A 136,686-nucleotide genomic window follows, 5' to 3' on the forward strand; every position below is an offset into this window, starting at 1 on the left:
CAACTTCAGGTTACAGTAACGGTATGTCTGTCTACCTATCAGGACTGTCAGATGGTCATAATAAGCAGCTTGGTATTGGTATGTATTAGCATCCCCGTTAGCTGTTGGGAAAGCAGCAGCTGCTCCTCCTGGGGTCCACGCAGAACATCAAACATGACATAATACAGAACAGGTACATCACAAGGACAGCACAATACACATTTAAAAATGGCACAGGTAGCCTACGGTTCATGGTTCAGTTGCTCTTGGCTTCACTATCAGATTCCGATCCACAGAGTCGACCAGAAGAGTCGTTCAGCACTGACAACTCCATTAAGGAAGTAGAAGAGAGGAGGGGGTGAGAGTCTGCTGGCAGCAATGTTAGCCCCTGACTACTGGTTACTGGCAGGCACACACACACACACACACACACACTGTACTGGTACCTGGCAGTCACCCACCACGGCAGTGAACCATGCTCTATTGGTTCACTGCCAACATAGAGTTGGGCTGCCCTCTGCTGGTTATAACCAAAAATTAACAGATGTCCTTTATCAAGTAATCTCGGGAAACACAGAACTAAAATCTGTCCATGAGGGATTATTGACATGGTAGCCTATTATCAAATAAAAGTGAAGTCCTAGAGTCTATAAAGGTTTGTTCCATAAGACAATTCGTAAGGCAATGCAATCTAACAAATAATGACTATTTTCCACACGCTCAACATTTTAGGACTAATTCCAGTAGCCTACTTAAAACATTGTCACTACACCCATAACAGAGCACATGACGTGACAGTGATCCTTCGGTCCAGCACATGACGTGACAGTGATCCTTCGGTCCACCACATGACGTGACAGTGATCCTTCGGTCCAGCACATGACGTGACAGTGATCCTTCGGTCCAGCACATGACGTGACAGTGATCCTTCGGTCCAGCACATGCAGTAGCCTCCAGCATAAAGACATGAAGAACACTGGTGTTTCCTGCAACCATCGCGAATTAGCAGCATCTGGCTACATCAAAACAACTGGATCATATTCATGGGACAACATTGACCAACCTTAATGACCCCAGTAGCCTACAACAGGTTTTCTCAGCCAGGGGTCAAATGCACATGAGGGGGTACCTCAGGGGTACTCTGAGCAGAGCCTAATTAAACTGGTGGTACCGCAACAGAAACAGGTGGGGAACCACTGGACTACAGTTTACATCTCAACGTCATACGCAAGAAGATGCGCTCATTGCGCCGTTGTTGTCATTGCGTAGCATGAATGGATGGACTGCCTTTGGCTTCTCGGCATGTTGTGTTGTACATCAGCGCAGCGCCACCTCGAGGCGAAGGAAGAGAAGCACTCGAGGACCAGGGCTGGGCAGGCATCAGGCTCCCTCACTGTATGTCACCGCACCGTGCATTCAAAGGTTTACAGGATACCAATCGGATGCTGAATACTCCGTACCTGACAAAGGGTGAGTGAGATGCACGTTTTATATCTCCGCCGTATCCGACCACACCCAGACAATGCATTTGCCCGCGACCTGCCTTAAAGAAAAGAAGGCCCGCGAAATGAACATTCTAGGCTATTTGTGTCGGAGGGTACCAGGCTATGTCGTCCATAACGGTACAGCCCAGACTGCACATCAAATTGGCGACCTAAACAACACGTGATGGGTTATTATTGTAAACCTTTCAAATGAACCTATATGTGTAATTCGGTGTTACGCGTTGCCCCAAATGACACTCGTAATACCACGCATGTAAGCTATCGATTATGATAAAAATGTCATATAAGCTTTCAACCGCAAAAGGTTTACCGACCAGACTGAAAAACTGCAGCATCAGTTGCCATTCATCAGTCAATATGGTGTCTAGTACATCCAAAACAGCCTATGTTAGTAAAATAAATCATGATTATTATTATTAAATGTAATAATAAGGAACTGAACGGTCGCTAACGCAGGGTGGGTTGTTTTTTATGCTCAGGCAGGGCCATCTACAGTAGCTTCCAGAGAGAAATGATGAGCTGTCATTTACGATATAGCTCTGTAATTGAGAGAAGGAGGGAGAACGAGAGAGAGAGAGAGAGAGAGAGAGAGAGAGAGAGAGAGAGAGAGAGAGAGAGAGAGAGAGAGAGAGAGAGAGAGAGAGAGAGAGAGAGAGAGAGAGAGAGAGAGAGAGAGAGAGAGAGAGAGAGACGGCAACGAAACCAATGCAAAAACGTCGGGCACAATTGCGAGACCGAGGCCGCATAGAGGGTTAACCAATCCAATTCCACAATGGGGAATCAGGACTGTCTGGTCGCATTCACATATGAATTATCTACCCTCATTCGGGGCCTAGATATGACAAGGTGCCTGATTAGATTACATCGCGCTAAATCACATTTTCACTGATGGGGCATCGTGAGTCAGCATGGCCTACCAGTACCATACCCCTTCAAGCATTGCCTATGGAGGCCTTATGTCACTGCAAACTGAACGGTAGGCTAGCTAGGCCATATAGTCGTAGTGTGTTTTTATGTAGGCTACCGTAGGCCTACACATATAGGAATTATGACCAAAAAAATGCTTCTTCTGAGCGGAAACGAGATGACTCTTGTCAGTGTGTGTAGGTGTGTGTCCTTCTCTCTCTATCTGTGTACCTGCTGTGATCTCTGTGCCTGTCCTGAGTCATACTCATGTTATACAGTATCTTCACGTCTCTCAGGTTGGTCTGTCTGGTCTATCTAAGCCATCTGATCAACTATCCAACAGTGATGGTCGTTGTTTAGATCCTGTACGGGTAGCCTGTATTCCAGCCTGCTGTGACACAACATATCCATCATCACTGGACGGCCACTCTCGGTTCAGTGACATTGGTTCAGTGCGACTTTGGTTTGGTGCCCCGGCAAAACACTCAGTAATTTAGCCGTTAGGCAGGATGTCAAACAGTCAGTGGCATATTATCTCATTTCTTCTGGAATGGTTGCAATGTAGTCTATTCTAAGGCCTCATTGTTAGCAACGAGGTCCAGTCATACCAGCAGGTTAGTGTGCTGGGCATTTAGTTTAAAGAAACCTCTTTGCTGAGTTTAGGTGTGACAAAGCTGTTCACTTTATCCCTGTTTGTTTTTAGGTTCGTATCCATCCTCTCCATTCGACTTGGTCGAAAGTCGTTCGAATGTTGTGACAATAATACATTATAACAGTAAGGCCTACACATGATTGGTAGAGAGCGTTTTATTTACAGACAAAAAAGACAAAGCTCTTTACATTGTGAGCAGCCATATCAAATGCTTTAATAAAGAGGGTAGTGATTGTGTTCCCTCCATTTACAGTTGGCTGTTATGACTGGTTGTTCTAACTGATGCTGACCGTGGGCTCTATTCAATCTGGATTGCTGAAGTGTTACAGATTGCGTGATCGACATTTTAAAGGCCATTTCCCATTGAGCCGGGATACGTCGCGGTCACCGTGACTGCAGTCTCCTCCAACGCCGGGGAACGTGGCCTTTAAATTGAATTCACGCTGCACCGTTGAACTTCCGCGACACTGATTGAGTGGAGCCCCTTGTCTTCTTACACAGGGTGTCATAGGGGCTAAAGGTGAGCAGGTGTGGCAGTGGGCGTGGCAGAGATGAGTGTCTCTTCCTGGTTCCTGGTGAGTGGCGGGGGCATGAGGCACCGCCTCCCCTGGGAGATGATCTTTGTTGGCCGAGACGACTGTGAACTCATGTTACAGGTAAATCATATTTAGTTTTGTAGCGAGTCCAGAACGGAACTCGAACCCGGGTACTGGAGAACGCCATCCCAACACTGTAGCCGTTATGCCTAAACTGTGGTAGCGCTGCTAATGTTACGGAGGTGTGTCGTTGAACCACTCTGGCATGATGAGTAAACCTGAAGACGTGCGGTAGCTCCCAGAGCTGATCTCTAGGCTTTAGTCTTGTCAAGAGACCTGGGTTCGAAATCTAGTGGGTCACACTGCTGCAGGTGACTGCAGGACCGAATGTAATCTATGTCATCTGGATTATAAAGAGATTAGCAGGATTATATTGATTGACTGGATTATTGTGTCTTCAGTCCCGCAGTGTGGACAAACAGCATGCCGTTATCAACTATGAGCCAACCACGGACGAACATAAAGTCAAGGACCTGGGAAGCCTGAATGGGGTATGTAAGATTTGAATAAATATGAAGATGAAATGATTCACGTGCTTCGTAAACTGTTCTAAACGGCTAATAATGATATTCCTTTCCTTCCAGACATTTGTGAATGATGTCAGAGTACAGGAGCAGGTGTATATCACTTTGAAAATTGACGACAAGTTGAGGTTTGGATATGATATCCTGTCACGGTGCCTTTTTGTCTTTGAAGCTTAGCCTACAGTAGTTCATTGAAATGTCATCAATAGGAATGACAGCGACAAAAAAAGGACTTCAAGGCCAGAGTATGGGTATATAAAACTGTACCGTAATCCCTCTTAATATACTGCCTGAAAAATCATCTAGCCTTTCAAACTTACCGCTGTGACTAATGCATAATAGATTAGCATATCTGTTTCTGGACTGTACGTCGCTCTGAATAAGAATGTATGCCGTTAAACGACTCAAATGTGAAATATCTGTGCTATCTCCTGTGAAGAGCTAAGCCTGTGCTGCACAATCACCTTTCCTTAACCTGTCTCACATACCAACCTGTTCACTGTGGTGCGAGGAGAGCTCCATGTCCCCGAGGAAGCACTAAAGGTTGGTTGGACAGTAGGCTAAAGAAATAGCTAGTTCTCTTCCTGTGTTTCCTATCATCCTATCTCCTCGCCTTTTTCTCAACCATATTGGAGGAAGAGGTTCCAAGGTCCCTCCCCTCTGACTTTCTTCTCCCATCCATTTTGAGAAGGAGGCGAGGAGAGAGGATGCGAGGACTCGAGGAAATATGAATTGAGAAAGAGCCCCAGTAAAATACGCTTACAAAGTATTATGAAAGAAAAGCTCTGAGAACTACCTTTTCCTACTACGTTGATTGATGCATGTTTAATGGGGATTATGTTCAGTCATGAACGGCGGCAGTTTCTGCTGCATGTGGCAAAACCTCACTGCTTTTGTTCGAACGACAAAAACCATACTTTCTGAGGAACTTGACGATACATTGTTATAATATAATAATAATAATAATAATAATAATAATAATAATAATATAATAATAATTGTTGTTCAGTTAGGTCTGTCTGAATCCTAACGTGACTTCTACATGCATACATTACTCTGATTTTGCGTGAATCATGAACTGATGCCAATTGAGATTTGCACAACAACAACAAAAATTCTATGCTTACAACCAAGACCGTGACTACTGTATAATTTCACTGATGCACGGATCGATTGTCCCATGTATGTTGGTGCAAACATAGAAGAGCTCCTTATTAGACTTACCATTGTAATCATATCTCTAATGGTGTGAGCTCATCTCCTCTCTGTGTTGTCCTGTGTCCTCGTCTATCAGCATGAGAAGTTTAATAGTCAGCTCCTGCTGCAGACGGTAAAGCCTCCAGAAGCTGCTCCGGTACCATCCAGACCTGCAGTAGAGGTCAAGGCTGCAGCCGAGGGTGGCTCCGACGGGGCGGTGGCAGTGGGTAGTAAACCCCCTGAGGCCTGCAGAGAGGGGGCCGGGGACGACAAGCTGGCAGGTGAGAGGGTCTGCACTCTGCATGGACCTTGGAGGGTGACACAGGTGACAGGATTAGGTTAACAGAGATGACAGAATTAGATGACAGAGGTGACAGGATTTTGGCGATGTCACACACCCACACAGTCTGTGCTGTGACAACCGTGTGTCCTGTATTTTTAGTTTCCTACATTAGGCTGTCACCTTAATGTGATTCTAAAGTGCTCTGACTTGGAGACAAATTTGGAGGTCAAACTGTTCTGCCACAATATGTATTTTGGGGACTTGTGTGGGTACAAAGTGGTAGTTCGAGTTTGCAGAGGTCGTTGTTTGTTTCTCAGGGGACATTGCGGTAGACCAGTGGTTCCCAAACTTTTTATAGTCCCTGCCCTTCAAACATTCAACCTCCAGTACCCCTTCAAACATTCAACCTCCAGCTGCATACCCCCTATAGAACCAGGGTCAGCTGCATACCCCCTCTAGAACCAGGGTCAGCGCACTCTCAAATGTAGTTTTTTACCATCATTGTAAGCCTGCTACACACACACTATACAATACATGTATTAAACATAAGAATGAGTGTGAGTGGGAAATGATAAAGAGCTGTTATAGGACCAGGGCACAAATAATAATATAATAATCATCATTCATTTTGCTCTTTATTTAACCATCTTACATATAAAACCTTATTTGTTCATCAAAAATTGTGAATAACTCCACACAGGTTAATGAGAAGGGTGTGCTTGAAAGGATGCACATAACTCTGCAATGTTGGGTTGTATTGGACAGAGTCCCAGTCTTAAATAATTTTCAGTCTTTGCCTGTATTTAGTTTTCATGCTCGCGAGGGCCAAGAATCCATTCTCACATAGGTACGTGGTTGCAAAGGGCATCAGTGTCTTAACAGTGCAATTTGCCAAGGCAGGATACTCTTGAGTGCAGCCCAATCCAGAAATCTGTCAGTGGCTTCTGATTAAATGTAATTTTCACTTGTTGCAATTTTGATGAGGCTCTCTTGTTCAGATATCAGTAAGTGGACTGGAGGCAGGGCATGAAAGGGATAACAAATCCAGTTGTCTGTGTCATCCGTTTCAGGATATTACCTGTGTAAATGCGCACCCAACTCACTCAGGTGCTTCGCTATATCACATTTGACATTGTCCGTAAGTTTGAGTTCATTTGCACACAAAAAAATCATACAATGATAGAAAGACCTGTGTGTTGTCCTTGTTAATGCAGACAGAGAAGAGCTCCAACTTCTTAATCATAGCCTCACTTTTGTAATCCTAGATTCAGATCAATCAGGCAAGAAAAAACATCACCCAGATAGGCCAGTCGTGTGAGAAACTCGTCATCATGCAAGTGGTCAGACAAGTGAAAATGATGGTCTGTAAAGAAAACTTTAAGCTCATTTTTCAATTCAAAGAAACGTGTCAATACTTTGCCCCTTGATAACCAGCGTACTTCTGTATGTTGTAAAAGCGTTACATGGTCGCTGCCCATATCATTGCATAGTGCAGAAAATAGATGAGAGTTCAGGGGCCTTGCTTTAACAAAGTTAACAATTTTCACTGTAGTGTCCAAAAAGTATTTCAAGCTGTCAGGCATTCCCTTGGCAGCAAGAGCCTCTCGGTGGATGCTGCAGTGCACCCAAGTGGCGTCTTGAGCAACTGCTTGCACGCTTCATTACCACTCCACTATGTCTACTTGTTATGGCTTTCGCGCCATCAGTACAGATACCAAAACATCTTGACCACCAAAGTCCATTTGATGTCACAAAACTGTCCAGTACTTTTAAAATATCCTCTCCTGTTGTCCTGGTTTCCAGTGGTTTGCAGAAGAGGATGTCTTCCTTAGTTGACCCCCCATAAATGTAACGGACATATACCAGGAGCTGTGCCAGGCCCGCCAGGTCTGTTGACTCATCCAGCTGTAACGCATAGAATTCACTGGCATGTATGCGAAGCAGTAATTGTTTCAAAGCACCTCCTGCCATGTCACTGATGCATCGTGAAACAGTGTTGTTTGATGAAGACATTGTCTGTATAGTTTTTTTGGCCTTTTCCCCCAGCTGTCCCTGCCATATCTGTGGTAGCAGGAAGAATGAAGTCCTCCACAATAGTATGGGACTTGCCTGTCCTAGCCACTCTGTAGCTCACCATATAAGACGCTTCTAGCCCCTTCTTATTAATGGTATCTGTTGCTTTTATACACAAAAGTTGTCTTAATTTTCGCTCAAAAAACTCCTGTGGCTTATTTTTCAAATTGGCATGTTATGTTTAAATGTAAATGTAAATGTTTCTAAATGTCTGCGCAAGAGTGAGGGTTTCATCGTGTTGTGAGATAGTTTTTGCACACTTTTGCACATATAACCCACTGTGGCTGGGGAAAGGCACTACTCCCAATATAAATTAACCCCAAATCAATGTAGTTCTCATCATATTTGTGCCTCTTCGATGGTCCAACGTCCCTGTCTGTTGTTAGGTGCTTTCCCGGGTAAGGAGGCAGTAGCTCTTTGGCTGCATCAGATTCACAACTGGTTGCGTCCATGCTAGCTGGGCTAACAACAAATGTATAATCACTGATGCTAGCATCTGATGTGCTTGTGGAAGCAGAACAACTTGTGTTGTCGACAGGTGCAGGTTTAGTACTGCTAGTAGTAGCAGTACTACCAGTAGAGCTGGTATGTGTCTCAATGGACGCCGGCCTAACTTTTTTTTAACCATTTATTACATTTACATTACATTTAAGTCATTTAGCAGACGCTCTTATCCAGAGCGACTTACAAATTGGTGCATTCACCTTATGACATCCAGTGGGACAGTCACTTAACAATAGTGCATCTAAAACTTAGGGGGGGTGGGGTGAGAGGGATTACTTAACCTATCCTAGGTATTCCTTAAAGAGGTGGGGTTTCAGGTGTCTCCGGAAGGTGGTGATTGACTCCGCTGTCCTGGCGTCGTGAGGGAGTTTGTTCCACCATTGGGGGGGCCAGGGCAGCGAACAGTTTTGACTGGGCTGAGCGGGAGCTGTACTTCCTCAGTGGTAGGGAGGCGAGCAGGCCAGAGGTGGATGAACGCAGTGCCCTTGTTTGGGTGTAGGGCCTGATCAGAGCCTGGAGGTACTGAGGTGCCGTTCCCCTCACAGCTCCGTAGGCAAGCACCATGGTCTTGTAGCGGATGCGAGCTTCAACTGGAAGCCAGTGGAGAGAACGGAGGAGCGGGGTGACGTGAGAGAACTTGGGAAGGTTGAACACCAGACGGGCTGCGGCGTTCTGGATGAGTTGAAGGGGTTTAATGGCACAGGCAGGGAGCCCAGCCAACAGCGAGTTGCAGTAATCCAGACGGGAGATGACAAGTGCCTGGATTAGGACCTGCGCCGCTTCCTGTGTGAGGCAGGGTCGTACTCTGCGGATGTTGTAGAGCATGAACCTACAGGAACGGGCCACCGCCTTGATGTTAGTAGAGAACGACAGGGTGTTGTCCAGGATCACGCCAAGGTTCTTGGCGCTCTGGGAGGAGGACACAATGGAGTTGTCGACCGTGATGGCGAGATCATGGAACGGGCAGTCCTTCCCCGGGAGGAAGAGCAGCTCTGTCTTGCCGAGGTTCAGCTTGAGGTGGTGATCCGTCATCCACACTGATATGTCTGCCAGACATGCAGAGATGCGATTCGCCACCTGGTCATCAGAAGGGGGAAAGGAGAAGATTAATTGTGTGTCGTCTGCATAGCAATGATAAGAGAGACCATGTGAGGTTATGACAGAGCCAAGTGACTTGGTGTATAGCGAGAATAGGAGAGGGCCAAGAACAGAGCCCTGGGGGACACCAGTGGTGAGAGCGCGTGGTGAGGAGACAGATTCTCGCCACGCCACCTGGTAGGAGCGACCTGTCAGGTAGGACGCAATCCAAGCGTGGGCCGCGCCGGAGATGCCCAACTCTGAGAGGGTGGAGAGGAGGATCTGATGGTTCACAGTATCGAAGGCAGCCGATAGATCTAGAAGGATGAGAGCAGAGGAGAGAGAGTTAGCTTTAGCAGTGCGGAGCGCCTCCGTGATACAGAGGAGAGCAGTCTCAGTTGAATGACTAGTCTTGAAACCTGACTGATTTGGATCAAGAAGGTCATTCAGAGAGAGATAGCGGGAGAGCTGGCCAAGGACGGCACGTTCAAGAGTTTTGGAGAGAAAAGAAAGAAGGGATACTGGTCTGTAATTGTTGACATCGGAGGGATCGAGTGTAGGTTTTTTCAGAAGGGGTGCAACTCTCGCTCTCTTGAAGACGGAAGGGACGTAGCCAACGGTCAGGGATGAGTTGATGAGCGAGGTGAGGTAAGGGAGAAGGTCTCCGGAAATGGTCTGGAGAAGAGAGGAGGGGATAGGGTCAAGCGGGCAGGTTGTTGGGCGGCCGGCCGTCACAAGACGCGAGATTTCATCTGGAGAGAGAGGGGAGAAAGAGGTCAGAGCACAGGGTAGGGCAGTGTGAGCAGAACCAGCGGTGTCGTTTGACTTAGCAAACGAGGATCGGATGTCGTCGACCTTCTTTTCAAAATGGTTGACGAAGTCATCTGCAGAGAGGGAGGAGGGGGGGGAGGGGGCGGAGGATTCAGGAGGGAGGAGAAGGTGGCAAAGAGCTTCCTAGGGTTAGAGGCAGATGCTTGGAATTTAGCGTGGTAGAAAGTGGCTTTAGCAGCAGAGACAGAGGAGGAAAATGTAGAGAGGAGGGAGTGAAAGGATGCCAGGTCCGCAGGGAGGCGAGTTTTCCTCCATTTCCGCTCGGCTGCCCGGAGCCCTGTTCTGTGAGCTCGCAATGAGTCATCGAGCCACGGAGCGGGAGGGGAGGACCGAGCCGGCCTGGAGGATAGGGGACATAGAGAGTCAAGGGATGCAGAGAGGGAGGAGAGGAGGGTTGAGGAGGCAGAATCAGGAGATAGGTGGGAGAAGGTTTGAGCGGAGGGAAGAGATGATAGGATGGAAGAGGAGAGAGTAGCGGGGAGAGAGAGCGAAGGTTGGGACGGCGCGATACCATCCGAGTAGGGGCAGTGTGGGAGGTGTTGGATGAGAGCGAGAGGGAAAAGGATACAAGGCAGTGGTCGGAGACTTGGAGGGGAGTTGCAGTGAGGTTAGTGGAAGAACAGCATCTAGTAAAGATGAGGTCGAGCGTATTGCCTGCCTTGTGAGTAGGGGGGAAGGTGAGAGGGTGAGGTCAAAAGAGGAGAGGAGTGGAAAGAAGGAGGCAGAGAGGAAAGAGTCAAAGGTAGACGTGGGGAGGTTAAAGTCGCCCAGAACTGTGAGAGGTGAGCCGTCCTCAGGAAAGGAGCTTATCAAGGCATCAAGCTCATTGATGAACTCTCCGAGGGAACCTGGAGGGCGATAAATGATAAGGATGTTAAGCTTGAAAGGGCTAGTAACTGTGACAGCATGGAATTCAAAGGAGGCGATAGACAGATGGGTAAGGGGAGAAAGAGAGAATGACCACTTGGGAGAGATGAGGATCCCGGTGCCACCACCCCGCTGACCAGACGCTCTCGGGGTGTGCGAGAACACGTGGGCGGACGAAGAGAGAGCAGTAGGAGTAGCAGTGTTGTCTGTGGTGATCCATGTTTCCGTCAGTGCCAAGAAGTCGAGGGACTGGAGGGAGGCATAGGCTGAGATGAACTCTGCCTTGTTGACCGCAGATTGGCAGTTCCAGAGGCTACCGGAGACCTGGAACTCCACGTGGGTCGTGCGCGCTGGGACCACCAGAGTAGGGTGGCCGCGGCCACGCGGTGTGGAGCGTTTGTATGGTCTGTGCAGAGAGGAGAGAACAGGGATAAACAGACACATAGTTGACAGGCTACAGAAGAGGCTACGCTAATGCAAAGGAGATTGAATGACAAGTGGACTAAACGTCTCGAATGTTCAGAAAGTTAAGCTACATAGCAAGAATCTTATTGACTAAAATGATTAAAATGATACAGTACTGCTGAAGTAGGCCAGCTGGCAGTGGGTGCGTTGTTGACACTACACTAATCAAGTCGTTCCGTTGAGTGTAATAGTTTCTGCAGTGTTGCTATTCGGGGCTAGCAGGCTAGCTAGCAGTGTTGTTTACGTTACGTTGCGTTAAAAGAACGACAATAGATGGCTAGCGAACCTAGAAAATCGCTCTAGACTACACAATTATCTTTGATACAAAGACGGCTATGTAGCTAGCTAAGTAGCTAGCTACGATCAAACAAATCAAACCGTTGTACTGTAATGAAATGAAGTGAAAAAGTGATACAACCTGTGAATGCGACCGGGTAGTTGAGTTCTATACAGAAGACGTTGGCTAGCGTTGGCTAGCTGTTGGCTAGCTAGCAGAGTTGGCTAGCTAGCAGAGTCACCTACGTTAAGGACGACAAATAGCTGGCTAGCTAACCTCGGTAAGTTAAGATAATCACTCTAAGACTACACACTCTAAACCTAAACAACACAATTATCTTGGATACGATGATACGAAGACAGCAAAGACAGCTATGTAGGTAGCTGACACTAAACTAATCAAGTCGTTCAGTTGAGTGTAATAGTAATAGTTTCTCAGTGCAGCTAATCAGTGGACGTTAGCTAGCTGGCTAGTGAAGACTACGTTAGGACGGCGAAATACGATAATTACGCAATTATCTTTGATACAAAGACGGCTATGTAGCTAGCTGAGAAGAAATTGCTAAGATAAGACAAATCAAACCGTTGTGATATAATGAAATATAATGAAAAAGTTATACTACCCGTTGGAGCGACGTGCAGATGCGACCACTCGCTCCAACCGAGCAAACAGAATGACCAGCAGCTACGTTTGGCTACTTATGGACCGTTAGTGGAATTCCCGCGAGAGAGTAACTGTTAATGTGATTGGATGTTAATTATTTGACTAGGCTACCTGTATTTGACATTGTGTTGTTATTTCACTGAACGCTATTTGTGACAGTGAAACGAGGCTACTCATGCAAGAAAAAAACCTCACCCAAATGTATAGCCCTGTTGGAAAATATAAATGGACTGTTTGAAAATGTGAAGAATTATTTTAAAAAATAATAATAATAAATGTAAATGTATGTGAATCACATTTTTAGTTGGCGTACCTTCCGAAGGCAATGCGCGTGGAGATACCTGCGGTAGACAAACTAGGAGGTTAAACTTGTTCTGTCACAATAGTCTTTTGGAAGACTGTGAGGAAACACAATTTCAGTTCAAAACAAAATCTGTGTCTTTCTCACTGACCTTGGTGTTGTTTCTTTCCCAGGGGACATTGCAGTACTAAAAAGGGGCACCCCTCTGTATGGCCAGCCTTCCTGGTGGGGGGACGGGGACGCAGACGATGAGAACTCTGGGAAGCAGGATGGGACGACAACTGACAGGAAGCAGGAGAGATCTGAGTCAGGTAGATGCTGTCTAGCCTGGAATACAGACTGAAGTTAGCTGTGTTTCACTTTGTCTGTCTGCCTGTCTGTCTGTGTGCCTGTTTATACATCAAAAACCACCCTACCAGATAACAGTAGACTTTTGCCTTTCTGGTAGCATAGGACAGCAATTTAATCTCAAAGTCTAAGTCCTTGTATTACGCCATGTTGATATCTGCTTCAAACGACAGATTGTAAAGACCCCAAGGAGACAACAGCCGGGGCCCAGGAGAATGGCCTGTATACCTCAAGCCAAGAGCCCAGTTACTTCGAGATCCCCTCCTATACCAATGAACCCCCCTCCCAAGACACGGAAGGCGCCACCACCACTAACCCCGCCTCCGGCCCTGAAGCCGTCCCCCAGGGCCACGCCTCCTTCACCATCGCGTTTGACCTGCAGGCGTCCAATAAGGTGGCGGTTAAGGACCGGGTGGCAAAGGCAGTGCCGGAGGTGAGGCCACGGCCCCCAAAGAAAGGTGCGGGAGAGGAGCTGAGCGCCCTGCAAACGGCCATGGTGGCGGCAGAGGTGAAAGTAGCTGATTGGCTGGCCCAGAACGAGATCCCATTGGCCCGTACGGAGTCGGTTGACAGAGTGGTGGAGGACGACGGGGAGAGCGTGAAGAGTGATGTGCCGGTTCAGCTGAAGAGTCTTAAAGGTAAGACCAACCAACCAATCACCATAGGAATAGAATTGAGATTTTTCCGTCAGCAAGTCAGTTACTACACAGTTATTACACTATGAGACAGTTTCCCAAACACAAATTAAGATTACTCCTAGATTTGAAAGCATGCGCATCGAAAGCGCTTCATAGTCTCGGACTATGCTTAATCGGTGTCTGGGAAACCAACCCAATAGGTTCATAGGATTATAACTGCACACACCAAACGTCCAACCCCCTTCTCTCTCGTTTCAGGTAGTAAACACGAGGACGGTACCCAGAGCGACTCAGAGAACGCAGCCGCGCTGGGCGAGCAACGCCGGGCCGCCCTCGAGGACCACTCCAGGGGGCTGTGGGGCGCCCGACTAGAGGGGTCAGGGATCAAGATACGAGAGGGGCGCGCCAATGTCCCAGAGGGACTCTTTGCCGAGGAAGATAGCCCAGCCCGACGACACAGGTCCTCAGCTTCCAAAATGGCACCCATCGGAGGAGAGTTAAGAGAGAGAGAGAGGACCAAGGATTCCGTTCCTTACCACCGCGACCAACACCAACCTATAGGACTTGGGGAGGGGTGTCAGAATCGCCGTGGAGACGACTATAGCGACCGGGGGACCTATACCATAGAGATAGAGAACGAAGATAACCAAGAGGAGGAGGCCAGGAGAATGATTGACAAGGTGGGGATGGTAAATAGGACTTTAATGAGCTTAAACTGTCATTTAAATCCTGTTTCATCTGAATAACTCTTTTACACAGTCATTAGTCGCAGAATTGGTGTCTTTTTGTCAAGCACATGGCCTCGTATTTACTGCAAGTGGTACTGTGCAAGTGCACTGATCCCATCTTTGTGTTGACCTCTCGATTGAATGTTTGGTTGAATATTTATTGAAGTCCATGTTCTGGCCCAGGTATTTGGTGTGGAGGACTACCAGACTCTGTCCAGGGTGGCGGGCTATCCTGACATCCAGAGAGAGAGACTGACCACTCAGAGGCCAGGCTCAGGAGACAGAGGCAAGCCTGGACGTATTGAACCAGAGGTAACAGCATTTCTGTCGGTCGACACAGAGACTCTCCATTGCAGAGGAGTGAAGGAGTTCAACTCCAAGTCAGACACTACTGTAGATTTGCTATTTTTATACTCCCAAGATTAAGACAGACCTCACACATAAAGACAGCTTTCAGTTTGATACATGCTCTCAAAAGTGCGGTTGTGTTTGAAGTAGTCCTAAGCATTTTACCTGTAAATAATAGATGTGTACATGCCACTGTGACACTCTGACTAGTAGAATTTGTCCTCGTCTTCCCCTGTGCTCTAGTCTCTCCCCTTTATGTTGGGGACTGAGTGTTGTTCAATTTCGGTTTCTCCCCTGTTTGTCCTCCAGTCTCTCCCAGAGGAGCTGGTTGTGGGCGGTCCCAGGTGGGTCTCCCAATGGGCTACTCTGGCAGCCAGCCACATCAGGACTGACCCTGAGGGCTCTGGAGCTGAGTCCCATGTCCACTACCACACCGAGGACAGAGGTGCTACTGCTGGGTTTAGACCTGTTCTGAAATTGAAGTGCTTTGCTGTTTTTCAGTTGTTTTTCACTTATTAGTCATACCACTTTTTTCAGTATAAAGTCAATAATAACTAGTATAAAGAAAAGTGTTGGGTGTTGGGTATTTATATTGCCAATATATGAGAGTTAGTTAGACACTGTAGATATTATTGTGTAGAAATGATTATGATGTTTTATACCCTGTCTCTCTATAGCTGAGATCAGTGAGTCCAGTCACTCTGCCTCCATGGCCTCCACCAGCTATACAGAGCGCAAGAGGAGAACCCTGCCCCAGCTCCCCTCCACCGAGGAGGCAACCCCAGGGGGGAGGAGATCCCCTGGTCCAGCTCACCGCCCCTCCGATGTGGGGGAGAAACAGGACACTGAGCTCCAGGAGAAGGAGAACCAGGAGACGGGGAGAGGAGGGAGGACCAAGCCTGGAGGTGGAGGTGGTGGGGGTAGCCAGGCTGGTAGTGTGGGTGGAAGCACCAGAGGAAGTCCGAAAAAAGGCTCTCCAGCCAAGAACCAAGATGCGGGAAGCCGGAAAGAAATTGTGTTGGCGAAACTGCCTCCTCGGCCAGGGAGTAGTGGGGGGAAGAGACTGGAGGAGGCACGGAGGAGGAAGAAGGAGATGGAGGAGAAGGCTAAAGAAAGGGAGAGTGCTGGGAAGCCGCTTCTTAGACAGGAGAGCTTTACGGTGGAGAGACCCAGCACCAACGTCCCCCAGGAGCTCATCCCACGGATTGACACGCAAACTGGGGCACGAATACTGACAAAGGAGGGCAGGGAGGATGGTACCACCCGGCAGAAAGACTCAGAAGCGGTGGCTGCGTTTCTGGAGACAACGGTATCAGACCTGGGTGAACCAATTAGCCAGTCCATCGAGGGGTCTATGTCACCCGAGTCGGATGTGGACACCACCAGCACCGTTAGCCAGGCAGCGGGCGTCGGAGGGCGGAAGGTGGTCCACCAGAAGAGACGTACCCTAACTGCCCAGCAGAAAGAGAGGGAGAAGACGGTGCTGTGTTCCTCCACCAAGGGGCCTACCAGAGCCAGAGATACCCAGGATAGGAAACCCAAATCCAGACCGTCTGGTGGACAAGGGACCCGCCAAGCTGGTCGTGCCTGGACCTCCCTGGACCTAACAGATGACGACGTCAACTCCAACTCCCTCCTCTCCGACTCCCAACCCTCCTTACAGGAGGTTAGCTCCCACAGTTCCCACGCCAGAACCCAGGCCGGAAGCACCAGAGTGGAGGCTAGCACCAAGGCTAGCCGGGCTAAAAACACCCAGGCATCCAGCACCACCACAAACACCCTCAGTAAACCTACCACCACCTTGCCCAAGGTGCGGCCCACCCGGGCCTCGATACTGAGACGTGCCCGTTTGGGGGACTCCTCCGATACCGAACCAGCCGACATGGACCGGATGTCCGTAGCCTCCGAGGCTAGCACCACTAGCTCCAGGTCCGCAGCTCCCGGACCAGGGTTCCGGAGAGGCCTGTCCCGCATTGAGGCCCTGGCCCAGCCCAGGAAGCCCAGGATGGGATCTCCGTCTGCCCAGAGTGACTCAGAGGCCACGGGGGGCCGTAGCCGGGGGATAGGGGCTCGTAGCATTGCTACCGACTACGCCGTCCGACAGGGACTCAGAGGAGTCAGCAACATGGGAGGGATAATACCCAGGGCCAGGGCTAACAGTGCCTCCAAACTACCTGACAAGTCTAAGGGCTACATCACCCCCACAGGTAACATACTGTACTGTCTGATACAGAAGTAGTGTTTCTGAGTGACTGTTCTCCAGTAACTTATCCACCGCAATGTTTGATTTGGTATCATGTTTGTGCTTTAGTCTTTGTAGGTTCTGTCATTATTCAGCATCTTTATGTATGTATATGTATGAGTAAAATGTGCTGTGTTGTATGAGTAAAATGTGCTGTGTTGTATGAGTAAAATGTGCTGTGTTATATGAGTAAAATGTGCTGTGTTATATGAGTAAAATGTGCTGTGTTGTATGAGTGAAATGTGCTGTGTTGTATGAGTAAAATGTGCTGTGTTATATGAGTAAAATGTGCTGTGTTATATGAGTAAAATGTGCTGTGTTGTATGAGTAAAATGTGCTGTGTTATATGAGTAAAATGTGCTGTGTTGTATGAGTAAAATGTGCTGTGTTATATGAGTAAAATGTGCTGTGTTGTATGAGTAAAATCTCTTCTCTATGGACAGTTGTGTGTATCTAGTAGTGGTGAAGCCCTCAATCACTACTACGTCTACTGACAAAACATCTTCTCTTGACTCCAGCGGGTGGCCGGTGGCGCCGGATGCCCATGGACTACGCCTCCACCTCGGAGGACGAGTTCGGCTCCAACCGCCACCCGTCCAAGCACGGCGGTCCCGCCCGGCAGTTTGCGTCGCCGCGGCTGACCCAGCTGGGTGGCTCCGCCCCTGCCACGCCCAGTCCAGGAGGTATAGCAGCTCTGAGGCAGCAGTCAGCAGGCAGAGAACAGGAGGAGTACATGAAGGACTGGACCACTCACAGTGAAGAGATTGCCAGGTATGGAGGAGCAGTCTGTACTGTACATATACAGATAAACAGTAGGGTCAATTCCATAGGGGAGCAATCTCACTAGGCCTATACAATATAATAGGGTCAATTCTATAGGGGAGCAATCTCACTAGGCCTATACAATATAATAGGGTCAATTCTATAGGGGAGCAATCTCACTAGGCCTATACAATATAATAGGGTCAATTCTATAGGGGAGCAAGTTACTTTGAGAACCAGTATAACCTCAAAAGTATCCATTTTGCAACATTCATTATTTCACTTCATGTACTATATACGCACAATAATACACAATAGAAGTCAAATCAAGGGTATTTAACTGATTCATTCCCTGTATGTTGACAGGATCAGTCAGGACCTAGCCAAAGACCTGGCCATGTTGGCCAGGGAGATCCATGACGTGGCCGGAGAGATCGACTCAGTCAGCCCAGCCGCTAGTGCTGCCACTGACCCAGGAGCCATGGTACTACACATCCCACCATGCAATAATCCCACTTTATGTAGCTGTTGACATCAGTCATGATTTCCCCAAAAGTCTGAGCCACATGTACATATCAGGGCCCATATTCATAAAGCGTCATCAAGGCAAATGGTGGCTACTTTGAAGAATCTCAAATATCAAATAGATTTTTATTTGTTTAACACTTTTTTGGTTACTACATGATTCCATTCGTGTTATTTCATAGTTTTGATGTCTTCACTATTATTCTACAATGTAGAAAAGAGTCAACAAACGATGTAGATGTGTCCAACCTTTTGACTGGTACTGTATATATCAGAAAACAATTTACTTTGTATTGGGTGCTTTGCCCAGATGGAGGAGCGAGTTTTTGACGATGGCTTGGATCTGGGGAGCGGCCCGTCAACAGAGAGCATTCTGGGTAATAACGTCCGCCCCGTGGAGCTCCGGCCACGCAACTCTAACAGACAGGGTCCCCGCGCCATTCGCCGCCAGACCTGGAACAGAGAGGATGTGAGTTGTTGCCGCTTGAAATCCAAACTAAAAAAGTGAAAGTATTTGATTGTACTCTGGTTTAGCTTGGTTTCTAGTTGGTTTCAGCTTGTCTTTATCCAATGTGTGTTTATAATGACAATGGCAACATTACTAGTTTGAGATAAAAAAAAAACGTTTGAAAAACAGTCGTTAGAGAGAGAGACAAAATACAGCCCATCAACCAAAAGGACTTGATGTCAGGGTGAATTGACCCTATCCCATCAGAAACCTACTGTATTATTGATGAAACAGTGTGTAACTTGAAAAGGTTTTAATAAACCAATTAGGCACATTTTAGCAGTCTTGATATAACATTTTGAACTGAAATGCAATGATTCATTGGATCAGTCTAAAACTTTGCACATACACTGCTACCATCTAGCGGCCAAAATCTAAATTGGCCACTAGATGGTAGCAGAATATGGCAGCAGAATAGTGGTATGAAGGATATGCATATCCTTGATTCACTGCCTGAGCTACAGGCAGTTAGATTTGGGTATGTCTTTTTGGGCGAAAATTGAAAAAAAGGGTCAGATCCTTATGAGGTTATTAATAACACATTTATTAATATATTAATGATGGATGATGCTGGTTTCTGGGAGATTTGGACAAAAATAAGCTATTGTATATCCTCATGGTTTTGTGACTGCATATAGCCTTGGTATCCCTGCCTGTCCTAGTTATTATGCTATTTTAGGTGTTTACTGAAACACATCTTACATAAGACCTCCTCTTTTCCTTGTTGTTTCCCCTCAGGCGGTGTTGGATAGTTTACTATTAGCATCTGTGACCCAGCTCTCTGCACGGATACGCCATTCTGTGGACAAAACAGCAGGCAAAATCAGGTAGGCATCACCTTTCGTCACGATTCACTCAAAGAAAAGGAACGTGAAATAATGAATTCCCTGATTTTGATGATGAAGTGTTAGGAGTGTTAGTGTTAGGAGTGTTAGTGTTAGGAGTGTTAGTGTTAGGAGTGCTTTATGAGTTGCAAGTGAACCCAAGCAGTCTGAAATAATAGGCTTGTTTTTGACTTTGAAGAAATTCTATTTTGAATACATGCAGCTACATGCTGTGCTTTGAACTGGATCAAATCCGGATAACGACAAGGAGGAATCAGTAGTGTTGTGTAAGATATGATGGCTTGTATCCGAGAAAATACTGTATCCTAATTTGGATCCTATGAAGGGCACTTCATAAAGGTTAAGATGACAACTTGAAACATCCACCCTCACTTTTCAAACATCACAAACCACTTTCATGTTCCCCCTCAACCCATTTCACACCAATTATTTTTGAAAACTTCTCCAGGATATTATTCAAAGATAAGGACCGGAAATGGGACGAGATTGAGAATAAACTCCAAGCCGAGCGTGACTCACTACTCCTCAAGACTTCCAGCACGGTAAGGTGCCAGACCCCTTGTCTCTTGCTGTACCACCCAGCTGCTGTGATAAATGACTGCAGAGGACCGGTGGAAATATTTTCATGCTCCGGTTTCAAGGTGTATTAGTCGTAGGTAGCGTATACACATAGTGTACACCGTCCAACCAAATGTGTACTCGCAGGTTCCTTCTGGACAGTGCAACCACAATAAAACAAAATAAAAGATCATATCAACATAAAGTGAAGGGTTCGGTAGAATAGGATAAACATTTCAGCATAAGTATAATACAGGAAGGCACAATTTAGTCCAATATTTACATGTGTTTTGGGGGGCAAGTGTTGAAATTGTGCAGTATTTCGAAACAATAATAACATTCTGGTAGAGGCAGTTGTGATGTGTGTGTAGCATGAATGTCTGTGTGGGTGTGTGAATGCTTGCGTCAGGGAGTGCATGTGTGCTAGGGTGTGGAGAATCAGAGCAGGTGGTCAGTCCAGTTCATGTGATCAGCAGTCTGATGGCTTGTAGATAGAAACTGTCTCTGAGCCTGTTGGTATCAGACCTCGTGCTCCGATACCGTCTGCCCAACGGGGCGGGGGTGAACAGCTCGTGGCTGGGGTCTGTGGAGTCCTTGATGATGCTGCGGGCCTTCCTCGGGCACCGTTTCGAGTAGATGTCCTGGATAGGTGGGAGCACAGACCCAGTGATGTACTGGGGCCATCTTCACCACCCGCTGGAGGGCCTTGCGGTCATAGACAGAGCAATTCCAGGCCATGACGCTCTCGGTGGTGCAAGAGAAGTGCCTGGTTAACATCTAAACACAAACCAGAGAGTGCTTATTTGGGGTGATGATGCAACACAACTTTGGGACGGTAAATAATTGATGTCTTCTGCCACCATCTGGGAAGCTCGGAGTAGTTTTAAAGGCCGTCGTTGGCTGATGGTGCTGTTGCATTAATCATGTCTGTTAAGCCTGACATACACCCAGATGTAGTAGGACGACCTAAACAGAAGGTGGTCAGGGGGTGAGGTAAGGACGTGTTTCTCAAACCTGCCCCCCGGTCTGCACAGTCACATTTGTTTAATTGAGATGTAAGTTGGCATCACTTTCTGAATCAAGATAATAAGTCACTTCCTCCCAATTGTGAAGTATAAGTTCCTCCCTCCGTCTTTCTCTCTCTCTCTCCCTCCCTCTCTTGCCACTCTCTCACTCCCTGTCTTTCTCTCTCTCTGAGAGTATAACATAAATTTCGACAACAGTATCAAGCATCACATCAGAATCAAGTGCCACTCTCGGGTGAACGGCGATAATATGTCCGTCCTGGGATTTGAAAATCGACAACCTCTCACTGTACTCCCGTATTATAAAGTGTCTCAGAGTAGGAATGCTGATCTAGGATCAGGTCCCTCATGTTCATATCATTTTATTAATTATGATCTAAAAGCCTAAACTGATCCTAAATCAGAACTTCTATTCAAGCTGGAGGAGAGGAGCAGTTTGATTAGTCAAAGGACTTGACTTATAGTCTGTTGTCGTGGGCGGTCCAAAAAATACTGCCTTGCTCAGGAACACGGTTGTAAATTCAGACTGAACACAGTGACTGGCCTTAGGCTACCTCTCAGTGATGTGTCTGTCCACTAGAGTCCAAATGGAGGGGGTGACTATGCCACATTTTAATTGCTTCAACTTTTCCCAGTAGAAAGGAGGAAAGTAACAAGGGTCAATCTGATGTTGTTGCTGTTGTTGTTGTTGTATAGGGAAGGTAACAGGTGAGGACATCAATGTCTTATCGTGAACGGTATCCCTTCTTCAATTCCCTAAACCATTTTTGTGTGTTTTGTTGACCTTTTTGTTTGTTGTGTGGTTGTTTACCAGGAGATCACCACCATCCTCCAGGATCTGAAGAGAGTGGAGAGACAGTTACTAGGTATGAGTCCTGAGACAGTCATACATGATTTGACTTCAGATGTATATAGTACAAGTCATAGAGATATACAGTTAGCATCTGCACAGAGAATCTATATTCAAACTCATTTCATCATATCAATCATCACATTATTATATATAAATAAATCTTCCATTCTCTGATTGTTTGCTTGATTGACTGATTGACAGACCTCCTCTTTGATTGACTGATTGTCAGACCTTCTCCTCTTTGATTGACTGAATGCCAGACCTTTTCCTATTTGATTGACTGATTGCCAGACCTTTTCCTATTTGATTGACTGATTGCCAGACCTTTTCCTATTTGATTGACTGATTGCCAGACCTTCTCCTCTTTGATTGACTGATTGCCAGACCTTCTCCTCTTTGATTGACTGATTGCCAGACCTTTTCCTATTTGATTGACTGATTGCCAGACCTTCTCCTCTTTGATTGACTGATTGCCAGACCTTTTCCTATTTGATTGACTGATTGCCAGACCTTCTCCTATTTGACTGACTGATTGGCAGACCTCTTTGACTGACTGATCGACAGACCTCTTTGATTGACTGATTGACAGACCTTCACCTCTGACTGACTGATTGACATTCCTTCTCCTCTTTGATTGACTGATTGACCGTCCTTCTCCTCTTTGACTGACTGATTGACAGACCTTCTCCTCTTAGACTGACTGATTGACAGACCTTCTCCTCTTTGATTGACTGATAGACAGACCACCTCTTTCATTGACTTAGACCTTCTCCTTCTCCTCTTTGCTCCACAGTGATTGATGTGATGGTGGATCCGGACGGCACCCTGGATGCCCTGACCAGCCTGGGACTGACCAGCCCTCTGACCGACCTGCAGAGGGTCAGTCCTGGGGCAGCGGGGCCCTCCGCTGCCAGTCACCCCCCTGGAGGTAGTAATGGAGAAGGCCCTTCTAGCAGCACCCTGTCGGCCCCCAGCGGTGGACCCTCCTCGGGGGCCTCAGGCACCTCTACCCAGGTGGCAGAGAGAGATCTGGGACTCCATGTGAATAATAATCTGCCCTCTAGTGGTGGAGAACAGAACTGTGTGGTTCATAAATGAGGAGGATCCTGGATCTAGAACACGCTACTAAAGTACAACTACCTAAACACTTGCGTGGAGGGGCCCTGATTGAGTCTCACTACTAGGGAGGATGGTAAAAGACTTGGAGAGATGGGACTCCCACTGGGCACAGATGTCAATTCAATGTCTATTCCACATTGGTTCAACGTAATTCCATTGAAATGACGTGGAAACTACGTTGACTCAACGAGTGTACGCCCAGTGGGTTGATATTTCCTTCAATGTCTGGACAAACCTCCTGAACATCTGACCTGACCAAAAGAGAAGTAAATAAACACTTTTTAATCTTTGTCTATGACATACCAATCCGTTTGTTCATAAGAATTGAAGCCAACAGTGAGCTTGTTCTGTAGCTATAACATGTATATAGAAGGGTTGTGAAAGGATTATGTACTGTCAATACAATCTATGTACCAGCACATGTCCTACAGTCCGTTATCAACACTACTATATCAATATATTCTTGAACACGTTTGAAAAGGATCAAGAGTTCTTTTGCATTATGGTCTGCTAACTGCACCTGCTTCTGGTTGATTGATGACTTTTCAGAAGACATTTGATATGATTCTGTTTTGTGTTCGACAGTGTTGCCGACTGTGTAACACCGTGTAACTTTACACACTAAAAACAAGTGGTTCTATATAGTGGCAAATAAGGGTTCTTTGGCTTTTTGGTTCTTTAACCATACTCATAAGGTTCAAAATGGAACCTGTATGGTGCAATGAAGAACCTTTTCCGTTAAAAAAATGGTTACATATAGAGCCAAAAAGGGTTCCGCTGTGGTTCATAACCCTAACCCTTGGCCTAACCCCTAACCCTAACCCTTTTTTTTTATGGAGAATGGTTCTGTAAAGAACCTTCTCAATCTCAAAGGTTGTTTAATTCAGATGTAATAGACATTATATTGTTAAAATTCCATCGTTTTTTAAATTGTTGAATCAGGTGTGCTAGCTCTGGAACAGTTGGGGGTTCCTGAGGAGAGAATTGATAACTACTTAGTCAACCGCTCTCAATTGACACAAGGCCATACGTGAGTTTGTCACTGGCTATAGTCACATATTGTATCGCATATAACAGCATAACCCAACAGATTAGAGCAACTGAAATTACACTCAACACTCATGGTTGGACAAAGCTGTTAGCAAACCACTCCCCAAAATATTCAAATGAGCCGCCGTCCCGACATTGCTAAAAGCAGAGAACCATTGAAAGGCTCAAAGGCTTATTTGGGTCAGTATGGTTCCACATAGAATCATCACCCTTCCCAAAGAACCCTTGAGGAACCCTCTTTTCTTAGTGTGCAGGCTACTATTTACAAGCGATGAAGTCACTGTTTTGACTGATAATCTTGCATTTGACTGATGAGCTTGCACTTGACTGTTGCCTGATCGACAGTCTGCTTTGTGGTTACAACCCCTCTTTGGGGGCTATATAGAACCCAAATTACAACAAAAACTAAATGGACACCATGGTTCAGCATTGCAGAAAAGAACTCAGTGTCTTTCTGAAAATACTTTTCAGAATATCCCGCCATTATGCATAGCATAGCTCAGCAAATATTGTGAATATGACCATATAGCATTCTGTGTCTGTTAGCTGACTTGTAGCACTTGCAGCTTGCTGCGCTTGTTCTAATATTACGATTTTTCCACAAAAGAGAGACCAATATTATTCTTCATTTATTCAGATGACAAGACATAGGGTATGTACAGTGTTATGTATCCATTTAAATGTGTATAATGTGTATAATTCTCCCATCCATGCCTTCCGTGTGGAGTGATACAGTATCTTAAGAATGATGGATCAAAGATAGCTGTACCGTACGTTACTAATAACTAACTACTGTAGGCACGGTGGTAAAGTAGCTTCCTGAAAAATGTGTTCCCGAAAGTAGTCCCCATATCCAAGTGTATTACGTCACAAAGTGCCCATTGTCTAAACCATTGTTGATGAAACGATAAGATGGAAATAGCCTGGGTGCCACATGTCTGGCATGAGAATTGCGTAAGGAGTTGGAAAGATTGCAGAAGCAGACTGGCACGCGGGCTAGGAGGTGTAGCTAAGCTAACGTTTGTTGATTTGCACATGTTAAAACTGTGGTGATTCGCCACAGGGTGGTGTTAGTAAGGATACGTAACATCTGTTGACCAAAACAGGCCTGGGTGTACTCCTTGTGGATGCTGGGTTTCATTGGAACTTGTTTTTTTACTGAGAACTGGTTTTGATTATCCATTATGATTGAGTCCACTGTAGGCTGGTGAGGGGAGGACGGCTCATAATAATGACTGGAAGGAAGAGAATGGAATGGAATCAAACACAAGGAAACCATGTGTTTGACGTGTCAATACCATTCCATTCCAGCCATTACTAAGAGCCCCTCCTCCCCAATTAAGGCACCACCAGCCATCTGTGATTGTGTCATGGAATACACACTAGTGTTCTGGTTAACGTACTTGAAGAACCCTTATGAAGCGAAGAGATCTGAGTAAAAACCAGCATAGAAAGGGATAGTCGGAGACCAGGATCATGTTGTCGGGAGAAAACGTTTTGAAATGGAGTTAAGCGGGTAGATAACCACTCATTTTCATTATCCGTTGCAAAACAGTTTGCTACAGTGTGCCCTACTGAACATGACCAAGTGCTGAGAGAAACCATGACATGGACCAGGAAATTAAATGGACCAGGAAGTCAAATGGACCAGGAAGTAGCTCTATATACCCCATAGAGCTAGATAGAGGACACAACATTGTATCTGTCCCTTTATGGCGTCTGTGAGACCATACAGCACCATTGAGGCCATCTCCATTTTGAAGTGGTTACTTTTCTTATTCTACTACTATGAGTTGGTAAACAAACTGAAAGGGTGCACACTGCCACCTGGAGTGTGTTGTTTGAACAGGTATAAATCCAAGGTTTATGATTTACTGCCACCTGCCGTTATGGAATGTTTGTTCACAAGTGTAATTCATTGGCTGATCCCTCCTGATGAGCTGGTTTGAATGATGTGATCCTTTCTTAACCCATAAGAAGTCCCACCCAGTTCTACTTAAAAATGGTGTACGTCCTCAATGGTGCTGCCCATGCTAAAATGGCTTTTAGACACTAGAGTCCTCTATCTACCTCTATGATATACCCATACTGTGTCTGGATGTCCTGCCTCATACCAATGTTTACACATGAATGTAACCTGATCGTAAATGTTGATGTTTCTCAGCCAAAACAGCTTGATTATTAATAAAGAAAAGAGCATTTTGTGTCTTATTAGTAAGGTCTTTATTGTCTTTATGTCATTTCAAACCTTTGACATGTTTCTGCTTGTATATTTTGTACGGATAGGTTTTCTAATTGTCATGATGTATTTGTTATCTTTGTAAGATAATGGTTACTTGATTTTTTTGTTTGTCTACTTTCCACTGGTTTTAATAAAATGCATGATTATCATTGACAGTTTTTTCATGTGAATTTCAACAGAACATACAGGACACACAGAACATAGAAATATAATTATTAGAATGGACCGCCCCATTCAAGTCAAAACCATTTCCATTTTGTCAATTCTATTTCTATGGCTCAGAAGGGCCGTCTGCGGTGCTCTGTTAATTACTCTATCTTAAGATATTCTGTTCCACTTGTTTAATCCCCCTGCAGTGTAAAAAGCCGCTCCCCTTTTGTCATACTGGGCTACTGATGCTGCTGCTGCACAGCATGTGTTTTCGGAGCACTGATTCTACTGGGAGAATCGTGGGTTTTCAGAATTAAGTTGAGGCTTGTTACTGAACTGTGGTTTTGAATGTCTTTGGGGTTTTACATGAAATGAAAGATTAAGAGTGCGCTGGCCTCGTTGTCCTTTTGTCTGGGTAGGATATTATTCTGTACTGATTCAAGTTTTAATGTCACGCGCACAAGTACAGTGACATGCAAGATCCAAATCAAATAATGCAGTAATCAATATCAATGTAACACTAAAAATAACACAAGGTGAACAGAAACACACAATAAACATAAATAAGAAGAACACAAGAAAGGAAGAAGCTTTATACAGGGTCAGTTCCAGTAACATATTAACAATGTGCAGGTATACTGGAGTGATAGAGGTAGATATGTAAAGGGTTAAAGGTGACTATATACAGGGTCAGTTCCAGTAACATATTAACAATGTGCAGGTATACTGGAGTGATAGAGGTAGATATGTAAAGGGTTAAAGGTGACTATATACAGGGTCAGTTCCAGTAACATATTAACAATGTGCAGGTATACTGGAGTGATAGAGGTAGATATGTAAAGGGTTAAAGGTGACTATATACAGGGTCAGTTCCAGTACCATATTTACAATGTGCAGGTATACTGGAGTACTAGATATGTATAGGGTTAAAGGTGACTATATACAGGAGTTCCAGATAGTGCAGGTAGATATGTATAGGGTTAAAGGTGACTATATACAGGGTCAGTTCCAGTAACATATTAACAATGTGCAGGTATACTGGAGTGATAGAGGTAGATATGTAAGGGTTAAAGGTGACTATATACAGGGTCAGTTCCAGTACCATGTTTACAATGTGCAGGTATACTGGAGTGATAGAGGTAGATATGTATAGGGTTAAAGATGACTATATACAGGGTCAGTTCCAGTACCATGTTTACAATGTGCAGGTATACTGGAGTGATAGAGGTAGATATGTAAAGGGTTAAAGATGACTATATACAGGGTCAGTTCCAGTACCATGTTTACAATGGCATCAGGATATATATTAAAAAGGTGACAGAGTTCCAGCAGCAGCATAAATAATGATTGTATTTGAGTGTGTCTGAGTGTGTAGAGTCAGTGTAAATGTGTGGGTATGTTATGAGTGTGTAGAGTCAGTATAAATGTGTGTGTATGTTATGAGTGTGTAGAGTCAGTATAAATGTGTGGGTATGTTATGAGTGTGTAGAGTCAGTATAAATGTGTGTGTATGTTATGAGTGTGTAGAGTCAGTATAAATGTGTGTGTATGTTATGAGTGTGTAGAGTCAGTATAAATGTGTGTGTATGTTATGAGTGTGTAGAGTCAGTATAAATGTGTGTGTATGTTATGAGTGTGTAGAGTCAGTATAAATGTGTGTGTATGTTATGAGTGTGTAGAGTCAGTATAAATGTGTGTGTATGTTATGAGTGTATAAATGTGTGTGTAGAGTCAGTATAAATGTGTGTGTATGTTATGAGTGTGTAGAGTCAGTATAAATGTGTGTGTATGTTATGAGTGTGTAGAGTCAGTATAAATGTGTGTGTATGTTATGAGTGTGTAGAGTCAGTATAAATGTGTGTGTATGTTATGAGTGTGTAGAGTCAGTATTAATGTGTGTGTATGTTATGAGTGTGTAGAGTCAGTATAAATGTGTGTGTATGTTATGAGTGTGTAGAGTCAGTATAAATGTATGTTATGAGTGTGTGTATGTTATGTTAGAGTGTGTAGAGTCAGTATAAATGTGTGTGTATGTTATGAGTGTGTAGAGTCAGTATAAATGTGTGTGTATGTTATGAGTGTGTAGAGTCAGTATAAATGTGTGTGTATGTTATGAGTGTGTTGGAGTGTCAGTATAAATGTGTGTGTATGTTATGAGTGTGTTGGAGTGTCAGTATAAATGTGTGTGTATGTTATGAGTGTGTTGGAGTGTCAGTATAAATGTGTGTGTATGTTATGAGTGTGTTGGAGTGTCAGTGTGCATAGACAGACTGGACTAGTTTTTTATTTGTTTTGACAAATGTGACGACTTTGGGACCTTGGCAGCACGTCAATACTTCTACATATCCGACGGATATTGGTTTATATAAAGTATAACGTTCAAATGGGTTTTCTATGATATTCCTGGACCTTTATGCTGTGTTCTGTCTGTTACTGACACACACTTCTCACAGTAGAATACTGTATCAAAGCCTTCGGTTCATCTTGCATAACATGGATATCAAAAAGTGAAGCTGTCAGTCGATGATGACTTGGCACTTGGTCTCCTCACATTGACTAGGCGAAGATGTACGACACCGAACAAGCTGGTCTGTGCAATAGGGGGCGTTTATATTTACATAGTCTATACTTTCCATCAATGAACTATTATTGCTTGTGGTCGACTGACGAAGGTTTGAGGAGGACAAAGAAAAAGAAACAAAAGTCCTGTGTCAGCAAGTCTGCCAATGCAGACCTGGCTGTGGGGAAGGAGGAGGAATTAGTATGCTGTTCACTAAACACTGGAGGAAAAGTACGGGCATAAATATGGCAATTTCCATCCTGGGGTGGAGAGATGGAGGCTTGTGAGTAAGTACATTTTGACAGGCTATATAGGAACTACTGCCATAGGAGAATTCACCGATTAAGAATCAGGTTAGCTGTGCAGTATTGATGCAATGATGGCTGCATAATTTAGGTAATGGAACTAGAACAATCAGTGCAAAATCCATTCTGGTGGGGGAAAGGTTCTCTAGCCGTGACATAAATCCTTCAAGGGCCACTGAACACTTTCCTTTCTCTTAGCTTCAGTATTTACACAACCTCCATTCATTCAAGACTTACAGTATGTGGCCATATCGGCACTGTGAAACTATATAATGACCTAAAAGGCGTACTGTATATTCCCGATGAAATGCAGTTGGAGGCAGAGGCAATATCACAGCTGTCTATATGTAGTTGAGGCAGTGTCAAATCAATACTTTATTAGCTAACCCACTAGTGTCCCACTCTGGTGCAGTGTAATACAGACACCACTGGACTAACAGAGATAAACGTACTATATTTATCATCGGATAAATACATTTCCTCACTGCTGCAAGATCCTCTGTTTTAATTTCAATGTAGTGCACACACACACACACACACACACACACACACACACACACACACACACACACACACACACACACACACACACACACACACACACACACACACACACACACACACACACACACACACACACACGCACACGCACACGCTCACCCTCACTCACTCAGTGCCTTTAAGTGGGTCTGGCACTCTCCCACCTCATTCTGCTGCAGCACTCCCTGTTGAGCCCCACCTCCCACGAGGAACCAGCCCACCCACTGCCCATATGCACGCCAGACATTTAGACAGCCAGTGAGAGAAGAGAACCTCGGGGGTTTGAAGAGCTATAGACAGTCACCCACCTACAGATCCACGTTGGTTCAGAAGGGCTTGGCTCACTCATTGACTAGCTATAGTCTGACAGTGATAGAGTTTAGAGGAGGAAAGAGGCCAGAAGAGAAGAAGAGGAGCTTTTAAGTGATTGTGTGTGTGTGTGTGTGTGTGTGTGTGTGTGTGTGTGTGTGTGTGTGTGTGTGTGTGTGTGTGTGTGTGTGTGTGTGTGTGTGTGTGTGTGTGTGTGTGTGTGTGTGTGTGTGTGTGTGTGTGTGTGTGTGTGTGTGTGTGTGTGTGTGTGTGTGTGTGTGTGTGTGTGTGTGTGTGTGCGTGTGCATCATGGCATCAGGAGGCCATGGGATGAGGGGTAGAGGGGAACCCCTCCACGCACCCCACCTCTCAGACATCTACGCCAACAGTGCTATCCAGCAACAGGACTATTCTGCAACCATCTGGCTCCGCAGCAAAGAGAAGCTGGAACATGTGAGTACCCTGAACGCACACTTAAACACACCTTATACACACTGGGGGAAGTTGTTGGGGAGATTCCAGAGGAATGTACAGTAGTGTTGGTAGGGGATAGAGGCTGAAGACAGGTTTGGCTGGGCTACTGGCTGAGAATGATTTGAGGGACAGTTGACTTCGATCTCTTGTCTAACCCAAGGATTCAATCCACTCAACTTGGATGAAATGTAATTGATTTGGGACAGGATATCCACAGGGAATACATTCAGATGAATGTAAGCTGATTGAAATATTCATGCAGGAATCAGTTTGCCAAGTGCCGTGACGATCAAAGAGATGGGGCCTAGTCCAGCTGTCCTCAAGTCAAAATGTGACACTATATGAAATGATAATACTTTCTTTTCAAATGCCATACAATGGAGCGTTATAACAGCCTCTCCAACCTAAACTCAAGTGTTCCACTACAGCATATACTGTATCGTGTGTTGGAGGATGGCAGGATCTCTAGAATAGGACATCCACCATCAATATTCAATATATTAGCATTTCGCTACACTCGCATTAACATCTGCTAACCATGGGTATGTGACCGGTACGATTTGATTTGAGGATGAGGAGGAAGCTACTGTAAAAAAAGAAAATAAATAAGATTCAATGAAGTTTTAGGTGAGTTTGATGGGTCTATAGAAAAGCATTTAGAACTACTTGAGAGGGAAAATGACCCGAACAGGAAGGGAATAGAATGTGAAATGGTATAACGGAGAGACAGACTGTGAGCTAACCATCTTCCATTCTCAGCCCATTCATTTGGCATTCCTGGAGCTAGCCACCGGAGGACTGCAGGCGAGGAAATGTGCTTCACAGCCTCCAATGAGAATTAATTACTTCCACTGTCCACCTCACACAATGCCTGCTTTAAATAGTGCCGATCGAGCTTCAAACTTTGTTTGAACTTCTTCTCTCTTTTCATTTGAAATGCCCACTGCCAAAACTCAAGCTAACTTAAGTGTTGGGTTTCTGCTTCGGTTTCTATTTTCTATGTTAGTGTTTAAGTTAAGGGAGTCATGTGTCTTTACCTTGCATTAGGGTTACACAGACTTAGGCTGAACTCCTCCGCCGTAGGCTAGAGACTTCCTCTCCCTCTGAGCGTGCCCTCTCGGAGGCAGTGAGCTTTTTAGCTGAAATTGAGCGTAAGTATTTAATGGTTGGGGGTAGAACGGGACTGGGAGATCTGCCTGCTTTAAGTATACTGAGTACAGCAGACACCTGCCTTGACATCTCATGTCTGAAGGGAAGTGACAGATGTGCCACAATAGTAACTGTTATGTACTTGACCTGGGTTCAAATAATGTTGTTTTTTTTAAATATAGTTTCAGTGTTTGCTTGAGCCTGCCTGCAGTGCCAGATGGGAAGGGTTTACATTTTTAGGACTATTGTATAAATTCCATTTAGCTAAGCAAGCTCCATCAGACACAGGTCAAGTATTTGAAATACTTCATCTCAAGTGTTCCACTACAGCATATACTGTATCGTGTGTGGGAGGACGGCAGGATCTCTAGAATAGGACATCCACGATCAATATTCAATATATACTCATTAGACTGTAAGCTAGCATCGTCCATTCTCAGCTCATTCATTTGGAATGCCTGGAGCTAGCCACCGGAGGATTACAGCCGAGGAAATGTGCTTCGCTGCCTCCAATGATAATTAATTACTTTCACTGTCCACCTCACACACACGCAATGCCTGCTTTAAATAGTGTCGATCGAGCTCCAAACTTTATTTTAACTTCTCTCTTTTAAGCAAAAATAAATAAAAATGCCAAACATAAAGGTTTCTTTTCCTGCTGTAGCAAACTGGCTCAAATTAAGATCCTACATCTGTATCTCCCCATTCCACAGAGAAAGTCACACTCCCACAGGCTGTAACCACTGTAGCACAACAGACATGTCTCTCTGTGGTTGAGTGGAGCTCCACTGTATTCAGTATGAGACCTCTGCAGTAGTAGCATCTTGTACAGCTGAGGTAGTCTTAATCAGTCTCTAGTGTGGGTGAGCTGGGCCAAAGACAGCGCATAGAAGATAATGACGTCCCTGTTGGAGAATTACAGTCTGAACAGGCTGCTCTGAGCCAGTGCAATGAATCAGTGCTGGAATTCAATTGAAAAGGTTTGGCATGGGCCCTCAGATTCTCAAAATGTTCTACAGCTGCGCCACTGAGAGGATCTTGACTGGCTGCATAACCTCTTGGTAGAGCAACTGCACCGTATCCGACAGAGGGTTGTGCGCATGGCCCAGTACTTCACTGGGGCCGAACTCCCTACCACCCAGGACCTCTATACCAGGCGGTGTAAGAGGAAGGTCCGAAAAATTGTCAAGGACTGCAGCCACCCAAGTTGGGTATGTTTCTTTAGTTTCTGCCCTATACCCAGTGGGTATGTTTCTTTAGTTTCTGCCCTATACCCAGTGGGTATGTTTCTTTAGTTTCTGCCCTATACCCAGTGGGTATGTTTCTTTAGTTTCTGCCCTATACCCAGTGGGTATGTTTTCTTTAGTTTCTTTAGTTTCTGCCCTACACCCAGTGGGTATGTTTCCCCTATACCCAGTGGGTATGTTTCTTTAGTTTCTGCCCTATACCCAGTGGGTATGTTTCTTTAGTTTCTGCCCTATACCCAGTGGGTATGTTTCTTTAGTTTCTGCCCTATACCCAGTGGGTATGTTTCTTTAGTTTCTGCCCTATACCCAGTGGGTATGTTTCTTTAGTTTTTGCCCAGTGGGTATGTGGGTATGTGGGTATGTGCCCAGTGGGTATGGGGTTTGGGGATTTCATTCTCGTCCCTAGCAAGGTCCATTTGCTTTCTGCCGGTTGAGTTTTGCTTCACAGGACAGGTAAGAAGGAAGAAAGGAAGGGAGAGGAGTGGGTTGGAAGGAAGAATAGGGGAGGGAGGGAGGAAATGGAGGGAGGAGGGAATGGAGGGAGAGGGAGGGAGGGAATGGAGGGAGGGAGGGAGGGAGGGAGGGAGGGAGGGAGGGAGGGAGGGAGGGAGGGAGGGGGAGGGAGGGAGGGAGGGAGGGAGGGAGGGAGGGAGGGGGAGGGAGGGAGGGAGGGAGGGAGGGAGGGAGGGAGCCCAGCTTGGAGAGAGCTTTCACATTGGATGTATGGACTGAAGGGGTGGGCACAGTCCTGTTCCTACTCTATTTCTCCCTCTGCCTCTGTTAGTGTGGAGGGTAGTAGAGAGACCACACACACACACGCAAACACACACATCCAAACACACACACACTTTCACACTATCACTGTGGACAGAGTAGAAGAGCACACAAAGGAAGAGCCAGAGAGGAAGTGGAGAGACCATGTCAGGGCTTACAGGGACAGACCTCGGACTACACCACGCATCACACACACGTCGGGACCAGAGCAACAGCATTATTAGGACAAGGGGACACTGTGAGGACATGGTCATGGTTATGGTTTACGAGGACAGGGTCGTGGTTTACGAGGTCACTGAGACTGAAGAATGTCTAATGTGATTAACCGTTAGTTGACCAGGTGTGTGAAGTTTAAAGGACTCATGGCAGCACCAACTACACAGCCACAGGAGCCTATGAAGGTGAGTTTGAGATTTATCAATGATGTATTCATTCATCACCTTCCTTTTTTATTCTTTAGAATGATTTGTGCATATTATTATTCATTATATTATACAGAATTCAGTGTTAATGTACTTACAGAACATACTGGCTCATTTCGGCTGAGTAACTTTTCTCGCTGAGATTTGAATGCTTGATCATGAGATTTGATTGGGTGATTATAATATCCAGAAGAGTAGGCTTTACTTGTAGTTAGTTGCATACAGATACAATTGGTCACAGAGAATGGTCCTTCTGTAGCTCAGTTGGTAGAGCATGGCGCTTGTAACGCCAGGGTAGTGGGTTTGATCCCTGGGACCACCCATACGTAGAATGTATGCACACATGACTGTAAGTCGCTTTGGATAAAAGCGTCTGCTAAATGGCATATATATAGAATAGTGTTTTATAAATTATATACTTAAATAACATGTTGCTGTGGAATTAAAAATGATACCAGAAAATGAAATTTTGGGTTTATGCCGGGATAGTTTCTGTGAAAGGTCAGACAGGTCTGGCTTGTATTTATTGCGGATGAATTTCCCAATGGGTATTAACACCAGCGAAACGTGGCGAGGTCTTTGACTCGGCTAAATGAATTGAAGGGAGGAGCGGTTCCCTCGTTCCCTTGGCGCGACAGACGAGTGCAAAGTGCATCCAGGCTGTTTCTCCTTCTTTCCGCATGAGCGCCCGAGACAGACAGGGCGAAGAGTAGATGATGGCCCGGGTTTGAAATTGACTTGACAATCTGTTTCTATGTGGACTGGCCATTCTCAACATGTTATAGCTGAGGACTGACACTTTTGTTTCACTAGCTGTCAAAAGTTGTATTGTTTTTTCTGACTTCGACCAGTCTTTGTTTTGCTTCACTGGCAAAAGTTTCATAGGTTGTGAATGATGGTAAATGTCTGACTGCTTGAAGTTTTAAAAGACTGCTGGAAAAAGGGGGAAATTTGCACTGCTCCTTCACCCAAAGGCACTGAACAAGCTGCCAAGGGGCCAGAGAGGGATGGTGATGAAAATACTAAATCTAGCTGTCAGAAGTGTTATTGGTTGTACTGGTGGAAAATTCTTGACTACATAGAATCTTTAAAAAACTACAGTTGTGGAAGAAGGGTTGAGGGCAAAGCTCCCTCACCCAAAGACAGCAGACAAGCTGGCAGGGGCCAAGGGAGGATGTTGATTCAAATACAAAATGGGAGAAGAAAAGAGAGAAAGAGAATAGATAATGTGATGGTGACAGCCACACACAGCGCAACACTGATACAGGCGCTGTCAACAATCGTGCCAAAGGGCCAAACAACCGAGAGAATCAGATTGCAGGAGTGTCGAGCTAAGCGAAACAAAACTGACGGCCCGCACTTTTAAACTAAGAAATAAAATAGGGACTTCTTGAGGATACCTCTCAGAAGAGAGATCTGTATTCTGAGAGATCTGAGAGATCTGCCCTCAATTAAAGCTACATACATCAAACCCGTAGGAGAAGGGAAAAGAAAAATGTTATCTTTACTTTCCCTCAAGGGGATGTGTCTTCCACACAATACTGTTGTATAAAATAGATACTTACACTCAGGGGTGCAACTTTCACTGGGGCATGTCCCCCCCCTCCCCCAACATTCTGAATTAGCATTTTTGCCCTCCCAGTTTTATCATTGGAATGTACTACAAAACGAGGCAACGGCGTGTTTTGGGACCATGAGCATGCCTCCGAGTGATCGCGTAGGCTGTTTAGAGTGTTTATCTGACTGGGTAAAAAAATATATATATATATATATATATATATATATATATATATATATATATATACACAAAATAATATACAATAATGATGCCCCCCCACGTCTGAAACCGAAGTTGCTATAAAACATTTACACTATTAAACATGTCATTTTACATCTACTACACATAGTGCAATGTATGTATTGTAACACTAAGTAAGGATTGTAAACAGACAACAAAAAGACCCCATAAAGTAGTACACGGTCTCAATACGGCAAAGTAGCCGGTTTAAGGTTGAGCAAAATCCTTTCAGCTCTGATGCGCCTGTACAGAGCAGGCGGGCGTAGGGCAGCTGTAGAAAAGCCCTACATACCTAAGCCCCTGTTCTTTTACTTCAAGAGAACAGTGTTTTCCTTCTTTCTTTTCTTTAAACGTAGTTTTACTGTGAATCAAATTTGCCTTCAGTTTGGTTTGGAAGTGTAAGGTTCTGTATTTCTTTCCTTAGTCAACCTCGTGTTCTGTTTTGTTGTGTTCTTGAACGTAGCCCTGTCTTTAATTTGTGTTGATTGATTTCACCTGTGTTTGTTACTCACCTGGTCTCATCAGCTCCATATTTAGTTCCGTTCATTCTTTTTGTGCCTTTGTGAGGTACTGTTCATTTTGACTCTACGAAGCCTTTTCCTAGCTCGTTTGTAAGAACCAGTTATAGCCTTCAGTCCTAGTTTTGTTTCTCCTGCCTGTTTATGACCATTGCCTGCCTTTGACAACGATTCCTGCCTTCTACGAAGGCGAAATAAAAACCTGCCGTGCTCTGCGCGGGAATCTACACCTTTTTCTCCCTGAGTATTCATTACAGGAAGACTGTTCCACTTCACTTGTCCCCTCAGCTTCTTCTTAGCATTATAACAGCCTTCCGTCTCCAACCTAAACTCAAGTGTTCCACTACAGCATATACTGTATCGTGTGTGGGTGGATGGCAGGATCTCTAGAATAGGACATTCACCATCAATATATTACCATTAGACCTGTAAACTACCATTGTCCATTCTCAGCCCATTTCATTTGGAATGCCTGGAGCTAGCCACCGGAGGATTGCAGCCGAGGAAATGTGCTTCGCTGCCTCTAATGAGAATTGATTACTTCCACTGTCCGGCCACACACTCTCAATGCCTGCTTTAAATGTATTTTGATTTTATTTTTATTTCACCTTTATTTAACCAGGTAGGCAAGTTGAGAACAAGTTCTCATTTACAATTGCGACCTGGCCAAGATAAAGCAAAGCAGTTCGACAGATACAACAACACAGAGTTACACATGGAGTAAAACAAACATACAGTCAATAATACAGTATAAACAAGTCTATATACAATGTGAGCTAATTAGGTGAGAAGGGAGGTAAAGGCAAAAAAGGCCATGGTGGCAAAGTAAATACAATATAGCAAGTAAAACACTGGAATGGTAGTTTTGCAATGGAAGAATGTGCAAAGTAGAAATAAAAATAATGGGGTGCAAAGGAGCAAAATAAATAAATAAATGAAATACAGTTGGGAAAGAGGTAGTTGTGTGGGCTAAATTATAGATGGGCTATGTACAGGTGCAGTAATCTGTAAGATGCTCTGACAGTTGGTGCTTAAAGCTAGTGAGGGAGATAAGTGTTTCCAGTTTCAGAGATTTTTGTAGTTCGTTCCAGTCATTGGCAGCAGAGAACTGGAAGGAGAGGCGGCCAAAGAAAGAATTGGTTTTGGGGGTGACTGGAGAGATATACCTGCTGGAGCGTGTGCTACAGGTGGGAGATGCTATGGTGACCAGCGAGCTGAGATAAGGGGGGCCTTTACCTAGCAGGGTCTTGTAGATGACATGGAGCCAGTGGGTTTGGCGACGAGTATGAAGCGAGGGCCAGCCAACGAGAGCGTACAGGTCGCAATGGTGGGTAGTATATGGGGCTTTGGTGACAAAACAGATTGCACTGTGATAGACTGCATCCAATTTGTTGAGTAGGGTATTGGAGGCTATTTTGTAAATGACATCGCCAAAGTCGAGGATTGGTAGGATGGTCAGTTTTACAAGGGTATGTTTGGCAGCATGAGTGAAGGATGCTTTGTTGCGAAATAGGAAGCCAATTCTAGATTTAACTTTGGATTGGAGATGTTTGATATGGGTCTGGAAGGAGAGTTTACAGTCTAACCAGACACCTAAGTATTTGTTGTTGTCCACGTATTCTAAGTCAGAGCCGTCCAGAGTAGTGATGCTGGACAGGCGGGTAGGTGCAGGTAGCGATCGGTTGAAGAGCATGCATTTAGTTTGACTTGTATTTACGAGCAATTGGAGGCCACGGAAGGAGAGTTGTATGGCATTGAAGCTTGCCTGGAGGGTTGTTAACACAGTGTCCAAAGAAGGGCCGGAAGTACACAGAATGGTGTCGTCTGGACACAATATGGACCATACCTTCCTCTGTCACATCTGATGTCTGACTACACAGTCCAATGACGTTCTAGTTGGGTTATTGATTCGTTAAATCCTGACTGCTGATCAATTGTATTGATGATTGATATTCAAATCTAATGAAGGATGATTTTCTTGTTGTGTAACACCTGAGACCTAATGGACTTGTCAATAGTTCATCTCGTCAGTTTTGCTTCTTGTCTGAGATTAGTCCTCGTCAGGAAAGAAGAGATTGAGGAGCATTTAGTAAATCCATTGAGGTTCCTCTCATAAACGGTTAGTTTTGCTCCCTTGGCTGCATTTCTATTAGTCATAATCTGGGATGTAAACAAATTACAAGGGGACAGATTGAGATTTAGGTTGAGGTGCATTCAATATCTCCATTGAGGTTCCTTTTAATTACACTCAGGAAACGTTACAACTGATTACTGGGTTGATGTGGATCATGTTCTTTAGGGCATACATTTTAAATTATTTTACAATGGAAAACAAGTATTTGTGCTACCTATTGGATACCTCCAGGGTCGTAATTCATTAGGGCACACCAAGTATTTTGCAACAGAAAACAAAAATTACCCTTTCTCATTGGACAAGTCCAGGCTGTCCATCCATGTTTCAGTCTGTTTGCTGCCTAATGAACACAACCCTGATTTGACGTGTTGTGTTTGTCTCTCTGTCTTTCGGTCCCGACAGAAGTCCACTTTAGTCATCCATATTTCGTTCTATTTTCTTCCGTTTGGTGTCTACTGATCATGATGTGTGTTCCTCCCTGTCTTCCAGTCTCAGCAGAAGTGCATAGCCATCTTTGCTCTGCTGTGCTGCTTCGCTGTGCTGGTGGCTCTCACCTTCTCCGCGGTAGACGTCTGGGGGGAGGACGAGGACGGAATCACAGAAGAGAACTGTAACAGACACTGTCGGTAAGAGGTACAGGAACTATAATCAAGGAACCCAGAACCAAATACTTGCGCTAGCTAAATGAAAGTCATTACAAAGGTCCTAAACCGTATGCAGGGCTAACGATCTGTAACAAGTACATCTATAGATATAGCCTACAACATTGTCATATGGACAGGAGTCAAAATCTTCCAAGACCCTAAGATGCTATCGTAAACATAGACCATAGATGTCTGCATCATCGATTCCAGAGATGTGAAATGACGATTAAAACTGTATGCTTTCTCATCAGCATTGTCCTTGTGGAGAACATTCCGGAGGACCTCCCCCTTTCCGTAGATGGTACAACCCACGTTCCCCTCTCCACAGGCCTCAACAGCCTGTTGGACCAGGCCAAGCACTCAGTGGAGGTGGTATCTCCCGTCTGGAACCTCAACTCATGGGACCAAGAGACATGGCCCAACTCTGACACACAGGTATCATGTAACAAGAATGCCACTTCTACTTCTTCATCTTATTCTACTTCTTCTTCTTCATCATCATCATATATCGCAAACTATAAAACTATATAAAACAAATGTTCTACTTTGGCAAAGTGCGATTCCATTACATCAGCAGTGCGCCCAGCAGCATAAATTGATAGTAAGCCACACAAAACCTGCAACAGTCTTTGGATAAGGACATTCACAGAGCAGAGGGAATAATAACAGTCATACGGTACATATCCTTTTATGTCTCAGGGCCAGCTTCTGTTCCAGAGACTGCTCAACCTCAAGACTCGGGAGGTTAAATTGAAGATTGCCAGCAGTCTCACAGACTCTGCTGAACTGCAGAAACTAACAGAGCATGGTAAGTGACACTTCATTCATATCACTCCACATAATATACAAAAACAGCAATGTATTATTCATTGATGGCCTATAGTACTGTGTGTGCCCAATTATGCATACGGATGTAAGATCTTAATTGAATCACTATTTTGTCTTTGAGAATTTTCCTGCACGGCAGAAATGCAAACTTGTAGTGAATTTGAGTTTTTAAAAGGCTTCTAAAGTTGATAATTCAGACTTGATTTGCCCTAACAAAAAATATATCAACCCCTCCATTAATTATAATCCAAATAATAATTCAAATTTCCTCTTGCTGCAGGATTATTTTCCCGCTGTAGCAAAATTACTCAAATTTAGACCCTACATCTGTAGACTACAGTGTCTCATATTTATCTAAAGGAAAGCAGATACAGCACTTTCTATAACATTTTGTTATACCCGTGGTATACTGTCTGATATACCACCTCTGTCAGCCAATCAGCATTTAGGGCTCGAACCCCCCTGTTTTTATAACATCCATCACAGTATGAGCTCCACTCTCACTCCCTGAGCTCTCCGGCAAACTTGAGTCCACAAGGTCAAACAACATGAATGTGCAAATGGATCCAACTTAACTGCTTCCTTGTCAAATTGGGCTTCAAGGCTGCCTGTACGTCTTTCTGTCAGCCACAGGCCACATTAGCCTTTCTTCTCGAATGTGGCCGTGATTTAAAGGTCCAATAGAGACAGGGCTTTAGAAGCCTAAATGTTTGTCTGGAGGTTGTGCCCTTCAGCAAGGCACTTTGATGCCTCCTTCAGTATTCTTCTTCCCTGACTTCATTTTCCCCCTCAGGTGCCGAGGTTCGCTTTGTGAATATGTCAGCTCTGACCAGAGGCGGACTGCACTCCAATTTCTGGGTTGTTGATAGGAGGCATGTGTTCATTGGCAGTGCCAGCATGGACTGGAGATCACTGTCCAAGGTACCAGTTCTAGACTAGGGTTTCCCAAACTCGGTCCTGGATCCCCCCTGGGTGCATGTTTAGGTTTTTTCCCTAGCACTGCACAGCTGATTCAAACAACCAACTCATCATCAACCTTTGATTATTTGAATCAGCTGTGTGGTGTTAGGGCAAACACCAAAACATACACTCGGGGTGGGCCCCAGGACCGGGTTTGGCAAACCCTGATCTAGTCCATTAGTGATTAGAGAAGTGATTACCTGGCACTTTCATGCCCTAATGCCAGCTGGTGGTAGAACTCCCATTGAATGTAATTAACATATTGGCCAATGAGGAGTCAAAACACACACACACAACCGCACACACACAACCAAACACACACACAGTGCAAGACAACAGAAATCTATACACTCTAGCAGAAATGTCTGCAGAGAACAGAAATGTCTCAAGGTCCTGTACATGCAATAATGAGCTGTCAGCAGTCTTTGTCAGCTGAAATAAACAGGTATATAGTCCACAAACACAATACACTGAAACAAACAATGTGTTCATCAGACAAGTATTCACTTATAGTGCATATAACTAGTCTGTTTGAGGAGTCTCTCAGCCACCCAGTCAACACACTCATTCTCTCTTTAATAACCAGACTGTCAACCACATTGCCTCCTCCTCTCCCTCCGTCTCTTCCCTGCATCTCTCCACAGAGGAAGGAGTTGGGGGTGGTGGTTTATAACTGCAGCTGTCTGGCTATAGACCTCCATAGGGTCTTCTCCTTTTACTGGCAGCTCCAGAACCGAGACTACGTCCCTTCTATCTGGTCTAAGAGAGTCACGGCCCTCTACGGCAAGGACAGCCCCGTAACGCTGTACCTCAATGATACAGAGTTTACCGCTTATGTGTCGGTGAGGATTCTTTGTTATGTACTATGTATTACATAGAGCAGATCAGCGGAGGCTGGTGGAGGGAGGAATTGGAGGACGGGCTGCGTTCCATTTCTTCCATCCCAGGCATTACAATGAGCCTGTCCTCCGATGTATAGTGACGCCAGCCACCACTGGTCTACAAACTATAACATTGTCTTGCTATAGGAGTTTTGGAGTTATGTTTCTACACTCTTGTTGAAATGGAGTAGAATAACCATAACTAACCCTAACCCCAACTAACCCTAACTCTAACTTACCATAACTTACCCTAACCCTAGCCCTAACTAACCCTAACCAACCCTAACCAATCCTAATTTACCCTAACCCTAACCCTAACTAATCCTATTTTACCCTAACCCTAACCAACCCTAACTAACTCTAACCCTAACTAACCTTAAATAACCCTAACTAACCCTAACCCTAACTAGCCCTAACCCTAACCTACCCTACCCCGAACAGATTGCTTTATCAATTATTAAACCGACGCTCACCCGGGTGATTAATCATGTAAATGTTACGCAGAGAAAAAAATGAAACGTCTCCGTTCGAAGCGCCAGCGTCTAATTTGACAGTAATGAATCTCTCCACCCCCCCTAGGGATGATGTGTTGATCAGCTACAGAGAACACATTCATCATCATAACAGGAAGTAATGATGGTACGGCGTCCTACTGTGATGCTGCTGTTGGCAGAACCTTGCCCTCCTCCTCTGCCTCCGCTCCCCTCAGCTCACTTCTGACAATGACACATGTTGGGGTTATGTCCATCCTCGTTTCGACCCGCTACTCCCCCCCTACGTCTCAGACTATATTAAGTATTGAGACTGCTTAAAATGTAGGAAATGGGAAATTGGAAAATAACCTTTGTTTTGAAAGTGTGAAATATAGGCTAAAAGGGGGCGTTGGCTGTCACATAGAAGGCAGTAATAAAGTGAAGCTATGAAACGCTGAAGCTCTACTTATTGAAACAGTTGACAGTCTTCAATATAACCTGCAATCGAAACGAGTCAAATTGAATCATTTGAATGTGTGTTCTCATCTTAATTGTGATGGCTTTCTTGGTTCCCTCCTTCCCTCCTCAGACCTCTCCTGACCTCTTCTGTCCAAAGAATCGGGCCAAGGACATAGATGTCATACAGCATGTGATGCAGGAGGCCAAGTTGTTCATCTACATCTCTGTCACAGACTACATTCCCCTACTCACCAGAAGGTCTGGAGGGCCTTTAGTTTCAAGGTGATGCTTCCCAATATCCGATAATGAGCCTATTCATCTTTTCACAATGTGCTCATTATAGTCGGACCAATGACATACCACGTATATGTCATACAAGCTGTAGCTATACCTTCTGCAATCTGAGTGCAGCCGTAGTTTGCATCCGTGCCTTGATTTCTGAATTTGAGAGCCCAAACCCTCCGCTTTGTAGCAAACCATGTGGCAGGGATGCCATTTCCTGAAACACACATGAAGGATTGTGGCTCAAAGTGTTCTTCTAACACCCAGTGGTCCTCTGCTGTACATCTCATCTCCTATGACTTTGTGACCCTTCCACCGACACAGATACTGGTCTCCTATCGATGAGATGATACGTGAGGCTGTGGTCCTGCGAGGGGTCAAAGTTCGCATGCTCATCAGTTTCTGGAAGCAGACCCACCCGCTCACCTTCAACTTCATTATGTCCCTCGAGTCACTGTGCATGGAGCTGGCCAACTGCTCCCTAGAAGTGGTGAGTGAATGAAAAGAAAGACTGTGAAAGGCCTATTAAAGAGATGTACTGTATATTACACTCAGAAATACCATGTACTGTAGCTGGTTTTACACAATCACTACTTTTGAGGTCTAAGAACATTGATCTTGGACTGGATTATTCCTTTCAGGATAAAGTGGCTCAGGAATTCAGATGTATGATGGCTCATTGAGTGTTAAAGCAACTTGAAGCCGTACAGTGCACTAGCATTGCCTCTATTGCGGTGGATATCGATTTGGTTATATGACTTTAATCTTCTGTTCCTGCAGAAGTTTTTTAGCAGGAGGGAGCAGATGGCTAATAGTCAACCAGGAGTCAACCACAATAAGTACATGGTGACCGACAGTGCTGTGTACATAGGTCAGTGATCCAGATCCAGTCACTGGGAATCTACTGTATCATTGATTATACAATTATTTATACAGAGAAGACATATTATCCTTTACTCTTAACCCCCCCCACACACACACACACACACACACATACACACACACATATTTTGGAGATTAGCAAAGGGTCCACCACAATTCAGCACTCCCTAGAGCTAGTTTGGAATGCAGTACCTTGCTCAGGGCACAATGGTATGATATCTGATGTGCGTTGCCTCTATTTCCTCAGGTAATCACGACTGGGTGGGGAGTGAGTTTGTCTATAACGCTGGAACCGGACTCGTCATCAAACCAACACAAACTCTCAAGGAGAGGGGCGCCACAATCCTGGAACAGGTGAAGGCTGTATTCGAGAGAGACTGGCATTCGCACTACGCTAAAACCCTACAGGCCAGTAATAGGACTCCAGAGGGTAGCAAATACAGGAACCTCCACAACAACCAGAGGGCCAGAGTCTGACGGATAACAAGGAGGGCAAAGAGACCTGGAATGAGTTTAACGACCCCTGTTAATAAACTATCAGTACACCTTTCCCTTTAACTTGTCATGAAACAAGGGTGTATTCACTAGGAGCTAAACGGACGCAATGTTTGATGACGGCCAAATATGGATTAGCCTGAAGATGCACAAATCTGGTTATGTGGACTGTTATACGCATGAGCGGCATGGAGGTTGAACATAAACCACTATTCTAATGGTGTCATTTCTTTCAGGACCTCTACATTTAAACACACTGAAGTATATATGCATTTTGTATTGTCTGATTATGCATTCAGTTTGACAAGAATACCTCAGTATTTTAACCTTTTCTAATAATATATATATAACCACAAAAAAAATCATAGTTAACATAAAATGCTTTGCCTTAATTATATTTCACATGCTTTACATGGAGACGACCTCTCTTTCTAGACTTATCGTCATACAAACTAATGACAATATAACTGGTAGGATGTTACCTGTGTGCAATTGCATGGCATGCCTTTTGGGGGAACTGCCAAAATCCCCCCCCCTTCTCAGTACACACACACGCTCAAGGACAAGAGGATAATTTAACCTAAAGCAGAAGATTATCATTATACAGAAGCCAGTAGGCCTATGTAAGTAGGAATGATTCATTAAAATACATGGAATGTACATTATATTTATGATACATTTATGATACAGTTTCGCCTTGTTGATCCATAATATAATGTGAACTTGTTTTATACTTGACTGTAATAAAAACGATACCTCGTCCTTATTTCCACTGTTCTGAAACAATTCCAACTGGTAGCAGAAAACAAAGGATATAATGGCCACCACTTCGGCCTAGTAAAGGGGAAAAGTGTAGGAAATTAATCATGGGGCTTACTTTTCCCATCAGGGTGGTATTTTTTTTTTTTGGGGGGGGGCAGTTAACTTCATGCCTAAAATCTATGTTTTATAATGCTATTCTACACATTTTGTCATGAGGCTATGAGAAAATGTTGCAGTTTTAAAGCAAATTGTCTACTATTTACACAGTTTGCCATGAAGCTGAGAGAGAATGTAGCTGTTTTAAAGACAATTTCCTGCTATTCTACAGATTTTGCTGTTATACGCTATATGGGGGCACCCTGACCTCCAAGTTGTGTAATAATAATTTGGTTGGCGGTACCCTGGAGGTCGGGGGCCCAGGGCACGACATGAAGCAACATCAGGAGTGTGGTAGTACTTATTTTGAACACATGATGGTGCTATAGTGTTATATTAGATATCAAATGGCTCTGGGTTGACACTGTGTAAATGGATTCAATGAGAGATGATAATTACTTGTTCATGTTCAGTTAGTTGTATGTTCACCGCAAAGTTTGATATCAACCTTTTTAGTAAGTTTTATCATAGACTAATCATGTTGAAATTACAGCCTAGGCTTACTCGTGTTGTAAATCGTTATAAACATCTAATGGGGCTTATCGTTTGATCGTTTTTTGTTTGGATGTGGATTGCAGTTTATGTATCTCCTCAACTTATATGATACCATGTTTTGCTCTTTTTCTGTCCAAATTGTATTTTGTTATAAGGAACAGCCTTTATGTAGCCTATGGTGGTGATATGGAATGGGCAACGTGCTTTCCATTTCCTGCTTCTTCTAGTGAAGAGTTGCGTGGCTTTAGCATTATCCCTGTGTTGCTTATGGTCGCTTTGTGATGAAAAGGGACCTGCCTCCTCCTAGCGATGAGGAGATGGAGAGGGTGGGGTGGGTGGGTGCCGTTGTCATGGCAACACGATTAAGGTCAAATATATTTTAGACAGCTCTATTAGCACTTTTTGCTCCTGCGGATTAGCACCAACTCGGGATTATTTGATATGGTTGGTGGCATCGGGGATGTGCGATGGTTTGACTGAGGTTAGTGCGTTGTCAGTCTCGTTTTGTCATGACAAAGATACCGACCGGTGCAAAAATTCAATGTATTCAGAGTGAGAGAACATTGTAACTTTTTTTGCATTTAGTGTAGCTACTTACCCGGCACTGCGTCACTCGTGGGGTGAGTGTCCGCAACAGAACGTCGAATTGTAGCTGGTGGATACTGATACGCGCGTCATTGTGTTTTTGTACGGGAAAGAGAGTGAGGAGTGGAGAGAAAGAGGGGGGTAACGTTAGGTATGTGCCACCTGACTGCCTGCAGATGCCTTTGCAGCAGCAGGGAATGGACCTTCCAAAGGATGTAGGTGACAGAATACGTTTGCGGAGGAAATGCCAATGGAATCTTTTTTGAACAATGCGTGTCCACGGCTACATATCGAAATATTTTCAAAACAAATGATGTAGCATGTTAGTTTGTGTACTAGCGACACAAGTGCGTACGGGACTATTATGCAGTCTCACTGCGGCTGCAGCAGGGAGCTACTTGAATTCTCAAATAGTTTTACTAAAGCGACGGGATCTTTGCCGACCACAAGAAATGCTGCAGGCTTTCCCACAGTGACAGTGGCTGTGTCCTGCGTTTCATTCACCTCTAGGGATAGGACGAATGTTTGAAAAAAGAGTGTTCTGTGTTTATCAAGCAAACGATCTCTTTTGACGTCTACAGAAGTCCTCATCAAATCCAATATGCTTTGCTGATAAAGGATCGATCAATCATCAAGGACATCGATCAAGATGGAAAGCGAGGTTTTTCTGCCCCATCTGGAGCAATTTATGCTCAGCCCGCTTGTCATTTGGGTAAGTACCCTTCTGCATGTTAAAAATGTAGCTATGATAAAGGTCCTTGGCGTTGATTTTCCTATTAATAAGCAAACAATGATGTTTTTATTCTTTATTTTGTTTAGGTGAAGACATTTGGGCAAAACGATGGGAACATGACATTGGATTATCCCGAGTTACTGGATGGGGTCGTTTTGAACAAGATCATGATTCAAATGTAAGTTTAGTCTGTTCTTGTTTTGTTTAGTTGTACATTTTGCCCTGTGCACTGCAGCCAATAAGGAAGTTGGCTCTATGCCGGCCTGGTGTAACCTAATCCAAGCCAATGAGCAGCACTGTCCAGATAAAACAGTTAGTGTAGCTGGAATTTGACACATTTTGACCCAGTAGCCCATGTCAATGATTGGCTTATCACCCGTTTCTGCTCATCTGGCAGCAAGCTACAGTGTTGCTCATAATGTTGCTGTGATCATCCATGCTAATAACGAGAGAAGTTACATAATAATAGGCTATTTAACTTGGTTGTATTTTGACAATAAACTGAGTGCCAGTCTCTCTGCTATCATGCTAACTCCTTGTCAGTAGTGGTCATGTTTGGTGTGACAATGACATCAGTGGAGTTAAGAAGAGCACAAACAGATCTGGGACCAGGCTGTTTTGACTCCATTTGGACTCCATTTGGGCATGCTATAATTAGAGTGAGTTCTGCTGCCAACTTCATGCAAAACAAAATGTATGTACAAAGTGATATAACACTTAACCTGTTTGTACTCCAGTCCTCTCAGAATTTCGCAGCATTTTGGGAATGCTATTTTTAGAGCTCTAAGTTGTGCTGGGTCGGTCTGGGTCATTCTGCCTGATATTTAGTGTTTTCAGAATGAAGTTGTGTTCTTGTCTGTTTCTGCGTGTCGGCTAGTGGATACAGCCGTTACTAATACAGCACAGAGCTGCTGAAGTTCTTGTTAACTAGTCAATGCAGCACAACAGTGTGTGCTTTGTCACTCACTTGCCCTGAAGGAGTTCATTGTCTGTCTGTCTGTCTGTCTGTCTGTCTGTCTGTCTGTCTGTCTGTCTGTCTGTCTGTCTGTCTGTCTGTCTGTCTGTCTGTCTGTCTGTCTGTCTGTCTGTCTGTCTGTCTGTCTGTCTGTCTGTCTGTCTGTCTGTCTGTCTGTCTGTCTGTCTGTCTGTCTGTCTGTCTGTCTGTCTGTCTGTCTGTCTGTCTGTCTGTCTGTCTGTCTGTCTGTCTGTCTGTCTGTCTGTCTGTCTGTCTGTCTGTCTGTCTGTCTGTCTGTGTCTGTGTCTGTGTCTGTCTGTCTGTCTGTCTGTCTGTCTGTCTGTCTGTCTGTCTGTCTGTCTGTCTGTCTGTCTGTCTGTCTGTCTGTCTGTCTGTCTGTCTGTCTGTCTGTCTGTCTGTCTGTCTGTCTGTCTGTCTGTCTGTCTGTCTGTCTGTCTGTCTGTCTGTCTCTGTCTGTCTGTCTGTCTGTCTGTCTGTCTGTCTGTCTGTCTGTCTGTCTGTCTGTCTGTCTGTCTGTCTGTCTGTCTGTCTGTCTGTCTGTCTCGGTCAAGAATATGTATTGTAACGTTTCTAATTGGTTTCCAGAAAAGGCTGAGTCTGAGTCCCAGATCACTTAGTGCAGTCTTTCCAGCTCCCATTGCTGATGTGACAATGACAGCGACGAAGTTGACAAGACATTACGAAACAGATCTGGGACAAAATAGGTCTTAAAGGAAGTCTTCAAGAGCTCATTGAGTAGCTTATTGTTGGGGTACCTTATGGCTGGGAGAATTATCATCATCACCCACCTAATCATCACAAACTGATGTCCCCTCTGATAGACAGTCATTAGTGTGGCTGGGGGTTTGTTAGACCCAGGCTGTCCAATGAAAAGGCACTATAACCCCAAAGAACAACTTTTTATTAAGGTTAGATACAGCCTAGCTCTGAACCTAAACAATATCCACATTTAGGACTAATGTAAGTTATGTTTGAAGGGATCCAAATAACTAGAGGTTTATATATATATATACTGTCTTCTTTGGGATAAGAGCGTCTGTCATAGTCTGGTTAAAAAACAATACACACACACACACACAATGCTGGGGCCTGCCGGTGGTTTAGGATAATCCCTTGGATTGCATGGAGACCCTCTGGATTAGGGGCTTGTTGATAGTGTTTAGTTTTATGTGGAGAGCGAGACAGATGGCAGGGAGGGAGACAGTAGTGGCTCAGAGACCTACAGGAGACTATGGGGTCATCCTCATTAGGGTTCACAGTAGTGACACATTTTGCAACGGGAATTGAAAATGTGTGTTTCTTATTGGACCAATTCAGGTAGTCCCTCCCTGTTTTGGAATGTTTGCTTCCATTTTCTGCCTAATGAATACAACCATGGACAGATACCAAGGTACATCCTATCTGTTACAGGAGGCTGAGGCCAAATAGGTTTAGGTCACTGTGTCAGTCAGATTGCCAGTCATTAGGGAAATTGAAATGGCTGGGAAGGGAGTGGATGACTGGAGGGAGGGCTCTTTTAGGTGCTTGAGTGGAGAGTTGCTAGCCTGGTCCCAGATCTGTTTGTGCTGTCTTCCCAACTCACACGTGTCAAGGACCATAGGAGTTAGAAAACTGAGCAAACAGATCTGGGACCAGGCTAGAGTGGAGCCGGCTGATGCTATGGCTAGAGAGCAGCTACCATTTGGCTGTGAGTTCATCATGCCATGAGCCTGACAGAGGGTATGAGGTAATGGGGCAGAAAAAGAGGGAGAAACAGAGAGAGAGAGAGCTAGAAGCAGGTTTGATGAGAGTTAAAGCCAAGTTTAGCCAGATGTACTATATCTTTATAGCACCTGGCTTACCACATAACTCACCACCTCTGTGGCTGTAGAAATAGCATCTAATACGTCTTAGAAATAGTATTTATATGTAATGTCATTTCATATCCTTCAGAAATCACAGAGGTAACACTTGCCCATCTTTGTGGATGTAGCTGAAATAATGTGGTAATTAAGTTGCTATAACGTTATTATAATGTTTTCATTCTCCTCAGAAATCCCAAAGCGACTCTTCCGAGTGTCAACAAAGCGAACGACGACCCCAGTCAGAGGATTCTGAACCTGACCGTTCTCATCCGTCAAATCAAAACCTATTACCTAGTGAGTTACAGCTATGGATGTTCCCTCTTAGTTACGTTTCCACCATTAAACATGCCTCCCTTTTATACTGTGTGGAACATTTGAGTTTGAAAGATTGGCAAGTCAAACCACATTCGTTCTAGGGAAGGGACCGGCAAACACACACACACACACACACACACACACACACACACACACACACACACACACACACACACACACACACACACACACACACACACACACACACACACACACACACACACACACACACACACACACACACACACAGTCTCACGATTTGCATGATGCTAAGGGTTAATACCCTCTAAGTGAGGAGAGCAGCTCTCTGCACATCTGGCCCACAGCCCTGGCCTGATCTAGTCGGCCACCAGGCCACCCACCAGACTGTCAACCAGCCTCTTCTTAAGACGACTGCCCTAAATATCACCACATCCACCATGTAAACATCTCTGCAATCAGTGTGTGTCGTTAGGCAGTCTACAGTAATGCCTGTGCCAGACCTACAAGGCTTTGGAATGACCCATTTGGGTGGGATCACGACAGAGAGCGAGAGAGTCCCTCTCAGTCACAGCTGTCTATCTGTCTAATGCTGCGGTTTAGATGAAAGCAATTGTAGTAATTAAAAACAGAGCAATTATACAGACATAAGGTCAGTTTTAATTTGACCTTTATTTAACTAGGCAAATCAGTTAAGAATAAATGCTTATTTTCAATGACGGCTTAGGAACAGATCTGTACCTTGTTAGCTTGGGGGTTTGAAAATATAGTATGTTGTGAATGTGTGATAGCCCGAGACCTACTTTATATTGTTATATTTCCAGTATGGAGATCATTTTGAAACTTAATGTATTTAGCTAGTTTGTTTGTATGAAACACAATTATTCTAGTGTCTGTATTTATTTACAGGGCATGCATTTGTACAAACCCTCATCATACAGCACACACAGTATGTCATTACAGTATATCATCTAGAAAAATCCATGAAGACTGATAGTCTTTTGAAATGATATTGTCGTCGTTTATACGTAAAGGGTCTGTTTACCACAGTCGAGTACCAGTTCAATCTCATCATCGCAGCAATCTACTTTCCCAAAAGGGTTTGATTTGGATTCCGGAGGAAGAGTTCAATCACTTCTAATTCTTGCTCAGCAAAAAAACAAAAAACAGGAAAGAAACACCAAGAACAATCAAGATATCTAATGAATTCCCCTCAGAATGCCTTATGGGCCCCGGTCAAAAAGGAGTGGATTGCAATTTGGGAGGTATGCTAAGATGGCAAATGAAGACGGCAGCTCTCCTCTCTCTGTAGTAATGTAGGCTACAATGCTTGATCAAAAGATGAAATGGAGTCTGTTTCCCCAGACACTCTCATTCAAATTCTGTCATATTTAGACATAGTTATTTTGGGATGGAATTGGCCTAGTTTGTGTTAGTCTTAGAGTTGTGCATTTTGTGACAGGATTTTTAAAGATATATATTTTTTGTCATATTCAGTTGCAACGTTGCAGCTGTAATCTCTATGTCAAATTGATCCAAGTCTTATTTTGTGTGTAGTGCACCAATCACTGGTTGAAGAGATTATTTTATCTGCTATAAACCGCAATCCAAAAAAATGACTTCACTTCATAATCAGATTTTAGCTCGAGGGGGAAATCAAAGTGACCCCAGAGCCCAGTCCCTTAAACATTCCTCACTGGAAATGGGTCGCAGTCACTGGAAAATTGACTGGTTGATTGGATGGCAGTGGTTGATTTTACTGCATCACAGCTGCATGGCTAGCCAGACTGGAACTCTCTTACTAGGGACTTTACTAATTGTTTCCTGGACGTAAGAGGGGTCCTGGTTTTCTCAATGGGAAATTAAACATTGCATTACACATTCACACCACATTAGCCTAGTTAGCCACTGTAGCGACCAACAAACAGACATGGGTGCAAATAGTATTTAGTCTCTTTCCAATACCTTCGCTGTGCTTGATTGAGCTTACCCTGGCACAATGGAATAGTCCCTAAAGTGCAAACTCCGCCCGCCTGGCACTCGACGCAGGCTAAATAAAATGTGCTACATATTTGAAAGAAAATACGAATATTTTTTTTGAACTCAGGTCTGGTCAACAATTCCCCAGACTGGAAAATGCCTTGGCACCACTGGCATTATAGGCTGAAAGGTTTATGTATAAAGAAGCACCAAAGAAACTGGCCATTTCTTACAGCCATTCTGGTCCCTCTCCGTCTGTTGGCACCAAGTCGACACATTTAAATGCCTGACTATACGATCCCAACCCTACTCATTCAGATAACATTGGCCGGATCCCAACAGTGGTTGTTTTTTGTCCTCCTGTCTCACTCTTTCGTTGTCCTTTTCCGTACCCACGCTCCCTTTCTCATCCCCCCTTTTCTCCCTTTCCTAGGAGACTCTGAGGCAGCTGATCATGATGCCTTTACCCAACGTGTTGGTGCTTGGCAGGACTCCTCACTGTGGTGTGTTTGCCCACCATACCCACACCGTCTTACATTCTGTTGAGAAACCCAAAGAGAGAGAGCAGTACACCCTTTGAATTCTATGTGATGTACAGTACTACTTTAGTTCCACAGATGGTGCATCTTCATTTGATCACCCTGTTGTTGCCAGAAATGTCAAACTTCTATTGTATTCCATGTTTAAAAGGGCTTTTAAAGTTGGTCATATCCACTTAAAAATGTCCGACTTGATTAGCCCCATCAACACTTATATCAATCGCTACAAAAATGTTCATAAATTATAATCCACACAATAATTCACATTTCCTGTTGCTGCAGGATTCTTTTCCTTCTATGACAAAGTAGTCAAATGAAGATCCTACCTGTAGACTTGGTTTGCCAGTCACACACGTCTGTTGAGAGACTAGAAATAACAACTGTATCTGTGCTGCGTAGATAGTTACAGTATGTAAGATGATTGACACCATCTTAGAGTTTGCAGTATCATCCTTCCATTTGTTGTCCGTGACATACCGTGACATAATATAATTATTCATATGAGTAAACTGAACTCAAACCAGACCAGGTAATTTGCAATGTTGCCTTATAAGTTGACCTCAAAACCCCTATAAGACAGACTTTGAGGGCCTTTGCTGTCTGTGTGTTCAGCAGATGTGTAATTCAAATGCACACCATCAGTCTGATAGATGTGCTAGCCTTGGTGACAGGCTCTGGCCTGATGAGTGACCCAAATTCACACAGCAGCCTGCCTCAAGTTAGACTACATCTGAATTTCCTTTAATCATTGACTTTAATCTGAATTTAATGTGTGGGGGTTGTATTTTGGGGTTTTCTCCTCAGAGCAAAGTCTGGAGGAAATGAAGAAATTACTTCTTCTCTTATTGGGCTGTGCTGTCCAGGTAGGAGGAGTTGGAGAGGTGTGTGTAGTTGTGTTCGTGTGTGTGTGTGTGTAGGGGGGGTCTGGAACGATGTTGTTTTAGCTAGCTCATAATTGAGGATTTGAGGGGGGGCCCCTGTTTCACCTCACCAACAGGATGTCCGTCCCCCAGGCTAGGCTACACACACTCATTAAGACCCTAATCTACTATACCCACTGTGTGTTTTCAGTGTGAGAAGAAAGAGGAGTACGTCGAACGCATCCAGACCCTCGACTTTGACACGAAAGCAGCAATAGCTGCTCATATCCAAGAGGTACAGTATCTTGTTCCACGTTGCACTTGTCCCTGGTCTGTGCGTGACAATGACAGCAGTAGAGTCGGCAAGACAGATCTGGGACTCAGGCTAGCTTTTTCCACATTCAGTAACATGCATGTTTCTCTTATGTGGAAGTATTAGTGATTGAGAACATGACAAGGGCAGGCTAGCGATTTGCAAACTGTTTTTAACAACATGCACCAAACTGTGTTGTGATTTAAATAATGATCCTTTTTAAAAAAGCATTAGAAACATTAATTTTACAATAATCCGTTAAAGGTCCTGTATAACCACCGGGCTTTTAGTAATTAACAACAACATAATAAATCCATTTAGCATGTGTGAATACATTTTACATGTGGGTGGTCCTGGGAATTGAACTCGCTACCCTGGCATTACAAGCACCACACTCTACCAATTTAGCTACAAAGAACTACATGGGTAGCTTTTATACCACATTTATCCCACAATTATTTATTTAGGAGAACAATAATACCTTTCATTGCATTAAGTTCACATGAGAAATGACGTAATTATTTCTCTCAGGTAATAGAAGTTCACATGGAACTTAAGGTCAAAGGTCATTTTTTAAATTTTTATTAGGATCCCCATTAGCTAACGCCGTAACGCTAGCTAATCTTCCTGGGGTCCAACACCAATTAACAAGACATTACAAACAACCACAATCAAGACTTCACAAACATTCAACATGTAGACCATACAGACGATTAAAATACGTGACAGGAAACACATTTAACATTCAATTGATGCTTTCTATTTCCTGTCCAGTCATATAGTCTATTGCATTAGATGTTGTTTTATTGTATTCTTGAAGGTGGATTTACTTTTTTCCTGAGAAATATGGATTGGTAAAGATTTCCATTCAGCTATGGCTTTATATAAAACTGTAGACTGCAGGTGATTTGTCCTTGCCTTAGGTTGTTTTAGCTGCCCTGAATTTGCCTGTCTGATTTGGTGGTCATGCGTGTTGCTAGTATGTAATAACTGGACTGAAAAGTTCTGTGTGTTTTTAAAAAATAGAACATTCCTAAAGAAAATCAGAAGACTGGATAGTCATTTATTTTGAACGTGAAGCTATGAGAGATTCTGATGCACTTGGATAATATTCATACGGACAGAGCAAACCAGGCAGCCCTGTTTGGAGCCATTTGGAGCTTTTTTTAGACCTTTCTTTGCTGCAGATGACCATATAACTGGACAGTACTCTAAGTGTGATAGGACTAGGGATTGACCATATAACTAGACAGTACTCTAAGTGTGATAGGACCAGGGATTGACCATATAACTAGACAGTACTCTAAGTGTGATAGGACCAGGGATTGACCATATAACTAGACAGTACTCTAAGTGTGATAGGACCAGGGATTGACCATATAACCAGACAGTACTCTAAGTGTGATAGGACCAGGGATTGACCATATAACCGGACAGTACTCTAAGTGTGATAGGACCAGGGATTGACCATATAACTGGACAGTACTCTAAGTGTGATAGGACCAGGGATTGACCATATAACTGGACAGTACTCTAAGTGTGATAGGACCAGGGATTGACCATATAACTGGACAGTACTCTAAGTGTGATAGGACCAGGGATTGACCATATAACTGGACAGTACTCTAAGTGTGATAGGACCAGGGATTGACCATATAACTAGACAGTACTCTAAGTGTGATAGGACCAGGGATTGACCATATAACTGGACAGTACTCTAAGTGTGATAGGACCAGGGATTGACCATATAACTAGACAGTACTCTAAGTGTGATAGGACCAGGGATTGACCATATAACTGGACAGTACTCTAAGTGTGATAGGACCAGGGATTGACCATATAACTAGACAGTACTCTAAGTGTGATAGGACTAGGGATTGACCATATAACTAGACAGTACTCTAAGTGTGATAGGACCAGGGATTGACCATATAACTGGACAGTACTCTAAGTGTGATAGGACCAGGGATTGACCATATAACTGGACAGTACTCTAAGTGTGATAGGACCAGGGATTGACCATATAACTGAACAGTACTCTAAGTGTGATAGGACCAGGGATTGACCATATAACTAGACAGTACTCTAAGTGTGATAGGACTAGGGATTGACCATATAACTGGACAGTACTCTAAGTGTGATAGGACTAGGGATTGACCATATAACTGGACAGTACTCTAAGTGTGATAGGACTAGGGATTGACCATATAACTAGACAGTACTCTAAGTGTGATAGGACTAGGGATTGACCATATAACTGGACAGTACTCTAAGTGTGATAGGACCAGGGATTGACCATATAACTAGACAGTACTCTAAGTGTGATAGGACCAGGGATTGACCATATAACTGGACAGTACTCTAAGTGTGATAGGACCAGGGATTGACCATATAACTAGACAGTACTCTAAGTGTGATAGGACCAGGGATTGACCATATAACTAGACAGTACTCTAAGTGTGATAGGACCAGGGATTGACCATATAACCAGACAGTACTCTAAGTGTGATAGGACCAGGGATTGACCATATAACTGAACAGTACTCTAAGTGTGATAGGACCAGGGATTGACCATATAACTAGACAGTACTCTAAGTGTGATAGGACTAGGGATTGACCATATAACTGGACAGTACTCTAAGTGTGATAGGACTAGGGATTGATCATATAACTAGACAGTACTCTAAGTGTGATAGGACCAGGGATTGACCATATAACTAGACAGTACTCTAAGTGTGATAGGACTAGGGATTGACCATATAACTGGACAGTACTCTAAGTGTGATAGGACCAGGGATTGACCATATAACTAGACAGTACTCTAAGTGTGATAGGACCAGGGATTGACCATATAACTGGACAGTACTCTAAGTGTGATAGGACCAGGGATTGACCATATAACTAGACAGTACTCTAAGTGTGATAGGACCAGGGATTGACCATATAACTGGACAGTACTCTAAGTGTGATAGGACCAGGGATTGACCATATAACTGAACAGTACTCTAAGTGTGATAGGACCAGGGATTGACCATATAACTAGACAGTACTCTAAGTGATAGGACTAGGGATTGACCATATAACTGGACAGTACTCTAAGTGTGATAGGACTAGGGATTGACCATATAACTGGACAGTACTCTAAGTGTGATAGGACTAGGGATTGACCATATAACTAGACAGTACTCTAAGTGTGATAGGACTAGGGATTGACCATATAACTGGACAGTACTCTAAGTGTGATAGGACCAGGGATTGACCATATAACTAGACAGTACTCTAAGTGTGATAGGACCAGGGATTGACCATATAACTAGACAGTACTCTAAGTGTGATAGGACCAGGGATTGACCATATAACTAGACAGTACTCTAAGTGTGATAGGACCAGGGATTGACCATATAACCAGACAGTACTCTAAGTGTGATAGGACTAGGGATTGACCATATAACTGGACAGTACTCTAAGTGTGATAGGACCAGGGATTGACCATATAACTAGACAGTACTCTAAGTGTGATAGGACCAGGGATTGACCATATAACTGGACAGTACTCTAAGTGTGATAGGACCAGTTATTGACCATATAACTAGACAGTACTCTAAGTGTGATAGGACCAGTTATTGACCATATAACTAGACAGTACTCTAAGTGTGATAGGACCAGTCATTGACCATATAACTGAACAGTACTCTACGTGTGATAGGATCAGGGATTGAATCACATGATTCAGTGTGCTAGATGTTACATACTCTGAACAGGTCATGAGCAATACAAACTAAATGAAAAGGCTTTCTGATTCCCCAGGAACGAATACCAAATGAACGTTCTAGCACGTGTTGTCTTGTCTGTGTGACAACGGTGCACAGTGTTCTGTCACTGTTACTCAGCACGACCATCAAGCGCTTATTGGGAACAGTGTGCAATGAAAAATGAAAAACTGTCATTGCATTGCCAGTCTTCCATTGTAGCCAATCCAGTCACAGAGGAACTCCTACTTGGTTCCCAATAACATGGTCCAAACATTGTCATTTGAAACACATGTGCTGGGTGTTTCGCAACATTAGAGGATGTGTCTAATAACACACATAGATGCTGCTAAAAGACCTGCACAATATTACCCTATACTTGACTATACACACTAACATGTTTTTAGGGTAATTTATCATGGAGTGGTACCTATGTACAGTATCATTCCACGTACTGCTTTGAGGTACATATATAGGGAGAACGGAGTGAATGGAATGGCGTCAAACCATGTGTTTGATTTGTTCTGTTCCTCCCTGTGATTGGTCAGGTTACCCACAGTCAGGACAGTGTATTGGACCTCCATTGGCTGGAGGCCAGCGAGCTCTGTGCTGAGGACCTGGAGACCCTGTTCAGACGCCTGGTGGACCAGAGAGACACACAGCTGGAGGTAGGGGGTTATAAATGGGTTATGGAGGGGTTATGAATGTGTTATGTTCTCCTTATATAGGCCTGGTGGGCCAGAGAGACACACAGCTGGAGGTAGGGGGTTATAAATGGGTTATGGAGGGGTTATGGCTGTGTTATGTTCTCCTTATACAGGCCTGGTGGACCAGAGAGACACACAGCTGGAGGTAGGGGGTTATAAATGGGTTATGGAGGGGTTATGGGTGTGTTATGTTCTCCTTATATAGGCCTGGTGGACCAGAGAGACACACAGCTGGAGGTAGGGGGTTATAAATGGGTTATGGAGGGGTTATGGGTGTGTTATGTTCTCCTTATATAGGCCTGGTGGACCAGAGAGATACACAGCTGGAGGTAGGGGGTTATAAATGGGTTATGGAGGGGTTATGAATGTGTTATGTTCTCCTTATATAGGCCTGGTGGGCCAGAGAGACACACAGCTGGAGGTAGGGGGTTATAAACGGGTTATGGAGGGGTTATGGGTGTGTTATGTTCTCCTTATGTAGGCCTGGTGGGCCAGAGAGACACACAGCTGGATGTAGGCGGTTATAAACGGGTTATGGAGGGGTTATGGGTGTGTTATGCTCTCCTTATGTAGGCCTGGTGGGCCAGAGAGACACACAGCTGAAGGTAGGGGCCACTGTTGACATACTGCACAGTGTTTATAGGTTTGACTTTGCTGAGTCATACAAGATATTGCTGTGCCATAAAATATTCTGTAAGTCTTACTAGACTTTTATAGCAGTAGTTACCTATTGACTTTCTATATTGATCTGTGGTGAAATGGAGGAAGTTGAAAGGGAGGAAGTTGAACTTGAAATGACAGGTGAAGGAGAAGTGTCATTTCCTGTCCTATTTTCATCTTTCCTGCCTCCGTTCTTTTCTCCTCCCCACCCCAGACTATTTTAGAGCTAATGCAGGAGAGAGAGTCCACCCCGTCACCCTCTCCGCCCAGCGCCCAGTCCCCCAGTGACTGTCCCAGCATGCAACAGCAGGCGACCTCCCACCAGCACTTGTCTGTGGAGCTGGCCGACTCCAAGGCCAAGGTCAGACGGCTGCGCCAGGAGCTGTGAGTAGTCAGATAAGGACACTCCCAGTCCCAACCCTCCCACTCAGTGGTCATAAAGTAACCTGGGCATGACAATGACAGCCATGGGTTTGGCAAGACAACATAAACAGATATCGAATGCAGGCTAAGCATAAATGTATTTGAAAGGCACAATCTGTCATTTGTATCAGTAGTGCAGTACTGCTTGAGGACTTTCTGAGTCATCTTCCACCCAACTGGTCATTGTGTTTAGAGGATACATGTGTCATTTCCCTAACCCAGCGTTAGAGGATATACTGTATGTAAGCCTTCTTTAAAGAACTCAAAAGCACCCTAGGGCATCTTCATTTCCTGTTTTATATTCTGTACAACATTTGAAATAGCATGAATAAGACCAACTAAGTGTTTTTCTTTCTCAGGTTGTCTCCAAATATGTTTGGAGGTTAAACAGTTGAGCTGTGAGACAAGGCAAACGGTCAACAGTAGAGAGAGAGAGAGAGAGAGAGAGAGAGAGAGAGAGAGAGAGAGAGAGAGAGAGAGAGAGAGAGAGAGAGAGAGAGAGAGAGAGAGAGAGAGAGAGAGAGAGAGAGAGAGAGAGAGAGAGAGAGAGAGAGAGAGAGAGAGAGAGAGAGAGAGAGAGAGAGAGAGAGAGAGAGAGAGAGAGAGAGAGAGAGAGTCATCCTGAACGGATACAGGAGAAGGTGTCTGGGGATAGTTTGGCCCAGATTCTCTCCTTGGCATGACCCTCCAGGGCCTTGCATTGCCATTGTCCCACTTTGGCCCTCTTCCTCCCTGCCACCCCCCAGACCTGATTCAGCCCTCCATCTCTCCTCCTCTTCTCTCTTTTACCGCTTTCATTGTCTAACTGGGATATGCTGACTCTAGCCCCCGGGCTGTACAGCAGTACAGTATCCTCATAATGCAACCCAACACTATCTGTTTTGTTCCTAGAAATGTAACAGCTTTTGGTTGTAGTGCACACTTGATGTCAACAAAGTGATAGGTTTGTGAGAAAACATGTACGACAGAAGCTTTTCTCCTAGGGATTCTAAAAAATGGTCATGCCGTAGTACTGGCCAGTATGTTGCTACTTCCCAGAGAAACTGGGGGTGGAGGAAGTGATGGTCTGGGTGCTGCAGTGTGTGGTGGAATGTGGCCAAGCATGCAGGAGCCAGGCATCCCATATCTGCACTCGTAGAAAAAAGGGTCCCAAAAGAGTTCTACATGGAACCAAAAGGGGTTCTTCAAAGGGTTCTCTTATATAATATTAAATTGAACATGTTAAATGTCTTCTCCAAGAGCTGTATATAATGGCTGTATGACTTGACCTACTGTATCTGTCTGAGTGGATGGGGGGTAGAAGTCAGGACTGTGCGTGTGGCGTGCATGCATGCATGTGTGGCAACATTAAGAAAAGCTATGCATACTTACACCATCCCTCTCCATCTCTTTCTATCCCCTCCCTCCCTCTCCATCTCTTTCTCTCCCCTCACTCCCTCCCTCCCTCCCTCCATCCCACTCAGAGAGGAGAAGAGTGAGCAGGTACAGGACTGCAGACAGGATCTGGAGAACATGGAGGCTGAGTTCAACAGGATTCAACAGGAGGTAGAGAGAAGTGACACACGCACACACACACACACGCACACACACACACACACACACACACACACACACACACACACACACACACACACACACACACACACACACACACACACACACACACACACACACACACATGCACACACACACACACGCATACACACACACACATGCATACACACACACACACACACACACACACACACACACACACACACACACACACACACACACACACACACACACACACACACACACACACACACACACACACACACACACACACACACACACACACACACACACATGCATACACACACGCATACACACACACACACACTCATACACACACGCACACACACACAAACACACGCAAACACACACGCACACACACACAGACACACACACAGACACACACGCATGGACCTCCTCTCTAACCCTCAGTAACATGACACACAGTATCCTTACTTCTATCAGAGATTATTCAGATGAATGTACACTATGCTTTAGTGTAGATCAAGCCTTAGTGCTTAGCTAGTGACAGTGGCTACACCTCAACACTGTTTTCTACAACAGTACAAAAGCTGCAGCTTGATCTCCTGAGTTCCTAAATCTGTTTTCCTGAAAGGAGAAAGAGAGATTTCCTATTTATTTTCATGCTTAAAACATGGTTCTACATCAGCTGGGTCACATGGTCAGGGAAACCTCTCATAAATTCAATGAAATTCAAAGACTTTAATCTTCAAAAGATAAATACAGTGTAGATAGTTTTGTTTAAACTGTAGATTTATTATAAGACAGGAGCTACTTCCCAGCATTTTCCTCTCCCCACTTGAGGGAACGTTTGCCGTATATTTACCTCACGACCGTGTCCCATGTATGCTAAAACCCTTTCCCGTGTCGGTGTCCGTATCAGAACTCTGTGTTGCTAGCGGAGGCCCGGTCAGCCCGTACGTACCGTGACGAGCTGGATGCCCTGAGAGAGAGGGCCATCAGGGCTGACAAGCTGGAGAGCGAGGTGGGACGATACCGCGAGAAGCTGCACAACATGGAGTTCTACAAGGCCAAAGTGGAGGTACGGTAGCGCACGGAGAAACACATTCAATACTCAGACTATAGCGTGATAATGTGAATTTTGTCCACTGTTAAATTTATATCAGAACGTTTCAGAATGCAAAGCACCACAGCTACTAATATTTCAAATCAATTGTTAAGGTTTTACAAATGACTGTTATCGCACTTTGCAAAAAAACTTAGCTAGATCTCAAACAATACTTCACGTATTTCATCATTTAACAATTGACATTAATCTGCTGTTATCATGTACCCGACAGGGGTTTCTTTGTTTGTAACAGCCTTGATTTGCGTCTCATCTTGTAGGAGCTGAAGGAGGATAACTCTGTGTTGCTGGAGACCAAGGCTGTACTGCAGCAGCAGCTGGAGGGGTGGAGGGCCCGCTCTGATAAACTACACCAGCTAGAGAAACACAGTCTGCTGCTCAACGCCAGGGTCCACGTCATGGAACAGGTAGAAAACATGGAGTATTATGCAGTGGATTACATGTATGTAAACGGTGGTCAATATCAACATTGAGGGGAAACGGGTTCAAGGTTAAGGGACGGATGGGAAAGGGACTGGTCTTAGTGCAGGGGAGGATGTGTATTGGAAGATACATGCGATGGAACACGTTGATGGACGAAGAGGATCATACTGTACATGTTTGGATTATGTTGTGGACATGTGTGTGCCTTGGTCAAAAGGTCATACTTTCCCACGAAGATCAGATAGAGAAATAGGAAGTTGAATATCTTTAGAATAACAACGTCATCTCCCCCTCATCCTCTCTCTCTCTCGGCCCTTCCCAGGAGAAGGAGGTGGACAGGAGGCGCATGGAGGAGCTGCAGGAGGAGAACCTGGCCCTGGAGCTGGCCCAGAGGAGGAGCATGGAGGAGTCACAGCACCTGGGATGGGAGCTGGAGCAGCTGTCCAGGAGCCCCGACAACTCACAGGGTAAAGGCTGACAGTCTACTCTACCCACTTCATCTGCCCTGTGGGAACAGTGGTACTTATGGGAAGAGAAGTGACGTGTGAAATATCATTCTAACGTTAAGAACTATTCTATATGGCACAAAAAGGATACCTTCAATAAGATCATTCATTCAGTCATGATCTCACCTGTCTGTTCATAGTGGAGGTTATGTAACAGCTAGTTCGTATTCCTGTCATCCTTTCGGTCTGATGGCTGTGTTCAGGTCAGAAGTCTCTGGGTGAGGAGGTGGTTGAGGGGACCAGGAGTCGTCTGCTGAGGCTGGAGAGAGAGAACCAAAGCCTGCTCAGGACCATAGAGGAACTGAGAGCTGCTGACCTCAGCCTGGGACCGCAGCACAACCATAACCATGAGCACATGTGGAGGGACGGCCAGCGACCCACAAACACGGTAACTAGCCAGGGACCACGACACAAACATGAACACAATAGGCACACACAGCTGCTCAGGCAGCACACGTACAACCATCAACCCACACATTTGTAAGTCGCTCTGGATAAGAGCGTCTGCTAAATGACTTAAATGTAAATGTAAATGTAAATTCGGATTCCGGCGACTCTATTGAACTATAGCAGTGAACGGTGCTATTTCCATGTGAAAATGTTGTTTGTGTTTCCTTGTTTATTAGGCTGAGGTGGTTAGAGAGTACCTTGGCAGTTTAGACAACACCTCCTGGGAGCAGTCTGAATTGGTCATCAAAGAGGATTGTGACATTGACATAGACACATCACATCACAGGGACCCAGAGTGCAACGGAGTGTCGGTTGACCTAGAGGGAGAGATTGACCGACTGGAGAGGGAGAGCGAGACCCTCAAGGAGAAGATGGACCTTCAGAAGCAAGAGAAAGGCCAACTTGAAGACGGAGAGTCTTGCGACCTGAGTGACCCCATAGCTGACCTGGAAGCTGTAGCTAAAGACAACACCCGCAATCTCCTTCAACCAGGCGATTCAGTGTCTCTGACGCGTGATACCTCACCCTACTCTACTCGGGAGAACAGTAGCACAGGGCTGCAGGTGAGGGCTTCCTCTTCATCCACGAAGCACACAGAGCGTCTGGAAGCTAAGTGTAGAGCCCTGGACACAGAGGCCCAGCGGCTTCAGGCTGCCCTGGACAACACAGGTTGGTCTTCTGGGAGAATGTTGTGGTACTGCTGTCTCTTTGTAGCGTTTGGCTCTGTTGTGTTAGATACAGGTGCATTGAATGGGCAATGTGATGTGCTTTATTTGTTCAGGGATCCATTTACTTGTTGATTTTTGTGCTCTGTATGCCTGCTAACCTAATAATTGATGATTGGTGATTAATGAAGTAGCCTATATTCATTCATAATTATTATTATTTATTTTTTATCCACCCACGCCCCCACCCATCCATCCATCCATCCAACCTTCCATCCGTCCATCCATCAACCACACCCCTCCATCCATGCATCCATTCACCTCCAGGCCGGAAGCTCCAGCGGCTGGAGGCCGAGGTCCACGAGCTGGAGGCTGAGAACCAGATCCTGCAGGCTGGGCTGGAGGAGCTGAGGATCTCCTCGCGGCGCATGGAGCAGCTGGAGCAGGAGAAGCAGACCCTGGAGCAGGAGGCTTCAGGCCTGGAGAGAGACAAGAGGAGGCTGGAGAAGGAGAACCGCAGGCTGAGGCAGCAGGCAGAGATCCAGGACTCTACCCTGGACGGGAGCAACCTGAGGGTGGCTAGTCTGGAGAGAGAGAACAGGTATGATGCTAATGGTCACCATGGTATGATTGTGGTGCTAGCAATGTCAGGGTTGTGGGTTCGATTCCCGCTGCGATCACATGTATAAAAAGGTATGCACTTGTATACAAATGTATCTACTCACATACAATACAATATACAAAAATGTGTGCCCTCACTGTACTGTGAGTCGATTTGGATAAAAGCATCTGCTACATGGTTTATATTTCTATTATATTGTAACAGGGGGATGGGGAAGGAGGTGGAGAGGCTGAAGGAGGTGGAGGAAAGGATCAAGGGGCTGGAGAGGGATAACAGAGAGCTGGCCAAGCAGGGAGCGATCAACCAGAGGGCCCTGGTGACCCTGAGAGAGGTGAAGCCACTCAGATCAGCATTTAGCTTCTTATGTGTGATACTCATGTATTTTAGTGTGCCTGAAATGACAGATTTGTAAGTTTCCTGATGGGAAGATAAAGTTAAGCGAGCTTGAAGTCGTGGAGATTTAGATCACATGTCATGAATATATATCAATTGTTTTTGATTTAACAGCTCTGATAAGTAGGTCATTGGTCACAAGAGCTTTACATGGCTGCAAGAGGAGTCACTGAACTGAAATATGCGATGATACAAAAAGCAGATATTTCTGACCGTTGTTCCTCTGTAGGAGTTGGTGAGTGACAAGCTGAAGACCCAGCAGAGGGAGAATGAGCTGGAGAGGCTGGCCCACGAGCTGGAGATGAGAGTCCTCAACCAGGACACATCACCACAGAGTGACGAGGAAACTCCAGACACCAGGTAAAACACTGGACACAGCGAGGTTCATGCAACTGATTTAGTCTACCCCCCCCCCCCCCCCCCCACAAACCAGGTTAGGTGATAGTTGTACAATTCTTCAATTAAGTTTGTGAATGACTGTGTTATACACATGACAATAGATTGGTGAGTTATTTTCCAATAAAATCAATTACAATTAGTGACAAAATACAGAAAAAGATGTCTACTTTTCCCTCCCCCACGTGTTGTTCTAAATCCCCATTTATTTTATTTCCCTCTCCCCAGTAGGTTCAAGATGTTGGAGTCTGAGCTAGAGTCGTCTCTGAAGAGGTCCCTGCAGATCAAAGAAGACAAGATGGCTGCCGTTGAGGCTCGTCTGCAGGAGTCCTCCACCCTCAACCAGCAGCTACGTCTTGAACTCAAGACTGTGAGTCTGGCCTAAAGTTCCTCAGTTTCAAAGGGAAACTATACCTTGTCTACATTCATTCACTTTTACATTGGAGTTCTTTGTCAAAGTATTTTGAATTCTGAAGTTGAAAAATGGCCTCGCTCAGTAGCAATATCTGACCTTTGTTCTTGACCCCCTACAGGTGCGTCTGAACTACGAAGCCCTGCTGCAGAGGGAGGAGGAGGAGCATGCGGCGCGTAGCCCCACCCCTCAGAGGGAGAGTGACAGGGCAGTAAGCGGATGGCAGCGAGAGAGCCAGGAAACCACCAGGGAGCTGCTGAGGGTCAAGGACCGCCTCATCGAGGTGGAGAGGAATGTGAGTGGAGAACTTAGTATCATCATGTTTTGACTAAGCACTAAATTTGATGCTCTTATTTCAATTTTTATATTTTCTGAAATGCATCTGACTTTGTTTAAAGGCCTCCCAATAATGACTATGGGATGATAGAACTCAAACCTACATAACATTTTAGTCATTTAGCAGACGCTTCATTATTTCATTACATTACATTGCCACGTTAATACAAATGTTATCCATCTAAACCAGACTATTACTATGGATCAACACCAGCTTCAAATTTTTTCTATGTATTATTGACTTGTCCCTCTTTTCCTCCCCTACTGCAGAATGCCACACTGCAGGCAGAGCGTCAGGCACTGCAGGTCCAGCTCAGACAGCTGGAGACTCAGTCAGACGGCCTGCAGGCTCAGATCCTGGCCCTGCAGAGACAGACCGCCTCCCTGCAGGAGAGCAACACGGCTCTCCAGACACACAACGCTAACCTGCAGGTTAGAGGAGCAACATTCCTGATATACTAATATACTCCTAGTACACTGATAAGATACTCAAAATACACAAATACCCACACAATGATTTAATGCTTCCAAAATATGAACTTTTATTTTGAAGTGAGTACTTTTATTTTGAAGTGAAATCTGTGTGCAGATATCCATTCTGCATTGGAGTGATCTTGTTTTTATACCTAGCACTCAAGTTAGCTCATATAATGCCATTCTAACAGAACCTGATACTGTAAGGTTGGTGTTACATGAAGCAGTTTGAATTCAACTTAAGTTGATTTGTTAAATGTGAACCACTTCCTATAAAGTCCTTTCATACATGGTATGAGTAGTATTTCATCTTATACAGTATAAACTCATACCTTTGAATTTCAACCTTTTCACACATAATAATCATATCCACGCCTATCCAACCACAGGTCGAAAAGTCCACTCTGAACTCCCAGAGTGCATCACTCCTGGCCCAGAACGCTCAGCTCCAATGCCAACAATCCAGCACTGAGGGTGATAAGGAGGTGGCCATGCGTGAGCGCGAGGAGCTGCGTGGCGTGCACGACCAGCTCCTGAGGGACCACGAGAGGCTGGCGGCGCTGCACGAGAGACAAGCCATGGACTACGAGGCCCTGATGGGAAAACACGGTTGTCTGAAGAACGCCCACCGCACTCTGGAGCTGGAGCATAGAACGCTGGAGGACAGGTAGAGGAAGGGGACCAGAGACCATTCTGATTCTGTCATGGTTCACAATATACCATTTGAATGCTTGAGTAATGGTTGCTTAAATTCCACCTCTCTATTTTATGTTCTCGTGCAACAATGAGGATATCTGTTGAGGAAAATATGTTGGATTTTAGAACTACAGTATATAGGTTCTACCCGTTCATATTTTATCAAAGACACTCATCAATGGCTGTGACACTCATTTCCCATCCATGCAAAAACAACGAAAACAGCAACCGAGAGGAAAACTCTCTAAATAACCACGATGGTGTGTTGCTGTAGGTACAAAACCCTGCTGCGGCAGAAGGCTAAACTAGAGGGTCTGGAGAAGGCTCTGAGAGAGGAGCAGGACAAGATGTCTGTGGAGAAGGAGCAGCACAGGACCACCGCTTCAGAGTGTCGACAGCTCCGGGATGAGAAGGACTGGTGAGGGGCGCACATAGCATAACACACACACACACACACAGCATCTTCAAAAGATGACAAAGATTCCCTCTACACACAGCATAGCTCACCACACACATAAGCTCACAATAAAGATAGTTACAGGCTGATAGCTTTTACATAGAATTCAGAGACATTGCTTGTATAACTTGCTGACATTCAGAGAACTTTGTTTGTCTAACTGTTGTTCTTAACAATATGTTTTCGCCTTACTTTGTCAGAGTGTTTCTTCTATGTATATTTCTATGTGCCCCCAGGCTGAACCAGACGTACCGTCAGCTGTTGAAGGATCAGGAGGAGCTCCAGGCGGACCATAAGAACATGAAGACCCTGCTGAACAGCACCAAGCTGGAGCAGACCAAGCTCGAGTCTGACTTCAACAAGCTCAGAGAGCAGTACCAACAGCTAGACATCACCAACACCAAGCTCACCAACCAGTGTGAGGTATGAAGGACATATTTAAGCAACAAGGCTCAAGGGGGTGTGGTAAATCACGAATATAGCACGGTTAAGGGCTGTTCTTATGCACAACGCAATGCGGAGTGCCTGGATACAGCCCTTAGCCGTGGTATATTGGCCTTATACCACAAACCACCGAGGTGCCTTATTGCTATTATAAACTGGTTACAAACGTAATTAGATCAGTAAAAATAAACATTTTGTCATACCCATGGTATGACGTCTGATATAACACGGCTGTCAGCCAATCAAAATTCAGGGCTCGAACCACCCAGTTTCTAATAATACCTTCACCATCCAGGTTCATTTAAGTTATAATTCAAAATATATTTACCTAAAAGCATCCATTTTAATCAATCAAAACTTGATAAAAATTTAAATATTCTGTACAGTTGTAATGAAGGTTTTGTTGATCGTATTGTAATGAAACAGTCGGGGAATGCGGCTCGAACCCTCCACCTTCTGACCCGAAGCCCAGTGCGCCATCGACTGTGCCACAGATGCATGCTCATGTCACGAAGTCGATTCTCCCCCCCTTATTAACCCAGCGTCGTTACAGCATTGCTTGAAAAGTAATTAGATTCTGTATTCCCCAAGCACTATACGAAGAGGCTATGTGAGGATATTCACATTTGCTCTCAAAGCAGTTTTGTGCCAGATTGATGTGTTGTAGTAATGCTATCATTAAAGAAGTCATTGACATATACTATGTGCTCTTGTGTCTAGCTGCTGAGTCAGTTGAAGGGGAACCTGGAGGAGGAGAACCGGCACCTGCTGGACCAGATCCAGACCCTGATGCTGCAGAACCGCACCCTGCTAGAACAGACGATGGAGAGCAAGGACCTGTTCCACGTAGAACAGAGACAGCACATGTAAGGGACCCATCTATCTGGCTGAAGGCCGAGTCGTAGAGCTTTAACCCCTTGCATTCCAACTTGCAGTTAATGGACTGAATTAGAAGTTAATTGAACCAAATGTAATAGATGTTCCACCACCAGCAGAAGACACTGTACAGTATATCTACAGGATATAAGAGCATAGTTTGTACAATAGTAGCTACAGCCACAGTATATTTCTTCTCATAATGATCGACTTATGGAATGTATTCACATTTTGCTAAAACAATGGGCTTGACATAGGACACAAGGCATTCCAGAGCAGCACAAAACAAAAGGCATTGATTCAGCTATAGAGCACCGTTGCACCAAACACACAGTGCATCCCATCATATTTAGAGCACCAAAACCACTGGGCCTCTGAGTTTGACAGAGCATGGATTATTGATGTCGCCTGCCATCTGTAGTGCCAGTTTAGAAAAAAGGTTGACTGACCTAAAAAAAATCCTCTCTCTCTGCTAGTGTCAACGTTGGCCTATATGGAATAAATCTCCCCCATTTTGAGTTTATCTTCTGGACATATGGGGCATACTAAGCTATGTGTAATATGAAAATATGGAAATATAACATTCACATTCTTTTCACCTGGGTCGTATTCATTGCGGCATGCAACGGAAAACGCTTTTTAACGGAAAATGGAAATGAGAGTTCCTTATTGGACGAGTACATGTAGTCCCTCACTGTTCCAGTCTATTTTCTTCCGTTGGTGCCTAATAAATACGACCTTGGGGTTTGATGGTGTTTAACCTGTCTGGGAACCTCTCGCCAACAGCCAATGAAATTGCAGGGTGCCAAATACAAATCAACAGAAATCTCACATATCAAATTTCTCAAACATACAAGTATTAGCCACCGTTTTAAAGATACAATTCTCGTTAATCCAGCCACAGTGTCTGATTTCAAAAATGCTTTACAGCGAAAGCTCCACAAACGATTATATTAGGTCACCACCTGATAAAGACAGCTTTGCTGTCAAAACGTTGGTAATTACATTTTTGCAGCTGAGCTCCTAGAGTGTGCGGCTCTCTTTTATTTTCAAGTTTTCTACTCTGCTAGCCAGCACCTCGCCTAAATAGGTGTGCGGTACTTTTTCTTCTAGGTCACCACCAAGTCACAGAAAAAAACAGCCATTTTTCCAGCCAAAGATAGGAGTCACAAAAAGAACAAATAGAGATAAAATGAATCACTAAACTTTGATGATCTTCATCAGATGACACTCATAGGACTTCATGTTACACAATACATGTATGTTTTGTTCGGTATAGTTCATATATATATATATCCAAAAATCTCATTTTACATTGGCGTGTTATGTTCAGTAGTTCCAAAACATGCAGTGATTTTGCAGAGAGCCACATCAATTTATAGAAATACTCATTATAAATGTTGATGAAAATACATGTGTTATACATGGAAATATAGATATACTTCTCCTTAATGCATCCACTGTGTCAGATTTCTTTTTAACTTTGCAGAAAAAGCATAATCTGAGTACGGCGCTCAGAGCCCAAAACAGCCAAAAGAAATATCCGCCATGTTGCACAGTCTTCCGTCAAGAGCGTCTGCTAAATGACTTAAATGTTAATGTAAATGTAAGATAGAACTGCCAAAGGGGGAGGAGTTGCAGTCTACTGCAGAGATAGCCTGCAAAGCAATGTCATACATTCCAGGTCCATACCCAAACAGTTCGAACTACTCATTTTGAAAATTACTCTCTCCAGAAATAAGTCTCTCACTGTTGCTGCCTGCTACCGACCCCCCTCAGCTCCCAGCTGTGCCCTGGACACCATTTGTGAATTGATCGCCCCCCATCTAGCTTCAGAGTTTGTTCTGTTAGGTGACCTAAACTGGGATATGCTTAACACCCCGGCAGTCCTACAATCTAAGCTAGATGCCCTCAATCTCACACAAATCATCAAGGAACCCACCAGGTACAACCCTAACTCTGTAAACAAGGGCACCTTCATAGACGTCATCCTGACCAACTGGCCCTCCAAATACACCTCCGCTGTCTTCAACCAGGATCTCAGCGATCACTGCCTCATTGCCTGTATCCGCTACGGAGCTGCAGTCAAACGACCACCCCTCATCACTGTCAAACGCTCCCTAAAACACTTCTGTGAGCAGGCCTTTCTAATCAACCTGGCCCGGGTATCCTGGAAGGACATTGACCTCATCCCGTCAGTTGAGGATGCCTGGTCATTCTTTAAAAGTAACTTCCTCACCATTTTAGATATGCATGTTCCGTTCAAAAAATGCAGAACTAAAAACAGATACAACCCTTGGTTCACTCCAGACCTGACTGCCCTCGACCAGCACAAAAACATCCTGTGGCGGACTGCAATAGCATCGAATAGTCCCCGCGATATGCAACTGTTCAGGGAAGTCAGGAACCAATACACGCAGTCAGTCAGGAAAGCTAAGGCCAGCTTCTTCAGGCAGAAGTTTGCATCCTGTAGCTCCAACTCCAAAAAGTTCTGGGACACTGTGAAGTCCATGGAGAACAAGAGCACCTCCTCCCAGCTGCCCACTGCACTGAGGCTAGGTAACACGGTCACCACCGATAAATCCATGATTATCGAAAACTTCAATAAGCATTTCTCAACGGCTGGCCATGCCTTCCGCCTGGCTACTCCAACCTCGGCCAACAGCCCCGCCCCCCCCCGCAGCTCCTCGCCCAAGCCTCTCCAGGTTCTCCTTTACCCAAATCCAGATAGCAGATGTTCTGAAAGAGCTGCAAAACCTGGACCCGTACAAATCAGCTGGGCTTGACAATCTGGACACTCTATTTCTGAAACTATCCGCCGACATTGACGCAACCCCTATTACCAGCCTGTTCAACCTCTCTTTCATATCGTCTGAGATCCCCAAGGATTGGAAAGCTGCCGCAGTCATCCCCCTCTTCAAAGGGGGAGACACCCTGGACCCAAACTGTTACAGACCTATATCCATCCTGCCCTGCCTATCTAAGGTCTTCGAAAGCCAAGTCAACAAACAGGTCACTGACCATCTCGAATCCCACCGTACCTTCTCCGCTGTGCAATCTGGTTTCCGAGCCGGTCACGGGTGCACCTCAGCCACACTCAAGGTACTAAACGATATCATAACCGCCATCGGTAAAAGACAGGACTGTGCAGCCGTCTTCATCGACCTTGCCAAGGCTTTCGACTCTGTCAATCACCATATTCTTATCGGCAGACTCAGTAGCCTCGGTTTTTCGGATGACTGCCTTGCCTGGTTCACCAATTACTTTGCAGACAGAGTTCAGTGTGTCAAATCATGCTGTCCGGTCCTCTGGCAGTCTCTATGGGGGTGCCGCAGGGTTCAATTCTTGGGCCGACTCTTTTCTCTGTATATTTCAATGATGTTGCTCTTGCTGCGGGCGATTCCCTGATCCACCTCTACGCAGACGACACCATTCTATATACTTTCGGCCCGTCAATGGACACTGTGATATCTAACCTCCAAACGAGCTTCAATGCCATACAACACTCCTTCCGTGGCCTCCAACTGCTCTTAAACGCTAGTAAAACCAAATGCATGCTTTCAACCGTTCGCTGCCTGTACCCACATGCCCGACTAGCATCACCACCCTGGATGGTTCCGACCTTGAATATGTGGACATCTATAAGTACCTAGGTGTCTGGCTAGACTGCAAACTCTCCTTCCAGACTCATATCAAACATCTCCAATCGAAAATCAAATCAAGAGTCGGCTTTCTATTCCGCAACAAAGCCTCCTTCACTCACGCCGCCAAGCTTACCCTAGTAAAACTGACTATCCTACTGATCCTCGACTTCGGCGATGTCATCTACAAAATGGCTTCCAACACTCTACTCAGCAAACTGGATGCAGTTTATCACAGTGCCATCCGTTTTGTCACTAAAGCACCTTATACCACCCACCACTGCGACTTGTATGCTCTAGTCGGCTGGCCCTCGCTACATATTCGTCGCCAGACCCACTGGCTCCAGGTCATCTACAAGTCCATGCTAGGTAATGCTCCGCCTTATCTCAGTTCACTGGTCACGATGGCAACACCCATCCGTAGCACGCGCTCCAGCAGGTGTATCTCACTGATCATCCCTAAAGCCAACACCTCATTTGGCCGCCTTTCGTTCCAGTACTCTGCTGCCTGTGACTGGAACGAATTGTAAAAAAATAAAATAAATACAAATCGCTGAAGTTGGAGACTTCTCTCCCTCACCAATTTCAAACATCTGCTATCTGAGCAGCTAACCGATCGCTGCAGCTGTACATAGTCTATTGGTAAATAGCCCACCCATTTTCACCTACCTCATCCCCATACTGTTTTTATTTATTTACTTTTCTGCTCTTTTGCACACCAATATCTCTACCTGTACATGACCATCTGATCATTTATCACTCCAGTGTTAATCTGCAAAATTGTAATTATTTGCCTACCTCCTCATGCCTTTTGCACACATTGTATATAGACTCCCCTTTTTTCTACTGTGTTATTGACTTGTTAATTGTTTACTCCATGTGTAACTCTGTGTTGTCTGTTCACACTGCTATGCTTTATCTTGGCCAGGTCGCAGTTGCAAATGAGAACTTGTTCTCAACTAGCCTACCTGGTTAAATAAAGGTGAAATAAAAAATAAAAAAGTCAACATTAGTCAGAATTAGCATTATAAATATTCACTTACCTTTGATGAATGCACTCCCAGGAATCCCAGTTCGGCAATAAATGTTTGATTTGTTCCATAAAGTCCATCATTTCTGTCCAAATAGCTTATTTTGTTAGGGCGTTTGGTAACAAATCCATTCGCGTGTTCAGGTCCAGCCGAACATCGGACGAAAAGTTCAAAAGGTTATAGTACAGGTCGTAGAAACTTGTCAAACTAAGTATAGAATCAATCTTTAAGATGTTTTTATCATAAATGTTCAATAATGTTCCAACTGTAGAATTCCATTGTCTGTAGAAAAGCAATTGAATGATAGCTACCTCTCATGTGAAATGCGCGTGACTGAGAACGAGGCTGCTGCCAGACCACTATCTCATAGAGCTCTCATCCGGCCCCCCTTCACGGTAGAAGCCTGAAACAACGTTCTAAAGATGGTTGACATCTAGTGGAAGCATTAGGAAGTGCAAAATTACCCATATCCCACTGTGATTTCGATAGGGGCTGAGTTAAAAAACTACAAACCTCAGATTTCCCACTTCCTGTTTGGATTTTTTTCTCAGGTTTTTGCCTGCCATATGAGTTCTGTTGTACTCACAGACATCATCCAAACAGTTTTAGAAACCTCAGAATGTTTTCTATCCAATATCACTAATAATATGCATATTTTAGCATCTGGGACTGAGTAGGAGGCAGTTTACTCTGGGCACGCTATTCATCCAAAAGTGAAAATGCTGCCCCCTATCCCAAATAAGTTGAAGGTGCCAGGTGTGACAGTGTGACGGTTGAGACAGTTCAATCAGAGTTTATTCTGAGACGTAAACACACCAGCCATCTTTGCAGCAGCGCCACCTCTTCTGTTGATGTTACCTCTCTGTGTGAAACACTGTGTTTTTCTCTCCTCTCTCAGAGACAAGCTGAATGAGCTGAGGAGACAGAAGGAGAAGTTGGAGGAGAAGATCATGGACCAGTACAAGTTCTATGACCCCTCACCCCCACGGAGGTACAGAGCCGTTTGGAGAGGAAATCAATTCACTTTGACAGTGACAAAATTCACTAGTTTGGATACAGTATTAGTTAGTTTTACCTGTTTATTTTTAAGACAGTTTTCCCATCAGGCATAATAAAGTTTATCCTATTCTATATCGATTTTAACATATCTATTATATTTCCCGAGGCGTGGGAACTGGATTGCCCTGAAGATGAGGAAGCTGATGAAGCCGAGGAGCCGCGAGCGTTGTGGCCCCGCCTCCTCTTCTGACCACCATCGCTCCCTCACCCCCACACGCTCTGGCTCCTTCGAGGCCCTCCCGCCCACCTCCCCCTCTGCTTCCTGTTGCCAGGACAATGGCTCCTTCGAGGGTTCAGACGGCTCGGGTGGGTCCACCACCTCCCCCCGGAGGAGCTGCAGTGAGTATGACCTTCTTATCCCCTCCCATTGGTCCCGTCTGAGAGCCCTGATAGGACAGGCAGAAACGGGCTGTCCAATCACGCTCCGCCATCACCGCAGGCCCACCCACCCTGCTACGAGCTATAGGCCAAGAAGAGAGAGCGACAGCTAGGCCCCTTCCCCCACCACGGCTGACCCTGCAGCCACGGCCATCAGGGATAGAACAGAAAGATATGGGCGGAGCCAGTTACTGCAGGGAACCTCCCCCAGCCACCACCGATTGGACAGGGAGACAGAAGTCACTCAATTGCTACATCTTTATTTGACGGTCCTACAAGACAGACTCTTCCTATTTGTATCAAGATAGAACCGCCTCCCAGGCTCTTTACACAGAGATCTATGAGAAGGAATAAAAATGATCTGTTGGAATGATCTGTTGCTGAGCCATTGTATAGGAGTCTCCTGGGTAGGAAATCATCATACACACTTGACTTCTGAAGTGGTAAGATGTAGGGCGGCTCTGTCTGTATCTACCCTGTATAGCAGGATAACTAACCTCTGACCCTACCAGGTCCGGAGCCTGCTGGTTTTCTGTTCTACATAATAATTAATTGCACACACCTGGTGTCCCAGGTCTAAATCAGTCCCTGATTAGAGGGGAACAATTAAAAAATGCAGTGGAACTGGCTTGGAGGGCCCGAGTGTAGTTTGAGGGCTGTGTAGTATACGTGGGTTTCTATGACAGACAGTGCATGCAGAAACACTTGTTACCTGGTGTTGCACTATGAATATGTCTGCATGTTTCTTTATGTGGATCAATAAGGCCAAAATAAGGCAACATTGTGCCTATTTCTGTCTATCCCCATGTCTGTTTTGTGTATGTTAACCTGTTCTCTCCGTTCCCCTCCCTTCATCCTCCCCTGTTTCTCCCTCCCCTGTCCCTTGTTGTCCCACACTGTAAAGTGTCCACCCTGAAAAGCTTTCCCCTTATGAGGAACAGACTGAAGGATAAGGACAAAGTCAAGTCCCTCTTTCGTCGTTCCGTGTGTAAGAAACATGATGGGTCGATGTCTCGTGATTACCTCATCTTGGCTGCGATCTGCCTATTTTCTCATCATTAGCGAACTATTAGCCTGGGTCCCAGATCTGTTTGTGCTGTCTTGCCAACTTCTTAGGATTGACAATTCCATACGAAGTTGGCAAGACAGCACAAACAGATCTGGGACCCAGGCTAGTGAGCTATGCTTTACCTTATTCTTTAGTCTACCATTGTTTTAACCTCTTCCTCCTACCTGACACACAGGCGTCCCATCTAGACATCTGGAAATGCAAATGCGCTACGCTAAATGCTAATAGTACTAGTTAAAACTCAAACGTTCAATAAAATACACATGCAGGGTATTGAATTAAAGCTACACTCGTTGTGAATCCAGGCAACAAATCAGATTTTTAAAATGCTTTTCGGCAAAAGCATGAGAAGCTATTATCTGATAGCATGTAACACCCCAAAAGACCCGCAGGGGACGTAAACAAAATAATTAGCATAGTCGGCGCTACACAAACCGCACAAATAAAATATAAAACATTCATTACCTTTGACCATCTTCTTTGTTGGCACTCCTAGATGTCCCATAATCACTATTGGGTCTTTTTTCGATTAAATCGGTCCATATATAGCCTAGATATCGATCTATGAAGACTGTGTGATAAACGGAAAAAAATAGTGTCTTATAACGTAACGTCATTTTTTAAAATAAAAAAAGTCGACGATAAACTTTCACAAAACTCTTCGAAATACTTTTGTAATGCAACTTTAGGTATTAATAAACGTTAATAAGCGACCAAATTGATCACGAGGCGATGTATATTCTATAGGGGTACGTCTGGAAATAATGTCCGGGTAAATCTCAACCAAAATATCCGGTCCGAGACCTGAAGAAATGGGCTGTCTCTTCTTCGTTTGACCAAGAAACAAAGCCTAGGCAAATGACAAGACTGTTGACATCGTGTGGAAGCTGTAGGAATTGCAATCTCGGCTCCAGGTAATTTGCTTTCCCATAGACAATACATGCAAGTGGCGCATTGATATATTTTCCCATTTTCAGTGATCAGATTTTCCTGCGCTTTTCGATGATGAAACGCACGTTCTGTTATAGTCACAGCCGTGATTTAACCAGTTTTATAAACGTCTGAGTGTTTTCTATCCACACATACTAATCATATGCATATACTATATTCCTGGCATGAGCAGCAGGGCGCTGAAATGTTGCGCGATTTTTAACAGAATTTTCGAAAAAGTAGGGGGTAGGAGTAACAGGTTAATGAATGCAGCAGAAATCCTCCGAGACAATACTCTTGGAATTACGTGTAGAGTTCTGCGAAGTGTGCAGCTTGGCATCCTTCCTATGATTGAGTTCAGCCATAATATTGCTATATATTGCAATTTTGATACCCATACCCACTCTTTCTCGCTGTTAGCATAATGTCATGTCTTTACTATTATTAAATGAAGAATTTTAATTTTTATCAAAGATTCTCTGTAATTAGCATTTGGTGATTAACTAATCAGGCAAATGTAATTAACTAGGAAGTCGGGGCACCAAGGAAAATATTCAGATTACAAAGTTATAATTTTCCTAATACAGCTTTTCAGATGTTTTCAAATCTGATTAATAGTCTTCTGATTAATGAATTCTTCTTTACCTCACGTTAGTTTCATTCAAAATGTTGTAAATTGTTGGTCATCTGCACGAACCCAGTCTTCACTGTGAGTCATCCATACATCAATTGTCTTAAAATAATGTATTTACTAACTAAGTAATTAACAGAAATGCATAAACAAACAGTAGATAGTTACAAGGAAATGATAACGGAGTTTCCCTTGTGGGATAAACGGGCATCGCGGCTTGGTGTACAAAAGGGAAGTGGGGGTCGACTGAGATAAGACAACAGACAGTTGATAATTATAACAATTGAAATTCTAATCCTTTGCACTTGAACGCTCACTCATTCGGGAACAACTGCAATCAATCTTTATATATACGCTCAGTGTGTCGTCGGGGTTTGTTTGTTTGTTTCTGTTGGAGAGTTTGTCCGCCCTCTCTGTCAAGGTTAGAATGGTTCGTTCCGAGTGACATTCATTCATGTAGTTATGGATAGATGTTTTGGCGGTTGTCGGTCTTCGCATTCAATGATACCAAATTCCTAGCTCCAGACTAATAATTAATATCAAAGACTTGTTCTTATTCTTATTCTGGTATCAATAATCTAAGAGTTTAACCACGTGGGATGGTTAAAAGATTCAGCAGTCTGGTCTCAAACCTTGGCCCTCTCGTTATCGAGGTAAGCTGGCCTGCAACCTTTATCCTCTTGTAATGGAGAGAAACATGGTCTGGTGATAGAAAACCCAGGTGGGGTTTTATTCGGAACATCGAAAAGGGCTGTCTCATGACGCCCGGTCCTGTCTGTGCCCCTGGGGGCGTGCCAAGGACTTACTGAAACTTTTTAGGGAATTGGAGTTTCCTTCATTAAACAGTCCACAAACAGCTCCATCTTCACTTATTCATTTTATACAACAATTAGATGTAAGCCTCATATCTGAGGCTATTATATAAACAGCGTTATGGTAATGTGGCCGTATTGACTCCCATGAGTTTCACAAAATTGTACCAAACGGACCAGTAAGTAGCTGGATTCTTCACCGATCTTTTATACCTTCTCCAGAACATAAATGTTGTTCGGTTCTCCAGTTCTGTGAGGTGGAAGAAATTCCTTTGTTCTCTATGAAAATTCACTCTGTCTCTATACTGTGGCCATGAGGAGATAATCTCCTCCAGGAATTTACGACCTCTCTCTGACCACAGCAGCCTGGGTGTAGGAGACAGGGAGAGGGGGATGGGGCTTTCTGTACCCAAAGAGGGCAACGTCATGATAATAAGCATCCACCACCATAGATATTTTCACTCTTCTGTTCTCCATGCAGTTCTGTAGAGTTACCCAAGAGGTCAGGGGAATGCTACATTGCAGAACACTGGTACTGCATAATGTTTTAGTTTCTCAGGACCACATTGCTGGAAGGCAGGAAGACTCTGACGGAGGCGTGAGGCTTAAACCGTAGTTATTGATAAACGTCATTCTTTTCAAGTGAAGCGTGTAGAATCTTCTCTCCTTTGAATGAAAGACAGGAAGGGAAAGAAAATATAGGACTTCCCCATTAACCAGAGGCAACTCAAGTCATCTCTCTCCACCTCCACCCCCAGCCCTGAATGACCTGGACAAACTGAATGACTTGGTGTACCCCTCAACCCTGTCTGAGGACCCTGAGCAGCTAGAGGGGTCAGAGGTCAAGAATGACAGATCCAGGAAGGAGTCTATGACCTCATCCATGAGCGACTCCATCTTGTCCATCATCAACCATCAACACCAGCCCACCACCACTCCTTTGTTTCATCCCACCACCACTGCTGCTGCCGCCGCCACTGATGGCAATGAGCGATGTTTGACAGGTAGAGTGATTCCACCATCCATATTACGTCCTTCCATTTGACATCTTCATCAGCTATCTGCTATGAACACCTTTTGCTGTCGTTTTAAGGATCATGCTACAAGGGTACATTTGCTAAGGGGTTTGAGCTACAACGTCTATAGGGATGTGTTGCTTCATACAGCTGCAATTCCGTTTGTTTGAATGAACACTACCACTTCCCATATGCTTCTCATGCTTTTAACCTGACCAGTTTGACCGCAACACCTCCTCACACCTGGATACAGTGTTGTCATACCCATACCATGTCGTCTCATTTTCTGTCCCCTGCCATTTTGTGTTGCACAGACAAGGATTGTAATGACAGTGCTGTGGCGACTGACTTTGACGACGGTGATGAACTACAAAACCACGGTAAGCAACATCCCGCTAACTCATTATTTGAGGGTTCCCAAATGGCACCCTATTCAATACACAGTGCACTACTTTTGACCAGAGCCCTATAAAGAGAATAGGGTGCCATTTGGGATGCAGACCATGTGCACAGATGTACGAGTTAAAATGAATCTGTTATCATGGCCTTTTTTCAAGTTAATCTCTCAAGTAGGCATTTCAAGTAGGCATTATTCTGAACAGCTTGATAATACTGCTCTCTATAGGCAGACATAATGATACATGCATTTACTAGCTTGTATTGTTGCCTATGCTATGTTTATTTTACATAAAATGTGTTTATAATACATTGTGGAAATGCATACATTTTCCAGACAGTTCTAATCAAGAGTGTAGCCTGCTATTTTGCTGTAACCTAAAGCGACGTTCTCTCCATCTGCGGTTCCCCCAGGTCTAAATGGAGTGCCGAGCCGTGCCCAGAGCCAGAGCAGTGGAGAGTTCAGCCTCAGCCTAGACAACGAACCCTGGTCCAACGGCAGTAGCCCGGTCCAGCCGCCTCTGTCATCCCGCCGCTCCTCTTCCTCCTGCCTTCCGCCTAGCGATACCTCCACCCCCCGACACACACGGCAGAACCCCTCGCCGACCACACACACACAGCAGCGATCCACTTCCTTAACGCACACCAGCAGCAACAAACACAGAGAGAGGGTAGGAGGAAAGAACTCCTCACCTATTGCCATAGCAAACACCCAGGGTTCAGTTCCCTGTAGGGGGAGGGAGGTGGGTAGCACCCAGGACCCCTGGCCCAGAAGGAGTGTCCTCAGGAGGTGCGCCAGCGGCAGCAGAGCCCCCCAGCGCCCTTCCGATGGGAATGTCCCCAAAACAGCTCAGGGGCAGGTTGCCGTACTACCTCGATCTGGATTAGGTCTGAACAAAGCTCCGGAGACCACCACCACCCGAGCCTCAGCCATGTCCCCGATCACGGTGCTCTACGTCCAGGGTAAATCTTCCTCAGTGTCTGGGTGTCTCAAATGTTTCTCCACCCCGTTGGGGAAGGAGGCGCGTCTGAGAGGGCCATGGTCTCCTGCCTCTCTACCCCGGGCCAGTAGCGTCATCTCAACAGCTGAGGGTTCCTCGCGACGATCTAGTGTCAACAGTGACTCTAGGGTGATGGCGAAAGTAGATCCCTTACCTATCATGGAATCTGATGGAAACCCAAATCAGGTTAATCAGAATCAGAACAAGCAGAACAATCCAGAAGAACGAGACACTGATAATCACCCACCACCACCAAGCAAACCCCCCAGAGACCCAGCGATAGCCACCGATCGACCCAAATCCACCTGCCAGGAATCCCTCTTCGGTGGCACCCCTTTCAACCTAGACTCTGTCTTCTCAGACACTATCTTTAGCGAGTCGGTAGTCACCACCACTACTAGTGACAGCAGCAATAATAACGATAAGAACCAGACTTTCCTCTGTCTGGACCCAGAACTGGTGCGTAACGTCAGTTGCCCGCCCCTGAGGCAGGAGTCCACTAACGGCACGGCACTGGGACGCATGGACAATGTACAGAGCCAAAATGGAGGACAAGAAGACTGTGAGAGTAATACTGTAGAAATCACTCAGTGTTGATTGCCGATTACAGGTAGTTTGTAGTTGCATGTAGAAACAGGTAGTTGTGAATGTCAGTAACAACGTAGTACTAATCATTACCAATGTAGTACCAACATTGTTTAAAGGAGACTTGTTTCTCTGATGTACAGATTTTTATATTTAGTCCAAATGAAGATGTAAATAAAATGTACTTTTAGGGAATAAATTGTTGTTTTCAAGTTGTTGTTTTCACATCGACAATATTCCTTTGTTGTTTGACAAAAGTTTTCAGTATTATACGGTCTATGTTTTAATTAGTATTTATAATCCTGTGTTGATATTTGTGTTTTATTTGTGTTTATAGGCCGTGTCAATCTACAAATGCTTAAAGTCCCTATTCATATGTACTTTTTGTTGTTCTAGTTATACACATAAACCCTTCAACCGAAAAACCATAGCTCTCTGTCCAGAGTGTTGATAGTACATACAGACTAGTAAACAACATGTACATTACATTACCTTGTTACTTTATTACCACGCTGGACATTACAGTGAACTTATAACAACAAACACAATCAGTAATCATCTGATTAGGAAAAACGCACCAATATGGTTCCTCGGTCGAGTGTCATGTCATATGTCATGTGGGGACTGTGTTTTTGTTTGGTTTGTTCAGCTTGTTTTTTTGTTTGCTTTTCATTGTCTCTGCTTCATTGTCTCTGCAAAAATCCAATACTGAGATTGTCCTCAGTGAAGATGAAACCTTGTAAATGTAAATGTGTGCAGGGACTTCAGGAGCCACAGTTGAATAAAGCCCTTTTCATTCCTTTAATATATTATGTTGAGTCTGTTCTGATTTCTGATTCTAGAAGTAATGAGTGAGAATGCATGTAATTCTCAAGAAAATGTGCAGACAAAAATATAAACGCAACATGCAACAATTTGTAAGATTTTACTGAGGTGCAGTTCACATAAGGAAATCAAACAATCGAAATAAATCATTAGGTCCTAATCCATGGATTTCACATGACTGAGCAGGTGTGCAGCCATGGGAGGGCCTTGAATGGTATAGGCCCACCCACCTGGAAGCCAGACCCACCCCCTGGGGAGCTTGGCCCAGCCAATCAGAAAGAGTTTTTCCCTACAAACTGACTTTATTACAGACAGAAATACTCCTCAGCCCCTGGTCTGGTCTGCCAAATTCGCTAAAACAACATTGGAAACAGCTTATGGTAAAGAAATTAACGTTGAATTCTCTAGCAACAGCTCTGGTGAACATTTTCATAGTCAGCATGCCAATTCCACGCTCCCTCAAAACTTCCGATATCTGTGGCATTGTGTTGCGTGACAAAATTGCTCATTTTAAAGTGCTCATTTTCAAAATGTTTAATTGGCTTCTTGATATGCCACACCTGGCAGGTGGATGGATGATCTTGGCAAAGGAGAAATGCTCACTAATAGGTATGTAAACACAACATTTGAGAGAGATAACCTTTTTGTGCATATGGAACACTTCTGGGATTTTATTTCAGCTCATGAAACATGGGACATTTACTTTACATGTTGCGTTAATATTTAATGATAAATCTAGACGTCTAACATGAGTGACTCTCGTTAGAGATGCATTGTGGTTTTAATGAAGATACAAAACACATTCAAATAAAATTCTACAAAATTTATTGAAGATAGAAATGGATGGGGTGGAGGCTTCGGGATCAGGTTTGGGGTCAATTCATTTTCAATTCAGTCAATTCAGTAAGTGAACTGAAATTCCAATAGCAATTCAAATTTACCTCAATGCCTCCTATGAGAAACAATTGGAATTGGAATTTCAGTTTACTTCCTGAATTGACTGAATTGATCTGGAATTCACCCCAACCCTGGTAGGGTTTGGTTTGGGGGAGAGGGGCAGGGGTGTAGGTGGCGTTGAGGAGAAACAGAAGCATCATCCTGGATGCTTTCAGCAGTGAGTGAGTGTCCTCAGTGGGTGACTTCAGCATTGAGGCGGTCAACCAAGTGAATGTGCTCCTTCTTGGAAGCCACTTTAGCCTGAAAACAGACAAGTGGACAATAGAGAAAAATATTTTAAAGACAACCATTAACACTGGATATTAGTATAACAATAGTTAATAAATGATAACATATTACAGTACAAAACACTATATAAGTATTACTGACAGGCATCCTGTTCTTTCTCGTGAACAGTCTCCGTAGAGATGAGACGAATCCACCCCTTGTTTCCTTCTGATTGGCTACAGTAGTGGATGAAACAATGTGGCCATCAGTGGTAGAGGTAGACATTTCCTCAGCCGGGTGCTCCAGGCTGGTAACAATAGCATCAACTTCATGGACCGAAGCATTGCCACTCTCGGTTGAAAACATAGAAATAGTGATGACTAGTCTACTTTTCTTGGTTGAGACATCAGCCACATGGACCTGAAGTTGGTTGGCGTCTCTCAGTGTGGAATCATCATGATCCTTCACTCTAGCGTCACTGCTGGACAGAACCTGAGACACTGGGCCTGCAGCAGACTGGATCAGGTTGTCTTCCTCGATGGTAACACTGCTGGACAGAACCTGAGACACTAGGCCTGCAGCAGACTGGATCAGGTCATTCTCCACGATGGTAACACTGCTGGACAGAACCTGAGACACTAGGCCTGCAGCAGACTGGATCAGGTCATTCTCCACGATGGTAACACTGGTGGACAGAACCTGAGACACTGGGCCTGCAGCAGACTGGATCAGGTTGTCTTCCTCGATGGAAACACTGGTGGACAGAACCTGAGGAGTCTGCAGGAGTGTCAGTGGCTCCCACTCATCCAGGAAGAAGCTCTCGACAGAGGGGAAGCTTCTTCCTTTTAGAGCTGGGGGAATGTAGGGGGTGTACCCAACTGTCCAGAGCAGAGAGCTGTCAATGGCGTTCGCGTAGTGGTACTGGTCGCCAAGTACATCTGCAACGCACTGATGGATGTTCTGACTCTCTGACTCTGGACCGCCACGGGTGTTGAGTTTGGTTACCGTTGACATCCACCCTGAAAGAAACACCAACACAGGGTTAAGTAAACTGATTTCAGCATTACAAGCAAGGGATATCCATCATTGCATTCTTCATTTTCTTCATGCATCCCAATAACATCTAATTTCTGCTGAAGTGTGCACTCATTCACCACTTCCCACAAATCTAAAAACATTGGCAAGTAGGGGCTAGGTAGAGTTTTAGCCATATTTAATATACCAGTCATTTCCTTTCAAATCAGTAAAGGGAGGTGAACATGTGCACATTTTGGGTGGAAAGAGAGATAATTGGGACATAAACTATTTTCATTGGCAAAATAACCCATTGTCAGCTGGAAAACCTCATTTCGCATGGTTACACTGTTTGGTAACTAACAACAAACCCCTAAAGCCGTATATTCTATGTTATTTTTATTTCCTTTCGAGTAGGAATTTCACCTTCAATTAATATGTTTTATTTAAAGACGAAAATGAACGTTATTGTTCTTACCTGAATTGACTTCGTTGTCCTTAATGGAACAACGTCTGTCTTCGGGGAAGATGAATGAAAAGCTTGCCATAATAATGCTGTCTCTCTCGTTGTCTGTCGATCAAGAACTGAAGATTTTTTGAGATTTTTGGACATATCTCTTGGGTTCTGGAGTTCCATGTGAAGCGTCGGCATTGTGACCCTCTCGGTCGCATGGAGATGGAATACGTCTTTACACATGGTTTCGAATCGGAATGGAATTCTAATTCGCTTTACCACACGCTCTAGCCATGAAACAAAATGTAAACAAGTTTAATTTCTTATTTTAATATATATATATTTTAACGAGTAAGCTAGTGTCATAACACCATCACAGCGTGTATGCATTACTGCAAAGAGACCGTGCGTAAAAGCGCGGAACGTGCGCACTGCACAGAAATGAGTGCCCTCAGCCAGGCACTTTTCCTCACCTGGGCAGTGTTGGCGTACCCGAGCCTATAGTCATTTTGCTCTATCTCTCCAGTTCAATGCCTTGTACACAAACTTGCACATGTGTACAAAGCATTCAGAAAACAATACATTTTGTTTGACGATATTCAACTATTGAGTGAAATATATCTCTCAGAAAAGGATGCTACGAATAGAGAATTTAAAGAACTGTACAGGATGTCTTCTATTACAATAAAGGGCTCTGGTTATAGACATTATATGTTGGTTAGACAAACAGAAGGACAATTTGATATACTCTTGAGTCCTATTGTCTGTTATTTATCAAACAAAACTGACATTCACCAAGAACAATCAGAAAATACTAGTATTTTTGACGAAGGCTCAATACTTTCTGCCAATTCAATGTTATATGACTGAGGCTCCACACACATGTAGTAGAGTATTTGGTCAGGTAACATTGTACTGTGATATATATGAACATTAGAGAGGCTGTAGTATGGAGCCAGTCGTTTCCCCCGAGTTGTCCACTCACTGCTGATGATGTAACAGAGCATCTATATGATGTAGCCAGCACAACATTTCAGTTTTCAGGTTTCAATTTCAAAACCATGACTCAGTCATGTCTCAAAGGAGATCACCACATTAAGCCAGCAGAACAAGCAGAACAATCCAGAAGAACCAGACTCTGATAATCAACCACCACCCCCAAGCAAACCCCCCAGAGACCCAGAGGTAGCCACCGATCGGCCAAAATCCACCTGTCAGGAATCCCTCTTCAGAGGGACCCAGTTCAACCTAGACTCCTGTCTTCTCAGTCACTATGTTTAGTGAGTCGGTAGTCACCACCACTACTAGTAGCAGCAGCAATAATAACGATAAGAACCAGACTTTCCTCTGTCTGGACCCAAATCTGGAGCGTAACATCAGTTGCCCGCCTCTGAGGCAGGAGTCCATTAACGGCATGGCACTGGGACACATGGACAATGTACAGAGCCAAAATGGAGGACAAGAAGACTGTGGAAATCACTCGGTGCTGATTGCTGATGACAAGCAGTCTGCGGCCCGTCGTAAGAGGTTCCGGTCTGCGGCCCGTCGTAAGAGGTTCCGGTCTGCGGCCCGTCGTAGGAGGTTCCGGTCTGTAGGCTGTTGACGGACGCTCTGGATACTGTTTCCGGACCCTCTGGACTGGGTACTGTAGCCGGACGCTCTGAACTGGGTACTGTTGCCGGACGCTCTGGACTGGGTACTGTAGCCGGACGCTCTGAACTGGGTACTGTCGCCGGACGCTCTGGACTGGGTACTGTAGCCTGACGCTCTGGGCTGGGTACTGTAGCCGGACGCTCTGGACTGGGTACTGTAGCCGGACGCTCTGAACTGGGTACTGTTGCCGGACACTCTGGACTGGGTACTGTAGCCGGACCCTCTGGACTGGGTACTGTAGCCGGACGCTCTGAACTGGGTACTGTTGCCGGACACTCTGGACTGGGTACTGTAGCCGGACGCTCTGAACTGGGTACTGTAGCCGGACGCTCTGGACTGGGTACTGTAGCCGGACGCTCTGGACTGGGTACTGTAGCCGGACGCCCCGGACTGGGTACTGTAGCCGGACACCCTGGACTTGGTACTGTAGCCGGACGCCCCGGACTGGGTACTGTAGCCGGACATCCTGGACTGGGTACCGTCGCCGGACGCTCTGGACTGGCGAGGCGCACTATGGGCTTGGTACGTGGTGCCGGCACTGGTGGTACCGGGCTGGGGACACACACCTCAGGGCGAGTGCGGGGAGGAGGAACAGGGCTTACTGGACTGCCGAGGCGCACTATAGGCCTGGTGCGTGGTTCCGGCACTGGTGGTACTGGGCCGAGGACACGCACCTCAGGGCAAATGCGGGGAGGAGGAACAGGGCTTACTGGAATGCCGAGGCGCACTATAGGCCTGGTGCGTGGTTCCGGCACTGGTGTTACTGGGCCGAGGACACGCACCTCAGGATGAGTGCGAGAAGCAGGAACAAGACACACCGGGTTGTGAAGGTGTACTGGAGACCTGGTGTGTATAGCCGGTATCAAATCTTCCGGAATTTTAACACAAGTTTCAGGCTGAATACGAGGAACTGTCACAGGTGGCATCGGACAGCTAACACGCTCCTCAGGCCGAATGCCGTGCATACTACGCCAAACCATCAGCTCTCTCTCTCTTCACTCTCCTCCAATTTCATCAACATCTCCTCGAATGTCTCATAATCTCCCCTCCGTTCACTCTCCTCCAATCTGTCCAATAACTCCTCAACAATCTCAGACTCACCCCTCAACTTCGCCGACTACTCCAAGTGCCCCCCCCCCCCCAATACATTTTGGGGGCTGCCTCTCGGGCTTCCAGCCGCGCTGCCGTGCTGCCTCTCTTCATACCGGCGTCTCTCTGCTTTCGCTGCCTCCAGCTCTGCCTTAGGGTGGCGATATTCCCCTGGCTGTGCCCAGGGTCCTCCGCCGTCCAGAATTTCCTCCCAAGTCCATGAGTCCTGCGATCGCTGCTGCTGCCCTTTACCACGCTGCTTGGTCCTTTGTTGGTGGGTTATTCTGTCACGACCGTCGTAGTGAGGAGACCAAAGCGCAGAGTGATGTGAATAAATTATTTTTAATGTAAGACGAAAACACGAAGTACACTAAACCAACAAAATAACAAGACAAACGTGACCGCTATCAAAACTGAGTGCAAACATGCAACATAACATAGACAATAACCCACAAACCAATATACAAAACAGGCTACCTAAATATGGTTCCCAATCAGAGACAACGACAAACACCTGCCATGAGAACCATATCAGGCCAAAACGCATAGAAACAGACAAACTAGACATACAACATAGAATGCCCACTCATATCACACCCTGACCAAACAAAACAAAGAAAAAAATAACGCAAACCATGGTCAGAGTGTGACAATGTTTTTAATAGTATTCATAAGCCTGTGTTGATATTTGTGTTTTATTTGTGTTTATAGGTCGTGTCAATCTACAAATGCTTAAACTCCATATTCATATATACTTTTTGTTGTCCCCATTCGGTAGATCTAGTTATACACATAAACCCTTCAACCGAAAAACCATAGCTCTCTGTCCAGAGTGTTGATATTACATACAGACTAGTAGACAACATGTACATTACATGACCTTGTTAGTTTATTACCACGCTGGACATTACAGTGAACTTATAACAACAAACACAATCAGTAATCATCTGATTAGGAAAAACGCACCAATATGGTTCCTCGGTCGAGTGTCATGTCATGTGTCATATCAGTGTCATGTCATGTGTCATATCAGTGTCATGTCATGTGTTATATCAGTGTCATGTCATGTGTCATATCAGTGTCATGTCATGTGTCATATCAGTGTCATGTCATGTGTCATATCAGTGTCATGTCATGTGTTATATCAGTGTCATGTCATGTGTTATATCAGTGTCATGTCATGTGTCATATCAGTGTCATGTCATGTGTTATATCAGTGTCATGTCATGTGTCATATCAGTGTCATGTCATGTGTTATATCAGTGTCATGTCATGTGTTATATCAGTGTCATGTCATGTGTCATATCAGTGTCATGTCATGTGTTATATCAGTGTCATGTCATGTGTTATATCAGTGTCATGTCATGTGTTATATCAGTGTCATGTCATGTGTTATATCAGTGTCATGTCATGTGTCATATCAGTGTCATGTCATGTGTTATATCAGTGTCATGTCATGTGTTATATCAGTGTCATGTCATGTGTTATATCAGTGTCATGTCATGTGTTATATCAGTGTCATGTCATGTGTCATATCAGTGTCATGTCATGTGTCATATCAGTGTCATGTCATGTGTTATATCAGTGTCATGTCATGTGTTATATCAGTGTCATGTCATGTGTTATATCAGTGTCATGTCATGTGTCATATCAGTGTCATGTCATGTGTCATATCAGTGTCATGTCATGTGTTATATCAGTGTCATGTCATGTGTTATATCAGTGTCATGTCATGTGTCATATCAGTGTCATGTCATGTGTCATATCAGTGTCATGTCATGTGTCATATCAGTGTCATGTCATGTGTTATATCAGTGTCATGTCATGTGTTATATCAGTGTCATGTCATGTCATATCAGTGTCATGTCATGTGTTATATCAGTGTCATGTCATGTGTTATATCAGTGTCATGTCATGTGTCATGTGGGGACTGTGTTTTTGTTTGGTTTGTTCAGCTTGTTTTTTTGTTTGCTTTTCATTGTCTCTGCTTCATTGTCTCTGCAAAAATCCAATACTGAGATTGTCCTCAGTGAAGATGAAACCTTGTAAATGTAAATGTGTGCAGGGACTTCAGGAGCCACAGTTGAATAAAGCCCTTTTCATTCCTTTAATATATTATGTTGAGTCTGTTTTGATTTCTGATTCTAGAAGTAATGAGTGAGAATGCGTGTAATTCTCAAGAAAATGTGCAGACAAAAATATAAACGCAACATGCAACAATTTGAAATATTTTACTGAGGTGCAGTTCACATAAGGAAATCAGAAAATTGAAATAAATTCAATAGGTCCTAATCCATGGATTTCACATGACTGAGCAGGTGTGCAGCCATGGGAGGGCCTTGAATGGTATAGGCCCACCCACCTGGAAGCCAGACCCACCCCCTGGGGAGCTTGGCCCAGCCAATCAGAAAGAGTTTTCCCTACAAACTGACTTTATTACAGAAAGAAATGAACTTTGAATTCTCTAGCAACAGCTCTGGTGAACATTTACATAGTCAGCATGCCAATTCCACGCTCCCTCAAAACTTCTGACATCTGTGGCATTGTGTTGCGTGACAAAATTGCTCATTTTAAAGTGCTCATTTTCAAAATGTTTACTTGGCTTCTTGATATGCCACACCTGGCAGGTGGATGGATGATCTTGGCAAAGGAGAAATGCTCACTAATAGGTATGTAAACACAACATTTGAGAGAGATAACCTTTTTGTGCATATGGAACACTTCTGGGATTTATTTCAGCTCATGAAACATGGGACATTTACTTTACATGTTGCGTTAATATTTAATGATAAATCTAGACGTGTAACATGAGTGACTCTCGTTAGAGATGCATTGTGGTTTTAATGAAGATACAAAACTCATTCAAATAAAATTCTACAAAATGTATTGAAGATAGAAATGGATGGGGTGGAGGCTTCGGGATCAGGTTTGGGGTCAATTCATTTTCAATTCAGTCAATTCAGTAAGTGAACTGAAATTCCAATAGCAATTCAAATTTACCTCAATGCCTCCTATGAGAAACAATTGGAATTGGAATTTCAGTTTACTTCCTGAATTGACTGAATTGATCTGGAATTCACCCCAACCCTGGTAGGGTTTGGTTTGGGGGAGAGGGGCAGGGGTGTAGGTGGCGTTGAGGAGAAACAGAAGCATCATCCTGGATGCTTTCAGCAGTGAGTGAGTGTCCTCAGTGGGTGACTTCAGCATTGAGGCGGTCAACCAAGTGAATGTGCTCCTTCTTGGAAGCCACTTTAGCCTGAAAACAGACAAGTGGACAATAGAGAAAAATATTTTAAAGACAACCATTAACACTGGATATTAGTATAAAAATAGTTAATAAATGATAACATATTACAGTACAAAACACTATATAAGTATTACTAACAGGCATCCTGTTCTTTCTCGTGAACAGTGTCCGTAGAGATGAGACGAATCCACCCCTTGTTTCCTTCTGATTGGCTACAGTAGTGGATGAAACAATGTGGCCATCAGTGCTAGAGGTAGACATTTCCTCAGCCGGGTGCTCCAGGCTGGTAGCAATAGCATCAACGTCATGGACCGAAGCATTGCCACTCTCGGTTGAAAACATAGAAATAGTGATGACTAGTCTACTTTTCTTGGTTGAGACATCAGCCACATGGACCTGAAGTTGGTTGGCGTCTCTCAGTGTGGAATCATCATGATCCTTCACTCTAGCGTCACTGCTGGACAGATCCTGAGACACTAGGCCTGCAGCAGACTGGATCAGGTCATTCTCCACGATGACAACACTGGTGGACAGAACCTGAGACACTAGGCCTGCAGCAGACTGGATCAGGTCATTCTCCACGATGACAACACTGGTGGACAGAACCCGAGACACTAGGCCTGCAGCAGACTGGATCAGGTCATTCTCCACGATGGTAACACTGCTGGACAGAACCTGAGACACTAGGCCTGCAGCAGACTGGATCAGGTCATTCTCCACGATGGCAACACTGGTGGACAGAACCTGAGACACTAGGACTGCAGCAGACTGGATCAGGTCATTCTCCATGATGACAACACTGGTGGACAGAACCCGAGACACTAGGCCTGCAGCAGACTGGATCAGGTCATTCTCCACGATGGTAACACTGCTGGACAGAACCTGAGACACTAGGCCTGCAGCAGACTGGATCAGGTCATTCTCCATGATGGAAACACTGGTGGACAGAACCGGAGACACTAGGCCTGCAGCAGACTGGATCAGGTCATTCTCCACGATGGTAACACTGGTGGACAGAACCTGAGACACTGGGCCTGCAGCAGACTGGATCAGGTTGTCTTCCTCGATGGAAACACTGGTGGACAGAACCTGAGGAGTCTGCAGGAGTGTCAGTGGCTCCCACTCATCCAGGAAGAAGCTCTCGACAGAAGGGAAGCTTCTTCCTTTCAGAGCTGGGGGAATGTAGGGGGTGTACCCAACTGTCCAGAGCAGAGAGCTGTCAATGGCATTCGCGTAGTGGTACTGGTCGCCAAGTACATCTGCAACGCACTGATGGATGTTCTGACTCTCTGACTCTGGACCGCCACGGGTGTTGAGTTGGATTACCGTTGACATCCACCCTGAAAGAAACACCAACACAGGGTTAAGTAAGCTGATTTCAGCATTACAAGCAAGGGATATCCATCATTGCATTCTTCATTTTCTTCATGCATCCCAATAACATCTCATTTCTGCTGAAGTGTGCACTTATTCACCACTTCCCACAAATCTAAAAACATTGGCAAGTAGGGGCTAGGTAGAGTTTTAGCCATATATAATATACCAGTCATTTCCTTTCAAATCAGTAAAGGGAGGTGAACATGTGCACATTTTGGGTGGAAAGAGAGATAATTGGGACATAAAGTATTTTCATTGGCAAAATAACCCATTGTCAGCTGGAAAACCTCATTTCGCATGGTTACACTGTTTGGTAACTAACAACAAACCCCTAAAGCCTTATATTCTATGTTATTTTTATTTCCTTTCGAGTAGGAATTACACCTTCAATTAATATGTTTTATTTAAAGACGAAAATGAACGTTATTGTTCTTACCTGAATTGACTTCGTTGTCCTTAATGGAACAACGTCTGTCTTCGGGGAAGATGAATGAAAAGCTTGCCATGATAATGCTGTCTCTCTCGTTGTCTGTCGATCAAGAACTGAAGATTTTTTGAGAGTTTTGGACATATCTCTTGGGTTCTGGAGTTCCATGTGAAGCGTCGGCATTGTGACCCTCTTGGTCGCATAGAGATGGAATACGTCTTTACACATTGTTTCGAATCGGAATGGAATTCTAATTCGCTTTACCACACGCTCTAGCCATGAAACAAAATGTAAACAAGTTTAATTTCTTATTTTAATATATATATATTAACGAGGAAGCTAGTGTCATAACACCATAACAACGTTTATGCATTACTGCAAAGAGACCGTGCATAAAAGCGCGGGACGTGCGCACTGCACAGAAATGAGTGCCCTCAGCCAGGCACTTTTCCTCACCTGGGCAGTGTTGGCGTACCCGAGCCTATAGTCACACACTTGCACATGTGTACACAGCATTCAGAAAACAATACATTTTGTTTTACCATATTCGACTATTGAGTGAAATATATCTCTCAGAAAAGGATGCTATGAATAGAGAATTTAAAGAACTGTACAGGCAGTCTTCTATTACAATAAAGGGCTCTGGTCATAGGGAATATATGTTGGTTAGACAAACAGAAGGACAATTTGATATACTCTTGAGTCCTATTGTCTGTTATTTATCAAACAAAACTGACATTCACCAAGAACAATCAGAAAATACTAGTATTTTTGACAAAGGCTCAATACTTTCTGCCAATTCAATGGTATATGACTGAGGCTCCACACACATGTGTAGTAGAGTGTTTGGTCAAGTAACATTGTACTCGTCACACCCTGACTATAGAAAGCTGTTTATTCTCGATGTTGGTTGCGTGCGTGATAGTGACTAGGGTGGGTCATCTAGGTGATTTGTTTGTCTATGTTGGTCTGATATGGTTCCCAATCAGAGACAGCTGTTTATCTTAGTCTCTGATTGGGGATCAAATTTGGACAGCCATTTCCTCATTTGTGATTTGTGGGATCTTGACTATGTATAGTTGCCTAGTAGCACTGTTAGCGTCACGGTTCGTTTGTGCTTTATTGTTTTGGTTGGTGAGTTTCGATTTATTAAAATATGTGGAACTTCTCGCTCGCTGCGCCTTGGTCCAATCATTATGGCGATCGTGACTGTACTGTGATATATATTAACATTAGAGAGGCTGCAGTATGGAGCTAGTCGTTTTCCCCGAGTTGTCCACTCACTGCTGATGATGTAACAGAGCATCTATATGATGTAGCCAGCACAACATTTCAGTTTTCAAGTCTTAATTTCAATACCATTACTCAAGGGCAAGTACAATAATCACCATCTCACTATTTCATAACCCACATTTAAATCAAATCCATTTTTATTGTTCACATACACATATTTAGCAGATGTTACTGTGGGTGTAGCAAAATGCTTGTGCTCCTAGCGCCAACGGTGCAGTCATTTAAATGAGGAATATTTTTTTATTGCAAACAACCACCATTGTTAAACATATATTAAATATAAGAGTAAAGTAAGATTCCAAAAGTAGCCGATGGGCAGAGCTGAAAGCAGTAGGCTTGTGTCTTTATGAGAATCACCAAGTGAACTGCCTGGATTTCACTGGTGTATTTACACAGGTTGATCTCTGCCAAGCAAATCTGCACGATGATCTCCTCTTTCCGCAGATTCTCTTTTAATTCTCTCAGTTTGGAGTATTGGTGTCGAATGTTGTACACCTGTTTCCCCAACTTCTCTTTCAATCCTTTGAAGAAGTCCTCCAGTAGAATCTGCAGTGCCACACTCCCTTTCTTTTACTGTCAAATGTACAGTGAACTTCTCCATGTTTCCCCTAGTTGTTGTTGTTCTTCTCTCTTCAGCTTTGTTTTGCCAACCAAGCCACCATTGTCTGCTCAACAGCATCAAAGTCAGATGTTTTATGCTCTTTGGCTTGACAAATGGAGCACTCTGTGTACATTCGCTCTTTCTTCAGGTTCTCACAGCACAAAGACTCAATAAGGTTCTCAATGTTGCTGCAGCTGATCCCTTTGTGATGCTGTAGTTTGTCCTCCGTGAACTGGAGGTTGGCGTGGGGTTTTGCAGAGGCATGTGTCCCCATCTTGGACTGTTGGCTTAACAACCCAAAAGAGGACATATTTAGCAGAATTCGTAGTAGGACATTTTAATCTCTGAATATTCCCTCTTAAATGTCTGAAAAGAAGCGCATCTGCGCTGTTAGTGTCCTTTTTCCCTGTTGTTGCTCTGCTGTTGTCATCACATTGATAGAATCTAGGGATTTTCTCTTCTGTGGCTGTGCTAATTCTGTTCCACTACTTTTTCTTGGAGTATTGAAGACTTGTTGGCCTGTTTTCATTTGCCCTCATTGCTTTTGCTGAAAATCAAAATTCTCTGTTTGAGGCTTTGACCAGGCCATACTTTCTCAGGATGTTGCATCTGAGCATTTTTGAAGCCACTTGTTTGTCCTTGGCACTGCACATTTTGTAATACTTTTGTTTTAACTCTGCAATGATGGCATTTTGAAACAATAAAATCCTTCTCAAGTTCTTCAGAGTTCCCGCCATTTGCTGTTTAGTCTTTGTCTTTGGGGAATCTTGTCTCTCCATTTTCTTTATCGGTTGATCATACCTTTTTTTGGTATTTCTCAGATTTTCTTAAAGCTTTATCAAGTTTGACATTTGCCTTGCAAAGATCTTTGTATGTTTTTGAGCAACCTTTTCCAACCTTTTCCTTGCAGCGAGTATTCGACTTCTCATTCCTGTTGCAGACAATGAGGAAGGGGTATCAGGGTGTGCATCAGGGGCAGGTATGTTGGCCTCATGTTCTGGCTGCAGGTCATCTGGTGACTGAGGTGGTGTGTTGGCTGATAGGTAGGTCTAATGTTCTGGCTGCAGGTCATCTGGTGACTGAGGTGGTGTGTTGGCTGATAGGTAGGTCTAATGTTCTGGCTGCAGGTCATCTGGTGACTGAGGTGGTGTGTTGGCTGATAGGTAGGTCTAATGTTTTGGCTGCTGAGGTGGTGTGTTGGCTGATAGGTAGGTCTAATGTTCTGCTGCAGGTCATCTGGTGACTGAGGTGGTGTGTTGGCTGATAGGTAGGTCTAATGTTCTGGCTGCAGGTCATCTGGTGACTGAGGTGGTGTGTTGGCTGATAGGTAGGTCTAATGTTCTGGCTGCAGGTCATCTGGTGACTGAGGTGGTGTGTTGGCTGATAGGTAGGTCTAATGTTCTGGCTGCAGGTCATCTGGTGACTGAGGTGGTGTGTTGGCTGATAGCTTGGTCTCCCATTGCAACTGGTCTCTTTAAAGTCTGTCTTCTATTCCATTGGTTGCATTTCCATTGCCATCTCTTACTTCTTTGTTGTCTCTGTAAGCTCAGAGAGAGATTTCACTTCTCTCTTCTCTCCCTGTCTTTTTGCAGATGATACTGGTATGTATAGGATCATTTTTTATTTGGTTTCTATGTCTGTGACCTCTGTGCTGTTTTAAAAACATCTCAATTCTACCACAAATTAAATAAATGATAGCTTGTTTGGAAATGACTGACAATAAAAAATATTCTCTACACAAGCAATATTTACCTAGATTTTCTTTAACTTCTGGACATCACATCTGGAACAACTGTCTGCTGCAGCCTGTGCTTCAGTGTCACAATACATTTCCATGGTAACTAAATGAATATTCTCTTGAAAAAACATTATTAATGAGGAATTTGCCCTCAGTGGTGGACATTTTTGTGTAAAAAAATATATATAAGGGGCACACTCACAATATACTTTGATATATATTTAATTTAATTGACTTTCTCAAGTAGATAACCTTATGTGTAATTATTAATTATTTCCAATAGCAAAACATAGTAGAAGCACATAAATCTGCATCAGGGACAAGGGAAAAACAGTGAAATTGAGGTATAAAATGCATATGAAAAGTAGCTCAAATACTTGACAGAGAACTGTTTAAAAAAATCTGGAGTGATTGTAGTGTGACCTTAATATAATACTTATAAAGAACAACAATATATATATATATATATATATATATATATATATATATTTTAAATAAAATCCACAAAATGTACCAAGAGGACATTGAAGTGCCCTGTAGTTGAAGAATCACCCTGCTTCTCCATCCTAAGGAACTGCAATCTCAGGAAAAGTGCACATTGTGCAGCTTTTTAAAACGTTGCAGTTTTACACCAGGCCGGGTGACGTGTTTTAATCACGTGACGCAACGCGGAAGTCGATTAATATTGTTATAGTCCGGAGGCGATATTGTTCAGAGCTTTGTTGTGACTAACTTGCACAGCCAACTAGTTCAACTGGAGTTGGGGAAACAATTGCATCTTTTAGCGCGGAGAGTGTATCCAGGAGTTGCCAAAATGCTCAATGCACCTGCCGCCGAGAGAAATAAGGAACCCATCCTTGCGGTGCTCCGTGAGAGTGTGGATACGGCGAAACCGTTGAATGCACTGGAGATATCGTCTGGTACGGGGCAACATGTCACCCACTTCGCACAGGGTTTACGAAATATTACCTGGCAGCCGTCAGAATTTGACCGACAATCTTTAGCTAGGTGAGTTTAAATATATTTTTTTAGCTTGCGAATGAATGTATAATGTCGTAACGCAAGGCATAAGTTAACGGTTCCGTGAGTTGTTTTTCCCCAAAATCCAAAGCTGACTGTTATTCAAAATAGGTTACAATGAATTCATGTTGATAATAGTAGTAGGCCTAACTCATTCTTTAGGCCTATTATCAGCAGCTATTTGTTGTTGTTGTTGATGCTTACAATGAGAATGATCTATTTTGTCCCCGCCACCAGTATAGACGCATACAGAGCGCATCACAACCTGCCGAACGTGAAGCCTGCCATCCACCTCGACGCCTCTCTACCCTGTGAAAACTGGGGTGGGATCCAGCCCGAGTCCTTGGACCTGGTACTCAACATCAACATGATCCATATCTCCCCTATGGCCTGCACTGAGGTGAATACTGTTTAGGCCTACATATTGTCTATAGAGATGCTCTTATAAATACACAGTTAATGGTCCACTAACTGATGATACATGATACTTTTATTGCATACTACTCATTATTGTGTGTTATGTTTTTACCCACAGGGTTTGTTCAAAGGAGCGGGAACCATCCTGAAACCACAAGGAGTACTGCTGACATACGGGGTATATTATAATGGTGTTACAAGCACAGTGTTGATTATATCCTCAACCGGATGTTGTCAGTAAATAAGCATGTAGAAGAAAGGATGTTGGAAGCAATATTTGTGTATTTCCCATATTTAGAACTGGGACTCCCTAAAAATATGCAACTTTGATATACATTTACATTCACATTTAAGTCATTTAGCAGACGCTTTGTTGCAGGTTAGCAGAACTTACGCAGCAGGTTACAAAAATGTAGGTAGAAAGTTAGGAGAATTAGGTTAAGTTTAGGGAAAGGATTGGGGAAAATGCTCTCCTAAACTGCTACTAAGTCACTTGTATCGAAGTGGCGTGTTTTTCGGGAGTCCAATTTCGAACTCACTGTGAAATTGCCCTCATGAACTTGTCTTCCGTCTTCTAATATTGTCTCTCTAGCCCTATGCGTTAAATGGACAGATCACTCCACAAAGCAACATTGACTTTGACCTCAGTCTAAGGTCGAGGTAAGTGAGAACTACAATAATGCCGGAATCTGAATATCTGCTATTTGACCACACATTATCGAAGCAAATAACTCAAACTGTTGATGTCTTCTAGGAATCCAGAGTGGGGCCTAAGGGACGTCACCCTGCTCAGGTCTGTGGCAGAGAGGAGTGGCTTGTTCCTGGAGAAAATGGTAAGAAGCGATACTCCAAATATCAGGCATTTAGGATTTTCGTAACGATGTGAATGAAACCCAATGATCTGCGTAAGTAACACAAACATGTTAAATTAACTGTCAGACCAAATATATTCTAATAGCAAAAGATGCCACATTGAAACAGCCATGACCCATTTCTTACTTCAAAATGTGTGAAATACTTTGTTGGCTTATAACCACTTTCTCTTGTCATTGTAACGTTAGGTTGACATGCCAGCTAACAACAAGTGCCTTCTGTTCCGGAAGGAGAGTCTGGTGTGAAGTCTACTGCCCTCTCTGGGGTTCCATTCCAACATCACAAATGCACCATCGCGCTCCTGTCTGTAGAGGGTATAACATGACCAGTAATGGATATTTAACACTTGGTTGAAAATGAATCTGAACTGATACCTTATTTGAATCAATGCCAAATCCAATAATTCCCTCAGTTTTCAACTCCTATCTACACAAGTAATTTCCTCATAGGTGATCTGTTTGGTAACTTCAAAATGTATGGCGCTCGTTTTTATTGATTAAAATGAATAGGATTGTTGTAGGAAGGTGCTTTTGCATGACACCCACATCAGAAAAGTGAAGAAAAAAGTATAACATTTTTTTCAATCAACTTGGAGTATTAATTTACCTTTAAGAAGTATGCATTGAAGTTATGGGATTTCAAAAAAGGAGAAACATTACACCACTTCAGCATAGAATTATCTCTAGAAAACAGTACGGCACATTACAGTGAATACAAATCTTACACATGAAACATTACATTTGAATAAACCTATTTGAATAATGGTATTTACACATCTCGATTTGATTGTGTTATGTACAGCATTGGCATTGTTTGAAAAGTCTGTGCTTGATTTTTCTGGGTAATGAAAACCGTGTCAGAAAGAAATGCACTGTAATTTGATACAGTACATCATGGCACAAACTTCACCGAAGAGTTTCTCACATTGCCATTGTATATTAGTCTTGCTATAACAGCCCAAGTTGAGGTGATCAGTTCTGGGGCTCTATTCAATCTGTCTCGCTGAAGCGTTAGATTGCGTGATAGAAATGTGAAGGTCATTTCCTATTGAGCCAACATTTGCAGTGTTTACCGTGAATGCAGTCTCCTCTAATGCGGGAGAATTGCCTTTAAATCGCACTGCAAAGCTGAGCTTCCGAGATACGAATGGAATAGAGCCCCTAGTCCCGGAACCTCTGCAGCATCTCACAGGTCCTCTTCTCCAAGACTTCATGAATCCTCTTCAGCCTCTTATCGGAGATGGGTCTGACGTAGCTGTCGGGGTGTATCACGGCCATGCCGTCCTGTACATCCCCCATGACCAATAGGGGGCCCTCCTCCATGGTGATGTTGGGGCAGGGGCAGCTCCAGTCCATCTTAGCCAGGGTCACCTCCAGGTGGCGGGTGTTAAAGAATGCCAAGCCCATCTTCTCGTCGCGGAGGATCTTCTCTAGACTGAACCGGGCGATCCCAGAATCGAGGTCCTCAATCAGTTCCGTCAATCGACCGACGATGGCAAAATCGCTCCGGCACAGGCTCGGGACGATTTTACCTTTGACCCGGCATGTTTTGCAGGCTCGTCGTTTGGACTGCGGACAGTTTGCCTCGCACTCCTTCTTGGATCGGAAGCGATTGCCATTGCCCTGGCAACCGCCATAAGCAAAGGCCTGGCATTGTTTCAAGAGGGAGTTCCAGGCCCAGTGGGCCTCCCAGCTCTTGCAGGGGCCCTGGACCGCAGGTAAGGAACAGATCCCCATCCCCTCCCTCTGACAGGATGTCTGGCACTCCTCGTAGGTCTCGAAGCGGTTGCGGCTGTCATCGCAGCCCCCGTTGGAGAAGGCCAGGCAGGTACCTTGCTCGGCGTCGTAGTACCAGTCAACGTAGCGCTCGGCGGAGCACTCCCGCCGGTCCAGCTCCGCCAGGCAGTCGGCGGGTGAAAACGGGGGCCCCATGGGCATTCCCGCCATCTCGGGGTCCTCCGAGAAGATGTCTTCCTCGGCCCGACGGATGACAGAGAGAGGGTAGTCGGCGCGGAGGACCCCAGCTGCATTTCGGGCGACGCAAGTGTAGATGCCTGTGTCCCACACCTGGGCGTTGTAGACGACTAGCTGGCCGATGTTGGTGATGACCACGTTGCCGTACATCCGGTCGGGCCGCATTACCAGGCTCTCATGGCGCTCGCTCTGCTTCTCCCAGGTCACGGCGGGCCGCGGGACTCCCATTACATCGCAATGGAAGCTCACCGTGCCGCCTATGTAGACCGACTTGTAGCTGGGGTTGGAGAAGAGCGTTGGGGGAATGGGGTCTTCCAGGAAGGACGTCAGTGTCGGATTGGCTGTTGTGTCCTGGGGGAGTGGACTTGTTTGAGGCCCAGATAGATGAAACCGGCAGGTCACCACAGTTAGTGTCACACCCTGTGTACACGCCTCAGCATCCATGTAACACTTGTTGAAGTAGGTGAGTCCGTCGGAGGCACAGGTGAAGCTAGGATCTTTCTCGCAGTGGTCCTGGCACTTGCAGATGGGCTGGCCCTCCCAGATGTCGCAGGTGGCCCCCTGTTGGCTGCAGATGAAGCCCTGGCAGGTGGCGATGGAGCCCTGGCCCCCGGAGCCCTTCTCTCCTCCGCCCTGGCCATCCGGCTGAGCAGGGGTGCCATCAGAAAAACGGGCGGCCACACAGCTGAAGAGTCCACAAACATTGGTGCAGCATTTCTCAAAGCCAGCACAGTCCTGGGGAATAACAACAGGCATTTACTGAGGCAAAAATACATAGTATATTTAATACAACAAAACACCAAGTGGTAGACCTAATAAAATAAAAATAAAATATACTGTATGACTACACGTTCATTACAACACATTTCCTTACAACTGTTGACGTTTGTCATAAACAAATGACACAATGGATTGTGGAATTAAATATTGAATACATATATTTAAGGGCTCACCTCGTCAACTTCACATTCCCGTTCGCAGGTGCTTTGTGCATCAACCCAAAGGTTAGCATTCAGCTTGTTGGGACAAACTCCTGGATGTTCCACTTTGGAACCAGCTAGACTTGCACTCCGGGTCTGATGTGGGAAGACGCAGAGGCAAACCAAAAACACAAGAGAGGACCAACCAACGCGTCCTGATAAGAGTCCTTTTGGGTATATAAGTGCTTTTGGCTGGTTTGTGTCCACGTTCTTTCCACCTCCAACCTCTCCACGGCTGAGGGAAGATATATTCATTTTAAAAAGGAATTTCATGAAAGTCATCCATCAAGAAGTTCCATAACTTCCATGCAACCCCTCAGGAAAATACCTCCATTTTGTTCAAATGCAACCATCCAGTTTGTGCGTAACCAATCTGGGCACCAGTGCCAATTTTGTTGCTCGCCACGCAAGAGAAACGGTTCTCAAATTTCAGATGAATAAACCATTGTCCAACAAAAACATCTCCCTCTGCGCTGTACATTGATTCAACAAGTAGCCTCAAATAAGAGGACAAAAATAACATCTGTGAATCCACTCTGGTTTGATAACATCGCAAAACGTTTCGACTAAAACAAAAAAAACTGCACACAAAATAAATCAGGCTATATCTACGCTGACTTCCAAGACGTGCGGAGTCAACTCACCACACAAAGAGATAAAGAAGCAATATCGGTTTTTGGTGTGACTAGAGGTAGGAAGGGCAGCGCCTCTGACCGCCCCCATGCTTGTCCAGTGTCTGAAACGTTTATGAAGCAGCACCATGCGCTAAGCAACTGGACAAACATTGTAAAGACATCAAAGGAAGCTTGATAGGGCGGTGTTGTCAAGCTGTACCAACAACAGTACGCACTGGGCCAAACATTCCGGTGAGAAATTCATCAATGTTTCATGCGTCCAGACAAAAACTCTACAAGTGTTGCTCATATACATGGGCCATGATTGAGAAGTTTCCTAACATGCACTGGCTTTGTCTTGGCCAGGTCGCAGTTGTAAATGAGAACTTGTTCTCAACTGGCCTACCTGGTTAAATAAAATAAATGCACTGATAAAGAAGTTGACATAAGTGTCTAATTCCGTTTTTTTACGCAATGAGTAGACTATGGTGTAATTTGATACAGTGTATCAAGAACATATAACATGTTGTTATTAAATATTGAATATGTCATGTTGAACATAGACAACTTTTTAAATGTGGGATTAATTAGACTAGATAGGCTATCTGAATGAGAAAGAATCAAACATTTTGAGGAGGCGCGCACAGGAGAACTGTCAAGAAATATGCGCAATTTGACACTGATAGTGCATGCATAGAAACATGTTGTTTACGTTTGGTTGTGTTCAAGTCGAAGTCTAGACGCGTCGGTCAGTTTACACCCATCATTCACACAAAGCTCAGAGATGCCACGGTCAGGTGGCAAGACGTAAAGCGACACATTTTCAATGGTGTGCGACTCATCTTTGTCTCGACACGGTTCAAAGGGCTATGAGAAGCAAACTCCCCTCGCTTTCATTTGACGTGACCCTTCAACCTTCGCGTGACTTTTGACCGCCGGTATTCAGAGACGCTGCGGAGAGGCCGCGAGCCAGGGGCTGCCGAGCCAATAACCCCGGGGCGACTAATCAATTCAGACCCCCCACCGTTTTACTTCAATTGAGCTTGATACCGACAGCCAAGGGGTCGGAGAGGACAAAGAGAAACAAATAATTCCCACCGCCCGCGCACTGACATTGTTAAAGCTTTGAATAGCCAATAATATCACTACAAAACTCAAGCTAGCAATAAAACCAGATAAAAGAACATATTACGGCACAACGGGGACTGTGAAGAGACAGCTATTTTTAAAATATATTTTGTATTGTAAGTTGCACTGTATTGTAGGTAAGTGGCCTTGCATGAGCCATTGCTTGTGCGAGCCAGAACGGCTCATAGGGCAGGAGCCATCTCCTGTTTTCTGAAGCGTGAGGCAGAAACAGGTGACATGGTATTATGTATATTATTTGTTGTGTTTTGTTTCCTATTTGGTCCCCAGGAAGAGTAGGGCAAGTGCTAAATATGCACATGAGCAAAACTTATATCAACTAATCAAAAATATACAATACAGTTATTCAGTAATAAATCATTTTGAATAAAAAAAAGTATAACAGTTTAATTTGGGGAAAACCATTGCTTTCCATGGCAACTATGCAGCCACGTTTATTTGCAAAACCGTTCATCATCCTTACAATCAACTCAGCAGCTTATACCACATACAGGTAGTGCTTATAATACCCTGAATAATGATTCTTTTCCTTGCAGAGAAAAATGGCATGCATTGGTTTTCATCTCTCTTGCAGTGAACATAGGGAATGTCTCAGTGTAAATACATTCTAAGAATTTTGTCCTTTAAAAATATAAAAGACACCAACAAAAACATGAATATTATTTCTAAACAAATGGGTATAAATAAAATTGTGAATATGAACTCTTTATTTTGTATTAAGCTTGTATGTATTTTGCCTTATGTGGATACATTTAAGTTTACTGGAGTCCAAAGTTAGTAAGTCACAAGTTAACATAACCACTTATCAAAGTGATTCAGATGAAAGAGATTTTAGCCCTTTGCGTCATTCCCCAAAAAATCCTACTGATACTTCAAGATAAATCATGATACCGGTAAAAAGCCAGGCACATACTGGTTACTCACAGGGTCACTCAGGGCAAAGGGCCATGAATGAGCCAACAGACTTGGATCAACACACCATTGGCTCTCTGATCAGCATTAAAAGGTAGACTCAGCTAAATGACATTGCCACGAGCAGCACGGCAGATATGGAGATGATCACGATGCAAGACTTCACTCTCACACTGTTCACAGCCTGGTAGCCACAGGACAATAACAGCATAGAAGTAGACCCTCACGCTTAGTTGTTATGGAAGTCCCCCCCCCCCATGCAGTTTACTTTCTGCATCTACGTCATATTGCTGAGTATACCTTTAAACTGCAAACAGTGAGGGAGAGCAGTCTGATATTGCACCCATTATTCTGAAATGAAACCATTGAAATCTACAAATGACCCTATGCTATAACAGCTTGACCCCATTTGCTTTTAAATCAATCCTATGAGCACAGACCAGACTGGTGTTATACATTCTGGTGCCAAACAGGACAAGGACCCAAGTCAACAGACAGAGCAACACACAGAAGACCAACAGATGGATGGGCGGCAGGTAGCCTAGTGGTTAGAGCGTTGGACTAGAAACCGAAAGGTTGCCAGATCAAATCCCCGAGCTGACAAGGTAAAATGTGTTCTGCACCTGAACAAGGCAGTTAACCCACTGTTCCTAGGCCGTCATTGAAAATAAGAATTTGTTCTTAACAGAGTTGCCTAGTTAAATAAAGGTAACATTAAGACACACACAAGAAAACTTTGTCAGAGAGTAAAAAATAAAAAAAAGTTAGCTGCAGCGTCAATATTTTAAGTGTTCCATTTGTTGGCAAATCCGTGTGAGATCTGGAAAGAATAATCGCTCAATGTGTTTCTGAGCCATATCAAACCAGTTCAGTAGGCAGCAAATGAAAATTAAAAAGACAAACAAGAAAGGACAACCTGTAAGAAATAAGAAACGCTCAAATTTGCGGTTTCCGCTGCAAAACATTTTCCATCGCATGCCCTAATGAACACGACCCAGACATAGGCTATAAGTATTGAAGAGGGACAAAGTCAACGGACAGGCATAATAACACAATCCCACACAAACTCGCGAAACATTCAAGACGAATCACGTAAGAAGTCAGTGCAAAACATCCACTGGAAAACAAGCCGACCTATTACCACGCATGTACACTAAGTCTACTTAAATATACCCAGTGAATCTGTTCAGAGTCCTCATACTCTCTTGTAGTGTTGACAGGAAGGTGAGTGATGACATCCAAGCTTAAAGTCCAAGAGGATGTATGGAGAGAAATTGTCATGTCTTTTTGTAGGCACTAACTCAGCCACGGTTCGATGAACAAAGCCTATGGGGAAAATGACTGTCGTTTTTTAGATAAACACTGAAAATAAGGTCTGGGATAATCTTCATTAGCTAATGTCACTTTGTGAATTTTGATGCATTTATGTAATAAAAAAAGCACATAAAGGTTTCATAATGAATAAAGGTCATAATAACTGACTGCTATTATCTCATAGAACAAAGTGTATAAGATCTCCTAAGCCTGTGTTTACCACAGACCTTATTTTCAGTGTTTATCTCAAAAACCCTATTCTTTCCCCATAGGAAAGGCTGAAAAAAACAGAGGTAACTCACTTCTGGGTTTTAGGACGACAAGCTAGTGAGCTCTACTGGTTACAGTGGGTGGTAGCTGTAGGTTTAACGGAGACGCACAAGATGGCGCTAGGGGTCTAAGAAAGAGTGAAAGCCATATTGGACTCACTCACAGCTTTTACAGTTCCTGTTGTGTGTTTATGCATCTCCAAATTGGGGCCCCTGAGCGCCCCATACAGCGATAGCATTAGGCCCAATGGGAGGCCTCAGAAGTTCCTCCCTCACCCCTCACTAGGTGATGTTACAGATACTTTTGCTGCTGCTACTCTTGGGGGGGCTCGGAGGCGGTTTAAAGGACTTGGAGCGTTTGAGACTGTTTCCCTTGCTGCTGCTGCTGCTGTTGTTGTTGCTCACGCTGCCGCCCGCCGCATTGGTGGCCACGGAGTAGGAGCGTCCATGCATCATGACAGCATTCATTCCGTTGGCCATGGAGAAGGACTTGAGGTGGGACTTGATGGCCATGGGGAGAGGCAGCTTGTCAATGAGGTGGACGGGGGTGCATGAGACGATGGAGCGGCAACACAGGTCCTGGAGGCTGAACACTGGTGGGGAGGGGGATGGACAGGGAAGGACATAGTCAAGTTGTATTACATGCAATAACTGTATAGTAGAGGACATGACAACAATGTAGTTGTGTTGCTGGTTTATTTTGCAGGTGGGACAGCTGCTGTTGCGTCAATGACGAGGAGAGCCCAGTGCGCTTCCTCCCATCAAATGAGAACCCAGCAAGCAAGAGACAACCACCTTTCATTATTTCAAATAAACTCGGCAAAAAAAGAAACATCCTCTCACTGTCAACTGCTTTAATTTTCAGCAAACTTAGTGTAAATATTTGTATGAACATAACAAGATTCAACAACTGAGACACAAACTGAACAAGTTAAATAGACATGTGACTAACAGAAATGGAATAATGTGTCCCTGAACAAAGGGGGGGTCAAAATCAAAAGAAAGTCAGTATCTGGTGTGGCCACCAGCTGCATTAAGTACTGCAGTGTATCTCCTCCTCATGGACTGCACGAGATTTGCCAGTTCTTGCTGTGAGATGTTACCCCACTCTTCCACCAAGGCACGTGCAACTTCCCGGACATTTCTGTGGGGAATGGCCCTTGCCCTCACCCTCCGATCCAACAGGTCCCAGACGTACTCAATGGGATTGAGATCCGGGCTCTTCGCTGGCCATGGAAGAACACTGACATTCCTGTCTTGCAAGGATTCACACACAGAACGAGCAGTATGGCTGGTGGCATTGTCATGTTGGAGGGTTATGTCAGGATGAGCCTACAGGAAGGTTACCACATGAAGGAGGAGGATGTCTTCCCTGTAACGCACAGCGTTGATATTGCCTGCAATGACAATAAGCTCAGTCCGATGATGCGGTGACACACATCCCCAGACCATGACGGACCCTCCACCTCGATCACGTTCCAGAGTACAGGCCTCGGTGTAACGCTCATTCCTTCGATGATAAACGCGAATCTGACCATAACCCCTGGTGAGACAAAACCACGACTCGTCAGTGAAGAGCACTTTTTGCCAGTCCTGTCTGGTCCAGTGACGGTGGGTTTGTGTCTATAGGCGACGTTGTTGCCGGTGATGTCTGGTGAGGACCTGCCTTATAACAGGCCTACAAGCCCTCAGTCCAGCCTCTCTCAGGCTACTACATACAGTCTGAGCACTGATGGATGGGATTGTGTGTTCCTGGTGTAACTCGGGCAGTTGTTGTTGCCATCCTGTACCTGTCCCGCAGGTGTGATGTTCGGATGTACCGATCCTGTGCAAGTGTTGTTACACGTGGTCTGCCACTGCGAGGACAATCAGCTGTCCGTCCTGTCTCCCTGTAGCGCTGTCTTAGGCATCTCACAGTACGGAAATTGAAATGTATTGGCCTGGCCACATCTGTAGTCCTCACGCCTCTTTGCAGCATGCCCAAGGCACGTTCACGCAGATGAGCAGGGACCCTGGGCATCTTTCTTTTGGTGTTTTTCAGAGTCAGTAGAAAGGCCTCTTTAGTGTCCTATGTTTTAATAACTGTGACCTTAATTGCCTACTGTCTGTAAACTGTTAGTGTCTTAATGTCCGTTCCACAGGTGTTTGTTCATTGTTTATGGTTCATTGAACAAGCACGGGAAACAGTGTTTAAACCCTTTACAATGAAGATCTGTGAAGTTATTTGGATGTTTACAAATGATCTTTGAAAGACAGGGTCCTCAAAAAGGGACGCTTCTTTTTTTGCTGAGTTTAGATATATTCCATATATGAATCAAATCAAAGACTTGAAGGGTAGCAACATAAAATAACAAACAAACCCAAGTTTCCTCACACCAACAATAACCTTTCCCATTGTTTTACTGCACCCTAAGGCTTCCCAACCCAAGACCCTACAGTGGCTGTAACTTTAGTCTTCCCTGGTCTCCTCACCTCGGTTTGGTCTCCAGAACTTCTCCATGCCGTGCCTCATCAGCACGATGCGCGACAGCTCCGTGAACGACTCGATGACGTTGAAGTTGCACAGAGGGCTGACCTCAAAGAAGGTCATGCCGTTCTTCTCGGCGTAGGCGCGGGCCTGCTCCGTGGGCACCTGCCTCTTATAGGCCAGGTGGAGCCGGTTACCTACTAGGATGCGGGGCACCCCCGGGGCATGCTGGGGGAAAGGAGAGAAATCAATAGGAGGATGATATTGAGAGTAGGGGTTGTTTTGTTAACAACTCCCATCTTGTTTACGATTCCTTTAATCAAATCACACACAAACCCTGTTCGAACAGGAAACACACCGGCCTTCTCAAAGCAGGAAACGGGAAGAGCAGAAATCACCTTTATTCTGTAAATACATTTGCATGTCCAGGAATTTCTTGGTGAAATGGTGCTGCTACAGAGTCAGACAGACAATAGACAGAAAATACTAAATATAGAGACACAGAATCCACACACAGCAAGTACACTGAAGCTAAAAACTACAGACTATATAATTAACACTTTAAACTACATTAGAACAAAACAAAACATTAGGAACACCTGCCCTTTCCAAGACACAGACTGACCAGGTGGACCCAGGTGAAAACTATGATCCTTTTTGATGTCAGTTGTTAAATCCACTGTTTCCGTTCTCTATATACGTTCTGCACGAAAACCTGTCCCTGATATTCACACCTCTGAATTTAACTTCACACTTTTTACTGTATAATAAAAAAGGCTACTGCAGAAAAGAGCTGATTTGATCATATCCAAAGGCCTACTTGTGATTGGGCAGGAGGAATGTAGTAAGGGAATAGAAATGCATAATGATCTGCATTTTCATTGTGGCAGTAAGGGGAAAACACACTAGGCCTATATGAAACCATCTTTAGACTACTCTTCACACACACCACACACACACACACACGCAAATTTAGGCACCAAACAGAATTTAAGGAACAGACAAAACAGAAGAGAAAAAATAGATTTTAGATTCTGATTTAGCTTAGAATACATTTATCAGGCATATGCATCCTACCTTTGAAGCATCTCTTTGAGAGGACTATCTATCCCTTTTTCCAGTGACATCCAAATGTGTGCACAGACAAGGTACCATGATGCTAGCTAGCCAGCCAGGTAGCATGGCTAAACAAGGTTGTTTGTTATCAAACCAAAAACTACCATGCCGCTCCAATAACTAAACAAATGTAACAACAAACCTCATCACTGTCTGCACACCCCAGCTCGCCATCACGGCTTAATAACATTTATAAACTGATGGAGAACAGATGGAGAGGAGCAGCTGAGGTAGGCTAATGGCTGGTTAGGGGATGTGGCTAGCTGCTCACAGCTGTCACACGTGACTTTGGGTGAAGTAGTCATTCTGATATGACGTCACACTCTTAACTCTGTTTAATATTCTATTTGTAGGAGGCGTAGGGAAGCATTCTGTGCTCAGTCATTCATTTCTAAATGAGAAACGCACCATCATTTACTGATCACACAGGGAGACTATATTTTCGGCCTCTCCTCCATTTTGTTTTGCGGATCGACACGATTCACGTGGACAACCTATTTTGAAATGAAAACAGCGAATATCTCCAAAAGTGATGAGTTTACAACCTTGCGGATTCTTTGTTTGTTTGTATTTATCCTTGATTTAACTAGGCAAGTCAGTTAAGAACAAATTCTTATTTACAATGACGGCCTAGAAACTGTGGGTTAACTGCCTTGTTTAGGGGCAGAACAACATATTTTTCCCTTGTCAGCTCGGGGATTTGATCTGGCAACTTTTCAGTTACTGGCCTAACGCTCTAACCACTAGGCTACATGCCGTCACAATAGTGCAGAGTGTAAAGTCTATGAGCGGGAAGATAAAAGGTTTACCAGTGGCCAGTTGGTGAAGGCCACAGCACAGAGGGAAAAGCTATTCAGGTTGTGGGAGGTTTTGGTCATGACTGACCTAAACCGTTTGCCAGAGGGGAGTCTTTTGAGAACAACAGCAGATCCTCAGACTACAGCCTGCCTGCTTGGCAATAGATCTACATGGCTAGTGTTTCTACTATCTACAAACCGGTATGGTGGATTTCATTTGAGCTATAACTGCAGCATGATGAGGCAGATATGCTGTTTAGAATGAAGACTTGAGTCACATCTTCAGAATTGCAGTGTTAAATGATCAGTCAGCAAACTAGCTTACCTCATCGATCTCCCGGATCCAGCGGTCAATGCCATCAAATGACCAGCCATTTGTGATATCATAAACTAGCAGGATTCCCTGTGGGTTGGGGGAGTGGGGGGACATGAACAAGCAATACATCTTTAATCAGTAAACAGTCCGCTTGTCCCTGAATACACAGATGATATAGCCTAGAACCTGAAGCATTTGGAATGAAGGGGTCTAACCCACCTGTGCCCCACGTGAATATGACCGGAAGATTGTGCAGAATCGACCCTGTCCAGACGTATCCCTGTTTAACAAAGAATGACCCTGTTAGATTCCATTTAGCTTTCCGTCAATGAGTTTTCTGCAAGTATTAGACAAGTATTTTCTACATGTACCACAACTCTAACTTGACTCTTCTCCCATCCAACAGGATTGTGGTAGTCTTGTAGTCAATCCCTGAGAAAACAAACATGATTATAGCAGACAGCCAGCCCAACCTTAACCTCAAACTACATGGGATTGATTTTTCATCAACAAGCTTGATAGCCTATGATGGAGAATATAATGGCAAATGGCCAGTTTGATTCCAGAGTTTTAAAAAAAACACTGACTAGTATGTTTATACTTCATATAATGTATACACTTGATGTATTCTAACTAGTTACATACACTCACCACTGCTGTAGGGATAGGGAGACTCTGCTGATCCGTCCTGCAGACTGTCTAGGATCTCTCCTTTCCCCACATCACTGTCTCCAACCAGCAAGAATTTCAGGAGGTAGTCGTAACTCTTGACAGGGCTGCCCTGTGTAGCCATCATCCCACGCATTGGTATCAAGTTAAGACCGAGTTTGGAGATCCACTGCGGGTGGAAGAAGTTGTGTGGAATGCCTTGTCGAACACTAAGGGAGAACGACGTTGTTTACTAGCTAACGATACTATAGCTAACGTTAGCCACAGAAAAATGAAGGTTACTAGCTAGCAGTGTCGCGCACCACTAGCTACAAAACATACAATGAGCGTTGAGCACAAATGATCTCTAATTCCATCATGTTTTCTTTGAAAATCCATTACCTAGTAATTTATGTGAAATAAAAATACCCCGTGCTAACGTTAGCTACCTAAACTAATTTACGAAAACATAATTAATAAATCTGGGCCATTCTGCCTCCAAAACCAAATGTCCTCTACAGGGTAAAACATTGTTTTTGAAATGTTAATTCAAAACGAAAATGTTACTTCATTTAAGAGTCCATAAATAACAATTAGTTGCCTTCGAGTACGCGTCAGTATCAAAGCAATGCAAATAACATCAACCTAGATTTAGCTTTTGCCAGCATCAACATCCGGTTTTCCGATTTCTCTTCTTCTTTGATTAAGTTTAATAGCGGTTGGCATCAAATATATGTTGCATTACCGCCGCCCACTAGACTGGAGTTAAACTCCCTGAAGAACTCAGCAAAAAAGAAACGTCCTCTCATTGTCAACTGCGTTTATTTTCAGCAAACTTAATAAATATTTTTATGAACATAACAAGATTCAGCACATGAGACATAAACCGAACAAGTTCCAAAAACATGTGACAAACAGAAATGGAATAATGTGTCCCTGAACAAAGGGGGGGTCAAAATCAAAAGTAACAGTCAGTATCTGGTGTGGACACCAGCTACATTAAGTACTGCAGTGATGGACTGCACCAGCTTTGCCAGTTCTTGCTGTGAGATGTTACCACACTCTCCCTGTCTTAGGTCAATTAGGATCACCACTTTATTTTAGGAATGTGACATGTCAGAATAATAGTAGAGAGTTATATTTATTTCAGATTTGATTTCTATCATCACATTCCTAGTGGGTCAGAAGTTTACATACACTCAATTAGTATTTGGTAGCATTGCCTTTACATTGTTTAACTTTGGTCAAATGTTTCGGGTAGCCTTCCACAAGCTTCCCAAATAAGTTGGGTGAATTTTGGCCCATTCCTCCAATACCTTGACTCGGTTGACTTTAAGCCATTTTGCCACAACTTTGTAAGTATGCTTGGGGTCATGGTCCAGTTGGAGACCCATTTGCAACCAAGCTTTAACTTCCTGACTGATGTCTTGAGATGTTACTTCAATATATCCACTTAATTTCCCTCCTCATGATGTCATCTATTTTGTGCAGTGGACCAGTCCCTCCTGCAGCAAAGCACCGCCACAACATGATGCTACCACCCCCGTGCTTCATGGTTGGGATGGTGTTCTTTGGACAAACAGTTATATTTTTGTTTCATCAGACCAGAGGACATTTCTCCAAAATGTATGATCTTTGTCCCCATGTGCAGTTGCAAAACATAGTATGGCTTTTTTATGGTGGTTTTGGAGCAGTGGCTTCTTCCTTGCTGAGTGGCCTTTCAGTTTATGTTGATATAGGACTTGCTTTACTGTGTATATAGATACTTTTGTACCTGTTTCCTCCAGCATCTTCATAAGGTCCTTTGCTGTTGTTCTGGGATTGATTTGCACTTTTCGCAACAAAGTACGTTCATCTCTAGGAGACAGAAAGTGTCTCCTTCCTGAGCGGTATGACGGCTGTGTGGTCCCATGGTGTTTATACTTGCGTACCATTGTTTGTACAAATGAACGTGGTACATTCAGGCGTTTGGAAATTGCTCCCAAGGATGAACCAGACTTGTGGAGGTCTACAAAACTTTTCTGAGGTCTTGGCTAATTTCTTTAGATTTCCCCATGATGTCAAACAAAGAGGCACTGAGTTTGAAGCTAGGCCTTGAAATACACCCACAGGTACACCTCCAATTGACTCAAATAATCAGAAGCATCTAAAGCCATGACATCATTTTCATCAGTCATCTTAGTGTATGTAAACTTCTGACCCACTGGAATTGTGGTTTAGCCAGTTGTGAAATAATCTGTCTGTAAACAATTGTTGGAAAAATTACTTGTGTCATGCACAAAGGAGATGTCCTAACCGACTTGTCCTAACCGAAATTTGTGGAGTGGTTGAAAAACGAGTTTGAATGACTCCAACATAAGTGTATGTAAACTTCCAACTTCAAGTGTACCACTACTTTCTCCAATGCTACACATTCCTTTGTCTCATGCCCTTCTGGTCACTTCTCACACCCAGGAACCTCCCTCCTACACACTGCTGCCACATGCCCATATGCTTGACACCTGGAACAACGTAATGTATTCGGCACAAAAGCTCCTACAGGATAACTTAAATATCCTTACATGCAGTTTGCCGGTTTTCTTCTTCTTCTTCTTTTTCTTCTTCTCTGGTATAATGGCGTTCGCAAACAATTTGATTTGCATAAAGCTACCTTCTGTTTGGGTGGATAATAAGGATCCCAAAAAGGAAACAAAGTGGGGTGAAAAAATCATACAAACTATCAACATTTTATTTAAACTAAACAAAATCACCCTGCTTTTCTATCCTATTCAACTATTGCTGTACATATACTATTCTATCCCAGGTATTCTACAGATATACTACATATTCTATTCATATGCTGTCCATAATATTTATACATCCCATCATATATTTATTGCTAGTCCTAATATTTATACATTTCTTAATTCCATTCTTTAACTTTTTAGATTTGTGTGTATTTTTGTGTATTTGTATTGTAAGACTGCACTGTTGGAGCTAGGAACACAATAATTTCGCTACACCCGCAATAACAGCTGCTAAATATGTGTATGCGACCAAGACAATTTGATTTGATTAGCTCGTTTCGTTCTTTGATTTCACCATGTTCCAATCATTGTCACACACTTCACTTGCCGTACTTTCAGTTTCAAGCAACAATTCCATGGATGCTTTGGCCAAGACTTCTTCTTCTTCTCGTACTGTATACAAATCCATGCACCAAGATGCAATTCGAAAGCGTGGTACAATTACTGTTGAAGAAAAAGTCCCTTTATAATAAAACTATAATAATATTTGTGATGTGGCGTAGGCTACAGTTGACCTGAGGTGTTTTTAGGATTTTCACACATGGAGAACATTTTAGGCTACATTAGGCTACTAAAAAACATTTACATTGGCACACTGACTCACCTAATAATGAAGATGAAGCCATATGCTACTCCTCACGGTGATGGCCGATGCACGAGTCTTGGCAATAGCCTGTCTCAAGATGAGGTCACCTACTTTGAAAAACAGTGCTGCTGTTTGCAAAAAAAATGGGAGTTGTTGAGAAACATTTTTTTACTATTGGTTCTACAGAGGTTAGTCTTCTCTTGTCAGAAGTAGCCATTTGCTTTCCAAACTGTACGTTTTTTTTATTTTTAAATTTGCAAAAGGATAACAGCTGTACCCAACCATAGAAATATAATCCACGGATGGCAGTTCCCATTCTAGTCAGGACTGGCAGCCATTGCTAGTGTACCCATGAGATGAATAGTCAAGTTGCCAGGGTAAGAGGTTCCATAACCCTTCTATGGATTATAGATCTATAGCCCCGATGCAATAAGCCGTATACAGTGCATTCGGAAAGTATTCAGACCCCTTGACTTTTCCCACCTTTTTTTACGTTACAGTCTGATTCTAAAACTGATACAATTATTTTTTCCCCTCATCAATCTAATTTTCCCCTCATCAATCTATAATGCCAAAGCAAAAACTAAAAAAAAAAAACATTTTTGCCAATTTATAAAAAATATAAAACAGAAATACCTTATTTACATAAGTATTCAGACCCTTTGCTATGAGACTCGAAATTGAGCTCAGGTGCATCCTGTTGATCATCCTTGAGATGTTTCTTCAACTTGATTGGAGTCCACCTGTGGTAAACTCAATTGATTGGACATGATTTGGAAAGGCACAGACCTGTCAATATAAGATCCCATAGTAGACAGAGCAAAAACCAAGCCATGAGGTCGAAGGAGTTGTCCATAGAGCTCCGATACAGGATTGTGTCGAGGCACAGATCTGGGGAAGAACAAAGCTCTAGAGTTCCTCTGTGTAGATGGGAGAACCTTCCAGAAGGACAACCATCTCGGCAGCTCTCCACCAATCAGGCCTTTATGGTAGAGTAGTCAGACGGACGCCACGCCTCAGTAAAAGGCACATGACAGCCCGCTTGGAGTTTGCCAAAAGGCCCCTAAAGACTCTGACCACGAGAAACAAGATTCTCTGGTCTGATGTAATCAAGATTGAACTATTTGGCCTGCGTGCCAAACGTCATATCTGGAACCATCCCTATGGTGAAGCATGGTGGTGGCAGCATCATGCTGTGCGGATGTTTTTCAGCGGAATGGGACTGGGAGACTAGTCAGGATCGAGGGAAAGATGAACGGAGCAAAATACAGAGAGAACTTTGATGAAAACCTTCTCCAGAGCTCTCAGGACTTCAGACTGGGCCAAAGGTTCAGCTGCCAACAGGACAATGACCCTAAGCACACAGCCAAGACAATGCAGGAGTGGCTTCGGGACAAGTCTATGAATGTCCTTGAGTGGCCCAGCCAGAGCCTGGACTTGAACCCGATCGAAAATCTCCGGAGAGACCTGAAAATAGCTGTGCAGCAACACTCCCATTCAACCTGACAGAGCTTGAGAGGATCTGCAGAGAAGAATGGGAGAAACTCCCCAAATACAGGTGTGTCAAGCTTGTAGCTTCATACCCAAGAAGACTCAAGGCTGTTATCGCGGCCAAAGGTGCTTCAACAAAGTACTGAATAAGGGTCTGAATACTATTGTAAATGTGATATTTCAATTGTTACTTTTTATATACATTTGCACAAATTGTCATTATGGTGTATTGTGTGTAGATTGATGAGGAAAAAATAGACCTTAATCAATTTTAGAATAAGGCTGTAACGTACCAAAATGTGGAAAAAGTGAAGGGGTCTGATTCCTTTACGAATACATTGTATAGGCTCAGCCCAGTCCAATCTCTTCTCTTTCCTGACACCCCAATAATGGAACTAACTGAAGCTAGGACAGTAAGAGTCCCTACCCATCTTCCGAAAGCACCTGAAACCCTACCTCTTCAAACAGTATCTTAAATAAATACCCCCCCCGCTCGCCCAACAATACACAAAAAAATACAACATTAATCAGCACTTGCATTCTCTTCCGGCACCGACAGAGATGGCCCCCTCGCTTCGTGTTCCTAGGAAATGCAATATTTTGTTTAATAACCTCACACTCAATGTCAACACACTCAATGTCAACAAAATAAAGGAGATGATCGTGGACTTCAGGAAACAGCAGAGGAAGCAGCCCCCTATCCACATTGACGGGACAGTAGTGGAGAGGGTGGAAAGTTTTAAGTTCCTCGGCGTACACATCACGGACAAACTGAAATAATCCACCCACACGGACAATGTGGTGAAAAAGGCGCAGCAGCGCTTCTTCAACCTCAGGAGGCAGAAGAAATTGAACTTACCAGGTTCAAGTGAGCCCAGACATAATGTGGGGGGCGTCACATTTTTAAATTTTTTTTTACCTTTATTTAACCAGGCAAGTCAGTTAAGAACATATTCTTATTTTCAATGACGGCCTGGGAACAGTGGGTTAACTGCCTGTTCAGGGGCAGAACGACAGGGGTGTGAACTCGCAACCTTCCGGTTATTAGTCCAACGCTCTAACCACTAGGCTACGCTGCCACCATTAACCAAATGGGAAACCCTTCACAAAGCTGGCTAACATGGAAGAGGTCCTGAAAAGACTGAAAGAGTATGGTCTACAGGCAAACTTAAAGAAGTGTGAGTTCTTCAAAGACAAGATTGTTTTCTGTGGACATGAGATTGACTGTAATGGATTGCACAAAACACAGGACAAAATCGAGGCAGTGGTACAGGCACCACGACCACAAAATATCACAGAAGTGAGATCTTTCACGGGACTGATCAATTACTACAGAAGATTCCTCCCAAACCTTTCAGCAGTACTCCAGCCTCTAAATCAGCCCCTGGAAAAGAATAGGACATGGCGGTGGACAGAGCAATGTGAAAATGCATTTCTGGAGGCAAAACGGCTCATAACATCTGAACAGGTCCTGATGCATTACGACCCTGAAATGCCAGTGAAGTTGGCTTGTGATGCGTCCCCTTATGGCTTAGGTGCCGTCCTTTCACACACACTGAAAGATGGGTCAGAGAGGCCAGTTGCATTCGCGTCACAAACATTGAATGATGCAGAGAAAAACTACTCACAAATCGACAAAGAAGCACTGGCACTAGTGTGGGGCGTCAAGAAATTCCACCCATACCTATATGGCAAGCGTTTCACACTGGTTACAGATCACCAGCCGTTGCTTTCCATTTTCAGTCCAAAGAAAGGCATTCCGGCAATGACAGCAGCCAGGTTACAGCGATACGCCCTGTTCCTTGCCAGTCATATGTATGACATTGAGTTTAAGCCGTCATCCATCCACACAAATGCAGATGGATTATCCAGACTGCCGTGTACAAGAGAAAGACAAAGGAGGGTGGATGCAGTGGACATGTTCCATACTGCTCAGCTGGAGGCACTACCAGTCACAAGCACAGTTATCAAACAGGAGACAAGGAAAGATGTGACCTTGTCACAAGTGTACACCTACACCATGTCAGGATGGCCAGCTACTGGCAGAAAGGAGCTGACTCCATATTTCCAGCGGAGAAACGAAATTACAACGTACCAAGGATGTTTGATGTGGGGAATGAGAGTCATGATACCCCAGAAATGCCAACATCTAGTTTTGCAGCAATTACATGAAGGTCATGTTGGAATTGTCAAAATGAAGCTGCTCGCAAGGAGCCACTTCTGGTGGCCAGGTCTGGACCAACAGATAGAAAACATGGCGAAGAACTGTAGCGGATGTTTGGAAACCCTTCACATGCCTGCTCCTGTCCCAGTTCACCCATGGGAATGGCCCGCAGAGCCATGGCAGAGAATTCATGTGGACTACGCTGGTCCCTTTGAAAAGCACATGTTTCTGGTTATAGTGGATGCCCATTCCAAATGGCCAGAGGTGTTTTGCACTGACTCCTCCACCTCAGCTCAGGCGATAGAGTGTCTCAGAACAACGTTTGCACGCTTCGGTTTGCCACTGCAGCTGGTAAGTGACAACGCGCAAGTTTTTGTAAGTGACGAGTTTACAAGATTCATGTCAGTAAATGGAATCAAACACTCAACCTCAGCTCCATACCACCCTGCCACCAATGGGCTGGCAGAACGCTTTATGCAAACCCTAAAGCAAGGACTACGTGCAGCAAAACAAGACGAAGGGACTTTGCAAACAAAACTGGCCAAGTTCCTGGCCTCCTACCGAAACACCCCACATGCCACGACAAATGAAAGCGCAGCCGCACTGATGTTCGGGAGGCCTCTCCGCACACAGCTGGACATCATGAAACCAAACAGGCGTAATGAAGTGCTGAACAAACAAGCCAAGATGCTCTCCGGTGTCCGGGAGCGCCATCTCCAAACAGGACAGGAAGTGATGGTGCGAGACTACAGAAGAGGAGGGAAATGGACAAGAGGGACCGTACACACACAAACGGGACCCAGAACTTACCAGGTTCAAGTGAGCCCAGACATAATGTGGCGGCGTCACATTAACCAAATGCATTCCACGGAAAACAGCACAACAATCGAGAGAGAACAGGCACAGAGAGATCCTGAGAGTGACACACAAGGAACTGTAGAGGACGGTGGGGCAGTAGAGAGACCCCAGGCTGAAAGAAGGGAACGTGTTGATGAAGGTGCTGCTATAGCAGATGCTATAATGGAACAAGCACACACTGAGGATGTTCAGGAGCCTCCAGACAATCCGAGGCGCTACCCAGAACGAAGGCACCGTCCACCAGACAGACTAGACTTATAAACAAACAAACAAAAACTAACTGTTCAAGTTCAAATTAAAAGATGCAAAATAACTACAACAAGTTCTGGGAAATGTTTCAGCTGTGGTTTGGTAAAAGTAACTCTGATTGTATAAGAGAAGGAATGTTATGTTCTGTTAATTACTGATGTCCCCTTTAAGGATGGAGCACCCTTGGTCATGCGCAGTATGGTTCTATGTTATTCTGGTACTAACTCGTTTGAGTAAATGTGAAGCTCCAGTTCAATTGCTTGTATTCCGAGTCTTTCTAAATAAGTAAGTACTAAGTGTTAAGACAAAGTCCTCCTGGACTTTCCCTCCACTTTAGCCGTGTAATTGATCACCATTGCAATACAAAATTAGGTCACGAAGAAATCTAGCCAACTTGACACAACTGTGGGAGGATTGGAGTCAACATGAGCCAGCATCCATGTGGAAACCATTTGACACCTTGTAGAATCCATGCCCCAACGAATTGAGGCTGTTCTGAGGGCAAAAGGGGGTGCAACTAAATATCAGGAGCGTGTTTCTAATGTTTTGTGCACTCAGTGTACATTTCCAGTTTGTGAGCCTATAATATGGGGGTTGGAGACATGTTTACTTTGACATTATAAGAACAACTTTTATAAACAATGACAACACTGCCATGTTGCACTGAGCCTTGCTGTTGGTAAACCACATCAGTGTCCGACTTTCGGTTGTTGCAGATGCACCTCTGCTGACTTCACTCCTGCATCACCGCTTGGTACGGCAACTGCAAGGCACCCGACCTCAAGGCGCTACAGAGGGTGGTGAGTGCGATCCAGTACATCACTTGGGCCGAGCTCCCTGCCATACAGGACCTCTATATCAGGCGGTGTCAGAGGAAGACCCCAAAAATTGACAAAGACTCCTGCCAAAGCCATAGACTGTTCTCTCTGCTACCGCACAACAAGCGTTACCTGTGTACCAAGTCTGGAACCAACAGGACCCTGAACAGTTTCTACAACCCAAGCCATAAAACTGCGAATCAAGACTGCTAAATAGCTAATCAAATGGCTAACCGGACACACACACAAAACACGTACACACATGCATACTGACACAACACACACCCCCACACACACTTTTACACTCACCACATATGCTGCTGCTGTCTATTATCTATAATGTTGTCTAGTCACTTTACTCCTACCTGCATGTACAAAGCTACCTCAGTTACCTCGTACCCCTGCACATCAACTAGGTACTGATACTCCCTGTATATAGTCATGTTATTTTTACTTGTTATTGTTATTTGTTATTCACTGTGCATTTATACCTCATCTAACTATTTCTATAAAATAAAATATTCTACTAGAGTCCAGTTGGGGGCGGTAATGCAAAATATTGGATGCCAACCGTCATTAAACCCCACAGAAGAAAAAGACAAAAAAGAAGAAGAAGAAGAAGAAGAAGGGAACGTCTTCTCTGTGAAGTGTGCGATAACTCAATTCAATGTAAACAATGCCATTGAATTGAGACATCTACACATCTACAAAACGTAGTGTAGTCTGTTCGTAACTGATCATAGTTTTGGGAACAGAAAACTCTATTGAGATCAGGCTTTTCTTCAAGGAGAAAATCAGCCAAATGTCGGCCCAGTACCATCTCGCTCCATACTTTCCCACTTCCAGCCACTGGGCTTCCTCTCTGACGCAACATTGTATCTGTGCCATTATGGTGTCTGTGAGAGCATGGGCAGCAACGTTGAGGCCATCTCATCTCCATTTTGAAGTAGCCCATTTTCTAATTCTACTACTTCTTTGAGTTGGTCAACAAATTGAAAGGGTGCATACTGCCACCTGGAGTGTATTGTTTGAAAAGGTATAAAACCAAGGTTGGTGATTTACTGCTACCAGCAGTTGGGTCGATCCACAAAATGAGTGCCTTTTGCTTCTCTTTGATATTTTAAGTAGGGTCAAAATTGTGCACCGATTTTGCATTTTAAAAGCTTGTTATATTAATTGAAGTGCCCTTAAATATAGACCACATGGATTATTCAATAAGCAGATTTTTAATATGAATAATGACTTGCTAAAGTGCCAAAATGACTAATTTTAACATGTGACTGCCCACCCTCTGACTTCTATGGAAGATTTTAACCCTACTTAATACCAACATTTCTCCAAGAGTCCACCATCATTGTAAAGCCCTAGTTATTTTGTTGCTTTGTTATTTTTCTGCTTTGACAAAATTATTTCTGAAGATTATTCATTTAATGTGATTCATTTGCGTCTGTCCCTAATTTTAAGGTCAACTCTGAACTGAGCTCTCGTTTTCATGTGGTGAAACAATTTATTTAAAAATATTTATTTCAGAAGAAACATTTAACAACTTATAGTCCAACTATATTATAAAAGCAGGTGGGCTGAATCTTACTTTCAATTGCCCCTCCCTGTTGAACATAATAAATGTCCCTTCCCCGTCACAAGGTGATTTATGTCTGCTTTAAAATGAAACTATGAACATATAACTTTTGAAAAACTGGGCCCTGGTGACTGCTGATTGGTTGATTCTGCTACTGATTAAAGTCATCACCAGGTGTTGCAATTACTTGGGTGCTGTAGCTAGTATATAAAACACACAAGCAAATGGTGGTTCTCTCATACAACTTTATTTTACTGCTCTGGATTATTGAGAGAGATTTGGTGGTGAATGGCAAGATGGTGGTGAAATTGATGCTTTTTCTCATGAGTTACTACTCTGCTTATGGTTTGCCAGGTAAGGGCTTCCCTATAGCTGTTGATGACAGGAATGACACTGAGTTTGTGTGGGACGAGATGTTGAGGTTTGATGACGACTCTGAACCCAAGGTCAGATCTCGTTCCCAAATCGTTGCCACTCCCATGTTGGAGCATTCTCATAAGCCGGACTATCTGAAGCTACCAGAATACATCCCAATTCGTGCTTCTGAAGACCAAGCAAATGTCTTCAAGCCTGAAGGGAAGTTCAGGCCACTGCCACTCTCAGTCAAGCACATCCTGCTGCCCACCGCCTCTCCGCCCACCACTCCTCCAGTTCACTCTAAGAAGGTTGAGGTCCTGTGCCACCTCGACAGGATTTATGTGAGAATCAGAAAGGACGCCTTCACCAACCCCGACGCCTGCAAGTACCTCAAACTCCACAAATGCAAAGTCAACCAATCCACCGCGGAACACTACTACATGCTCTACAACATCAAAAGCTGTAGCTTCCATAGAAAGGTTGGCTACCAATACCATCAGAAATCCAATCCCCTGTCACCCAGACTTCAAATGTATGCCCTGAGTGATCCAGTCAAATTGCAATGGTCTGAAGGGATTGCATTTCCATGGCTGTAATGATACAGTATGTTCAGATGTCTCGGTGGTTTTTAAGAGTTGTTTCTCCTATTCCAGTGTACCGCTGACTACATTTCCTACTCCAACGTGCTGAAGTACGAGCCAGAGGCCATAGGCGGTATTGTGAGGGAGTTGCCATTCTCTGTTCACATCGAATGCCGCTACAATCGGTGAACCACCACTTCATCATGATTTCACATTTGGTGGCTACGTTCCAATGTCCACACTAGCATATCCTATACATGGCTCCATACTAGGTAGTATGCTAGTCTGGATATTATTTGCGTGTCTGACTGCACTAATGGCCATTTTCTACAGGATCCACCACTCTTACAAGTTTGGCTTTCATCCTCGTTTGGCGGGAAAAGTCTTCAAGGCCCTTAGATCCAAGGTTGGAGTCACCCTCATATCTTATGATGGTGAGTTGACTTAACAGATGTCACCTAAATCTGAATGCACTTGCAGTATTGTTTTCTATTAAAGAACTTTAACTCTATCCTTTTTCTTCAGAATCATGGAACAAGCTCGCTGGAAATACGACCTATATCATTGGACAACCAATGTACTTTGAGGCCAAAGTTCCCACTATTTCTTTGCATCGGCGGGTGTATATTAACAACTGTTATGTGACTGCTAGCCCCAACTCCACTCTCAAATACACTGTGGTCGACAACTATGGGTAAAACTACTTTGTTACAGAACTACAATTTATCTTGGCCTGGTTTTTAGTTCATGGTAGTAAATTTCTTGCTTGTTAATTGGCTAGATTCCACAGCTGGGCAGTTTACACAGGCAGCCTAATTCTATTTTGTCCACTAATTGCTTGAAAGACCAATCACATCAATTCTTTAAACTTATCTGATTGGTCAAATTGCCATTTGATGTGGGAGTACAGAGCTTAGCATGTCTCCCAAGGCTACAGAAATTTCAGTTGGGGAAAACGGATTATTTTCAGGAGTCGGGTGGAGGATTGAAGGGAAGAGGATTGGAGGGAAAGAGGTTGGGTTTGAATTTGACTCTAGCAATAACAGGGAAAGGGGTATGTCGAGGAAGACTGTCAAGTTGAAAGTGGGCCAGATGCCAGTTCGAGTTATGGAGGTGATATTGAAGGGGTAAATGTTTGTGAGGGGCATGAGCCTTGCGTTGATGGACATGAAAAAGAGGGTGTGCTTGAGTCGGTGGACTGGACTTGTTTCTTTAGATCAGAGGGAGCATGCGCACTGTGCGACGCAACTTGTATAGTCTTGCTTTGCGCACCATTGAAGGGAGTGATTTCTTGGGTGGCGCAATGGAAGTTGCAGATTCCTGTGAAGTTTGGTGCAACGCAGACCCGGTGGCGACACGGTGTGTCACTGTCAGCCCTTTTGAGTTGAGTCAGACTTTACCTGACAAGATCATGTTAGGATGTATCAGTTATCCTGTTGGAGCTTTTGTGGTGAATCCACTGCTGTTTCAGCTGCAACATTTATGGTCATGTCACAGTGTGTAGGAGGGAGATTCCAAAATGTGGATGTGTGCAGAAGGGCATGGGATAAGAGGGTTGTGTAGTGTTGTTGGATAAAGTGGTCAACTGTAGGGTGCACATGTTGCTGGGGATCAGAAGTGTTCGGTGGCTCGTCAGAGTAGTGTTGAGGGAGTGAAGTAGAGAATGGGTCAAGGGTGAGCAATTCTGAGGATTCCTGTGAATGGGATGTCTGACAGCACAGAGGGATAGGCCAATGACTGACATGTATGCTTCAGTAAGGTGCAGAGGACTAGCACATCGAGTGTAGCATGGTAGTGTCCTGTCCTCTCAGCCAATTGGCCTGAGGAAGGATCAGATGAGGTTAAAGTAGGGTAATATTCAATGTATTTTTGGTTCTAGTGTCATGGGCCTATAATTCAGTTGGGGGTGGTAATGCAATATATGGGATGCTAAGTGCTGTTAAACCTCAACCAAGAGAAATCACAATGGTATGCCTGTGTAAACAGCCCTGGTGTCTTTTGTTACTCAGTCCCTGGTTTACAAGGAGAGAATAAGAACCTTGTCCCGAATTGGAGTGTTAAGTACACAATCTTCTCTTCACTAGATGCATGGTGGATGGCAAGAATACTGTCCAGTCAAAGTTCCTGTCACACCCAACCAACAATGCTTTGAGGTTCACTGTCGGAGCTTTCATCTTCCAGGGCCTGGACAATCAGGTCTGACTCACGTGTGAATCTCCAAACAACTAATCATGATGGTTTGCTTCTTTAATACTATAGGCCTACAGTAAAGAACACACATTTATTTTCTTCCAGAAACTCCACTTGCACTGTGAAATAACTACAGGGAATATCACTCCAACTCCAAGTTTCAAATCCTGCAACTATGACACAAAGACTAAAAAGTAGGTTCACCTGAGTGATTGACTTGAGTTCTGAGGGACTCCTTGCTATGAGGGTTAACTAATATTTATGGTGATTGTTCCTAGGTGGGTGGCACTGTATGGTGAAGCCGCGGTTTGCTCATGCTGTGCCGGCTCTTGTCCTTCTCCTTCTCTACAACCCTCCGGTGAGCATATAGGCCCGGTTCATGACCAGTCTTGTCTCATTGTCACCAACCCTTTCATCTGAGCGCATTAGAGAATGGGGAATGTGTAGCCATTTTGATGTATTAATGCGGGCATTCATACCACCATTTTACATTATGGTTTGACTAATCTCTGGAAAATGCAATACTGATCTGATAACTCTCTCATAGCTCACGCACAAACTGTGACCAGTCATTTTACGACGATGGCCCATGACGACCATGCTAAAAATAAAACGTGGAGCATGGAAACCTTCAACGACGGGGCTACTGAAGGTACTCTGTCCCTCTGCTTAATTCTTAAGAATGTTTCATTCTTGTGTTAATATATTATGAGCACAAATTTCTGAAAATAATAGCTTTCTCCCTCATTGTTTTAGGTGCTGTTGGGAGGGTTTGAGCAGTGGACAGTTCTTTTGATAAAATAAACTTTTTAAACGATCATGTGTATTGAGTTCATTCAAAATGGCTGCAGAGGTACAGGCAGAACTGGGTTGAAATATTAAAGTTGATTACTTTCAGACATACATATTTGGGGATGTTTTATTTGACGTAGTTGAATATTGGAATGTGTTTGGAAATGCACTTGTAAATTATAGATATGTCATTTTAAAATTCCCAAATATATAAATCCAACATATGAGCTGAAATGAAAGAACCCAGGAATGTTCCATACGTACAAAGCTTAGTTCAAGTGTTCACATTTGTTGAAATCCATGTTTGAGCATTTCTCCTTTGCCAAGCTACTATCACCCTGGCAGGTGTGGCAAATCTAGAAGCTGATTAAAATGCATGATCATTACACAGGTGGACCTTGTGATTGGCCCAAAAGCCCAATCTTATATAAGCAGTTGTCACAAGACCACAGATGTCTAAATTGAGGGAGTGTGCAGAATTTTGTTAATTTCACTACCATAAACTGCTGCACATTTTAGAACTGGGCATTGTCTAACTGGCCTCAACTGCAGACTATGAGTAACTATACCAGCCCGGGACCTTAACATCCAGCTTCTTCACCTGTTGCATCTCTTATCTTAACCTATAGCCTCACTCTCCTCTCCGTGAGCTTGTCCAGGATTGGTTGTATTTAGAATTGGTTGTATCTAAATGACAATTTGATATATATGCCTGTTGATATGGAGGATCGGTTTATGGTTCTGGGTTTGAGTAAGGAGACAAAGCTGAACGATTTATTATGTCTATGCTGTCTGACTATGTGTGTTCTTTGCTATTAAAGGATCTCAGTTGCAATGTAGAGGGGGCTCTCAGAGAATTCATTGATAGACACTGAATTGATCTGAGAGTCACAGGGTTGTGATAGAGCTCATATAATTAAAGATGGACTTTGTTAAGGCTTTGGGGGTACCTGGTAGGTTCATTGATAATTTGTGTGAGATTGAGGGCATCAAGTTTAGATTGTAGGATGGCTGGGGTGTTAAGCATGTTCCAGTTTAGGTCGCCAAGTAGCACGAGCTCTGAAGATAGATGGGGGGCAATCAGTTCACATATGGCGTCCAGAGCACAGCTGGGGGCAGAGGGTGGTCTATAGCAGGCGGCAACGGTGAGAGACTTGTTTTTAGAGAGGTGGATTTTTTAATTAGAAGTTCAAATTGTTTGGGTACAGACCTGGATAGTAGGACAGAACTCTGCAGGTTATCTTTGCAGTAGATTGCAACACCGCCCCCTTTGGCAGTTCTATCTTGTCTGAAAATGTTGTAGTTTGGAATGAAAATTTCTGAATTTTTGGTGTTCTTCCTAAAGCAGGATTCAGACACAGCTAGAACATCCGGGTTGGCAGAGTGTGCTAAAGCAGTGAATAGAACAAACTTAGGGAGGAGGCTTCTAATGTTAACATGCATGAAACCAAGGCTATTACGGTTACAGAAGTCATCAAAAGAGAGCGCCTGGGGAATAGGAGTGGAGCTAGGCACTGCAGGGCCTGGATTCACCTCTACATCGCCAGAGGAACATAGGAGGAGAAGAATAAGGGTGCGGCTAAAAGCAATATATATATATAATATAAGGTATAAGGTATAATGTACAGACAAAGGTATGGTAGGATGTGAATACAGTGGAGGTAAACCTAGGTATTGAGTGATGAAGAGAGAGATATTGTCTCTAGAAACATCATTGAAACCAGGAGATGTCATTGCATGTGTGGGTGGTGGAACTAATAAGTTGGATAAGGTATAGTGAGAAGGACTAGAGGCTCTACAGTGAAATAAGCCAATAAACACTAACCAGAACAGCAATGGACTGGGGGTGTCCTCGGATGGGGCCACAGTGTCTCCTGACCCCTCCTGTCTCAGCCTCCAGTATTTATGCTGCAGTAGTTTGTGTCGGGGGGCTAGGGTCAGTTTGTTATATCTGGAGTACTTCTCCTGTCCTATTCGGTGTCCTGTGTGAATCTAAGTGTGTGTTCTCTAATTCTCTCCTTCTCTCTTTCTTTCTCTCTCTCGGAGGACCTGAGCCCTAGGACCATGCCCCAGGACTACCTGACATGATGACTCCTTGCTGTCCCCAGTCCACCTGGCCATGCTGCTGCTCCAGTTTCAACTGGCCTGGGCCCTAGGACCATGTCCCAGGACTACCTGACATGATGACTCCTTGCTGTCCCCAGTCCACCTGGCCATGCTGCTGCTCCAGGTTCAACTGGCCTGGGCCCTAGGACCATGCCCCAGGACTACCTGACATGATGACTCCTTGCTGTCCCCAGTCCACCTGGCCATGCTGCTGCTCCCGTTTCAACTGGCCTGGGCCCTAGGACCATGTCCCAGGACTACCTGACATGATGACTCCTTGCTGTCCCCAGTCCACCTGGCCATGCTGCTGCTCCAGTTTCAACTGACCTGAGCCCTAGGACCGTGCCCCAGGACTACCTGACATGATGGCTCCTTGCTGTCCTCAGTCCACCTAAATGTGCTGCTGCTCCAGTTTAATCTGTTCTGCCTTATTATTATTCGACCATGCTGGTCATTTATGAACATTTGAACATCTTGGTCATGTTCTGTTATAATCTCTACCCGGCACAGCCAGAAGAGGACTGGCCACCCCACATAGCCTGGTTCCTCTCTAGGTTTCTTCCTAGGTTTTGGCCTTTCTAGGGAGTTTTTCCTAGCCACAGTGCTTTTACACCTGCATTGTTTGCTGTTTGGGGTTTTAGGCTGGGTTTCTGTACAGCACTTTGAGATATCAGCTGATGTACGAAGGGCTATATAAATACATTTGATTTGATTTGATTTGATATTGACATTAAGGAGAGGCATCCTTAGTCGAGTGATCAAAAGGGTCCAGTGAGTGGAGAGGTTGGTTGGGGGTCACGGCGATTTAGACAGCTAGCCAGGCCATCGTGGGGTTCCGTGTGGTAGAGGGGATTAATCCAAATCACACAACAAAAAATAAAAAATAAATAAAATAAAAATAAAAACAATAGATATAGTTATAGAGGCCCAAGAAGAAACATAATAATAAGAAAAATAAATAAATTGTCCGATTGTCTATTCTGAGAGCAGCCGGTAAGACAGCTAATGGTTAGCAGGCCGCAGATGGGCGTTCAGGTAACGTCGTGACGGAGGAGCCAGCCGGATCTCCTTCGGGTAGATAACATCGGCAGTCCAGTTGTGAAGGCCCGGTGGGGCTCCGCGTAGGCAGTAAAATGGGTCCGGATAGGTGACTGCAGCCCAGGAGTGATTGACGGAGCTGGCTAGCTCAGGAGTAATTGATGTTTGCTCCGGAATCGACGAAAGCAGATATTCACACGGATAGCAGCTAGCTAGCTGTGAGATCCGGGTATGAATGTCCAGAGAGCAGTTGAAATCCAGGGACATGGAGAGAAAAATTGGTCCGGTATGTTCCGTTCCGAGCCGCGCTGCGCCGTACAAAACTGGCGATAGATTTTCGAGCTAGAGGATAGCTGATGACCACAAACCGTGGTTAGCTGAATAATAACGATTTGCCAGTAAAGAAGCTAACTAGCTTCTGAACTAGCTTCTGATTAGCTTCTGGATTAGCTTCTGGGCTAACTTCTGGCTAGCTCCTGGCTAGCTTCTGGCTAGTTTCTGGCTAGCTTCTTGGAGTTTCTGGCTAGCTTCTGGCTAGCTTCTTGGACGATTGCAGATTTGAGGTAAATAATACTTATTTATAAATATAAATTGGTGAGGCGGGTTGCAGGAGAGTGTTTTGAAGATGAGTTGATGGAAAATAAAAATTAAATGTACGTGAAAAAAGTAGTAAATATATATATATATATATATATACAGGACACGACAAGACGAGGACAAAAGACGTCTGAACTGCTATACCATCTCGGAAATTACTATTGGGAAGATACAATTCACACAGTAGTGAGACAAATGGGTTCAGACCTGCCGATTTATGAATTGAGACCAGAAAAGGGTACGGGATGCTCCAGGGTCCTGCACAGAAACCTGCTCATGTCCTGTGACCACTTACCTTTTGAGACACAACCAGAAAGGACCAAAGTGGAAAAGAGTCAGAAAACGAGGAGACATCAGCCTGCATCACAGCCTCTGGATTCTGATGAAGACAGCGGGGATGAATATGACCTTCATCGTGAGCCGCTACAGGTTCCCACATCTCCTACAGTACCTGAGGAGAGGAATGCTGAACCAGCGAGAGAGTGGGAACACAGGCCCCCAACAGTGAAACAGACAGTTGCAGTGCCAGTCCCTGATACGCTACCAGCACAGCCTCTTGTTGAAAAGCGGCTGGAGGAGACAACAACAGTTAAAGACCTGCCTGCTATGAGGTTATGCACTATAGCCCGTTACCATATATATGATTGAATATTATCTGCTGTTGGCTTGTGTCGATGTATGTATGCAACATAGCTGACTTGAAACATTGTTAACAGTTCCAGGGACATGGGCCTTTCTCATGATAAAAATAAAATAAAAATACCTTTATGTAACTAGGCAAGTCAGTTAAGAATAACTTCTTATTTACAATGACAGCCTAGGAACAGTGGGTTAACTGCCTGTTCAGGGGCACAATGACAGATTTGTACCTTGTCAGCTCCAGGGTTTGAACTTGCAACCTTCCGGTTACCAGTCCAACATCTAACCACTAGGCTACCCTGCTGCCCCATGATGGAAAAATACAGAAGACAGGACCTGTGCAATGAGTTGGGGGTGCACATTCAGAGCGTGGAGTTGCAGAACAAGCAGTCTTTTGTTAGATAACAGGAGCCAGGTGCGAGATAACGGTATCGAGCATGAGCGCATGGATGTTCTTCACAGCAACAGTTACATCTATCAACAGAAGCGCCAAGAGGCGGGGACCCGCCTGAGCGCCTGCAATAGGCTGAGCAAGTTTAAACCACACCCAGCCTCTACTGTGATAGGCCAACAGACGGGTTGGAACTATGTCTATCACAGTATAAAGAATACTGTTTACATACATCCTGTTAGTTCTCTGTTTGCCCTGCGACGTGGGACAGAGAGCCCGTATATACGAAAATTGCATTTACCACTTATTGCTTAGCTAATAAAAAATACATAGTATACAATCGGTGACTCATTGTCATATTTATCCTGATACCAGATTCGAATTGACGCAACTCTAACACTGCTGAGGAGATGAACTTGCCTGATGAAAATTTGCCTGATGATCGTCCACCAAGTGCCTTTCCTTCATTAACTGATGCTGCTGAACCTGAGGAACCAGCCTACCAGCTGCCACAAAGAGAGAGACACCCTCCAAGACCTCCATCACCTATGATCAGCTTGGTATCCCTTCCTGACCACCTTTACTCCACACACAGAAACACATACAAAGCACTCCCTTACCCCCCCATTTGGCAAATCTGACCATAATTCTAAATTAAAGCAGGAAACACCAGTGACTCGGTCAATAAAAAAGTGGTCAGATGAAGCAGATGCTAAGCTACAGGACTGTTTTGCTTGCACAGACTGGAATATGTTCCGGGATTCCTCCGATGGCATTGAGGAGTACACCACATCAGTCACCGGTTTCATCAATAAGTGCATCGATGACGCCCCCCCCCACAGTGACCGGACGTACATACCCCAACCAGAAGCAATGGATTACAGGCAACAGCCACACTGAGCTAAAGGGTAGAGCTGCTGCTTTCAAGGAGCGGGACTCTAACCTGGAAGTTTATAAGAAATCCCGCTATGTCATCCGACGCACCATCAAACAGGCAAAGCGTCAATACAGGACTAAGATCGAATCGTACTACACCGGCTCTGACGTTCATCGGATGTGGCAGGACTTGCAAACTATCACAGGCACTTCAAGGCAAGTAACACTGAAACAGGCATGAGAGCACCAGCTATTCCGAACAACTGTGTGATCATACTCTCCGCAGCCGATTCGAGTAAGACCTTTAAAAAGGGCAACATTCACAAAGCCGCAGGGCCAGACGGATTACCAGGATGTGTACTCCAAGCATGTGCTGACCAACTGGCAAGTGTCTTCACTGACATTTTCAACCTCTCTCTGTCTGAATCTGTAATACCAACATGTTTCAAGCAGACCACCATCATCCCTGTACCCAAGAACACTAAGGTAACCTTCCTAAATGACTACCGACCTGTAGCACTCACGTCTGTAGCAATGAAGTACTTTGAAAGGCTGGTTGTCCTGACACAACAGCAGTAGGTCTGTTCAACATCAACGACGAGACAGCATATAGGGAGGAGGTCTGAGACCTGGTCGTGTGGTGCCAGGACAACAACCTCTCCCTCAACGTGATCAAGACTAAGGAGTTGATTGTGGACTACAGGAAAAAGAGGACCGAGCACACCTCCATTCTCATCGTCGGGGCTGTAGTGGAGCAGGTTGAGAGCTTCAAGTTCCTTGGTGTCCACATCACCAACAAACTAACATGGTCCAAGCACACCAAGACAGTCGTGAAAAGGGCACGACAACATATTCCCCTTCAGGAGACTGAAAAGATTTGGCGTTGATTAGAGAATTATGTTCTCCAGTTACATAACCAAATTTAATTATATTACTCTGTCTGCAGACCAGAATTTGTAAGATCCTGGTTTAAAGAAACAGACGGAGGCCCAGCTAAATAGTCAAAAAGGTTTATTCACGGGAACGTTCTCCCGTCAATACAAAACAATTTTATACTGACTTCTCACGCCCACACATACACACAAACATACGCACACACAAACATACGCACACACATGTCCTGCTACGCACACACTGTCTGTCTCACTACCCAGCCGACAGAGATAGTGACCGTGTCCTTGAGACGTACTCCCCGTTTGTCACGTCCTGACCTTACTTCCTTTTTAATGTCTCTAATTTGGTTTGGTCAGGGCGAGAGTTGGGGTGGGCATTCTACGTGTTTTTTCTATATTTTCTATTTCTATGTGTTTGGCCTGGCATGGTTCCCAATCGGAGGCAGCTGTCAATCGTTGTCTCTGATTGAGAACCATACTTTGGTAGCCTTTTCCCACCTGTGTTTTGTGGGTAATTATTTTTCCGCGTGTGTTTGTGTGGCACCTCGGTTGCATCACGGTCTTTGCTGTTTACCTGTTTGTTCTTTGGTTGTTTCGGTTTCACTTTCATTAAAAGATGTGGAACTACATGCACACTGCACCTTGGTCGATTTATGACAGGGAGTTTGAGGATAGCGAGCGTGACACCATTCTCACCCAAATCTCTAGTCAGGTCGGGACCAAGCTCAGACAGTCTGTGTTTAAAATACCATAAAGACATATTGTTTTACCCTAATTCTGACTAGGACAACACATTTATTGATTATGACTTTATACATTCTAATCAACTCCATACAATTATATGTTTCAGGGCGGAATATTCTAATCATTCAATTAACAAACAATTCTCACCTATCAGGCATGGGTCCTCAAATCCTCAAAAGGTTCTACAGCTGCACCATCGAGAGCATCCTGCCTGGTTGCATCACTGCCTGTTATGGCAATTGCTCGGCCTCCGATCGCAAGGAACGACAGAGGGTAGTGCGTACGGCCCAGTACATCACTGGGGCCAAGCTTCCTGCCATCCAGGACCTCTATAACAGGCGGTGTCAGAGGAAGGCCCTAAAAATTGTCAGACACCAGCCACCCTAGTCATAGACTGTTCTCTCTGCTACCGCACGGCAGGTGGTACCGCAGTGCCAAATCTAGGTCCAAGAGGCTTCTAAACAGCTTCTACCCCCAAACCATAAGACTCCTGAACATCTAAACAAATGGCTCCCCAGACTATTTGCATTGCCCCCCCCTCTTTTCACACTGCTGCTGCTTTCTGTTATTATCTATGCATAAGTCACTTTAACCCACGTGTGTATATATTACCTCAATTACATCGACACCGGTGCCCCCGCACATTGACTGTACCAGCACCCCCCTGTATACAGCCTCGCTATTGTTATTTTACTGCTGCTCTTTAATTATTTGTTACTTTATTTCTTATTTCTTTAGGTATTTTTCTTGACTGCATTGTTGGTTAAGGGCTTGTAAGTATGCATTTCACTGTACGGTCTACACCTGTTGTATTCGGCACATGAGACAAATACAATTTGATTTAATTTCAGTGGTTGACTGTTTCTTTAAATTAGAGTCTCTTTTTAAAGGTATGGCCGTATGGGGGAAAGGTGCAGGTGCAGGTAAGGGGAAATTGCCTTGTGGCCTTTTAGTGTTTGACTGACTCAGTTTTTAGAGAATGTATTTAAAGTATCATGATTTGAAATGTAATTCAAGTGTAGGTAGTGATTCCCTTGAACCAAAAGCTGTTTTTGTTTGTATATTTCACTGTGTCACCCTGTGTACTCTTTGACCAGGCTTAAAAGATAGTCTGAGGTTTTGACTAATGGTGAAGGAGAAAATAATACTATATTTATCCACTCAACCCAAACCCACACATTTTCTATAGGATTGAGTTCGGGGCTTTGTGATGGCCACTCCAATACCTTGATTTTGTTGTCCTTAAGCCATTTTGCTAAAACTTTGGAAGTATGCTTCGGGTCAAAGTCCATTTGGAAAACCCATTTGCGACCAAGCTTTAACTTCCTGACTGATGTCTTCAGATGTTGCCTCAATATATCCACATAATTTTCCTCCTCATGATGCCATCCATTTTGTGAAGTACACCAGTCCCTCCTGCAGCAAAGCACTGCCACAACATGATGCTGCCACCCGAGTGCTTCACTGTTGGGATGGTGTTCTTCGGCTTGCAAGCATCCCCCTTTTTCCTCCGTCATTATGGCCAAACAGCTCCATTTTTGTTTCATCAGACCAGAGGACATTTCTCCAAAAAGTACGATCTTTGTCCCCATGTGCAGTTGCAAACCGTAGTCTGGCTTTTTGATGGCGGTTTTGGAGCAGTGGCTTCTTCCTTGCAGACCGGCCTTTCAGGTTATGTCGGTATAGGACTCGTTTTACTGTGGATATAGATACTTTTGTACCTGTTTCCTCCAGCATCGTCACAAGGTCCTTTGCTGTTGTTCTGGGATTGATTTGCACTTTTCGCACCAAAGTACGTTCATCCCTAGGAGACAGAACGCTTCTCCTTCCTGAGCGGTATGACGGCTGTGTGGTCCCATGGTGTTTATACTTGCATACTATTGTTTGTACAGATGAACGTGGTACCTTCAGGTGTTTGGAAATTGCTCCCAAGGATGAACCAGATTTGTGGTGGTCCACAATTTTTTTCTGAGGTCTTGGCTGAATTCTTTTGATTTTCCCATGATGTCTAGCAAATATGCACTGAGTTTGAAGGTAGGCTTGAAATACATCCACAGGTACACCTCCAATTGACTCAAATGATGACAATTAGCCTATCAGAAGCTTCTAAAGCTATGACATCATTTTCTGGAATTTTCCAAGCTGTTTAAAGGCAACTTAATGTAACTTATGACCCACTGGAATTGTGATACAGTGAATTGTAAGTGAAATAGTTTGTCTGTAACAATAGTTGGAAAATTACTTGTGTCATGCACAAAGTAAATGTCCTAACAGACTTGACAAAACTATAGTTTGCTAACAAGACATTTGTGGAGTGGTTGAAAAACGAGTTTTAATGACTCCAACATAAGTGTATGTGAACTTCTGACTTCAACTGTATGAATGCAGCATTGGTGTGATCAACTTGGCTATGAGAGGTTCCACGACAAAGATATTGTAATTCCAAAACCAATGAGACTTCGAGCCAGAATTATCCTGTTGGGTGCGCCTCATGCTTGTGGAATCAACTTTTGTCTTCCTTAAAAGCATTATTGTTTCTTTGCTAAACCTGTTGTAGAATACCAAACAAAGAGTGTGAAGGTGAACGGAAAGGCTCTGGAGCAACGAACCACCCTTGCTGTCTCTGCCTGGCCGGTACCCCTCTCTCCACTGGGATTCTCTGCCTCTAACCCTATTACAGGGGCTGAGTCACTGGCTTACTGGTGCTCTTTTATGCCGTCCCTAGGAGGGGTGCGTCACTTGAGTGGGTTGAGTCACTGACGTGATCTTCCTGTCTGGGTTCGCGCCCCCCCTTGGGTTGTGCCGTGGAGGAGATCTTTGTGGGCTATACTCGGCCTTGTCTCAAGATGGCAAGTTGGTGGTTGAAGATATCCCTCTAGTGGTGTGGGGGATGTGCTTTGGAAAAGTGGGTGGGGTTATATCCTTCCTGTTTGGCCCTGTCCGGGGGTATCATCGGATGGGGTCACAGTGTCTCCTGGCCCCTCCTGTCTCAGCC

At 44.3% G+C, this 136,686-nt stretch overlaps 8 protein-coding genes across 15 annotated transcripts; 5 read left to right on the top strand and 3 right to left on the bottom strand.

The window, feature by feature from the left end:
- The first annotated feature begins 1,316 nt into the window (after window positions 1-1,316).
- On the top strand, window positions 1,317-26,848 carry LOC124004369 (centrosomal protein of 170 kDa-like). 2 transcript variants are annotated; one of them, XM_046313217.1, is made up of 19 exons: window positions 1,317-1,449; window positions 3,544-3,698; window positions 4,040-4,129; window positions 4,223-4,301; window positions 4,647-4,705; window positions 5,457-5,640; window positions 12,874-13,011; window positions 13,222-13,686; window positions 13,945-14,375; window positions 14,598-14,726; window positions 15,072-15,207; window positions 15,440-16,969; window positions 17,523-17,775; window positions 18,133-18,250; window positions 18,602-18,760; window positions 19,538-19,626; window positions 20,093-20,186; window positions 22,042-22,093; window positions 22,874-26,848. In XM_046313217.1, exons 2-19 carry the CDS (start codon window positions 3,594-3,596, stop codon window positions 23,176-23,178), a joined length of 4,416 nt encoding a protein of 1,471 aa, XP_046169173.1. In that variant the 5' UTR covers window positions 1,317-1,449; window positions 3,544-3,593; the 3' UTR covers window positions 23,179-26,848. The 2 variants fall into 2 exon arrangements, with proteins under 2 accessions (XP_046169173.1, XP_046169174.1); XM_046313218.1 differs by having other exon boundaries at window positions 13,945-14,366; window positions 22,874-26,847.
- Window positions 26,849-34,217: 7,369 nt separating this feature from the next.
- Window positions 34,218-45,532, top strand: LOC124003934 (inactive phospholipase D5-like). The gene is made up of 10 exons (XM_046312586.1): window positions 34,218-34,400; window positions 39,361-39,497; window positions 39,767-39,950; window positions 40,215-40,323; window positions 41,137-41,264; window positions 41,948-42,145; window positions 43,247-43,398; window positions 43,723-43,888; window positions 44,179-44,269; window positions 44,528-45,532. The coding sequence occupies exons 1-10, from the start codon at window positions 34,362-34,364 to the stop codon at window positions 44,755-44,757; spliced, it is 1,434 nt and encodes a 477-aa protein (XP_046168542.1). The 5' UTR covers window positions 34,218-34,361; the 3' UTR covers window positions 44,758-45,532.
- Window positions 45,533-46,562: 1,030 nt separating this feature from the next.
- LOC124003518 (girdin-like) lies at window positions 46,563-83,021 on the top strand. 6 transcript variants are annotated; one of them, XM_046311828.1, is made up of 30 exons: window positions 46,563-46,669; window positions 47,355-47,485; window positions 47,593-47,684; window positions 50,515-50,620; window positions 53,034-53,103; window positions 53,944-54,020; window positions 54,211-54,294; window positions 58,610-58,729; window positions 59,643-59,812; window positions 61,315-61,396; window positions 62,310-62,468; window positions 62,774-62,920; window positions 63,259-63,403; window positions 63,646-63,830; window positions 64,069-64,561; window positions 64,885-65,158; window positions 65,384-65,510; window positions 65,802-65,932; window positions 66,197-66,338; window positions 66,502-66,675; window positions 66,987-67,148; window positions 67,580-67,857; window positions 68,161-68,304; window positions 68,580-68,766; window positions 69,508-69,653; window positions 75,234-75,326; window positions 75,501-75,733; window positions 79,973-80,218; window positions 80,545-80,610; window positions 81,041-83,021. In XM_046311828.1, the coding sequence occupies exons 2-30, from the start codon at window positions 47,423-47,425 to the stop codon at window positions 82,222-82,224; spliced, it is 5,580 nt and encodes a 1,859-aa protein (XP_046167784.1). In that variant the 5' UTR covers window positions 46,563-46,669; window positions 47,355-47,422; the 3' UTR covers window positions 82,225-83,021. The 6 variants fall into 6 exon arrangements, with proteins under 6 accessions (XP_046167784.1, XP_046167787.1, XP_046167790.1 ...); XM_046311829.1 differs by lacking the exon at window positions 46,563-46,669 and adding an exon at window positions 46,694-46,924; XM_046311831.1 differs by lacking the exon at window positions 46,563-46,669 and having other exon boundaries at window positions 46,693-47,485; window positions 66,200-66,338.
- A 529-nt stretch (window positions 83,022-83,550) lies between these two features.
- On the top strand, window positions 83,551-100,171 carry LOC124003819 (methyltransferase-like 26). Of its 2 annotated transcripts, none has more exons than XM_046312412.1 (6): window positions 83,551-83,646; window positions 98,357-98,514; window positions 98,650-98,709; window positions 99,124-99,191; window positions 99,286-99,364; window positions 99,593-100,171. In XM_046312412.1, the coding sequence occupies exons 1-6, from the start codon at window positions 83,568-83,570 to the stop codon at window positions 99,647-99,649; spliced, it is 501 nt and encodes a 166-aa protein (XP_046168368.1). In that variant the 5' UTR covers window positions 83,551-83,567; the 3' UTR covers window positions 99,650-100,171. The 2 variants fall into 2 exon arrangements, with proteins under 2 accessions (XP_046168368.1, XP_046168366.1); XM_046312410.1 differs by lacking the exon at window positions 83,551-83,646 and adding an exon at window positions 97,753-98,102 and having other exon boundaries at window positions 98,352-98,514.
- LOC124003097 lies at window positions 84,491-93,820 on the bottom strand. Its single transcript, XM_046311151.1, has 4 exons — window positions 93,472-93,820; window positions 92,127-92,998; window positions 84,622-84,969; window positions 84,491-84,508 (listed from the first exon to the last, which is right to left on the bottom strand). Exons 1-4 carry the CDS (start codon window positions 93,539-93,541, stop codon window positions 84,491-84,493), a joined length of 1,308 nt encoding a protein of 435 aa, XP_046167107.1. The 5' UTR covers window positions 93,542-93,820.
- On the bottom strand, window positions 99,862-103,232 carry LOC124003818 (WAP, Kazal, immunoglobulin, Kunitz and NTR domain-containing protein-like). The gene is made up of 2 exons (XM_046312409.1): window positions 102,331-103,232; window positions 99,862-102,112 (listed from the first exon to the last, which is right to left on the bottom strand). The coding sequence occupies exons 1-2, from the start codon at window positions 102,637-102,639 to the stop codon at window positions 100,565-100,567; spliced, it is 1,857 nt and encodes a 618-aa protein (XP_046168365.1). The 5' UTR covers window positions 102,640-103,232; the 3' UTR covers window positions 99,862-100,564.
- A 1,270-nt stretch (window positions 103,233-104,502) lies between these two features.
- Window positions 104,503-112,638, bottom strand: LOC124003702 (ras-related protein Rab-40C-like). The gene is made up of 6 exons (XM_046312236.1): window positions 111,960-112,638; window positions 111,680-111,740; window positions 111,528-111,588; window positions 111,318-111,395; window positions 109,085-109,307; window positions 104,503-107,205 (listed from the first exon to the last, which is right to left on the bottom strand). The coding sequence occupies exons 1-6, from the start codon at window positions 112,111-112,113 to the stop codon at window positions 106,895-106,897; spliced, it is 888 nt and encodes a 295-aa protein (XP_046168192.1). The 5' UTR covers window positions 112,114-112,638; the 3' UTR covers window positions 104,503-106,894.
- A 10,083-nt stretch (window positions 112,639-122,721) lies between these two features.
- Window positions 122,722-126,433, top strand: LOC124004305 (zona pellucida sperm-binding protein 3-like). Its single transcript, XM_046313118.1, has 9 exons — window positions 122,722-123,323; window positions 123,498-123,610; window positions 123,759-123,859; window positions 123,951-124,119; window positions 125,510-125,621; window positions 125,721-125,809; window positions 125,894-125,973; window positions 126,163-126,267; window positions 126,372-126,433. The coding sequence occupies exons 1-9, from the start codon at window positions 122,784-122,786 to the stop codon at window positions 126,389-126,391; spliced, it is 1,329 nt and encodes a 442-aa protein (XP_046169074.1). The 5' UTR covers window positions 122,722-122,783; the 3' UTR covers window positions 126,392-126,433.
- Window positions 126,434-136,686: the final 10,253 nt, after the last annotated feature.

This window comes from Oncorhynchus gorbuscha, linkage group LG18 (assembly GCF_021184085.1).
Source record: "Oncorhynchus gorbuscha isolate QuinsamMale2020 ecotype Even-year linkage group LG18, OgorEven_v1.0, whole genome shotgun sequence".
Classification (NCBI taxonomy): domain Eukaryota; kingdom Metazoa; phylum Chordata; class Actinopteri; order Salmoniformes; family Salmonidae; genus Oncorhynchus; species Oncorhynchus gorbuscha.

Coding starts and splice junctions, on each gene's coding strand:
- LOC124004369 (XM_046313217.1), top strand. CDS start 3,594: ATGAGTGTCTCTTCCTGGTTCCTGGTGAGTGGCGGGGGCATGAGGCAC. Junction 14,727..15,071: donor CTGGACGTATTGAACCAGAG/GTAACAGCATTT, acceptor TTTGTCCTCCAG/TCTCTCCCAGAGGAGCTGGT. Junction 22,094..22,873: donor AGTGGAGAGACAGTTACTAG/GTATGAGTCCTG, acceptor TTTGCTCCACAG/TGATTGATGTGATGGTGGAT.
- LOC124003934 (XM_046312586.1), top strand. CDS start 34,362: ATGGCAGCACCAACTACACAGCCACAGGAGCCTATGAAG. Junction 34,401..39,360: donor AGCCACAGGAGCCTATGAAG/GTGAGTTTGAGA, acceptor CCTGTCTTCCAG/TCTCAGCAGAAGTGCATAGC. Junction 39,951..40,214: donor GGCCCAACTCTGACACACAG/GTATCATGTAAC, acceptor TTTATGTCTCAG/GGCCAGCTTCTGTTCCAGAG.
- LOC124003518 (XM_046311828.1), top strand. CDS start 47,423: ATGGAAAGCGAGGTTTTTCTGCCCCATCTGGAGCAATTTATGCTCAGC. Junction 66,339..66,501: donor TACGTCTTGAACTCAAGACT/GTGAGTCTGGCC, acceptor GACCCCCTACAG/GTGCGTCTGAACTACGAAGC. Junction 75,734..79,972: donor CTCCCCCCGGAGGAGCTGCA/GTGAGTATGACC, acceptor CTCCACCCCCAG/CCCTGAATGACCTGGACAAA.
- LOC124003097 (XM_046311151.1), bottom strand. CDS start 93,541: ATGGCAAGCTTTTCATTCATCTTCCCCGAAGACAGACGTTGTTCCATT. Junction 92,999..93,471: donor GGACAACGAAGTCAATTCAG/GTAAGAACAATA, acceptor TGTTTCTTTCAG/GGTGGATGTCAACGGTAATC. Junction 84,970..92,126: donor CTGCAGGCCTAGTGTCTCAG/GATCTGTCCAGC, acceptor CAGACTCCTCAG/GTTCTGTCCACCAGTGTTTC.
- LOC124003819 (XM_046312410.1), top strand. CDS start 97,909: ATGCTCAATGCACCTGCCGCCGAGAGAAATAAGGAACCCATCCTTGCG. Junction 98,710..99,123: donor GAGTACTGCTGACATACGGG/GTATATTATAAT, acceptor TTGTCTCTCTAG/CCCTATGCGTTAAATGGACA. Junction 99,192..99,285: donor GACCTCAGTCTAAGGTCGAG/GTAAGTGAGAAC, acceptor GATGTCTTCTAG/GAATCCAGAGTGGGGCCTAA.
- LOC124003818 (XM_046312409.1), bottom strand. CDS start 102,639: ATGACTTTCATGAAATTCCTTTTTAAAATGAATATATCTTCCCTCAGC. Junction 102,113..102,330: donor GGGAATGTGAAGTTGACGAG/GTGAGCCCTTAA, acceptor GTTATTCCCCAG/GACTGTGCTGGCTTTGAGAA.
- LOC124003702 (XM_046312236.1), bottom strand. CDS start 112,113: ATGCGTGGGATGATGGCTACACAGGGCAGCCCTGTCAAGAGTTACGAC. Junction 111,589..111,679: donor AGAGTCAAGTTAGAGTTGTG/GTACATGTAGAA, acceptor TTTGTTAAACAG/GGATACGTCTGGACAGGGTC. Junction 109,308..111,317: donor GGATCCGGGAGATCGATGAG/GTAAGCTAGTTT, acceptor CCTTTCCCCCAG/CATGCCCCGGGGGTGCCCCG.
- LOC124004305 (XM_046313118.1), top strand. CDS start 122,784: ATGGTGGTGAAATTGATGCTTTTTCTCATGAGTTACTACTCTGCTTAT. Junction 123,860..123,950: donor CACCCTCATATCTTATGATG/GTGAGTTGACTT, acceptor CTTTTTCTTCAG/AATCATGGAACAAGCTCGCT. Junction 124,120..125,509: donor ACTGTGGTCGACAACTATGG/GTAAAACTACTT, acceptor TCTCTTCACTAG/ATGCATGGTGGATGGCAAGA.